Below are 112,069 nucleotides of genomic sequence, written 5' to 3'. Positions count from 1 at the left end.
TCCGGCTGGGTTATCACTGGTACTTACTTTTTGAAAGGGAATACCTTGGTCCTGTCTGAAGTTTAGTGGAACAAAGGAGAGTGTGACTGGCTCTGCTGAGGCTCCACAGAGTGCAGACAGGACTTCACAGTCGGTTTGGCTCAGGGCCATTTGATGTGGGCATGCAGGTATGGGGAGGAAGGAGGGAAGGGATGGAGAGGGGATAACAGATATGTCACTAGTGCCCACAGTGGCTGTGGTCAGGCCTGACTGTGCTGCAGGTCATTACCATGCAGAACAGGCAGGATAGTTGAATAGAGGGCACCTCATTTTCTTATCCTACAGTAGACACCCGATCTGCTCTTGCACCATTTAGACACTGACGCTTTCTTTTTCTCTCTCCGCTCTCTTTCAGTGCTTGATTGTTGTCCAATTAAAAATCATTATATCAGTGAGATATTCACTGTTGTGTTTATGTCTTGAAGTCATTGCCCAAGAAAAACTGTGCAGGTTCATGTGCATTTTTAATCCATGGAGTTACACTGCCATCTGCTGCTCATAGAGGAGACATACCGCACACTTAGAGTGAAGTGAAGCCAGAACCCAAATGTTGTAGTTTCTGTATTGAATGCCTTTACTATCCAACTGATTTGTTAGTTTCATTACTTTGGAGTGTACAGAAAAAGACTAAAGTATATTAGAGTTGGCATAAAGACTTTTATTTCTAGGGCTGCACCTCACATGGAGTTATTTGCCATGCACATGGGGTCAGATTTCTAGACTAAAATATGTATATTTATCTGATAAAAAACTTTTTATTTATCTGCAAAAACAAAAGCTGCTGGATGTATATTGACAATATGAAAGGTACAATGTGATCATATGAATCTGACAAATCTAATACATGACCTTGCTCTTTCAGAGTTTTTTGTGCTCCTTCATCGACACATCACACCACAGGCAATGTGTATTTTCAGTGCTGCAGTGTGCTTGGTAAAATTAAGCACAAATGTTATTTATTGTCATAATTTTGTTTTTCATCAACCAAATCATGAAGCTTCAATGTCCCAGAGGGGAACACTGTGGAACATGGGTTAGCATTTTCAAAGTGATACAATACTTAAATTTAGTCAACTGAAGGCAATAATCACAATCAATCACCTAACTCAGCTTTTATCAGCTTGTTATTAACACTCATTTCCTGTGTCCGGCTGTTTTTTTCCTTTCATCAGTAAAATATTAGATATTTTAAATCTTAAATTTGTGGAATTTACTCCATAGTAATGTAATTGGCAACCCAAATAAAATCTTTTGTGACTCACCTGTGGGTCCTGACCCAGTCTTTGGGAATGACTTGTCTAGACCAACAGACTCTCTTAAGAGACCTGTTTTCTATCACTGAGTAAACTGATGACCCCTGACTGAGTGGCATGTATGTATATTTCACTTTATATTCAATACATGATAATAACAGTAATGAACAACTGATAGACAATTAACCCTCGTGAACACATTTACTGCAGGAAGTTTGTGTAAAAAAAACAGTTTGGATGAATTTTGAGCTTTGTGACCGAGCCACAGACGAACTCACTCTTCATCATTGCAGCCCATGTGACCCTAACCCTAACACTACTTGCAACACCAATACACAATGTCAATTTTAACGCGATAAATTCAGTGTTTTCTTTTTCCTGACACTTGGCCTTTATTCGTTTAGCTCTTTGGGTTTAACTTTACCTTGCCAGATATCACTGTACATGTGAATCAATCACACATTTAAAATAAAGATGTCCAGAATCCATGAGCTGAAATACAGAGCCAAAAAACAAGGAAAGTGTCACTGTCCTAAAAACATTATGACTACACGGTGCTGTATATTATGTGTGGGCCTACTGTGAAAAAGACCTACTGTGAGGGAAAATTAACTTTTCATAGGAAAGCTGGTGAAATCTTTAAAACTACGGTTCCTACATTGACTGCAAAAGTTAATGAACACTTCTTGGGCAGCCTCATCACTTATCACCAGATGGATTTTGAAATTTTCCCTGTCTAACAGTCACATTTCTTTTTTTACTTCAGTAGTTGTTATTACAGCACAAAAATAAAACAAGTCACATCGGCCTTTGTTGTGTGAATAAATGAAGTGGCTTGATTGTGGCTCAGAATGTGAACAAGCACACCATCCCATTTCAAAGTATTTTGTTCTGCTTGAATACTATTGCTTGAATATCTAACAGGTCCAATAGACAAGAGACTCTGATGTACGTCTTACACTCTTTCATTTGTATCTTTGAGGCTATTTTGATTAAATAATAACATTTCAACTTGCAGCTTCAATTTTTAAAAATCATCACATTGACTATTCACTATCGAAAATAAGAATTATTTATATATCTTATATCTTATATCTCTGCCCTGGCCTGGGAACGCCTCGGGATCCCCCAGTCAGAGCTGGCTAATGTAGCCAGGGAAAGAGATGTCTGGGGTCCCCTGCTGGAACTTGAGCTGCCCTAATCTCCTCACTGATGAAATCCTGATGCATTTTTATCTTATCAACATCATTTTTCTCGTATCAAGTTGCACAGTTGTGTTGCAAGAGAACAGAGATCACATCACCACAACAATTATTTATGACATAAGAGGAAAGTACAGCAGTTCAGTCTGTCTGAACACAACCCTTATAATGATGTAAAGTCACACCATGAGTTCAATTTGACGCCTCAATTTCAGATAACTGTGAGCACTACATGTGCTTTTGTGTCAGAACATGCCTCCCCACAAGACAAAAGTTGGAGGTGATGATTGCGAGGAGAAAATCAACAACTGAGGTGTGAACTTTTGACATGTTCTTCTGTTTTCAAGGTAAGGCATTGCAAGTTTATTTATATGGCACCATTCAGATACAAGGCAATTCAAAGTGCTTTACAGGAGCATAGAAATAAAAATACATTAAAAATGCATTAAAAATACAAAGATAAAAGTAACCCAATAAGTAGTTAAACATTACAGAAATTGCATTTACAAGACATAAAAACAAAAGCGAAAGCAAACAAATATAAAACCAAGAGCTACAGATTATCTTAACAAGAAGTTATTTATCTACTTTAATGGAAAGCTGCAGTAAACAGCTGACCTCAGGTACTCAGGAAGTTTGTTCAACAGGTGAGGAACCTGGAGAAACTAAAGGCTGCTTCACCCTGCTTTTTTTTTTTTTCCACTGAATGTTTTATAGACAAGTAATAAGATTTTAAAATCTACCCTTTGACACACAGGAAACCACTACAGTCATTTAAGCATTGGTGTAATATTCTCCACTTTCTTGGTGTTGGTGAGGAGCAGCATTGTGTATGAGCTGCAGCTGTCTGATTGATTTCTTTACTCAGACCTGTGACAACACTGTTACTATAGTCCAGCCTGGTGAAAATGAAAGCATGAACAAGTTTTTCTTTCTCTTTTTCTTGTTTAGACTGAAATCCTTTAATTCTTAATATGTTTTGAAGGTGGCATTAGGCTGATTTAGTAATTGTCTCTATTGAAATTTAGGTCTGAGCTCATAACTACACAAAGATTTCTGGTTTGATTTGTAGGTTTTAATGTCATAGATTCAAGGTGAGCACTGACTTTTAATCTTTGTTCTTTGGGGCCAGAAACATCTATCTCAGTTTTTTTCTGTTTAGTTGTGGAACATTCTGGCACATCCACATATTGATTTCTTCAATGCATTTATTTAGCAAATGTAGGAGACTGTAGTCATGTGCTGACACTGTTATGTAGAGTTGTGTGTCATCTGCATAAGTATGGCAGGAGATGTTATGATATTCTATAATCTGAGCAACAGAGAGCATGTAGATGTTGAATAGAAGAGGCCTGAGAATGGACCATTGAGGAACTCCATTTGTTATTTTTGTTTGCACATATTCTTAATTGCCAATTGACACGAAGTTATTCCTGTCTTGTAAATAAGATTTAAACCAATTTAGCACAGTGCCAGAAATTACTTTTGTCTTCCTCCTGTTTGGCCTTATTGTGTTGGCCTTGACACACTAAAGAAACATCAGAGAGTGAGGATGATGAAGCACTGTAAGTGGGGGCAGTGACACTCACAGATGAAGACGGCAATGAGGATGAGTGGATAACACACTTGTGTATTAACAACATAACACTCCCGATGAAAATCGACACCGGAGCACAAGTGAACATTCTGCCAATGAAATATTTTCAGAAACTGAGCATTGAGCCCAAAGTGAGACCTAAGAAGATGAACTTAAGAGCATTTAACAACCAACCTATCCCAACAAAGGGTGAGTTCAGAGCCACTCTTTTGGGAGAAGGACGCTCTTTTAGTACATTGTTTGTCCTACTTGAGGAAGATAGACGGCCAATTTTAGGTCTAAGCAAGTGAAGAGCTGGGGCTTACAAAGACAGTCCATGTCATTGATAGTGCTCTAGTGATCCCTAGAGGCTCTACTGAAAAGCAGAAAGATAAAGAGGCGGGATCTACAGCAGAAATAGTGAGAGAGTTCAAGGATGTGTTCCAGGGTGTTGGCTGCCTACCAAACCAGTACAAAATACAGATAAAAGAGAATGCAGAACCAGTAATACATGCAGCAAGAAAAGTGCCAGTGGCCCTGAAAGAAAGATTGAGAAAAGAACTGAAATCTCTAATAGACAAACGGATAGTGAGAAAAGTAGAAGAGCCCACAGACTGGGTTAATTCTCTTGTTATCTTAGAAGAATGAATGGAGATCTAAGACTGTGTATAGATTCTAAGGATTTGAACAAATGGATCAAAAGAGAGCACTTTAAACTGCCAACAAAGTCAGACATTACAAGTGCAACGGCAGGAGCTCGCTTCTTTTCCAAACTGGAAGCTTCTTCTGGATTTGACCAAGTAAAGCTGGATGAAGAAAGTGCAAAACTCTGACAGATCACAGAGGCAACAGCCAACGACTGTGAACTGCAAGTCGTTATAGAAAGAATCCACCTACCAGGAGATCACAGGCTGCCCCATCCTTACCAGAACCTTAAGGAGGACTTGTCAGTGATCAATGGTGTCCTCATGAAAGGTAAACGGATAGTCATGCCTACTTGCATGCTCTCACAAATGGTAAAGCTCACACATGAGGGACATTTAGGCATTGAGAAATGCAAGAGACATGCAAGAGCTCTGATCTTTTGGCCACACATGAACAAAGACATTGAGCTACTTGTGCAGTGCTGTGAGACATGTCAACAGCACAGGTACCAGCAACCAAAAGAACCTCTCATGTCCCACAGCAAACCTGTGAACCCATGGAGAAAAGTGGGTACAGACCTGTTCCAGCTGGCAGGGAAAGAGCACCTTGTCATTATGGACTACCAGTCAAACTATCCAGAAGTGGCGCCGTTGTCTGATAAAACAGCAAAATCCCAGTGACTGTGATAAGTGATAATGGACCACAGTTCAGCAGCCAGGAATACAGAGACTTTGTAGAGACTGTTTCCACAGTCAAATGGCTTAGCTGAAAAGAGAGTGCAGATCATCAAAAGACAGAGATTAGAGGAGATCCCTATTTAGCCCTGCTAAATTACCAAGCATCACCTCTGGAGTGTGGACTATCTCCAGCAGAGCTCCTCGTGAACAGGAAGCTTTGAACCCAGCTTCCTTCAGCCGAACACCTGCTAGAGAGGAGAGATGGACATTCTGTAAAGCAAAATAGACAAAGCCAAGCATACAACAGGACTGCCAAACCATTACGCCCCCTGGGACAGGAAGATGTGGTACGTGTCAGATGTGACGGAAAATGGGAACCTGTTGCAAAAGTAATCAAAGAGACAACACCAAGATCCTATGAGGTGCTTACAGAGTAGGGAAACACACTGCGAAGGAACTGTTGTCACCTTCTGAAGGTGCCACACCGGTCTTGAAGGACTGGAGATTTGTGTTACTGATGGACTGAGTGTGCAAACGGGTGCAGAGCCAGACCCAACATACTCCACAGCTGTTACTGGAAGTGGCACAGACAACTTACCTTCCCCAGAGACAGTACGAGAGTGGCCACGCAGGCGTGCTATGAAACCAAAAAGACTGATTGAGGAGAGTTAGTAAAATAAGCCGAGCTTGTTTACTTAAAGGAGCAGTTACGGTGGTAACAAGCAAGAGAAGTCGTTCATAAATGATATACAATAATGAGAAATTTTGTTTAAGAGTGTTACAGAAGAGAAAGTTTGTTTTAAAGTGTGTATAAACAAGATGTGTATGGTCCAGTCAATACATGCATGAATGATAATTTAATGATATAATACATAATAATATTGAGTGCAGTCAGAACTTTCCTTTTACTTTATATACTTAAAGTACATCCATAACATATGAAATAATGTATGAATAATGTCTGTATAATATATGAAATTGTGCAGCTGCAGCTCTGCAGATGTTTTCCCCTCTCAGCCATGATGCTTTCTGCAGACCACACCCAACATTCAGCCCAAACTTCCCCCGGGCTCCTCCCCCTCGGCTGCCCCTCAACTTTCATTCTCCTGAAAAACTCCTGCAGTGTTATCCTGGATCCGTGGTGTAACTTCTGCCACACGAAAGTAAGTTGTGTCAGCTGTTAGTGGCTGTGAGAGCTTATCCAGTCAGTGCATGTTGTTTAATTTTGGTCTTTTCTTACGGGAATATGTTGAAGCACTTTTAGATCATCCAGCCTCATCCTCATGTTTTGATTTTGTTGTTCGGACTGCTACTGGCTAGCTGGCTAACTTTAGCTTAGCTTAAGAAGTTATCTGGGAAACAGGCGACCAAAACATCGTGTGAAAGTTGGGAAACCTCTTCTAACAGAAAATTTAGAAAAAAAGCCGACATGCGTATTTTTCTTGTGATTTACGGTACCGTTTACGTCGCTAAACAGTGATGGTAACTAGTAATGGCAAGCTAACGACACCCTGCTAACATGGTCAAATAAACTTAACTATCCCACACAGTGTGGTGAAATGCTGTCTGTTTCAGTCATGACGTTTAACGTTTTTACGGTGGCCGACAAGTGCAAACGCGCTGCATATACAGACAGGCGCTACAAATACAGAAACGCGCTGCATATAAGAAAACACTTGCAAAAGGAAATCGCTGCAAATACAGAAACGCGCTGCATAAACAGAAACGTGCTGCAAATACAGAAACGCGCTGCATATAGGAAAACAGATGCAAAACGAAAACGCTGCAAATACAGAAACGCGCTGCAAATGAGAAAACAAATGCAAAAAGAAAACGCCGCATATACAGAAACGCCCTGCAAATGAGAAAACAAATGCAAATCGAAAACGCCGCATATACAGTCACACAACGGAAGTGCTCCAGGCCTCTAGGGGCAGTGCTGAGCTTTCCCCCGAGAGACAGACAACGGACGAATCAACCTGCGGAGGAGAGGAATAGGCCTACGTGAGAAGTAGAAAGTTATTGGTGAGAGGAAAATTGGAGGCGGGAGAGGCAAAAAATCAGAAAATGTAAATCCGACAAACAAACAAAAATGTAAAAATGTAAAAATGTAAATCAGCTGCACTTTCATAATACAGTAAAAGATGAGGGCCACATGTGGAAAAAAGAAAGAAAGAAAGAAAAAGAAAAAAGAATACGTACTTTTTCATGTAGCCTCTCCCACCTCCAATTTTCCTCTCACCAATAACTTTCTACTTCTCACATTTTTTTTTTGTTTAAAAAACAGTTACGGGATGTTTATTATAATTACGTTTCCCCTTTCAGGATTTTTTTTATTTTTTTTTTTAAACAAACTTTATTGTCATGTTGAAGACATACAAGGAAACATGACATTATATAAGCAACGACAACACTCATACATAAAACAACAGTAAAGTACAGGGAGTGCATAATACATAACAGACAGTAAGGATTTTATCTAGTAATATGTGCCACAATATTTTCACGTAGGCCTATTCCTCTCCTCCGCAGGTTGATTCGTCCGTTGTCTGTCTCTCGGGGGAAAGCTCAGCACTGCCCCTAGAGGCCTGGAGCACTTCCGTTGTGTGACTGTATATGCGGCGTTTTCGTTTTGCATTTGTTTTCTCATTTGCAGCGCGTTTCTGTATATGCAGCGTTTTCGTTTTGCATCTGTTTTCCTATATGCAGCGCGTTTCTGTATTTGCAGCACGTTTCTGTTTATGCAGCGCGTTTCTGTATTTGCAGCGATTTCCTTTTGCATCTGTTTTCTTATATGCAGCGCGTTTCTGTATTTGTAGCGCCTGTCTGTATATGCAGCGCGTTTGCACTTGTCGGCCACCGTACGAACCTAACTTTTAGATAGTCAAAGTTGAAAAAAAAAGCCCAAAATAATTAGGATTGCACCATAACTTTACGTTTGATCCACGTTGTCTCACGTTACTGGCAGTAACGTGCAGTAACGTTAACGTTATACCAGCGTTGTGTCATTTTTTTAACGATAACGTTACTTGATAAGATGATCCTGCATCCATTTTTAGTCATCTTTACCAACGCTGTGTGGAGTAACTACTGTTAATGCGCTTAAGTTAGCTGGTCGGAGGCTGTAAATAAAGTAACGTTACTGAAGCAGAGGACAGCACGCCCAGTTCAGGACAGGCCTCATGATGAGGAGACGTGAAGCCAAACTTGCTAACCTTGAGACCTCAAAAAATTGAGTTTCAGAGAATTTTCTACCTGCCTTTTGGCAGTTTTTAAAGACTGAAAATAAAAACATGCAACAAAATACTTCTGTTTTTATGTCACTACTTTTAATTTTATTTTTTTCTTTTAATTCTCAGGAAACAGAACAGAATAGTTCATACCTCTAGCATGGGCGTCTTGGACTTATGCACACTGTATAGTGTCAGAAACAGGTTGGGATAGTTTATTATAATGAAATTTGTCAGAATTTGGGAGAAATACAGGACAATTGTGGATCCAGGTGGAACCTAGAAGAGGGCAATGAAAAATGTGACTCTCCAGGGAAAATCCAGAAGGTTGGCAAGTATGCCTTAAGCCAAAATACATTTGCCAAACTCAACTTTATCATCGAGTCTTTTTACTGTTACGTTTAAATTAAAAGTTTGTTCATATTTGCAGTGAAGTATCAAGCATCACCTTTGTAAGATGTCTGTAGTGCCACCTCTCTTCTTGAAAGACAAAAATAAAATGTGTGTCATATCTATTTGCCAGTTCTTCTCACTTAAACAGGTTTTAATATAAAGCCTCTCCAGGGTATGTTGAGTTTGCATTAACTGTATATTAACTAAGGGTGTAAATCACAAGTTTCATCACAGTACGACACTATATACATGTTTTGAACAGCAATATAATTCTAATAATACAATTTGCCCATATCACAAAGTCTGCCAAAATATGATTTTGATTAAGTTCAGTTCAGGACCCTGTAGTCAGTATCAGGTTATATCCTATGTTCATTTAACACATTCAGTTATAGTTATATCAGTTGTCAAAAAGCAACTAATTTATGATTTGCCAGATTTGTAACTGAACTCTTCCAGACATTAGGGACACAGGCATGCCACGGGAATTTCAAAATAAAGATGTATCCTAAAGATGGCAATATATATCAATATTTTCACTTTGTATCAATCATATTGGATCGATGAAAATTAAACCGATATATCGACCCAGACTGATGTTAACAAAGTAAACACTCACGTGAACTCTGGCAACTGCTGTACTTGTTCTTCAGCAGCTGTCAACATGCTTTGTGCTCAGGGTTTCTGAGTAAAAAAAATAAACACATCTTCCTCTACGACTAAATATGCTTGCAAAAACCCTTATAAAATGTAAATGTGCTCAACTGAGAAATACAAGCACAAGGTCAAGATTTATATATTGTAGCTAAAGGCAAGATGATATGAAAATATATGCACTGTGAGACAGAAATTTTACCATACCATTCATACAGAGGTAGCTATCTCTCTCCAGTTGTAGTCAATTATCAGATAACACACAGTGTGCTCATAAAAATTAATGTGTGCTATATTTCAGATCTTTATGTGATAGCAGATTGATTCAGTTTTATGTTATTGATTACATTTTAATGACCAAGTAGTTGATTAATCATTATCATCCTTATCCGGTTGTCACAGTCCACTGTTGCACGGTTTCAAATCATTATTGTTTGATGGGAATGTTGTTGTTTTTTGTATCAATGTGATCAAGTACCTTATTTGTCACCTATTTAATTTAACTATTTATTTCTCAATTGACTTTTCAGAATTGTTTCTTCATCACTATCTGTATCACTATATCAGTTATCAATATACTCCTGTGCTGCTGTAGGCTAAAGTGAAATGGTTGTACAACGTGGTCTGATTTCTGTCCCCTTCAGTGGCACAAAGATGATTCATACTTAGCAGAGAACAGCAGAAGAGCTCCAGCAGTGTAGCAGAAATGTCTCCAAAAGTGCCTGGTGGCCAAGGCAGAGGGGATTATTCTGCAGTGCAGGTAGCTGTTCGAGTGCGTCCCCTGCTGCCTAAAGAGCTTCTACACTGCCACGAGAGCTGCATCACTGTGGACTCAGAGCTGTGTCGGGTTACGCTCGGCCACGACAGACACTTTCTTTGTGACTACCTATTTGAAGAAACCTGCTGTCAAGAGGAGGTTTACTCTGTGTCCGTCCAACCACTCATAGATGCCTTCTTCCAAGGGTTCAATGCTACAGTCTTTGCTTATGGACAAACAGGCTCAGGCAAGACTTATACCATCGGAGAAGCTAATATTTGTAAGTTATTTATATTTTCTTTCATTGTCAGCTCAGTTTCTCATGCTTTGATATGACCCAGACTCAGCTCAGGCTGAACGGTTTAACTGTGTTTGTAGGTTCCTTCAGAGATGAAGAGCAGGGTATCATCCCCAGGGCTGTTGCAGACATCTTCAAGCTGCTAGATGAAAATGACCTCACAGACTTCTCTGTCCGAGTTTCCTATCTGGAGGTCTACAAAGAGGAGTTCAAGGACTTACTGGAGGTGGAGACAGCCAGCAAGGACATCCACATCCGAGAGGATAAAGGCAACATTGGTATGGAACAGGCAGCCTAATTTGTCTTTAATCGGTTTTCTGGAGCTGTGATATGAATTGTTACGTAGCATTTTAATTTGTGTACCTATTTATCTGCATTTAATGTCTTTGTGTCTTCATAGTTTTGTGTGGCGTAAAGGAATGTGAAGTGGAGGGTCTTGACGAAGTGTTAAGTTTACTAGAGTCAGGAAACACAGCCAGGCACACTGGAGCAACCCAGATGAATCCGAACTCCAGCCGGTCACACACCATTTTTACCGTTTATATGGACCAGCGTCGGGGAAGTTCTCGCCTTTATGGGACTGCTACAAGTTCTGCACCACAAATGTTGTCCTCCAAGTTCCACTTTGTTGATCTAGCAGGGTCCGAGCGCATCTTAAGGACAGGGAACACCGGAGAGAGACTGAAAGAGAGCATCCAGATTAACAGCGGCCTTCTGGCCCTGGGAAATGTAATCGGAGCACTGGGGGACCCTAAGAGGAAAGGCTCTCACATACCATACAGAGATTCTAAAATCACAAGGTACGTTTTTAATAAGTTCATATAATTCAAACAGAAATTGGTGTAAAATATCAGTTTGGTTTAATTGATATAATCCTTTTCTCACCTAGGATCCTAAAAGACTCTTTAGGAGGAAATTCAAAAACACTGATGATTGCCTGCATCAGCCCGTCTTCCTCAGACTTTGACGAGAGTCTAAACACACTTAACTATGCCACAAGGGCCAGAAATATTCAGAACCGAGCGACAGTCAACTGCAAGCGAGAGCCAGATCGGGTGGAAGGGCTGGAGCAACAAATTAAGGCCCTTCGCAGAGCCCTTGAAAACCGCCAGCGTTCAGAGACCCGCATCATTTCCCACGCTGATCCAAACAGGAGACCTCGACTTGGAGAGGGAGAGATCAGTAGGCTGCAAGTCCAGAGCGCCCACTACAGAACGTGCACAGACACTGCCTACAGGTTAAAGCACATTCACTGATCAAGTTAAAGTTTCAAGTTTGGTCATGTCATTTACCATCACCACTGACTGGACATCCATATGAAAAGTGCAGAATTTTCCTTTTGATTTTCCTTAAAGCATTTAGAGATTTCTTCCTTTTAACATCGTATATTACTAATATATCACAGGCTGCTGCGGGAGCTGCAGAATGAAGGGGCTCTGACTGCAGAACAGAGTCTGAGAGTGAAGGAGTGGTTGTGCTCAGTGGAGGAGGAACGGAGCGGTCTGACCACTGCCTCAGGACCAGACAGCGGTATCGAAAACAGCTCCACTGAGGACAGTGTTGCATTAAGGAGAGGAAGGCCTTCTGTAAGGAGCCAGGTGTGTCTCTTTCACACTCCCAAGTAAACAAAAATTTTATGAAATTTAGAAAATGATATGTGTATAAATGTGTTGTGTTATAAAAATATTACTCAGGATCCGGAGGAGAGGTGGAGCCATGAGCATGAAAATGAAAAAGATGAAGAGAAAGAGGAGAGTATTGTCCAGCTTCAAGCAGAGATCCAACGGTTGGAGAGAGAGAACACAGACTTTTTAGCAGCTCTGGAAGATGCTATGGAGCAATACAAGCAGCAGGTGAGATGCAGTGGAATCCCAATATTGTTTTTTCCATTACTGCAATGTGTCGTAGTTTAGTCACAGTCATTGATATTAAATTTGCATGGTCACATCAGTATTAACCAATTTGGGAGCAGGGTGACAATCCCCCACCTCAAGCCTTGACAACATCATATTGCACTGATTTTAAACATTTTCATTGCCTTACATGATATGTTACTGATTTGATTGTTTTTTTTCCTGTCTTAGAGTGATAAGCTTCAGGAGCAGCAGGACTTGATCACAGAGCTGCAGTGTCACCTCTCTACTTCGGGACTGATGGGCCTGGGCCTTAACTTGAGGTCACGGCCACACACGGCCCCTATGGGCTCCATACAACACAGTCAGAATGGAAGCACATACAGACAGGTAACAGCCAGCAGAGCTCACCTATCAGCATGTAGTGTTGTGTAGATTTAAAATTCAACAAGTGGTAAGATATCGAGGTGAATGCTGTGCAAGTCTGCGTTAGTGTATGCATGTGACAAGTACTGTAAAGTGCCTTGAGAGGTGGGAAGACTAGAAAAGCACTATATAAATGCAGATTGATCCATTCTCTAATGGGGTGAGCTTATACTAACCCTGCAAAATAGTCTCATCTTATTAAAAAATGCCACACATTAACAAAGAACTAGAAAATCATTTCAAGATACACAAAGAAAGTTAATTTAATGTATGTTTTTACCATTATTACTGTATTATAATTCTCTTTTATACATTTTACCAGCATATGTTGTAGCCTGCTTGTTTGTTGATCTGTGGGTTTATGTTTTTGTTTACAGGTCAGTCCGGTGGGATACCTTGTTAATGGGCCTTGTGGTGATCAGGATGGTAGCCTCAGTGAGGAGCAGGAGATCCTAGGAGGAGTAGAAATGCAGGACACAGAAGAGGACCTCAACCGAGAGAGACGCAGGTATGCTGTATTTATATACATCATCAGCCGAATGCTGTTTAAATGCAGTGCTTAACAGGTAAATAATGTATACATTACAGAACGTGTTAATGTCATTGTACGTTTGACAGGCAGGTGAACCTGACCTGGACCAAGAGGGACATGTTGTCAGGAGGACTAGCAGCTGGTGGTAGAGCACCCATATCTCAGCTGCATGAGCCAGAGCAGCACCCCTGTTTAGCCAGAAAAGCATGTAAGTCTAATAACTTTAGATGCCTTTATATGTTTGAAATAGATTTAGGAGTATTGACTGGCAAGCCATGTCAAAATAGAGGGAATAACTGGATTGTTTGTGTTGACCTCACTGTTGAAAGCTTTTAGGCACAAATGTTGTTTACACATTTCATAAAATCTTTCTAGAACTACCTTTCTTTCTACATATTTGCAAATATTAATTTGCACAAATCCAGTTTGTGATTTATTGCAAAACATTCACAGATCCAGTTACACAGGAAAAAGTGATATACAACCAAAGGCTGTGATTTTTTTCCTTCCCCCTGTGCACTTCACATCCTTTTAGATCCCACATGTGTACTCTCCTGTGTTGCACCATGTGTTTGTGGAAAAGTTGGTTTGTTTCACCGTCTAAAAACTTTCAGTTGCATCTCACCACACATAGCAATGATCTGCTATAGCTCGGAGTCTTCTAGCAAAGTGAGCATGTCGTTGTTGTTGCCTGGATTTTAGTCTCTATTCCGTGGTCCATGGTTCATATTACTCTAACTTCACACTCAAGTGGACTCAAACAGGGAGTACTGATCTGTGTTAGTGCTTGAGGATGATCACACATGCTCTGTCCGCCTCCTCATTATTTCCACCCTGCTGACCTCTTCTGTTCTCTCCAAATCTCTATGTAGCCAACTCCAGCACAGGGGAGACATCTGTGCGTGAAAGTCTGAAAAGTTTGGAAGGCGTTTCTGAGTGGGGACTTCTTCAGGCGCAGCAGAAGATCAGGGAGCTGTCTGTCACCATCCGCATGAAGGAAGAACTCATCAAGGAGCTGGTCAAAACAGGTAGTCATTTTCATTCTTTGCATCTTTTCCAAATAGAGGTTCCCGTTTGCGTTTTTGTATCGATTATTTGTGTTTTGTTTTATTTGTTTTTTTTTTTAGGTAAGGATGCTCAGGCCCTGAACAGACAGTACAGCCATAAGATCACGGCTCTGGAGAGTGAAGCCATGCAGGCTCGACAGGAGCTGCAGGAGGCCCAACGGCAGCTGCAGGATCTTGAGAGGCAAGAGAGAGAGATCAGTGCAACAGACAAGACCAGAGCACAGGAATGTCGCAGGAAGATAGCTGCTGCACAGAGCAAAGTCCAGGTTTGACTCTTACACCTCTATATAACATATAAGCAGCAGACAGCTAGAGACTGAATAACGCTGATAAGCAGCTAAGATACAAAACAAACTAAGACATAAAACACTTTCTTTTAAATACATTTCTAAACAGTTTCCTCCGAAAGATCTCTTGGACCTGTAAATTTGAAAAAGCAAAATGTGTTTTTCTTTTTAGGTTCTCAGTCAGCGGCAGAGGGATACTGCCCGTCTCGCTAACCTGCCTGCCCAGAGCGAACGTCGTGTGTTAGAGCTGGAGCGAAGTGTTCAGAGTATGAGGCAGCAGCAGGATGAGCTGCAGAGGCGGCTTCGCCAAGAAAGTCAACAGAAACGACGCCTGGAGACGGAGATGCAACGAAGAACTCACAGAGTCAAGGTACTTTAGGCCAATACAACAGAGGGAAAAAGAGGGGAAAAAAAGGAAAACATTAGTTAAGATTTGTCATCAGAAAATGTGTCAAAAACAAAACATGAGCAAGAAATGTTGTAAAACCAATCTAAGTCAATGTTTTAAATGGATGCACCTAGGAGTCATCTTAACTTTTGTCTTCTTACAGACCTGCAGCCTGAAATTTAGTAGAAAGTTTGTAGCCACACATGTAACACTTGCCTTTCTATGCATATTGAGGTTTTCTTTTAGCTGAAACCAAAGTTAATTTATGAAGTTCTGTCACTTAACTTGTCCCAAATATTTCATTAAACTTAAACTGTGTATATAAAGTTGTAGGGAAACATTACAAAGGTTCTACACATCTGACTGCTGTAACACTAAAATTATAGCTGAGGTTTGCCAAACTATACGTTTCTGGTTCTTGTTATTGCTTCTAAATCTGAATGAGTGAATTTAGAACCAAGCTAGCCTCAGTTTATCACAATTGACATGTTTATTTTTTCATGTGTGTAAAAAAAGAACAAGAAAAAAAATCTGTCTTTATTTTGGATTAAGCAACAATTTGTGCTTCAAACCCACTACAGTTGATTAAGGAAGATGTTACCCCTACCCATCAGAAATCCAAATATCTGGCAACGGTTTTAAGTCACTGAATAGTAACAGTGTGCTGCATTTCTTTGAGACAGACATACTTTTGTTCTATATTAGATTTATATTTGACTATTATCTTCCTGTCTCAAATCCTTTCTGTAGGAACTTGAGATAAAGAATGAGCAGCAGCAAAAGATCCTGAGAATAAAGACTGAGGAGATCGCTGCATTCCAGAGGCAGAGACGCAGTGGTAGTAACGGCTCTGTCATCTCGCTGGAAGAGCAACAGGTGGGACAGTAACTAACTTTGAATTCATAGAAAACAAACTGTCTGTAAACCCCAGAAGAAAAGTAGTTACATGATGATTTGCTCTAAAATGGAGCATCTATTTTTAATATTCAGATTTTGTTTAATAGGTGTTGAATTTCACTTTTGTCCTTCCCCTGTAGCCTCCTTTTTGTGTACCTGTCTATTTCTGCATGATGTGTGAGTTTGTGTCTGTTTGACTTGCTGTGAGCAGAAGATTGAAGAACAAAAACGCTGGCTGGATGAAGAAATGGAGCGGGTACTGGAACAGAGGAGAGGGCTGGAAGACCTGGAAGGAGAGCTCACTAAAAGAGAGGAAATCCTGGCCAAGAAAGAAGCTCTGCTGCAGGAACGCAGTGGCTTGGAGACCAAGAGGCTCCGCTCTAGTCAGGTATTAACAACCACACACACGTCACTTCAGTCTCCACTTCAGTCTCCCAGGAAACTTGCAAATGCTAAAAACTTTTTTCTTTGTCTTCCTGCAGGCTCTGAGTAAAGACCTGGTGACGCTGACGGGACGCATTGAGACACTTGAGCGAGAGTTGAGTGAGAGGAATGGTCTTCTTCGCAGCAGCAGTGCTCAAGACTCACAACAGATTCGCCAAGAGATCTCCAACCTGCGTCAAGAGAAAGACTCGCTGCTCAAACAACGAGTGGAGCTGGACGATAAGCTGCGGCAGGGTAACCTGCTCTCACCCGAGGTCAGATTTTACTCTACAGTTCAAGACTCAAGACTTAGTGACTTCTGAACCATGGGATAGGTTGTTTTTGTGTCTTCATCACACATATTTTTAATCACAGGGCAGAGAACTATCCGGTTATTTCAGAATAAGAAACATATTGCTCTTCTGCAAAGACACATTAAGTACTCACATGGCAAAGATAGAAAGCATGTAACTAGTCATCAGTGACTTAACATGTTGAAACTTTCATGCAACTTCAGTTGGTTCATTTAGGTGAAGCAGCAGTTGAGTTGCATTGTGTAAAAACACTCAGTAACACATTTGAAACTTGTTTGAAACTCAGCCGCAACAGTTGCAAAGATCTTAACTTTGTGAAAGTAGTTTCACCTAACAGCCAATCAGAATGCTAGTAACGTATTAGATGATGACATCGAACTATGATGCAGTAACATTCCAACTGATTTTAACTGATTGATTTCAACTCAACAGTGTTTTTTTATTACCATAATGAACAAAATACTCAAACAGAAAATGGTCTTTTGGGTGCTTCAGATGGAAACTATCCTCATAGACTTTATGTGAGGCTGGAAATACAGTCAACACATAAACATGAACGAGGTAAAGTTTGTTTACATTTCGTAGTTATAGCTATACAATAACAAAGTTTTGATAAGAATCAGAGCTGTTTGATAAAATACAATCATATCAAACTGCAATTTCATACTGATGTCAGAAGATGGCAGCAAAGAGTTATTTATTTAATTTCTTTGAATCAAACAGGATGCACTCTCTGCAGGCTCATTGGATTGGATCAAGCTCATTGAATAGAGAGTGAAAAGATCCCTCTCTCTTGAGTAGTCAGGAGATCGTGTTTTTTTCTCCCAGCATATCAACAAGCATTAATGCACCAATAGTTCTCTTCCCATTATTCTGTTCTCCAGGGCAGCCATTATGAAATGACATTTCTAGAAGAAAAAGCACACAACACATTCAAATGGACAGTATCCACGAAGAAAAAGAAAAAAAGTCTAGCGAGAAGACAATAAGACAAATAAAAATTAGCCATAGCCAGCTAATTTTAGTGAAGTAAACTATTAAATCCTGTTGCATGTTTCCATGTAACTGTTACATTGTATGGAAATTATGCTTTAATGCAATTACAACCTGCAACAAGTTGTGTGAAAGTTTCACTATGTTAAGGCAGCTTAATATTACCTGTTTGTAATTGAATGTCCGTGCTCACTTTCTCATGTTGTCTCTGACGTTTAGGAGGAGCGAACACTATTCCAGTTTGATGAGGCAATCGAGGCTTTGGATGCAGCCATTGAGTACAAGAATGAGGCCATCACTCAGAGGCAGAGACAGCTGAGGGCTTCTGCTAGTATGCTCTCCCAGTGGGAGATGAACCTTATGGCCAAACTCAGTTACCTGTCTGCCTCTGAGACCAGAGCTCTGCTGTGCAAGTACTTTGACAAGGTCTGCTCAGCATTTTTGAATAGTGTTTTCACATACTTCCGCATTGCAAAAATTAGCTTGTGACTCTTAATGTCTGAACTCACCAATATGTTAAGAATAATTTGTATGCATATTTCCTGCAGGTGGTGTCTCTGCGTGAGGAGGAGCGTAAGCTACAACTTGCCCTGGCTGAGCTGGAGATGCAGCTGGATGAACAGCAGAGGCTGGTGCAGTGGTTGGAAAACGCCCTCGATCGCACACAGCTTGACACAGACCGCCGGCTCACGCAACAGCAGAAGGAACATGAGAGGAGCATCCAGCTCTTACTGCAACAGTGTAGAGGTACAGATCAGATAGACTTTTAAAAAAAATAATAAAAGTATTATCTCTGACAAAAAAAAGGTTGCCTGCATGTGTTTATGTGCTTGCACCACCGCTTAGATGATAAATTCCTCACCCGTCGCCTACACCGGATATACTGTACTGTTTACAGGTAGAATATATGTAAGTATGATGAAATTGAGGGTAATGCAGCATTTTTGCTAGATATATTCTACATTTTATTTTTTATTAGATTATCTCCATAATCATCCATTACCTCATGTTTGTGTGTCCTCTTTGGAACAAACAGATGAGGGTCTGGCAGGAAGGCAGCGGCAGTATGAGGGATGGATCCATAACCTCAGCAAGGAGCTGAACCACTACAAGGCGGCAAATTTGGAACTAAGCAACAAACTGAGGGAGCTCTGTGGTTCAGCCATCCAGCCAAAGGAGCATGCTAAAGGTAAATTTATTATTAGATCAAAGTGTGTAGCTTTTAATATTTATGATTATGATAATTGTGTTGACAGCTTGCAGCAAGATGGCCTCAGGTATCCATGTTATTGAAATTACTTAAGTGCAACTATCCCTCCATATATCCTCTGGCAAATCTACTTTGCAGAGTTTTGTTAACGTGTTTAATCATTCATGTCTACTGTGCCTCCATTCTTCTCTGTATTTCTGTGCTGTACCGTCACCAGCTCTGCTCTGCTGCTAAGGGAGCTGAAGAGATTTTTCCATGGCACATTAAGTCTACAACTAATAGTTATTTTCACTTTCCAGAAATCTGTCCATTATGTTATGAGTGATTAATCAATAAAAAAAAAGGATGATTCAGACTAAGACAAATTACAGGAAGTTGTGGCTCTTACCAGAACCAGAAAAAGGAAAAACAAAACAACAAAATAAAATGTGCCACAGTAGCACATGGGGAGAGGAGAAGACCAACTGTTTAATTGATTTGGTCTGATGACTTTAGTGAAGCCATAATAATATTATTGCAGCGACAATGACATTAATGTGTCCATTCATTTAAAATGCACTTTAATGCACTACTTGCAGAATTGACAACACCCAAACGTCAGACACATGCCCATCTACCAACCTGGCAGTTGAAAGTATAGGGAGACACAGCTCACGTAGGTGATGACGACAGAACATATATTCTTTCGTGCATTCAATATGAAACCAAAAGTAACCAGATTAGATGTATACCATATAACAAAAACTTGGACTGTAGTTCAGACTAACAGATATGAAAACACGTTAAATTCTAAGGAAACATAAAATATTCACATTTGATAAGCTGGATCCAGAAAATTTGACTCAAAATGATTATTTGATTATCATATATACTTATCATATATCATATGATATATATGATATATATCATATCATATCATATATATTATATATCATATGTACTTACATACTTATAGTTTTGAGTAATTTCCTGACGGTCAACAAATTGATTAATCAACTAATCATTGCAGCTCCACAGCACATTAATACCTTTAATGTGTTGTGATGGTCTTTCAGGAACATAAAGTAGGTCCAGTTTTCATTCCTGGACATAAATTTATATCTAAACCTCTCCTTTTCCAGCATCTTTTCAGAATATCAGTCACACAGTAAATTGTCAAGAGAATTGTGAAGAGCCTGAATTGTTTTCTTGTCATGTAAATATAACATCGCAAACATGGTATGGTTTCAATCTGTATAATTATAGATGGTGTAATAAATAGAGGTAAGAAGTGTAAGACTAGAATGCCTTTTTGGCAGGGGAACACTATGACTATGACTATTTTGAAAATTCCTTGTAGCCGTTTTAAAATATCAAAAGTAAAAGTGCTCATTAGTCAGCAGAACAGCCTTGATCATATACTGTGTTATCTGATTATTATTACTGTAACGTTACTATTAATGTTGCATCCGGTTGAGGTTGAGCTAATTTTAATGTAATTTTAGAAACTCGTAAGTCTTCTGTTTTAACATTTTAATATGAAAATTAACTCGTACAACTCCTATGATTGCTGTCAGACAGATGTGGAGTGGAAGGTACAATATTTGCGTGTGAAATGTAGCTCAGTAGAAGCATAAAGCTTAAAATGGAAATACAGTACAGGTACTTGAGTAAATGTACTTACAACCCACCATGGCAATTCAGTTATAGACTTTTATTTTCTTTGCTTTATATGCCTGAATGTGTAGTGCAAATTATAGTGCATGTGGCCTGACATCTTATTTCTTTGATCATTTGTTCTTTCCTTCAGGTATTGGAGTAGTAGCACTTATGGCTGCTGGGGGACTCACTGTTAAAATTCAGTGTTTTCTGGCAGCTCTAACTGTCCTGACGTGTGTTGTCTTTCAGTTGTGGCGTCTGATGGTAAACCAGCAGCCTTTAGCAGCATGGAGAAGCTGGCCCGCTGCCCTGAGGATAGCCCAGGAGGCAGGGGGACAGTGCAGCCCGACAAACCTCCCAGGTCCAGGGAGGAAATGCGAGAGTTGGTGAACACCCCTCTCCCGTCCACGTGGAGACGTTCTTCTCTCCCCACAGAGGAACCTGCTGCCATGGAGGAGCTGTGGCTCCGAGCGGCCGGGGACGCTCCTGTTAACCGCGTAGTTCAAACTGGTCTGGGGTCCTCCTGGGGAGCACCGATGGCTCTGCCTGTGGTTAAATCTCGCAGAGAGTCCCGCCGCTCCAGCCTCAACGTCGGACCACTGACTTCAAACAGTGCATTCATTGATGTACGGAAGAATCCTGTCTGAAAAATCAATGTTACTTCAAACCATTCACATAGATTTTTGTTCTGTGGTTTCTGAAATATTTTGTCTGTTATCTGTCTGTAGTTTTTACATTTTTGTACTTGTATATAAAGTTTTTTAATGAAAAAGGACACCCACTGATTTTTATATGAAGCACTTTGAGTAAGATTACGTTTATGTTTCCATTTCATACAGTAATTGGTAGGAATATGATCTTACCAACCATGAAAGTCATTAAGAGGTGAATCATTTGCATCAATACAAAATGAGATTCTCTTGCTCTGTAATCATGTAGTCCTTTTACCTTCTACAGTATTTTATATTAAAATGTTTTTGCCTTCCACACTCATCTGGCTTGTGTCTTCATCTCTATTCAAATCAAGGCTTTTCAGAAAATGTTTATATAAAGCTCTTAATTTCTTCCACAAGTTGTGCACAAGAATAGGAAAATAATTTTTACCGTTTGGCCTGTGATCATTTTTAAATCGATAGTCAGTTTGGATGTTATCTCAGCTGATGTAGATGAGGCCTGAAAGCTGCTGTGAAATGTCACATTAGTGCAGGCATGGTGAGGGTTTAAGTGCAGCTGTGATTGGGAGGGTGGGGCTGGTTCTGCAGCCAAAAATTCATTCTACAAGCTTAACCATCAAAAACATGCATCTGCTCATCCTGAATTTCTACTAAAAGCCAACATGGTAGTCGACAAAAAAAGCAAAGCCCTCTGTAACATAATGCTTAAAAACAGAAGTAAGTCTCACATTCTTGGATTCAGTATAACTTCTACTTTCAGAGTACATCTTTATCTATGATGGTCACCCATAAACAACCATGAATATGGAATTTTATTTAGAAAAAGGACAGTGTAAATTGACACATGGTTAAAAAAAACACGCCAGAATTAACCAAACAGGTCTTTTCAAAGCAACAACAAAGCAGGTCATGCTGTTAAAAACTAGAAAGAAAAAGCAGGACAAACAAGCAGGACATATATATGGCAGCAGCAAAAAGAGAGTTTAGTGCAGACTTATCTACAGTATAATGAATCATCTGTCACTCCTTAGAACTACAGAACCTAATGGAAAATTTTCCACAGTATCAAAGTAATCCAGTGATAGCTGTCTGTACATGGGTCCACATCCATGGGTACATTGCAAAAAGGAATTGCTAATAGTTCATTTGGCATATCTTGATGACAATTTTCCATAATGGCTCATGATATTACTCACAGGTAACTCAGGACATTATGGTTTGTGTTTACATCCTCAAAGTCCCTACATTATAGGATCTGTAGTTCCAAAACTTGGAACATGATTATCTTCCAAATATAAGTAAGCCAAAGAATGATAGTAGGAGTGAACAAATACAGATGTTGAAATCCCCTAGTTTAGGGGACCTAATGTAACCTGATGTAACAAGCAGTCAAACCTGAACATAATGAACATTTTATGTCCTGTTACATAAAAGTGGAAGACAAATTAGCAAAGGAAAGACTGAATATTTATGTAACTGGTCATCTTCTTAACGCAGATTACAGGGAAAATCAACCATTGGTGTGAAGTGTGGACACCATCTGAGCAGTAGAGGGCAGCCTATCCTCAGTGTTTCACATGAGTCCAGTGTATCTGCACTCATCTCCACCAGGGTCTAGCAACAGCTTTTTTCCACCTCTTGACTGAAACTTGGGTTCTTCACACTCAAATAAGAGAAGTGTTATTGCTCATTTTGGAGCACAACGAGCAGAATTTTAAAAAAGTGAGCAATAAATTCATTGAATCCCATAGATGAGGAAAAATAATTACACCAGTGATTAAAATGTTTTGTAATGGATAAATCAAGTAATGGGCTAATAATAAAAACAATATCTAGTTCTTCAAATCATTCTAGTTCCAAAACAGGCCTGGCAGTGTTGGCAGTGGGCAGGGGAGCTTGGAGGATGAATGAGGCCCAAATAGTTTTAACAAGAGAGCAGCAAGGGATTCTGGGACAGAGATGATCCAGCTCATCTGAGGGAGAGGGCTGGTTTCAGGTCTCTGAACACTCCTGTAACAGAGGAGGTGAGGTTCAGTGTATCTTAGGAGGGTTCTGCGCTGTGCCACATCTACATAGAACAACTAAACAATTGCTTTTTTAGTTTAACCAAAGCTCAACTAAATCAGGGTTGTTTTCAGCTACACATTTCTTGTACTGTAGAGATGCATTTCATCCTATTAACACTGAAATTAAAGACACTTGTAGTTCAGTGAGTATAAATAAGTTTAAGTATAAATTTAAAGGACCAATGTGTAGTATTTAGTAGCATCTAGTGGTGAGGTTGTAAATTGCAACCATCTGAATTCCACTCAGCCCACCCTCCCTCTTCAAGTGTGTAGGTGAATACAGTGGCTGCGAAACTCAAGAAAAATGCAACAGGCATTGCAGAAAAATGGACGTTCAACAGCAGAAACACAATGTGGATAACTGCCAAAGTCAGATATTCTCAAACTCTATATAATCATTACAACTCTACAGCCGCAGTGACCTTTGAATTTTCTGTTCTGGGCCATTACAGTTAAAATTAATGCTGAATGTTTGCTGAATGAGTACGTGTCTGTTTATGAGTCGTAAGAAATCCTTAATAATCTTGCAGAAGGAGTGTATACTTATAATGGTCAAACTGAGCAATATGTTGTAATACAGTTTGGCAGGCAGTCACTGAGCTCCGCCTCCAGAGTGTGTATTTTCAAAGCAGTAGGCTTTTGTTTTCAGGATAACGGACCTAACTTTATACTGACATATAAATAACAGTTATTAACAGCTGATCAACTTATGGGACTCACTGTCACTTTTTATTGTCAAATTACGATGTTGTGCTCATCTTGAGCTCCTGAAATGTTCCTGCAGACAGACTGAGCTTCCTTGAGTTTCAGGAGGAGGAGAGGGGAGTGTACATTAGATTTATCATGTATGGCTCCAACTGGCTATTTGAACTTCAGTACTCTTTTGACTTTTAGACTCTTAAATATTACTCCTTTAAATATCCAGTGTGTAAGATGTATGGGGCTCTATGAGCAGGATATGACAGATATTGAATATAACATTTATAATTATATTTTCATTAGTGTATGAACACCTGAAAATAAGAATCCTTTCATAAAATTGGGGGCTGTCAACCACTGTTTTTATTAACAAAGAAAGAGACAGATCTGTTGGGAGGGTTCATAAAAGGACATATTAAACATATTTTAGCCTTACATGCTACCAAATCCTACACACTGGTCCTTTAAGTATTATGACATCCCCTTATTTATATAAACTTAATTCATTAATTGTTTCCTAATTTACTGACATAATCCATAAGACTATAATATGCTGAACAGTTGGGATACTATAATATAAAATATTAAAAATAAAATGATTATTTAATGAAGGGCAACTCCTGTCCCTCACAGACAAACAGTTACATCTGTAAAATAATTGGCTCCGAACCAACAACAATATAATTCCAGTATGTGTGGCACCACACCCCCGCACCCTCAAAACTCGCACATACACGCAGGGGGAGGATATGTCTGATTGGCTGTCAGCAACTTGCTGTCGGTGTGACGTCACCTCGACCGGGGGGGAGGAAGCATTGGGGGAAAAAGGCAGAGAGAAGGTGAGAGGAGATCACTGGAGGCTCTGACAGGGGACACAACACATCCTGAAGGAAATCATACACACACACACACACACACACACAATCACATTTACACACACTGCGGATGAGAGGCCACCACACACCCACGGACGGAGATCAGCGCGCGGACGTGGATCCTGATCACGGATACAAACACAACACGGATATGTGATCCATCTGATCCACAGCCATATCACACGGTGTGGGATTTATCGATCTGGTCCACGCGCTCACCTGTTCGTCAAGCCGAGGCTGCACTGAAACTCCTGCTGCACGGATGATGATGATGATGATGCTGCCGACCCTCCTCATCATCAGCAGCAGCACCACATGTGGATGTTTTAGTCTCCGTGGCGGCAGGAGGAACCATGCACGATGCCAAAGTGAGTCTTTTGGTCTTGATTAGTTTCCACAGATCTCATGCAATCAATGCATCTCAGTCTCAGCCTGCAGACGCACGCCGGCCTTATGTTGGACATACTTTAGGAACAGGATGTTATAGCGAGTCTGCAATCATTTAATCACGTTATATTCAAGTCTGATGTTTCCAGTAGGGTCCAGCATCAAAAACACAACCAACAGATAAAGTCAGAGGCTACTGTGTGTAGTTTAGGCTTTATTCACATTTATTGCATTAAAATTACACGTGGATCAAATTTCTAATCTGATATTTGACCCATTTGAGAAAGACATATTTATTGTGTTTATTGTGACCATGAAGCTGGAGTATACAGGCCTCACAAACCCTCCAATATACTGAATCACTAAAGGCAACTTCACACCTTCAGTGTGAGCTTTATGAATTTGTCCTGCTTGTCTAAAACTATAGACTCAGTCTCAAGTCTGTTGTCTTGTGAATGTGATAATTAATAAAAGGATATGATGGTAATTATAATAAAAAATACATGTGTGAGAGTTTCTCCCAGATATACAAAGAAAGTGACGCATGCCTTGTCAGTGCACCTACTCCCCAATTATAACACCTGACGTCACACGTACTGACAAAGAAAAGCGTGAGTTCATCATGAGGTTATTATGAGTTATTAGCGTATAGATTATAATTGTAGAAAAATGTATGACATCATACTCGAGAGGAATTGCATGTCTATGATGATATTTATGTTGATGCCTAATGTTTCTGTCTTTGTACTGCTGTATGAAAATTAAAGGCTAAATACATTATAGGCCTAATATAAATAAAGGGCATCATATGACACAGTGATGTTGCAGTTTTAAGAATTGTTGGCTGTTTTTTCAACAATATTAAATGTATTTGGAGGATGAACTATTCATAAGTGTAGAAAAGTGGTAGTAAGGTTCAGCATTCACTCTCGCAATGACAGCATTATAATAGAATTATATCAATAATAGTAATGCAGCAAGTTATAGCTGCAAAAACTGATGAAAAATGTAATTCAGTATATTAGAAGGCATGAGCATTTAGGCCTCCTGGTGATGTCCACATTCCAGAGATTTGTGAAGGTTTATAGTCATTGTTAAGCACAATCTTTACTGTGGAGGTCGATTGGCTTTGATGAGAAAATATCATGTGGAGTTAATTAAAAAGTTAAAGCCCTGTTTTCTGTGCAGGGGAATTTTCTTGGGGAAGATTTGGGGGTTTGTTTGAAAAGTGTGGGAGGTCATACAGAGTCTAAATTATAGGCTCATATAGGCCAGATTACATGTTATATCTGATAATTAATAAGATGTACTTTAAATTGGCAATGTAAAGTGAAATAAGAGCGGGCAAATTGCTTAAAACAGCCACATACTGCACAGTATGTCAGCCTGTGCTGAAAAACAGAATTGTTTGACCAACTTAAAATAAGACATTTCAATTTGTAACACACACAGAAAAAAGTTCTTTCAAAACTTGTCAGAACAGTTGTGTTAATTTAACCTGTTAGTTTGTTTTGAAAGCATATTTGAGAACAAATGTCTTTTGTTTGGTGTACAATGAGACTAAAAAAGTTAAACAACTTAAAAAATTGCTTCAGTTGGTAATACACAAATTAATCAAGCTTTTTTCAAACCAGTTGAGTTTCCAGTTACTGGTTAAGTTATTTTAAGTTGGTCCAACAGTTCTCTTTTTTCAGTGGCCTCACTTTTTTTCATATAGTTATTCAGTACTTCTACTGCCTAAAATTAGACTTAATTACAATTATTACACATATACTTGAGATCTGTTTGTGCCAGAGAGAGAATATATTTTAAAGGTTTTAACTGTGTGTGTTAATAATTTATACTTGATTTGAAAGCTTTAAAAATACGATTTCAGTTGGCTATGGAAAAGTTATGGAATAAATTTCAAGGTTGAGGTATTAAAGTTTTTTATTGTCAGTTGAAGCCCCTGAAGTGTTAAATTAAGCCTGTAATTAGGCATTAATGCTTTAACTCCATATTAATTTTCTTTGTTCTCAGGAAGCTTCAGACTTACCTTTTGCTGTTGCAGCAAACAGAGGTGCCCGTTCCTGTCTTTGGTTATCTAGCTGTATGAGTGTTAATCATCCGTCATAAAGCTAGATAACCGAAAGTAGGAATGACCTCCAAGCCCTCAACTCCCTGCATTAATGAGATTAAATAAAAAGAAAAACACAGGCACACAGGAGGACATGACGTCTTTTCAGGTAGGTTATTTAAAAGTAATACATTTTTTAAATCTGAACATAAGAATAAAGACTAATGGGGTTTTATTGTAACAGTTAGAGCTGCAACAACATTAGCTGATGTAGTCAATCATCAGAAAAACAAGCAGCTATTTAAATATTTAATTAATTGTTCAAAAATGGAACACTTGTTCCTGTTCCTCATTTCTAAGGATTTGTTTGTATCTTAATATTATGTGATAGTAAATTGAACATCTTTGCATTTTGTATTGTTTATCTGATAAAATAAGCAATTTGATGACATCATGGGCTGTGGGGAATAGTTTGGGGCATTTTTTCATATTTTACAAACTGTTTAGATTAATCGATAATGAAAATAATCATTAGTTGCAGCTCTAGTGACAATGACAAAGGCAAAAAGATCGAATGCGTGTCTTTTTATTTCAGTTTATTATTATATCAGTTTCTGTGTACAATTTGATGTGCTTTGAGAATTCCTTGGTGGTATAGTAAATATCTTATTCCAAAATATCTTATTCTCTTGTTGAGCCTTTCAGATACCAATAATAATTTTAATAATTATTATGTTGGGTTTTTTTTTTTATTATTTCTGTGAGATTTCCCTTGCCAAAAGACAGAACTAATTTTACAGAGGGATATTTATGTAATCTGTTATGGGAATATGGAAATAATTTTGGAAAATCAGACACTTTCTCTTTTATATTGAAAATATACAATGTTATGTTAAAAATCTAAAAAGGACCCCTGCTGTACATGAACGTAGTCAAACGCACACAAATGTCTCTGCCCTGCACTTCCTTTAAACACAGACTCACAGGACATACTGTGGAGTGTTTTTTAGCTCAATAACTGTTGAACCATTAAATACATTTACAAAGTTATCTCATTCTTAGTGTGCCAGTTGCTTTGAGAAACTCATAGATAGTATAACTTGAATCATCTTAATTTCTATAATAAATTGAAATATAAATTGTTTTTCATTTGAAAAACTCTCTGAATGTAATCTTAAATGCCCTTAATAATTGTAGTAAAACAGATGCCCCCACAGTTTTGCTGCTGTTAACCATGATGCTGAAAATGATGTTAAGTGAGTGAAGAATACAATATATGTGGCCCCATAGGTGCATAACTTTGTAAGTATCACATTTTCGATTTTGTAGAATCCCAATGAACTAACCGGACCGACAGCCAGGCTGCAGACTTTAAACACCCGTGACGTCCCTTGACTTAAGTCCTGCATATTAACAAAAAATAAAATACCTTACCTAAACACAGAGAAAAAGCTGATCAAAATGATCGAAGTACAGGAAAGAAAACGAAAGTGTCCAGTTAAGCCTAGCTCACAAGGAAAATATTTAGAAGAGCTAAAACATTCCCCTTTGGTGATATTAAAAGGCCTAATTGTTATAATATAATTATTATTGCAATGATTTTTTTAATCAAACAAAAGACAGAATTTTGTTTGAATGACAGAGAAAATTTTAATGTCATTTCAGGCAGTATTTAACACAGAGACAGATTAAACAGCAGTTATATATTGGCAACAATTTTACACTAGCTGTTGAAAAAGCAATTGGAAATAATGATATTTTCCTGAATCTAAATGGGGCCCGTCGTGACATCTTTACTCTGAGACAGAGGCCTTCTCCCGTGGTGAAGACACATGTCGGACTGTGCAGGTTAGAGCTCACTGCCAGAACATCATGTTGTCTATAAGGAAGCCATCTTGACGGAGTCTCCCTGCTGCCTCTAAAATGGTTGTGTTGGCACAAAGCAGGGCTGCATTAATTGGTCCATCGTTAGCTGTCTATCAGACCCTAATCAGCCTGTCTTTAAGCCTTCCTGTCTTTAGTCTTACTGCACGTCTCCACTCTGGTGTGATCCAGATGAAGCTCATTAGTGAGGTCACATTACAGAGACCTTTTAAAGGCCAATCAATGAGTCAGTGCTACTGTAATTGAACAGTGGATGAATAAATCAGTGATTCACTGGTAGACGAACTCATGACATTTGATTACATTAAAGCTGCTGCAGGAACATTCCTGCACACCTGACACCTCTGAGACCCCAGTAATGTCACGAGTGAGGAAATAATCAGGTGGAAAGTCCTGTGAGTCTAATTAGTCAAGTCAAGTTTACAGGAACAACACTTTGTGTTGCACTTAACCTTTGATAAGCAAACACTAGACAGCTCACACGAACTAAAGCTGCACAATATGATGAAAAAAATCTTATTGTGATTACTTCAACAGATGTTGTGACTGTGAAATGATTCACAATCAGTGGAAATGCTTCATAATTTTAATTTCAGTGAAAAAAAAAAATTAAATCATGATGATGTGACATTTGTACCAAACAAACATGTTTTCTGACATCTGGAGAACAAGATTTGTAAGCCAGGACATCTCTGCAGCACTACAGTACTCAACTATAATGCTGTTTTGTCACACTTGTTTTTTTTTTTTGTTTTTTTATTAAAACTTGCAGCTTCTGCAATTTGGATTTTGCACTTGATCATACTGTGATTTCAATAACATTTCAGTTAATTGTGCAGCCTTAATTGAAAACCTGATTCAGATTCTACAAGATAAAATATTTTTGCTTACATGCCTGTTTTATAGAAAGTACAACAGAAAAAATAAATAAATGCATTCGCAGAATCTAATTAGTCACATGTCTTTTTCCAAACTCTGGATATCGTAAAGTCATTAAAAACAATTAAGAATATCTGTCAGATCCAGTATCACCATATACCCCTCATGATAGACTCTGCCCACATAATCACAAATAATAGCAAATGGAGAAACAAATCTAGGCAGTTTAAAAAATGCACAAATAAAAAAATATCACTAATATGCTTTTAAATGCATCTGTATAATCTTTGTTATAGTTTCCTTTAAAAAGAAATACCACATTTCAAAATGAATCATCAATAGTATAAAATATTGTTAGCTTAACATTAGAATAAAAGTTATTAAAATAAGTCTTATTAGGGCTTAAATAAGGCCCTTACATGAAGCTCCTTTCTGAGAGCTGTCTCTCTCTCTCTCTCTCTCTCTTTCTCTCTCTCTCTTTTGACACAGAATTTAAGGCCAAAACAACAACAGGCCTTTATTCTGTAATTCTGCTGCTCTGGTAAAAATCTTATAGACCTTCAGCCCATGTTAATTAATGTATTAATTATTATTTATCATTTTGGTGTACTGGGTAGAGAAACAACCACGTGTTCCAAGAACAATGAAAGAAATCAGATTATCGTTATTATTGCTATTTTAACTCAATAAATTCTCCATCAAAGCTCGGGGATGAGTAAGAGAGTGGAGGAAACAGTGAGACACGTTTTCGTTAATTCATCACTCAACATGAATTATAGTGAAGAAGTCAGAACCAGGATTACAGAGGTGGGCCTATCGTATTAGCATTTAGCATAACTCAAGGGCTAATTAATGAAGAAATACAGCAGAGAAAAAAAATGCAATCTTCCCTCATTTATTTAAAACATCTCTCAATTATTCTGTTATTTGTAAATCAGTTTCTCACCTTTACCACCAATACATTTGTGTATATTAACAACAGCTGCTTCCTCCTTGCTTTATTTCTTAAGTGCTTCATCTGTGTTTTTTATCGTGATGTTGTTGAACAGAGATGCACTGATGTTTGGATCATTTTGGACCATTAGCCTGCTTAATTGTGTCAAGTGGACTTACAGTTCAATACTCTTAAATATGCAGAACGAAAAATAAAAAAGAATAAAGATGGTTTATTTTACAAATTCAGCCTGGAGATACGGGCTACTTACATAGCTACCGGCCTGTTTTCTCCGCAGTGTTGATAAAGAGAGAATAACCTCACACAGGACAATAATGCGCTGCTGATGCAAACATAAACGCTTCTTGCATTAAGTCTTTTTCTCCGACATGAGCGCTCTCTGTTGGTCTCCCCGCCGTTCTCACCATGGCTGTGTGGGATAAAAGCAGGCCTGCCAAAAAACCAAGACTGGCCTGACAAAGGTGGAAAATAAAGGAAACAATCACGCAACTCCAGCCGATAATGAATAGGAGGCAGACAAGCTCTGCATATTAACATAATTGCATAGAAACGAGGGGAGCAGAGAGAGTATTTAAAGGCGCAGCAGCACCCAGCAGCGTGGCCCTCCATCCACCCAAACAGCCGCTGTCTGTTATCTGTCTGTCTGCACCTCTATATGCATATTTAAATTATGGTCGGAGGAAATGTGCAGTTCATCATTTATGGCACAATTCTATTGGCATTAAATATTTTTATAAAGGTGCAGTACGTGAAATTATATATTATGAGTCATCTTTAAATGAAACCTGAAGCTGATTTTTTTTAGATGCTGTGTCCATAGAGGCCTAAAAGGAGAACAAGTCTATTGCCTAAAAGGAAAATTGTGTTTCATTTGTTTATTTGCACATATAGACTTTTTAAAAGGTAGTATATAATAGTTATGAGGGAATGTGAAGGAGAATGGCCTAAAAACCACCAGGGACTTGCAAAGTGGCATTCTCCAGACAGCTTAATGACAATAATGTGCTCTGCAGAATTTATATTGGTCTATCAGTAAAAAATTAGTAAAAACAGAGACATGGTTTAGCATAGTACTTAACAACAATCACCCATATTCTAGACATACTTTAAACCATGATTTAGTAATAGTACTAACCTATAGTTAACCTGAAAGACCCCATAAAGATAGCATGTGTCCCCCTGCCACCATCCCACCTGTCCTGGACATTTTTACTAGACAACAAAATTTGTATAATAATAGTCAGTTGTTCATTTTCTTTTTTTTAAACATAAAAGAAAATAGTTTAAAGTCTCTCTCTAAATTTACTTAAATCCTGGTGGGCAAGTATTGAATCCTTTATTCATTTCATTTTGTCTTAAAGTCAGCCATGTTCAATTTTATTTATCTAGCCAAATATCACAAATCACAGTTTACGACAGGGGACTTTAGGTCACATAAGAAAAAAATCCCCAACATGTAAACAAGGAATGAAAATAAAAGAAACATTAAGGAGAGGAGGGACAGACATGAAATAGATGTATAGAGAACAGAACAACCAAACTCACATTAAATACAGAATTTGTTGAATTTAACCTGTTTGTCTAATTCAAAATGATCAAATGTTGCAAAAAGTGGTTATTGATAATGAGATGATTGAGTTAAAAAAAAAAAGTCAAACCATGCTCCTGTTCTCATAAATAACTCCACTGTGTTTTAAGATCTGCCTTATAATGCTGTTGGCACGACGCCTGAGTTTTCTGCAACAGTCTGTGTTTAAAGGTTGTTGTTTTCTCATCAGGACAAAGACAAGTGCTGGTTTTAACAGTCAGGCTTGGAAAATAAAAGGGGGAACTGTTCCTTTATTAGACACCAGGCTGTAATTAGACCAGCAGCTGGGGGGGAGGGGCAGGTGTGAAGCTGGGTGATAATATGAGCTCATACAGAGAAATACTGTAAGACTGCCAACACAGAGCAGCACATGTGGAAACCACCATTATTATTAGCTTGATTGAAAAAAAAAAAAGCATTTCATAGATTCAAACATTTCTGATTGATTCATTTAATTAAAAGCCATCAGAGGAGAATTAAACAATGTTTCTGAAAATATAGATTTACATATAATGTTTGTTTTAGTGTCAGAAAAAAATATTGTTATGGTCTGATAGCTAATTATTAGGATAAATAATCACATTTGTAAATGTCTGTAATGTGTAATGTGAAAATTATTTCTTACACATTTAAAGAGATTACTGAAAATTATTTCTGAAGGAAAAACTGACATTTTATTCGTAGCCAAAAATGGATGTACACACAGTGACGTGCACCTGATATACAGCTGCACACATGTAAAGTATTACGTGATGCACAAACACAGTGCAGCCCTCTCAGAGGCTGCAGGTCGCGGCTGTGCACTGCAGCTGCAGGAGACCGTGTTGGTAAACAGTAGCCAGAGTCCACATTATCATTCTGATCCTGGCTTCACTCCACAATGGCTGCTTTGTGAAAGGAGCACTTGACAAAGGTCCGCCACTTCTTTTTCCCAACATTGTGCATGTGAGGGGTTGGTTCGCTGCAGTAAACCCTGTGGGCGATGATGTGGGAACGTCGCACCAGACCAGACAGTGGCAGATGCCTGCATTAGCACCGCAGCCATAAGAGTGTCTCCTGGAAAAGTTGTCCCTTTGTCCTCCTGCCTCTTAATGTCTGCGAGTGACTCTCTCACAGGGCGTGTGTCTATGAGCGTGTGGTCTCATGCCAGAGCTAATGTTAATGAAAGAGACTGTGGCCATTGTGTCAATTGTAGATCCTACTTGATTGATATTAGTGGAGAGAACTCAATGGAGCACAATTCTCTGCCAAGTCTGAGCAGTTATCCTGTTTGCAAAGATGTAGGCAAGTCATCCCTAACATTTAGTTTGTTTTAGTCATAAACAACCCACACTTGTCCAAATATTCACAAAACAAAACTGAACTAAACTAAATAAATAACACAAGTTCTGTCCAGCAAGACAATAATGAAAATCTCTAAATCTAAAGGATATACATCAAACTTCACACAGCGTCTGAAAGCAGAAGACATATAACCTTCTTTCAGGGTACAATACACTAAATAGATACTTCTTCTGGTATTGAAATATACGCATAAGGGAGGAGAGGATTTAAAAGCTCAGGGGATTTTAAAACTTATAGAAGAGTAGCGTGATATAGGAAAACTAACTGGTAGTATCAGCAAAAGACAGCCCAACACATGAATATGCTGATTTCACTGTACTGTAAGGTGTGGCACTGTAAAAAAAAATATACAGGAATTTAGTGGAATCAGCTAATATTTTTTAAAATTAACTTAGCATAAATATCTAGGTTTTATTCATTTCAAGTTAAGTTAACTAAAAGTTTTAGTTTTTATTTTCAAACCACTTCAGAACTTATGAACATGAGCCACTTGAAGTCTTCTTACTTGAACAGATGAGTTGAGTAAATGCTCTGCTGTGAGTTCACTCAACCTCAACTCAAATTAAATTTCAAAAGAAAATCAGATAACTAATTATTTAAGTTCAGTCGACTCACATTTTTAAAGCAGCAGATGAACTTTTGTTTTTAAGTTGAACCTGCTTAAAATGATTACTAGTGTAAATGAGAAAATTCTGGGGGATTAGATTATCTTGAACTTGAATTTTAGCAAAGAAAAAGACTTTATAACACAGAGATCAGACACAGATTAGAATTAAACCAGTGATGGAAAGCTGTAAACCATCATTGCCAAGTCTCATCCTTTCTAAGAACCGTTGTGAGACTACAAAGGAGGAAGACCCAGGCATGTTTGTCCTTGTCCATACAGCTTCACGTCTCAGCATCAGAACCTGTGTAGAGCAGGAACAACCCTTAGCTCTCCTGAAGGCAGGAGGACATTGTATGTTTTTTACGTCCCTGCAGCCTCCTCTCCCTCCCACAAGGACACCGCAGCTGCGATCCTGTCTTAATCTGGGGATACACACGATTATCCTGCTATGGCTTGTTCTTGGCTTTGTAACAGCGACAGGGGACCTTTCACAGCTCCTTTTTTCCCATGGTCGAGTGGGTCTGAGCAGCTAAGACCCCTGATGTGGACCAGTCGCCATTCATCGGCTTTAGGCTGCAGCGAACAAGCACGTCACAGTGACTCAGAGGCAGATAGGAGATAAACACTGACGGCTGGAAATATTAGATATCATTATTATTAAGCTGCAGTTAACACATTGTTATTGCAGCTAATAATGTGTAGTAAAATACCCATCTATGTATAAAAGAATATGCCACTAGACTACATACTATTAGATCTGTGATAATAATATAGTAATAGGAAAAAATAAATCATTCTTATTACTAGTAGTACAACCATCATTATTATTACACAGAAGTGACATACTATTTATATGTATTAGCATAGATTACAATTTTTTTCTATAATTTCTTTTCCTAACATTTGTTGCTTAATTTTTAATTTCAATATAACAAAATAATTTATAATAATGTCACTGTAAAAACAAACTATTTGTTTTAACTTTATAAAGTTTGTGTTCAGGCTGTCTTACCAAAGTTAACTAAATCTGAAAAGAGAAGTTGAGGTAATTTTGTAATGATTCATAACAAATACACTTTTCAGATAAACTTGATATTAATTCAGTTAAACATAATCTAGTTGAACCAGCAGCTTTTCAGTCACACTGATGAACATTTCTAATATTTAATATTTATTAGAATTTGTTAGCTTTTGATTAACTAGCAACCACAAACAGCTATGACTTATCTTAAATTGTATTAGAGGGACACACAGCAAGTTTTCATCATTTATGTTTTCTTAAAACTATAAAAATAAATAAATAAATAAAAGCTTCAGGAAAATTTTAAGTGAGGCAGTGCATTCTGGGAAGTCTGCTACTATGCTGATCACATTTCTTTAGAAACTTAATTTAATGAGTTGATTGAATTCTGTACAGTACATTAATTCAACTCATCATTTGAAATCAAAAGACTTCAAGTTAGAAAAACTCATGTTTTTAAGTTCGGAAGTTAATGAGAAAAGATTCGTTGATTCAGTTTTAATTCCTGCATGTTACAGTGAAATTGCAATGAAACTTTTTATTTTTCATTATGTATTTAATATAAAATAAATAAAACAAAAAATAAGCTACAAATCAATGTGGACTTGTGATGATAAAACATTTACACAACAGATTTCAACATAACAAATAAAAGTATGCTGGGAACTAAATCACAGAACAACGTCTCAGAGGAATGGATTTCCATTCTGCCCCGCCAGTCGTTCAGACTGTCAGTCAAGTTCAAGTTCACAGGGGGAGGAATGTCTTGACTCTTCATTCACTTCTGTTGTCCTCCCCGCCAACTCCTCCTTGTCCCTCCCTGTCCCCCCTCGTGCTCTGCAGTGACTGCATGGCGTTACTATGATAGAAGGGCTGTGGCGTTGTTATGGCAGCAGGCTGGATGGCCCGGCTATGTGCTGGTGAAAAGGACAGCCTGTCAGAAACAGAGAGAGAGACTCAGGTTCCCCCCAACAGCTGGGCACAGGCAAACCCCTCCCTCCCCCTCAGGCCTTTCAAACACCACCCAGACCCTGGGAACACCAAGAATTTCACATTCATCATCCTCACACACAGACACACACACACACACACACACACACACACACACACACACACACACACACACACACACACACACACACACACTCAACTTCCTGTCTTTTCCTCCCCAACCAACTCCATCTCCACACTTCTGTGTCCATCCTTTTAATTAATTTATTCACCACTTAATACCACTTTTCACCTACATTTACACACACACACACACACACACACACACACACACACACACACACACACACACACACACACACACACATACAAATCAAGTCAAATTGTATTTATATAGCCCTATATCACAAATTATAATTTGCCTCAGGGAGCTTTACAATCTGTACAATGTGTGACATCCCATGTCCTGGATACCTCAAAAGAGTAAGGAAAAACTCACCCAAAAAACTTTTAACAGAGAAAAAATGGAAGAAAGGGAGAGTCACAGAAGGATCCATTAAACACAGAGTTTGGTGACAGATTTACTTAAATTAAAGAAATATATATATATAAGTAAAGACACACACTTCTTGTTCTCAAGAGTCAAGATTCAAGAGTTTTATTATCAAGTTTGTCCTCAAATGGTGCTTTGTATTAAGATCCACACCATTTATAAAGAATAAGTAGACAAGAATAAAAGATTGTAGTGATAAAAGTTACAGAAAGTATAAAAATAAGCATTATGAACTATAAAAATACAAGTAACAATAAGAATACAATAAAATGCAATTAAACACAGGTAATACAATTAGCAAAGTGCACAATCATTCAGCAGCAGACTACAGTATAAGGTGTAGTGTGATAGAGTGATGCTCTGTTTGGTGATGATAACATGCGGTTAGTGTTAGAGCCTGACCGATATGGGATTTTTGAGACCGATACTGATTGTAGAGCAGAAAAATTTACTCATTACAAATATGGTGGCTGACAGTGAATATTTGACTTTACTATGTGGATTATGGTCCAGCACTGATATGACTTTACAACTTTATTTCTTGTCCTCCATAAATGTTCCCAGTGGTGCCAAATCTAAATCATATTATCATGTTATGTAAAAAAAAAAAAAAGGGAACATTAATAGGCCCATATCAGGCCAATATTGGGCTGATATATCAGCCAACCATTATATCAGTCTGGCTGTAGTTAGTGTCGGAGCTCAGGCTATACCTCTCTTCATTACGCCTGTGCAATGTACACGGTGTTGTGTATTTGAGTAAAAGATTTCAAATTAAAAAACAGAAACTGAAATAAAAAGAACGCCTGAGTAGGTGTGTAAACTGTGTGTGTGTGTGTGTGTCTGTGTATGTGCGCGTGCATTCGTGTGTGGGAGAGACAGAGAGTGAGAGAGATTTTTGTTGAGGTCTCATTCAACTTTGAGCATGAAAGGCTGATAATTTGCATAAACTGCATGCTGTCTGTCTGTCTGAAGGGGTTTTGGGGGTGGCAGCCATACTGAGAAAAGATATGAGAGAACATGAAAAAAAAAAACAAAAAACAGAAAGCACGATGCTGCATTGTGGAGCTGCAGGAAGAAAGACGGGGCTTGAATAAGAGAGAGGGTGAAAATTGGCAAAGAAAGGGTCTTACCATGTCTCCCAGTGGGATTAAATTGTCCAGGAGCCTCTTTAGATATAATTTGGTGAATCTGGCAGCGGCATGGCTGCAGGACTGAACTCTTAGCCTGATCTCACATCAAGCTCCCACCGCCTGAACTTCACATGTGCTGAGATGATGCAACCAGTTCAAGGAAAGTGCAAATGTCTGTGTTAAGAGTCTTTTATCTGACTGCAGCTGCACACAAAGAAATATCCTGTGAAAATTTTCAGTTACTGAACTCATTTTGATGTTATGTGTTGTTTTTTCTTTCTCTGTTTTGTTTTGTTTTAGAAAACAACCACAGTGATGCTGATGCCACCATGCTGTCCTGCTGTGGAGGACTTTCAGAGCTTGTTTCAGTGTGTTAATCACATGGAGTCACGGGCCAAGTCACGAAGCTGCCACATGTATGGACTCCAGTTTTAACTAAGTGTATCTGTAAAAGCGTAAATATTCTGACGCCAAGCTTTTTTTATATATATATATTTTTTTTTCAAATGTTGCATTTGTTGTTGTTGTTTTTTCTGTGTTTTGTTTTTTCTTTCCCTCTCATATACCCCACTCGATTTTTCTTAACCAGTTGTTTAACTACCATGTTATGATAAACATAATTGCTCTAACTTGCAGCTTGGATTATGAATGGGAATCCTATTATGTGGACGGGAAAAAGGGGGAGAGGCGAAACATCTGTAACACTATCTGCCCCTTGTTTGTTTATCTATATTTTAAATAAATAAATAAAAATGAGTTTTGATACTGACAAAAAATCTCTTCAGATATACTGGTATTTAAGTGTTATTTATTTTAACATTTCGTATTTAATTATTGGTGATGAGTTTGTTCGTATTTTGGATATTTAAAGGCTTAAAGGAAAATGTTGAAATGTTGCTGTTTTCAGACATCTGCACGTGATTAATTTATTCATGTGGCATTTTGAGATGATTGAGCTGAATTAAATTTTTCTCTTTACTCAATAAAATAAACATTTAAGAAATGTGATGATTGTGTTATTATTGAAATCACCGTGGTTGAAAAGCTGCTCACTGTCAGCACCCTGGACAGAGACAGACGCTGAACATTATCAGCCCACTCATCGACTCATTGTAGGCCTTTTTAAAATATCTGATAAAGGCCTACTCTACTTTTTCACAAACACCAGACGATGGAAGAAGTAAGGAAACAGTTCCCTCTTTTTTGATAATAAACATAAACGAAACGACCCAGTGAAGAGTTTGATGGTAGCAGAAGTGAACACACCTGTGACAAAGAGCATGAAAAAGTGATGATTAAATGTAAACTCCTCAGTCACACCTGACTGTAATGTGCTGCCCCAAACAGACGTAAAGTGAGTATTTAACAAGACGTTAAAGTGACTGCATCTATCCATACAGTGTTTTTAATTTGTGGCCAAAAGCAAGTGTCGAACTAACTTGTTCAGATCAGTCAGATTTAGTCTAAACATCTACCCATTTTCAATTTGAATAAAATGTGATCTGTCATTTTCTTCATTACATGTTTAAGAATTTCTACCTGTCAAAAAAAAAAAAACGATAAAAAGACATAACAATAAAAATAAAAGTTAGGAACAAGCCAGTCATCTCTCCTCTGACAGAGATGTAGCCTCGAATGATGGAGTATGAACCAACTGTTGCTGTTCAGTAACACGGCAGGAATGAGACTCACAGAATAAAGACCTCGTGTCCGGAGATCGTTGACCTGCTGCAGGACAGACAGGGGAGAGTCATGACCTTTCACCCTCCTGGGACACGAGTTGACCCGGCACAAGCCGACAGACGGGACAGACAACTTCCTCTAATGTGTCCGTTTCCACCACGCTTCTCACACACTGATGTGTTTTGATGATTAAATAAAGTCATGCAGCATGTTGTCCCACACTGTATTCTACACTCTGCTCAAGAACATCTTACTTCAGTCTCTCATATAAAGAAATAAATTATTGGGTGGGTAAGTCGTGTATAAGTGTGACTTCAGGGCCTTTCCAAGGCCAGTCAAAGGTCATACTTGTTTTCTTTTTCAATCACAGATGGTAATATTCATAAATATGTGTTGTCTCTGTCACAGAATTCATTGAATTACTATATTTAAAGCAACATTTTTTACTGTACAGGGACATTTTTTAAATAATGGTCCTATCTTAATACAGCATTATATTCAAACAAATAACATTATCAAATAACACAAACGCACAAGTATGAGGGAGTAATTTCATATCCCCCATCCCTTCAGCCCACCAAACAGAAAAAAGAACACAAAAAGTACACTTAAATATATTTAAAATAAAATTAGATATTAGACCTTTGTAAAAAAAAAAAAAAAAGGGGGGGGGGGAAGACAGAGATGGAGTTGTATTTGGCTTAACATGTCAGTAATTTATGGTGTGCCTTAACCCAGAAATTGTCCACGTCCATTACTGACCACCTTTAGAAAAGTTTTCCAAGTAAGAAAATAACAGGAACCAACTGAAGAATGTGCAATGGGTATTATTGTAGGGGGTTAATCTCTTTAAGAAACACTTGATATTTGGTCCAGGAACAGCATAAAAGTTGAAGATTTTTATTATTTTTTTTTCCAAAATAGAATTATGCATTTCCATATGTTATAGTAATATTCTGCACTTTTTATTAGATATATTTAAAATCAACCATAGCATTAACATTGTTTTCAATCAACACAGTCTTGTCTGTATTCATTTTGACTAAAAATCACCTTACGGCTAAAAGTATGTGGACACCCCTGTCTGCCTGTTAGTCATGATTTGACCCATCAGCTCCGGTTAAAGGAAAGCTTGCTGCTATGTGCAGTGACATTTTAAACAACCTCGAACTCTGTGGCAAAAGTTTTTGGAAGGACCTCTCCTGTTTCAGTATCACAATGCATAAAGAGAGATCCACACAGAAATAGTGTGCAGTGTTTGATGTGGGTGAACTTGACTGGCCTGTATAGAGCCCTGATTTTGACCCCATTGAACATGAACATGAACTGGAACAAGTCAGTCCTTATCACTGATGCTCTCGTGGCTGAATGGGATCTAAGCTCTGCAGCCAGGATCTGTTAGAACTGCAGCTCTGCACACAATCATTGAATCATTCCTCCTCATTTCACATAAAAAATATTCTTTAAAAATGAGAGTGATGCATTTGAATCTGAGTCAGACAGAGTTGACTGGAGGAACTCATGATGAGCTGCTGGCTGCAGGTGTTCTCTCTCACGGCACTCAGTGTGTTTTCATTCATTAATTCTGCTCAGATTTTCTACTTGTCAGCAGATAGATGTTGTCTATTGTGGTCAGAGTCACTGGAGGTCACATTACTCACCAAAAGCTGAGAAAATAATTTTCAGCCTGTGCTGCAGAGAACAAAGCAACACGTTTATATGCTGGTATTAGATATAAATAAACTCATACTCATCTTGTCATCTCATTCATTACACTACTTCAAACTCAGACACGGAGTATGGGCAATATTTTTCATGAGACAGGACTGAATTTAATACTTAATGTGTTAAAATGTCATGCTCATATACATTTCTCTCTGGAATTAGGAAGTAAAACACTCAGTGTGAACTCAGACGTTGTGGTCCTGCCTCATGAATGACGAGTAGGCAGCTGTAGACCAGGTTTGTGTCTGTGGAGGGCTGCAGATGATTGTCCAGTCATTTATATCTTCCAACTCAGTGAGCTTTAGGTCTTGTACTCTGCGTTTGCATAAGAATAGAATCAGGCCCTGTGAACTTCCCCAACCTATTGACCCAGCTCCCCAGACATGAATAGCTATGCTTTGAGGCTCCCCAGCCTCTCAAACAGGCTTTAACCATGCCTTAAGTCCCAATCATGGTAATTTAATATATCTTAAGCCCCTGGCTGTTTTGCAGGAGCCCCTCTACAGTTTGTTTTAGGCATTCTCTTCTTCTCACCTCATCAGCACTACTCCTTATTTGCTGAATTTAAGGGGCTGCTATGGCCACTACAAGGTCCTTTTCAGCAGCTAAACAAGCCTCAATTCTATATAATTAGAAAGAAAGTTTTTTTCCTATTATTATTCAGTCTTTTGATTTAAAAGAAAGATGGAAAATCAAGGATAAAGAGCTGAGGAACAACAGGGTGAAGCAGACTGAGACAAGTGGCAGCTCCAGCTCCAGTAATCAGCCTGTCATCTGTGAATTTATGGTAACATAATTATATTTATATGTCATGCAGAGACAATCTGAGAAAACCATTTGTAAGCACTGATGTGGAGCCTTCACACACTATAAAACTGCAAATTGTTGATATTTTTACTGTCATATGTCATAAGTAAACTGTCCTATAGTTGTACTTCTGACATTTCTGTTGTATTTGGGTATATAAATAGTGAAATGATCTTTCTTTGCAATCTTCAGGTGTTCTATATAATTTTGAGTGATTATCACTAAAGATTGGGGCTAATGTCTTTTTATTTTAATTTTATTAACTCTGTCTTTTCTCTAAATATCATTTTTTGCATAATAAAACTATGAAAGATTTAGCTGAGGACAGGCCATTTTCAAAGCTGTTTTAATAGTGAAAAAATATCTTAGAGCCTAGGGTTGAGTTGCATAAAAAATAGGCCTGGTCTTTGACTTAAATATAACTTTAAGTCAGACTTGCTATAGATGCTTGAAATAAATGACATGCTCCTTTACAGAACAATATACAGAAATCAACCATCTAGTCAGTTTTGGACATTTTTGGACTAAACTTATTTTATTCACTGCCAATTCCAGGACAGATAATGTAAGTTTCTGGTAGAATAGCCCAAAAATGAGGGAAGATTAATGTAGACTCCAGAAGAATAATTTATCAAATGCCTCCACTGATGAGAGCAGCTCGAGAGTCAGAGAGTGCTTCATATTTCTTTCCTCCTCCACGTCTCTTTGCATTTTGAGAGAGTCCATTATGTCACACAACCTCTTTTTTCCAGCACAACTAACCAGAATACAAACAGTTTGTGAGCGTGGGCTGAAGACACTCTGCAGACACAAAAAGCAAAGCAGGATATACAATATACAATCATCATTTTTATGCTGTTAAATACATGGTGACCGATAGATAGTGCCTGTATCCAATTATGGAAACAAGAACAGAGCTAAATATATGTTCAATGCTGGATTTTCTAAGTTTTACATGAGTTTTTTCCTTTTTTCAATGATGAGTTTTTGGAGATATTTTAAACCAAAGAAGACCCAAATGCGTGTCTGAGCTTGCAACATGACTATGCATGAGCTGCATGCATGCTAATTGGTTTGCCAATTAAAATGCCATTACACTTACTCATCATTTAGTGAAATAGACAAAAAGGTGATTGTTCAAAAAATGTAAGAGGGCTCCTGGAACTTGTTAAAGCTTCATTTCCTATAATGAAATTTAGAATGAAAAATAATTAAACACAAAAGCTGTTGACAAACAGGTGTTCCTGTTTATTGTTTCATAACATTTTACAATATATGATTTGCACTGCAAACTAAACTAAACTAGAAGAGTGCACTCAGTCAAATACAAAGGAATATTTGGATGTAACAGCTTTGTAATCACTAACATTTTGATTAGTAACTGTAACAGATGATCACATTTTTGATCATCTTGCAATTTACTTACAAAAAACTGGTTACATGTAAGTAGTTACCCTCCAGCATCACTAGTATCCTATTGGACATTGTTTGAAATTTTGGCAGTTCTTAAGTTATGGCCAAAAACGTGTTTTCTGAGGTGACAGTGACCTTTGACCTTTGTCCACCAAAATCAGTTCATCCTTGAGTCTAAGTGAACATTTGTCTCAAGTTTGAAGAATCCCTCATGACGTTCTTGAGATGTCACGTTCACAAGAATGGGCTGACACGAAAACATAATGCATCTGTCCACGGCTGTCACCAGCAGGGAGCCATAATAAAAGTTTTTCAAAAATTCACACAGGTCCTCCAGCATACAGTCATTATGTGCATAAAAAATTAGGCTGAGTGGGCCAATAGTTTTCAAGATTACTGCAGACAAGCTCCAGGTCTGCTGATCACACACATGCACACATTCAAGCGATCACATGATGCCCTCTAGGCTTACACCTGGAAAAGATAATTACATAACTTATAACTGTTGAAAATAGTTGTTGAGCATGAAGACAGTCAGTGTGCTTAATACACATTAAATCAAACCGTGGCTTTGCTATTACATACAATTATTCCACTCAGAAAAGCTGTTGAATGCAACAAACTTTGAGTTTGAGGTTGAGTCGTGGTGACATCTTTCTAAGAGGGTTCACAGTGTGAGGATGATTCGTGGGGAAATATCTTCTGCTACATCTGTTGCTGATGACAGACTATAGAAACAAATCTGATAACCTAATCAAATTCTCAATTTTTACAGTTTGAGTTTCACACTAACAGATACTGCCACTTCAGAGTCACTAATGAGTTTGGTCTCATGTTTAAAGATATGTTTTGAAAAACTGTAGAGCTGTTCAGTGATGAAAAGTGGCTATAAACACAAGGCAGAAATAACCTGAATGTGAGTGAAATGAAATAAATAAAACTGAGCTTAATGTAATGTGTGTATGACAGAATATAGGCTCAGTCTGTCATTGTCACTGTGGCACCACCTGCTGGAAATAAAAGTCAATATGTTTCCTCACTTAACAGTTCTCCCCTGCATCTCACATACACACATAAACACACTGGATACACACAACCGACACCAACTTCACAGCTTCATGTTATGTCTGTGTCTGCATCCCTGAAATTGGAGCCACGGAGCAGCAGCACAGAGAAAAGTTTGTAAAGGATCTTTGTCCCGAACTGCATGATGTTTCTCTTTTAACACCCAACTGTATTTCTTAACCAAAAAGTGATAAGAGGTCGAAGTGACAGATATTTCTTCTAGTCTGATGTAAACTGAAAACCAGAAAAATATGGATGTATTACATATTATAAATGAATATATGAAATAGTGAAGTAAGTGAGGGGATAAATGTGTGTGATTCATGTCACACAGATGATGGAATAGTTTGTCATGCAGATGGACAGAACAGTGTTTGACAATCCTGGAAATATGGTGCTCAAATGTCACAATAATATATGAAAGGCACAGACTGGAGCTAGTTTCTTTCATGTTTTTATGCGCTTGCTTATGTAACGTCCACACAACATGATTCTATATAAAAGAATATGGGCAGATAATTACTGGTGGAGAGAAGTGCTTCATAATCCATTATTTTTGGATGTACGCAGACTTGATTTGTTTTATTTTCAAGTGACAGACTATTTGCTGAGCATTTACTCTGCTCTGAACTAACTGACACCATGTCAGAGAAGCAGCACAAATTGCCATCATTACATCAGTTTCCAGCCTCAGATGACAAAAGAGCTACGAGTATAAAGTTTACTTTTGATGACATGTTTGGATTTTACCTTGTGGCCCTGCTTTATCAATGTGTGCTGGCTAGTAATATTTCAAGCTCCATGATGGATTGATAATAGCTGTCTGTGACCCGATTTAAAACTTGAAAGCTATTTGTTTTATGTTGTTTTAGGGTTTATTTTCACAGGTTGCCCTGTTGAACTTGGCATTAGCATGTTGCTAATGTGGCTACTCCTACAGGCTGGAGTGAAGCTGAACTAATGTTGCACTATTGAGGAACAGTCATGAGGAATTGTATGAACATTAAACCTCATTTGAAGCCAAATAAATGAAGAGGTAGTAGTAAGTCAAATGCTGGCAAGCTGACTGCTTCTTCATGTTGCTTTTTGTGGAAGCTGCAGCAAAGCACTCAGTGCTAAATGTGCACGTATGTGTGCACATGTTTGTGTTGCTACTGTATGTAAATTTACGTGATAAATATGCTCTGAAGGTGTGGAAAAGTGGTCAAACTGCAGGAATTAATTTGCTGTGTAACGTTAATTAGCATACATTTAAGCTAGCAGAGGCTAGCAGAGGTAGAGTGCATTCAGTGCACAGTGCATTAGTTATATAATCGGGAAATAGAATGCTTTTTTCCCTCCATCTACGAATCAGTTTATCAAAGATTAGAATTTCTGTTGACCAAGATTTTCTTTGGTTGACTGCAGCTCCACAAATTATACATATAAGTAAAGGACACCCAACTGTAAATCCCAAGTCATCAGTGCAGTGCATTGTTTCAGCTCACTGGGATGGCTGATGGAGGATGGGGGCACACATGGATATTTTCCAAAAAGCAGAGACAGGACTGGTCCTGTAACAAGGGCCTCATCAACATTTGGGACACCAAATCCCTGCAGCTCTGCAGAAACATAAACCCCTGAGAGGAAAAATGTGCACAAGGCAACAAAGCACACGTTTGTTTCTCTTCTCTTCACATCCCAATCAAAGCCTCTAATTAACACGGTTTCTCTTCACATAGTGGCGATCAAATAGTAGCAATTATCTGTGAAAACTTTGATGAGGTGGAATCTCATGCATTCATGGCTGCACATTCGACAATAATCTCAGTCTGCGGCCTGGTTCACTGCACAACAGAGCTCAGTGAGGCCCGCTCTGCAAAAAAACTAATGATCTCTAATGAAGCTCCATACAATCATCTATGCCGTGCCAAAAAATTGCGGGACACACACACACACACACACACACACACACACACACACACACACACACACACACACACACACACACACACACTTTTGGTGTAGTCGGTTTTGAATAATCATTTATAAACTCTTTGGGTTCAACAATCACCTTATTTTATATAAATTCATCAGGTTAGAGGAAATAACTGATGTTTACAGCAGCCTGGACTCTCTAGTTACCCAGCAGGATGTTTAGTAGGAGGCTGAGTGTTCAGCCATCGTGTTTTACATCTGAAATGCAGAGTCATCTCGTTCTCTGTTCTCCAATCTTAACAACCAAACCACGTCTCTGCTGTGTTTCAGTCAAACCAAAAACAAAAACAAAAGCCAACCAGGAGGTCACTTTGCGCTGTAACTTAGAGGTATTCATGTTTTGAAAACATGCACAGTAGTTTTTGAGAAAGCAGTGGAATACCTCTAAGAAAGATCCATCAACTACTTTGATCAAGACTGAAATATCTAATGAATTCATTATAGTAAATGAATGGATTAACCTACAACATATGTGTCATTTACACTGGGGACGTTGGGGACATGTCCCCACCACTTTTTGAAATGATCAATTTTGGCATTTGCGGCATTGCCCAAAAGTGACATTACACCTTAAAATTAAAGTTTAACTCAATAGTTCCACCTTTACATCTAAATCTAAATACTAAAATAGAGTATGCCGCCTATAATGAGGACCTGAAATTGCTTGCAAAACACACACACACACACACACACACACACACACACACACACACACACACACACACAAGATCCCATACATACACATGTGCATGCATAGACAAACACAAACAAAGTGGTGTGTTCATAAAAACAGGGTCTGTGTGCCTGCGAAGCTGTGGCGAGGAGGGAAAAGGCTGAATTTCATGAGAGCACACAATCACAGGCCCACAGTGTGTCTCTGTGGCCAGGCAGGGCAATGTGTGCACATCAGGTTTTGTGCGGCTCTGACGAGATGTGACAGCCCAGCTCTCACTCAAAGATCCACGAATTTGGTCCATTTTTCTGCCTTTTCCATTTACAATGCTTCAGTGGAGATTTCTTTATTTCAGAATGGACAATGGTCTCTTTCTTTCTCACTCCCTACATCTCCCTCTCCTCTCTCCCTCACACACACACACACACACACACACACACAAAGCCTTGCTGGCAGACGCACGCACACTTGCTTGCTGTCATGCTCATTTTGATGGTAATTAATGACATCACCACTGCGTGCGGGTGCATGGTGCTGTGTGGTGTGGTGTGGTGTGGTGTGTGTGTGTGTGTGTGTGTGTGTGTGTGTGTGTGTGTGTGTGTGTATGGGGAGGAGGGGTGCGTTTGTTTGTTGAGCAAACCGTGGGAACAGGGAGCTCTCCAGGGTGGCGAGTCAGGGCCTCCAACAATACATATGCTGTTGCTTTTCACCCAAACACCCTCCCTTCCCAGGAGAATCATTCTTCTCCCCTCCTTTCCTGTCCCCCTCTTTCCCTCCTTTTTCTCCATGACTTTCCCTCCCTCACTTGCACTTGTCGCAACATGGAGTGTGAGATTACTGCCCCCTCTCTGTCACTGTGGCTCATCAGCTTCAACTTAGCTGGAGATGATGGTGTCTGATTAGGATAAGTTAGAATTAACATGTGTGAATTAGATTGCTTCTGGTCAGCATGCAGTTATGAATAATTTAGGTTTTCATGTTTGGAGCATCAAGTGATTTGGTGCAGAGATACCTTTATGCAACTAGACAGTCTCTGCAACATAGTCAAATAGAGGAAGAGTGTAAAGCAATTATAGTATTTACATACAATCATATTACTGTAAAGAGCTCCTTTTTTGTGCACTTCCATTTTTTTTCTATACAAGTAATTCTGCTTTCACAAAAGTTATTTTTTCTATATGTGATGATACTCTTCTTTACGGAAATGATGGATAGATCATTTTTGAAAAGTTACTGTCAGGATGCCACTCAGGGCCATTTTGCCCCACAGTTATTTACAGTGGTCTGCAAAACTAATGATTTTAGAGTTTTATTTATGCAGTTTTGCAGACAAGTAATAATATAATTGTGTTGTCATTTTCATATGCGGTCCAAGGACCTCCAAAAAAGTGAAATGGCCATAGGAAAAGGCATTCTTTAGTCAAAACCTGGCCAGTTTTAATCTCTCAGCGTCTTCATCACAGCAGAAATTGTGAAACCAGACCAGTTACACCTGGTGTTGACAATACCAGGAAATACATGTTATTGCATCAAAAACATGTATGCTAGGTCAATTCTCCTGTCGGTACCCCTGAGCAAGACATAGGTCATAACTGGAGTTGGTCCCTAGGCGCTGCACAGTAATGGCTGCCCACTGCTCCTAATAATAGGATGGGTTAAAATGCACTTAAATGATTAAATCTCACTGTCCATGTGAGTATATAGGGCCCTCGTGTGAGAAGGGCCCATAAAGTTACTAGAATGAATATCTGTGGATTTTGGGAGGGACCGTACAAGAGTGATAAAACAAGTTCCCTGGGCCCATCTCTTAGATGCCAATCACAGAACACAATGACAAGTCACTTTTTCTTTAGATACTACTGCCTGTTTGTGTTTAGGTCTTGCATTATTGTTTTCATGGCTACATAGCTGCAAAAATATCACATGAGGGGTGTTGTTAGATTCTATTTAAATATTTGAATATTTGTGTGTGTTGCATGTTGGGGGCTACAACTGCCTGTATTGTGTTATGACAAATACAACCTTGAACCTGAAATGCGAAGTGAACACCTGCCCATGCATTTCTGCATATGTTTGCAAAAGAACACTAGAATACTAGATAAGACTAAGGAGGCCCACACAGACCCACACAAGTCTGTGTATTTGTTGTGCCTTGTCACATGTGAGCAAAACCCCTGACAGCAAAGTAGTTTTTAAAGTCACTCTCTCCCTCTTGCTGCTGTTTGTATTTTATACGTACTTCATTTTCATTTCAATTGTTTTATTGGTTTCTATCAAATGGCATAAATGTTTAAGGTCATTGGGTATAAAGTGTCCGTCCCTCAATAATATCAATATCTATTTATTGGTCTTGAGGTTTTCTTAATTTGGGTCTGAAACATCTGTGAGTAAAATTCCTGTGGTGTTCAAGTTTATAGCAGTTGAAGAGTGAACTTCATAGGCCACAAATAACAGATTTAATTCCAAACTGTGATTAATATTTGCTGAAGCACAGCAGAACGGATTGGAATAAAAACAAATGTTAAAACCCAACAGACCTAAGAAGTTGTAGGAACATTGCACAGATGCTAAAGAAGCAATGTTTGTCTGTTCATTTTAACCTGCATTTTATTTAAACTTGGGGGCATTCATTGGACTGTTTTGTAAAATTATTTCTAATTTTTAAGTCTGTGGCACCTTTGAGCACTTCAGATATGTTTGGCTTTGATGTTTGTAAAATATGTGTCATGACAGATGCCTTGTCTTCTCCTGCAAAACAGATGTAACTTTGAGCACACATAAGTTAATCTGAACCTAATAAGTACAAACAAAGGCTCACAGATGCACTTTGTGTTTGACTCCATCATTTCACCCGTCTGAGATAAGTGGAATTTATGTGTTGAATTCATTTTCTACACTTCTGTCCTCAGTGGTGATAATAAAATGTAACCAATAATCACATCTCCTCAGGATGGGATGCTTCTTATATATAGATATAAAAGATATAAAAACAAGTGGATTTGCTGCTATTTTGCATGTGAAACATTATGGCAAGAAAATCAGAAATGTTATAGTTGTGCCTGCATGTTAAATTGTATGCAAATATTGGCAATATGCAGTGAAGAAGCAGAAAAGAAATGCAACGTTAAGATTTCCCTTTTTATTATAATAATCATCTCTTATGCACTAATTAGGGCTCAGGGGCAGGTGGAACACATAATTAGGTAAACCATTCAGTCTGGATCCCTCGCACATGTTTTAAAGCAGCTCTGATTTCTACTTCTTTCAGTCTAGGCAGGGAACTAGTGCCCTTTGTGCCTGAATCAAAGCACTCCCCTGCTATGAATAGTGATTTCTCTGCTTCTACTCCTCACCAGTGCTGGCAGAGAGGTCTTCCCCCCTGAGACCTTCCCCTTTGACCCCAACAAATGGACTCTTGTCAGCTGAATAAAAAAAAAGTAGTGATTGGCCTTTAGTGATGCCTGTTATTCGGGCAATGGACGTTTGATGATCACAATGACATAGAGGGTCCTGCAGTGAGATTGGTGGAGCTCAGGCAGCGCTCAGTGGGTTGTCTTGTAATATGACATCAGTATTATGAGCTCTGTACAGCGAGGTGGTTAATTTTTCTTGGTTAGATTTAAGGGTTATCTCTCAACACAGCTCATCGCTTGTTTTTTCATGAGAACAAGAGGTGTGTGTTAAAAAAGAACAATACACAGTCACACTTTATTTTACAGTACACTAATGAGACGTAACAAGCTGTACCATGTATGAAATTCGGTAAAAACTAGAAATAACATTTTCTTTATTATACAGTAATAGGCTCTTTACTAGACCCTTATTGGACTTTATTTAAGGGTTATTTGAGACACATTACAACAAAACTATACTTGAAACTTAAGTGTATTGTTTCCCATTGTTAGACCCTTACTAGACTTTATTAAAGGGTTATTTGAGACACATTACAACAAAACTATACTCGAAACTTAAGTGTATTGTTTCCCATTGTTAGCCCCTTATTAGATTTTATTAAAGGGTTATTTGAGACACATTACAACAAAACTATACTCGAAACTTAAGTGTATTGTTTCCCATTGTTAGCCCCTTATTAGATTTTATTAAAGGGTTATTTGAGACACATTACAACAAAACTATACTCAAAACTTAAGTGTGTTGTTTCCCATTGTTATAACCCTATTAGACTTTATTAAAGGGAGACATTACCACAGACCTGTACTGGAAACAAAGTTAAATCACATATATGCTACTGACCCATTTGAAAACAATATGTGAGCCAAAACTACCAAGTAAAGGCCAAAATTATGGAAGTAGAGGAATAATTTGTTTATGAGTGACTTCAAATTGTCATACTACAGGGAGATAATGTGATTTGATCAAAGAAGAAGGCATTGGTCTTGTCTAATTTGCCAATTGTATGAGACCAACCGAAAACAGTGTGTCTCAAGTAGAAGATATGATTCTACTGTAGCTTACAGTACAGTTCTGTTTTAATATGTCTCAAATTACTATTTAAGATTGTCTACCTTACAAAATCAGTATGTCCCTACAGTGCTACGATTGTGATGTATCATTTGTGACACTGTAACAACATTAATGCAACATTACAGTTACAAGTTACCAATAGTTACATTGTTGCTACGTTGTTGAAATGTTGCAACATAACAGTATCCTATGGTATTTTTGCAATGTCTGTTGGACGTCCTCTGCATGATGTTGCCTGTACTTTATGTAATGACATTGCTGCAGCATTACTAAAACGTCACAACAAAAGCGATGGACATATTAGGACAACATACAAACGGCATTTAAAATAACCCACATCACACAGCGGGGTAATAAGCATCTAACAATGGGAAAAAATAGACTTTAGTTTATCATACAGTTCTGTTGTCATGTGTCCCTAATAACCCTCTAATAAAGTTTAATAAGGATCTCACAAGGGGTTTAATACTGTCTAATAAAGACCATGTTTTTTTTTGTTACATCTTATTAGTATACTGTAAAATAAAGTGTGACCATTATTTTTTATTGGTTAGATTACAAGGTTATCCCTCAACACAACTCATTGCTTCATCAAGTTTTTTCTTTGCTTGTCTTGCGAACCAGATGACTGGTTTATTAAAGAGCAATAAACACCATCAGCCTTGTGTCTTTCTTTCTTGATGAGATAATATAAAGAAATAGTCTGAGTGAGGACATGGACATGTAATGATTGCCACTGTCATGTGCCAATTAGGTGATGTGGACCTCTTGAAGCACAGGAGCTTTTCAGAAGAGTGTTGATGAGTTTTATTTAGATCCAAGGGGCCCCTTATTGCTCTCTGTGGCCCAGTGAGACTGCTTGACGAAGACAGTGAGAAAATGTAAGTTGTTACGTCCACCTAAAAGCCCAGATGGACTCTGCAGCCTGCTCCAATCAGCTCACAAAGGTGATATAATTGCCAGGGCAGGATGGGACAAGGCCACCGCCTTTGGAGTTCTTCAGTCTCCTCCCTTTCCCATTGCACCTATTCTCTCCCACTCTATATGCACTGATTATACTCCCCTCCCTCATTGTCCCATTATCCCCCTCCAACAACAGGCCAATTTGTCCCTCCAGCTTGGCTCCCGCCTCCCCTCCTGCTGCGTTATTTAGCCCCTCTTCTGCACTTCAATGGCAGGTACTGATTAGAGAACTTCCACGACCTCTTCGCTATTCCTCAAAAATCCCTCCTCCCCTTCCCAGCAACCTTTAATCTGATTACAGGCTTTCTGCAGCTTTTCAGAGGAGCCCAGTCCCAGGAGGACAATAGCAGACCAAGTGGTTTCACAAACACTCTCCCCAGGGTCATATGATTCACAAGAGGAGCTGCGTCCACTCTTCCTGCAGCATCAGGTCCCTGCAAGACCTGTCTGCACAGTGATTTAAGAGAAACATCTCTGTAACAGTGAATCTGTCGCTCACCTCTTGGATGCTGTCATAACAACAATCACAGCAACATCGAAATAATGTATTTGAGTCAAGATGAAAATATTTTGACCCAAATCTTTAGTTTGTAATGTTAAAGGCCACAAAATAAATCAATGTGCTCTAGTCTTGTTTTCCCTCTAAAGTTTACAAAAAAAACACCTAATTCTGCTTCACTTTCTATTTTATAGTATGTTTCCCATCAGGGCTGATGATCTGAAATAACATTCACATTTCATTATCATGATTTCTATGGAATATTATTTTAAGGTGAGAACAATACAGGGGAACTGAAGGTGAAGATCAAGGAAGCTAAGGAGAAATACAGGAGGAAGCTGGAGTGGAAACTCCAGCAGCACAACATGAGAGAGGTCTGGAGTGGAATGAGGACCATCACTGGCTTCGGGACGAACAACAAGCGATGAGTAGAAGGCAGCATGGACAGGGCCAGTGAACTGAATCTGAATCCCTCCCTCACCCTCCTTATAGCCCACCGTCCTCCTGTGACAGCCCTCCTCACACCTCCTCCTCCAGTTGCACTCTCCACCCTGATGACCCCACCCCTCCAAGCACTGTGAGGGTCATGTTTTTTTGACTTCTCCAGTGCATTTAACACGCTTAACGCTTTTAACAAGCTCTACTGGGTGACAAGCTGACAGCAATGCAGGTGGATGCCCCCCTCGTGTTTTGGATTGTAGACTACCTGACTGGCAGATCACAGTACAACACTGTGTGTCAGACAGAGTGGTCAGCAACACTGGGGCCCCACAGAGGACTGTACACTGACGGACACTGACAATAAACTGAAAGAACAGTGACACTCTCTACAGGAAGGGCCAGAGTCATCTCTATTTTCTGAGGTGACTGAGGTCCTTCAACATCTGCTGGACTATGCTCGGGATCGTCTATGAGTCTGTGGTGGCCAGTGCTGTCCTCTATGCTGTTGCATGCTGGGGCAGTACGCTGAGGGTGGCGGACACCAACAGACTCAAGAAAAATGATACACATGGCCAGTGACGTTGTGGGGGTGGAGCTGGACTCTCTGATGAATTTAGATTTTACCTTCTTGACAATATCTGATTTAAAAAAAACTCAAATAGTATTATATATTAATGTCAATGTTAATAAACCAGACAATATTTGATATCCATCCTACTTACATCTATACATTTAAAGTGCATGATTACATGAAAATAAGAATTATGTTTTCATTACCTTAGAACGAACCATTTATATCTACCAACTCATTAAAAAAAAACAAAAAAACAAATAGCATTATATGTTAATGTTATTAAATAAACCCAACTCTATGTCATATCCACTTCACTGTACACTGACACTTTTATTATAGTCCCTCCACGTGTTTGTTCTGCAGAAAATGTGATGATCAACACACAACACTCAAGACTATCAACACTTTTAGCTTATACATTATAAGGGTCCAACAAAATATTCCTCTTTAGCATTACACTCTTATGGAGTTACTCATAGATTCATTTTCAAATTTGTCGTCCTCAGCTCCAGCTGACACTGACTCAAAACACATCACTTGAGGTAACGTATCAGACTCATTGCAGCTCCCTGTGGAGCTATAAAAGGCTTTCTACAACTTTTTCCAATATGTCGTAGTACTCACCAACATCTGTAAACACACATTGATGTAAACAATCAGTGGAGTTTGAGTGGAGTGCAGGGTTTCATCATAAGCTCAGTCTGTAATCAAAAGATAACAACAATGTTTCAACACACACACACACACACACACACACACACACACACACACACACACACACACACACACACACACAATCTACCATAAACATGTAACAGCATCAGTTCAAATCGAACTTCTGTCATATTATTAACTCTCATCAGTGTGAAAAAAAACAAAACAAGCTTAAAAATTCAACTCAATAAATGAACGTTTCAAGCTACTACTATAGCATTGTCATATTATTATGAACACATGCATGCCACATAATATAAACCAATAAAACAATTTGAATGTTGACCAAATGCCTAATAATGCACAGCAAGTCAAGCTTACATGCAAACACTATCTTTTTATGAATTAGGCCTTGGAGCTGACACACACTTGCTTTCATTCATATAAAACAGATTTGTGGAGATGCAGTGCATCAAGGTTCAATAAGATAAGTATGACACCATGTAAACACTGTGTTTCATTGCACTAATAACAAACACTCTGAGGTAGTTGAATCCAGCAGTGTTTATACAGATAACCCCCTCAGTTAACTTGTTTAACCCCATCTGGCCTTTTTAGAGACCTCTTGACTCAATAAAGCTTTTGCCACCAGCCAACCTGACAAGACCGGCACAAAGCACATGTCCACCCAGTGAATTTAGAGTTCATTAATGTCACAGTGACTGGTCAGGAAATGACCCTATTGACTGGTCTGTCCAGGCCTCATTACCATCAGAATGAAGGGAGCAAGAAGACTGAGGCCCTGGAGGCAACAGGCAAGCCCACGATGACCCACGAGGACACACTTTAACCCTCGCTGACTCTACACACACCTCAAGTCAAAATGAAGCTGTGGACTGTTGTTACAGAGATGGGGAAATTTCTGCACTCGTCTAAGGAGCTTCGTCAGTTTTGGTGGGGAGTCACAGGCTCTCAGTAGTGGGAGAAAGACTCAGATCATTCACTTAAGTAAAAGTAGCAATAACACAGTGTAGAAAGTGAAAGTCCTGCATTCAAAATATTGGTTAAGTAAAAGCAGAAAGGCACATTTTCTGTTAATAGTGATAGATTACTGCACATATCATTTTAATGTAAAATTTAATGTTTTAATAATCTGAATTTCTAAAGAAACTCAATAAAATAAATGTAGTGTAGTAAAATGTACTCTGTACAAGTACACTGCAAGTACATAAGTACAAGTACATACTTGTGATCAGATCACTCATCACTTAAACATTTGGTGAAATCAAACTGTAAAAATCAACAGTAGAACTCACAGCTATGTTTAGTAGTGAAAGTAAGAACATTTCCACACACAGTGTGAAGAGAACTTAAGGGATTGGGACTAAACAGCTGTGTAGTCTTAATAAAACCACTTATCAGTGATCCTAATCAGAAAAAAAGGATTCTGGATTCTGGAGAAATGGAAAAAGTTTGTGGTCTGATGAGTCCAGATTTACCCTGTTCCAGAGTGATGGGTGCATCAGGGTAAGAAGAGAGGCGGATGAAGTGATGCTCCCATCATGCCTAGTGCCTACCGTACAAGCCTGTTGGGGCAGTGTTATGATCAAAGGTTGCTTCAGTTGCTCAGGTCGAGGTTCAGCAACGTTATGTGCCCAAAAAATGAGGTCAGCTCACTACCTGAATATACTGAATGACCAGGTTTTTCCATCAGTGGATTTTTTTCTTCCCTGATGGCACGGGCATATTCTAAGATGACAATGCCAGGATTCCTCGGGATCAAATTGTGAAAGAGTGGTTCAGGGAGCATGAGACATCATTTTCACACATGGATTGGTCACCACAGAGTCCAGACCTTAACCCCACTGAGAATCTTGTGCTGGAGAAGACTTTACACATCATCAATACAAGATCTTGGTGAAAAATTAATGCAACTCTGGACAGAAATAAATGTTGTGACACTGCATAAGCTTATCGAAACAATGCCATGGAAAATGCCACAATCAAAGCTAAAGGTGGTCCAATGAAATATTAAAGTGTGTGACTTTGGCCAGGCAGTGTGTAAAGTAAAATAAAATGTAATTACTCAAGTAAAGTAAGAGTACTTCACAATTGACCTTATGCTGCTTGAGAGTCTTTGAGTGGACAGAGTCACCTGAATTAAGGTGTCAATGTGGAAGCAGCATCAAAATTCACCAAAATTCAAGTAAATTTGGTTAACAATTAAACTCTAATTCTAACTTTCAAAAATGATTTAGAGTTTTCAGATCACCAACAAACACTGTGGTGATTAAAAGCACATAAAGGCAATTTGGACAATTGATATAGTTTCCTCTTTTAGTTCTTCTTTTCTCCTTTGGCTTTCAGCATCGAAATGTTCATGCTAAAAAGCCCTGAAATCATTTTTTAAAATGTTGTGACAACCTGTACAAATACTGAAAGATATCTGTCACTGTAGATGAGTCCAGTCGGTGCCCCCTTGAGATCAAAAAAATATAAAATGTTAATTTCCCTTCTCTTGATGTTATTTGGTCCCCAGCTGGAGAAAAAAATGTCTGAAACAAAACTATTAAACAGAGTTAATCTAGTCTGCATGCACCTTTAAAATCTGTGGTTGACAGACAACATTCCAGACTGATTTCCTCAGGACATTGCGTTTTCTGTTCAACATAAGAGAAACTTATACTGACACAATATGTTACCATATTTATATATATTTTTTACCTCATACCACCACCTTGTGGAGTGATAGAGGAATTGTAATGAGGGGGAAAGAATTTCAGAGTCAAGTGATATTTGTTTGACATATGATGTTTGAATAGGGTTGATTCTTAACTTAAATACAGGGAGCATAAGCTAAGTTATCACTTACTGAAAGTATCATTCAGAAAAGAGAGGCAGAGACAATCTGTATGTATGACATAAGTTGTAGCATTGTGAGTTTGTGACACAGGTTTTGAAAAGTGTGATTCTAATAAACTTTAATTTATGATGTAATAATACAAATATTAATCATAAAATTATTATTCTTTTATTACTATATGCCCAGGAAGATAGCCATCAAGTTAAGCACTGAGTGTCCTAATTCAGGATTAAAGACCAGAAAATCAAATGAAAATAACAAGGTTTTGGTATGAATATCAGAGACCTCAGACTATATACACAAGGGTTGCACTATTAATCAAAATATTATTGAAATTTAAATATACCCCAGTGCAATATACAAATTGCAGAAGCTTTTTTTTGGTAGAGAAAAACTGTGTAAGAAAGCAGCATTATAAATAGGGCTGCATGAACAACTAAAAAAAAAAAAAATCATATTGTGATTATTTTGACAGATATTGCAATAGTGATTCACAATTAGTGGATCACTTTTTCATCATAATTTTCATTTTTACTGAAAAAATGAATTAAAATCAGTTTTCTATTAACTTGATGTTTTTATGCACTTTTGTTCACCTGTTTAGGCTACTTGTGCATAAGAAACTTCTCACATGATTGTTGTTCTGCCTCCACATTTTTGTGTTGCATTAGAGAGACCTAGTGGTGTAAAATTTTTTTATTTGTCTTATATTTAACCCTCCTCTCTTACCATCAGTGGTGGACAGTAACGAAGTACATTTACTTGAGCACTGTACTTAAGTACATTTTTTGAGTATCTGTACTCTACTTGAGTATTTGTTTTTTTTTTTCACTCCACTACATTTCAAAGACAAATATTGTACTTTTGACTCCACTACATTTCTAGGAAGGTTGTTGTTACTTTTTGACTGAGCACATAGTTGAAGTCAGCTGTTGCTGTTTTTTCTTTTCTAAAATATAATTGGTCACATGCTGTGTTCCTCACAGAAAGAAACCAATCACAGTAGCTCCTCTCAAATGGGACTGATGTAAAAGCAGAAATACGTCCAGGTGCACTAACAAGCACAAGCAAGCTCTCCCTCTTTCATTCAAACAAAAAGCGGTAATGGTGACGGCGGGAGAAAGACAAAATTAAATCTCAAGTTGTTATTATAATTATTAATTATTCCAGGTAGCTTTTAAAGTTGGATTGTTTTTATCGGGGTGAAAAATACCACATAATTCATGTATATACTGCCTCTGAAGACAGAAAGAAATCTCAGTTATTTAACAGACTTGGAGAACTCCTTACACTTGACTTCAATCTGCTTTTATGATGTGATTTTAATACAGTTACATCAGAAAATGACAATAGCTGTCCTTTTTGTTTTTGATTGTATTTCTATGCTGAAGTTTTTATAGGTGTTTCTATGGACTTTGTGTAGCAGAGTGGTTCTACAAGCAAGTCAGTGCATCATTAGATGGTTTCAGAGAGTTACAAGCTTCTGTAAATGCATCATGAAAACAATACAGCATGTACTGATATTAGAAAATGTACTTTGTAATTTGTACTTTTGAATACTTAAGTATTTTTAAAAACATGTACTTTTGAATACTTAAGTATTTTTAAAACCAAGTACTCTAGTACTAGTACTAAAATTTTGACTGAGCAACTTTCACTTGTAGTTGAGTAATATTTGACCAGGAGTATCTATACTTTGACTCAAGTACTGGGGTTGAGTACTTTGTCCACCACTGCTTACCATAGTTAGTCCCTTTTGTTCCTGACTATGCTGAGAGAACATGATGCATTTACTTTCTACTATTCTCCTTTGCTAGCCTTTGAAGATCTGTCTATTACTATTTCTAGCATGTAATTTTATATACGTGTGTGTGTGTGTGTGTGTGTGTGTGTAGTAATAGATGCTAATCAGCTAATCCATCACCATCTATGTTAAAGTTAGCTTAGATGCTAACTAGTCCTACAAGCCTCATGATAATGGCTTCTCATTCTTCTGTATGTGATGGCTATATGCTAAATTTCAGTTGTATATTATATTTTAATTTTATCATAGATGCCTCAAATGTAAGCAATATGAGTATAAAGAAAATAATATCATTTTATTGTTTTCAGTTACATGTGATTTATGAATGTGTACATCTGGATCTATAATACGTCAGTGACAAGCAGACTGTAACATACAATCACATATGATGTATTGGAGGTAACATTCAACACTTCAGCAACCAAATCACTGGAAACTGTGTCATAGTTACTGTAGTTACTCAAAACTTCCACCTTAAGAACAAGTATGCAACAGACAAATAGTGTGCGATAAAATGTGGAATCATATTTACATGCAGCTTACAAAGACATACATAATTTGAAAGAAATAAGATATATAACTTAAAAATTTACTAATTTACCATTGATTATTCACTAAATGCCTTCTTTTGCAACTAAGTAGACAGACTTCATTTAAAAGAAATAAAACATTATCAGTGACAATATTCAACAAGTCAGAGCTCTCTATGTTAAAGATAAAAGATGTACAACAACTGATATACAGTAATGCCTTTCCACACTCATGAAAATGTAGTTCTTCTGTGCATTATAGGTTATAATCTGTTTACACATAAACAATGTGTCTCTCACTTCTCATCATACTGCTTGGATTCAGGAACTGACACTTTCCAGTAAGCACCTGCAAATTATATGAAGTTTCTTACAAAATGAAAGAGAAAGTAAATGAATAAGTTTTCCATGACTATGATATTTGGTCAGTGTTGTCATAATCTTAAGCTTCCAATTATTGACAAAGATGGCAGACAAATGCATCAGGTGTAAATGGTACGAGGCAGGCAGGATATGGCAAAATATTGTTCCTGTCTTGTAGAATTGTCCATTTTTAAAAGTTACTTCATCATAAATGAGTGTTGTTTCACAGCTGTATCAAGTTCAAAGTGATGTGAGGGGGTTGATCTTCACGCTGTGCAGCTCTAACTTTGCTCCACAGAGAAGTTTGACTCAGATCTGCCGGACAAGAACAAGAAAATCATGTTTAATGGCAATTCACGAGAGGGAGGCATTTAATGAGGATGTGTATATATATGAATGAACTTACATGTCTTGGTGCTTGTGAATCATGTGGTTGTTGTACTCCAGGACAGGAGGGATTGTCTCCTCATCCTCAGGGACCTGAAACCAACATGCAAGATCAGATTTTTGCCTTTATAATTAAAGGGCAATGACACCATCTAGTGGTAGAATAGAGCTCTTACCTCCCAGTACACTTCATCATCATAGCAGTTGTCATCAGCAGGGTCACCCCAGATGGGGAATTTCAGGATGAAACCTTAGAAAAGAGGAAAACAACGACAAGAAGACCTTATTAATTTAATACTTTTTATTGGCAGTTGTTTCAAGTCAAACCCTTCATTGCACTTAAAAACATAGAATCAAACACCTGTTTTATTCTTGTGATGCTGAACAAACATTTTAGCATTTAAGGAATATGTTTAGGTTTTTTGGGGACAATTCAGCTCCCAAAAAAACCCAAACTTTTTCCTCTCACATACATAACTATTTTCAGCGGCCGAAATGAGTTTTCTCAGGAGGGTGGCTGGTATCTCCCTTAAGGATAGGGTGAGAAGCTCAGTCATCCGTGAGGAACTCAGACTACAGCCACTGCTCCTTTGCATAGAAAAGAGCCAGTTGAGGTGGTTCAGGCATCTTGTAAGGATGCCACCTGGTTGCCTCCCTAGGGAGGTGTTCCAGGTACATCCAGCTGAGAGGAGGCCACAGGGCATAGCGAGGACTAGGTGGAACGCCTCGGGATCCCTCAGTCAGAGCTGGCTAATGTAACCGGGGAAAGGGATGTCTGGGGTCCCCTGCTGGAACTGTTACCTCCATGACCCGATTTTGGATTGGTTGAAGATGGATGGATTGATTCTTAATTTGTCTTTTTTTTTCCCCCAGTAGTTTGTCCTTTAAATACTGTGCAAAGTGCTCTAGACATAAATTTCATCATGCCTCTGGATTCTCTTAACATAATCACTGAAATAAAATGTTAAATATGAAAAGTTGAGTCTTATAGTGATGCACTTATGAACTTATTTTTCAAACTCACCGACAATAGCTCCTCCAACAAGACCAAACGCGATGGACACACATGTGCCAGCAGCCTGGTAGCCTCCCTGTGTTCCTACAGATCTGTTTGCAAAGCTGCCTTCAAAGTCAAATGTGTTGATCAACCTAAGCAGGAAAAAAAAAACATCTTTTGATCCAGAGTTTTATGTAAAACCTTGTGAACTCAATTCACGCTCACCTGCAACTGAAACTGCAAATATCTTTGAGAACTGAAGCAATCACAGAGCTCAATCTGTATAATTATATGCCTGATAACTTGTTGCATGCCTAAGAGTCAAGATCAGGCTTTCTGAGCTTCAAGTTGTGTGTGTGTGTGTGTGTGTGTGTGTGTGTGTGTGTGTGTGTGTGTGTGTGTGTGTGTGTGTGTGTGTGTGCATGTGTGTGTGTGTTAGTCACTCACCCCTCTTCGCCATAGACATCTACAGATGCAGCTGCAGCAACAATGGCGCCTATGAAGCCGCCGAGCATCCCTGGCAAAGCGTGCAGATTGTGAACACCACATGTGTCCTGGAGCTTCAAATATTTCTCCAAGAAGGGCTGAGAATGAGACAAATAGTCACACTTTACTTACTGAATCGACACCCATTATTTTAAAACTGAGCAAGCTCACATTCATATAATTTTGTGTTTATATATTCTGATAAAATAAATCCTCTCTAAATGTTATCTCTATCAGTATCAAATCCTTCTCCACAATTCTAGGAATATCATTCTGGTGTTAAAATATGCAATCTGTATTGTTTAGATCCAAAAACAGCCATATAACATATAAGGTTACTGACACTAAAAAATTTAAGAATCAGCCTTTTAAAACCCCAAATTCCCAAAGTACTCTGAGTCAAGGACACACAATGTCTATCTAACTACATACTAGCCATGCACATAGTCATTATTTGTATCTGTATCTGTTCAACCAACAGAATTATCTGTTTCTGCATCTGTATTCAGAGGTCATGTTACATTAAGCTAATGTTGTATTTTCTAACCCAACATTCATTTGCAATTAAACTGTTGTGCCTTCAAAGCATTAAGTTGATTTAATATTGACATATAAATAATTATGAAGTACATTTTTTTATCCTTGGACTGTACTGTCTCTGTCTTTTTATATTTTTATTTTTAACTAAACTTATACAAAATGTCTGAACCCTGCCACCCTCCCCACCTTTAACTGAGAAGCATTAAAAATTGTTTCAAAAGATTGGAATATACATATATATTAATATAATAAACAGTGAAGTATAATAATAAGGAAGTTTCCATTGCATTATTTATACTTTTCTGAATAAGTTCTTTGGATTCAGATTCCCTACTACCTATTTTGCAGTTTTTTTATACATTAATGTAATGTTAAGTGTCTCATCGTGAATTGCTTTTGGAAACAGATGTACCTCCTATAATGAAATAATTGCAGGCATGTCATTTACAGTTATTAGTGACTCACTTTTTGAGGTGTGTCACAACAACTGACTCGTGGCCTGTTTGCAAACTGTTCAGTTAATTGCTTCTAAAATGAGTCATCAACTCTTTCCTTTTCTTTTTTTTTTTTTTTAAACTTTCCATCTGCAATGACAGGACAGACTTTGAAAGATCAAAAGTTCAGAAGAGGAGGACTGCAGGCTCACCGAGATAAACAGGTAGCCAAAGGTGGAGATGATGCCACAGCAGAAACCCACGATCAGTGAACCGTAAGGAGTGATCATGAACTCTGCTGCTGTTCCCATGGCAACACCACCTGCCAGAGTGGCATTCTGGATGTGCACCTGTCAGGTTAAACAGCACGTTAGTCACAAGAAACAGAGATGTCACATGACTAATTGTAGATTTTGTGGTTTTCAGTGTCGTAATGTTACCATGTCAAGTTTTCCTCTCTTCTGAGACATGCTGGAGATGGCCACGGTGGTGAGAACAGAGGAGGCGAGGGCGAGGTACGTGTTGATGGCTGCTCTGTGCTGTCCGTCACCATGGTCTGTGATGGCTGAGTTGAAACTGGGCCAGAACATCCACAGGAACAGAGTACCTGAGGGACGAGAGAACAACAGTTAGATTAACATATTTACACAGGTTTGACAGTGATGAGTGTAAAATGTTCGATATGCAAAATGAACAGTAGCATAAAGAAAGCACTGACGTGAGGTTAAAAGGGACGTTGAACCAACAAAGATTCATTTAATCTAAAATTAGTTCTAATCAGAGTTAAGCAAAACTTAAAAAATAATCTCAGTTCAATAAATCCATCAACATGAAGATGCTTCCTAAACTGAATTAAAATAAATTTTTAAATTATTAAAATAATAAATTCCTGTGCTGTCAAGACCTAGCAAGTATAAACTTGTTACTGTTTGTTAGCTAGCTAAAAAAAGTTGTTGTTTTTTACACCTTTTGCTTGCTAGCAAAAAAGTTAACAACATTTTATATTGTTTGCTAGCTAGTTAGTTAAACCAGCTAGAAAAGAAGTTAAGTAGCCTATTCATTATGGGTTATGAGAGAAGCTCTAATTTCCCCTCTGAGAAAAACTTGTTGGCCAAATTATCAGCTGAAGTGAAAGAAATAAGAAATGCATCATTAAACTCAACTGGATTGATTCTCTTCGAGTAACTTGATTATTTTGCTCAATACATTAAAAAAAGAGCTATTTTAAGTTAGTTAAACCTCCTCAAGTGTGATGTTTAAGTTAACACTGGATCAAATTTTAAATTGGAGTTTAAAATTCACATGCAACAAAATGAAAATTAATCTAGGTTTACAGTAAAAACTAAGCTGAGGTTTAAATTTAATTTTTCCTAATTTAAATTTACTTTAAAAGTTGTGCAATATAATTTCATCAGGTTTGGAATTTAGTTCTTGCTGAGGCAACCCAGCCTAAGATTACGATATGAATCGCCAGTCACTCACCAATCATGGCGAACACATCAGAGTGGTAGACTGATCCATTGAGGCGTTTGCTTTGGTGTAGGTTTGGTCGGTAGAGGACCCAGGAGATGGCCAGGCCATAGTAGCCTCCGAAGGCGTGAATGACCATGGAGCCACCAGCATCTCTGCACTGTGGGAAGCAGCACAAAGAAGAAAATGTAAAATCTGAAAGAAAACTCTCACTCCTTGGACAATAATTAAGTCCCCTGTGGGCTGATTGTATTGGATGAGACTCACATGGAGGAGGCTGAGGATGATGTATTCCTCCACAGCAAAAAGCGTGATGCCAAATAGGGTGACAACCATCAGCTGGACGGGGCTCACTTTTCCCAGGAGGGCGCCGTAGGCAATCAGAGAGCCGGCACAGCAAAAGTCTGCGTTGATCAGACTGTCAGGGAGAAAGAAAGGGACAATGAGTTGGCTTTGGTAATATGGTTTTAATTCCAAGTGTGTTTGGTAATTGTTGGCCAAGATTGGGTCAGATTACTTTCAAGTGTTGTTGGTTACTGATAAAAATTACATCACAATTTTTGTAATTAGTTACAGAATCTACTGGATTGCAAAACATAATGTAATCTGATTACTTTTGGATTACATTTGGATTATTTCAAAATCAAACACTGACAATATTGCACTAATCTACTAAAAAAAAATAAAATAAAATTACAATTATTTGTTTTTCTTCTTAAAAATCTCAAAGCTTTCTCAATGCAAATAAAATGAATTTTTGCCTGTGGTTCTTTTTTGTGGAGCACTTATCTAAAAAACCTTGTCAGATGCGTTTTTATATGCACTAATGTAGCATTACACTTCTATACTGTTATTGAACTCAAGATTGGCAGTTTAGGGGAAAACAGGATAAAAAATTATACAGCAAAAACAGAATTATTTTCTTTTTTATTCCATATATTCCTCTCTGTCAAAACATGCTGCCCAAATTACCCACAAAGCAGCTTGACCATTACCACAGCCACTAATAGCGACTCATGTAACCAAGTTACATTGCTTGAGGCAATTCATTAGATCGTGGAGCAATTGTGCTGTTGTATTTCCTGTAAAGATGCAAAAACTTGGTGGATTTCACCTTTACAGGAAACAGAGTGAGGACAGGACACTATGACAGTACACATAAGATGAGGGTAGGTGCATGTAAGGGTGCTGTCAGTGAACAAACTTGAAAAGCTGGATCTTGACTGACTGGTTTGCCTCAAGGACTTCACGGGGTAAAACCAGACAAAAGATTTTGACAGCTGTGACAAAAGAACATATTTAAAACTGAAAATTTCCAGGGCGCCCCTATTGCTTTTGCTCAGCCAGTAGGGCGTGCGCACCATGTGTTGAGGCTATCAGTCCTCTACAGCAGCTTCCGGTTCAATTCCCGCCTGTGGCACATTTTCTGCATGTCAGCCCCTCTCTCTCTCTCTCTCTCCCCTTTTCCTGTCACTAAAGGCCTGATGGTGCACAAAAAAAACAAAACAAAAAAAAAAAAACAGACTCACCTCTCCACGCCGATGTAGATTTTTCCAGTGGTGTGGTCAAGGGAGTGGAACCAGCCCTGCATGAGAAGAGCCCACTGCAGACCAAAGGAGGCAATCAGGAAGTTGAAGCCCACGCCGCCGAAGCTGTAGCGTTTCAGGAAGGTCATGAGAAAACCGAATCCAACAAAGATCATGACGTGGACATCCTGGAAGCCTGGAGAGAGGGACATAAAAATGTTTTCTCAACTGGTATTGAGGTGTAATGGCATGATTTACATTAATAGAATGTAAAATAAATAATTACACTTCACTATACTACAATAAAAACACTTAAAAACATATCAGGATTTGACAAAAAATCTTTCTCTTTGGCACTTTCATTTTCTACTTCACTCAAATAAACTTATTATAGTTTGCTAATTATACAACTGTGATTTGTTTTTGCACAGTCACAATGTCTGACATTCCAATGCAAGACCAGTTTGTGACCATTTCTTTCCGTGAACAAAAACCAAAGAGAGAAACAGGAGAGTTAAGACAGGCTAAAATTACCACAATCTGCTTCATAACTGTGAGAAATATATTTAATTTGTAGACATTTTATTTAATGGATCGAAAGGAGAAAAACAGAGGAAAAATACCAAAGTGGCACACATCTGTCACAGGATCACACCTGCATTTACATATATAAGCGTTACTTGCAATGTCATTTTCTGTATGTATTGTTGTACTTACTGGGATATCTGAAGTAGAAGTCATTTTCGATGTCGCTGGTGATGTTGTGATGCTTCTTGTGCTCTACCCATCTGTGTGCATCTGACTCCTCATCGTACCGGATGAAAACTCCAAACAGCACAATCATAGCAATCTGCCAGACAAAGCAGACAGCCGGCAGACTAACACGCACATTGGTGTTCTTTGTCCGGCCGAAAAAATTGCACATGTTCTCACAACAGTTCCCCATGGTGGTGGCGGTGATGAGTGTCTGCTGATGATACTGCTCTGATCACTCCTCAGCTGGCTTTGAACTCCTCCTCACTCTGCTGTGACTTCCAGCAGCTCCTCTGCATGAATTTATATAGAAGTGAATGTCTGGTGGGGGTGGACACATGTACCTGCAAGTAGGTAAACCACTCCTTCCCTGCAAGTGGCGTAACAAGTCAGCACCAGACTCTAATGCAAGATTGTCAAAATTGGCCCTGCCCATCACAATCAGACATAACACAATGTAATGTCAGTAAATGAAAAAAGTGAAAGCATGCAGCTTTAACAGCAAAATGCACTGCAGGAACAGATGGTCATAAAAGCAAGGCCAAGACAGTGATGAACCAGCCTTCCCGACAAAATCTGGTGTTGGAGCATCATAACAGATTAAAGCATCATCTCTGTCAGAGCAACTTCTCACATATGAAATATAACTGGTGACTGCTCACCTACAGTAAACTAACAGGTGACAACACAGTGCTGTATACTCAGACATGGACAACAATCTTTATGTCATTAGCAACTAGACGAGCTACTGTGTTTACTGACCCTAGCAGTTGCCCTTGCAGCACGGCCCACAGGGAATCTTCCTGTGTATCAAGATTAGCCAGTCCTGGCCTGGTAAAATTGTTCAGCTACAGAATCCAACACCTGTGACTTATCAGGAGGACTGTTCACTTGGGTCTGTATTGTAAATGATATTTGAGTTTCAGGCAGCTAAGTGCTCTGTGCTTTCAACTGGTTGTGGGTGAATGCACATGTCAATCAGGCTCACATGGCCTATCATCACCAGACGTGCATAGTGAATTAAGGTGTGGGCACCTTGAATTAGAACACACCACAGGAATCAGAAAACTAATAGAGTCATTCACATCCAGAGCATGAATGTACATTTCCAGTTTTACAGTGCTGCTAACCAAAAATGACGAGAAAATGTAATTGAATGTACTTTTAGTTTTACTTTACTACAAGTGGCCATCTTCCTGTGTGAGAATGAGTTTATCTTCGACGGACTATTAATAGAAACTTGTTTAACAATGAGGAACTGTCTTTTCCAGGATACCCCACTCGCTTTCTTGTTGTTCCCCAGCTGCCTCTACTGCCAATAAAGGACAGTTAAAGAAGTGCACTAATACCACACTGTGAAAATAATCCACTGCAAGTAAAAGTTCTGCATTCAAAACCTTACTTAAGCATGTAAGTATTATCAGCAAAATTCATGTAAAGTACTAAAAGGAAAAGTAGTTATTCTGCAGGGAAATGGTCCCTGTCGGTGTTTTACTGTTATATCTGCTGAATTAATATTACTGTTGCATTAATGTGTGTGCTGCATTTTACTGTTGTAGTTGTTAAAGGTTGAGCTAATTAAAAAAAAAACAGAAAACAACATTCTGTTGGGGAGTTTACAGCAATGCATCAAACGCTAAAAGACCATCGTTGCTAAAATCAACATTTCATGAAGAAAAACAGCCTGTTCTCAGCTTCGTGACTATGTATTTTCCAGCTGATCCAAGATGATTTATAAACTGTTTATTTTGCTTAAGAAGTAGAAGTATTTTCTCAACACTTAAAGGTTCACAGTTCACTTCAATTGTACTGGATTTGGCTGCAATGCTGTTTTCGGCTGAAGCTCCGGGAGTGTTTTGTGAACTGAAGATCTTCGCCCATCCTCACATCAGCACAGGGGTGAGTAGATATTGAGTGAAATTTAATATCTGGGTGAACTATCGCTTTAAGGAAGTGAGTGGAATACCAAGGAAGTACATTTGCTCAAGTAGTGTACTTTACAAATTTGAGGTAATCTTTAGTCCACCACCACCTGAAGAATACAAGAGGTATGATATCTGTCACTGATAGAAAATTAAGATCAGTTTGACTCAAAATGTCTTAATAGGAACAAAAGTTAATCATCTGAAGTGCCATTTATTATTTTGTCCACTGTCTTTTCCTTAATGCACAATGAGTGAGGACATGGTTGTCCTCTCGCTGCACCACGTGCCTGCTGGTTATTTGTGTTCCCCTCTTACGAATCATGTGTGTTGTGTTCTTGTTGTGTTTTCCAATCTTGTTGATTATCTAACAGAGATTCCAGTTTGAGTATTCATCACACTGTGTGTCAGGGCCCCGCCATATCTGTGTGACACAAAGAACATTCCAGATGATATCGGTTTTCCTTCCTCAACACATTTAACTTCTTCAACTCATTATGTAACGCACACAAGATTCTTCTCCCTGATGATATTACAACATGTGCTCGAGAGTCATCCTGTGACTTACGATGAGTACTCAAACTTGACTTTAATAGATAATGGCATTCACTTTGTACATATTGCCCAATATTGCATGTAATGCATCACCAAGCTTTACAGGTTTTACAAGCCCATGCAAATAAGTCTACAAAGACACAGGTATAAGATTCTTGTTAGATACAATACACAAGATGCACAATTTTTACAATTTTTACAGGATAGAATTAAAATATTTGTCTAAAATCTTTGGAAGGTATTTATGTTTTCATGACAGCCAGAGTTATGGCCTTGTGTTTTCAGCATGTTTGCAGTGTATTATCTTGAACTGCATTGTCTTGTTGTGCATTTTAATTTGAAACCAAAGCCAACTGAACCTCCAAATTCACTAGTGTCGAATCGAAACTAGCAAATGTCCAGTACACCAGTGATGGGGAAATCTCACAAATATAACATCATGGTAAATGCTAAAATGTACTGAACTGTACTTGAACTCTTTTTCACGTGTTACGTACAGATTGTCTTGCTGACGTAGATGGATTATGAGAAAATGGGCTCTGAGACACAGATGCGTAAAAGATCCCGCCCCCCAACAGGGCAGGTAGACAGACTTGCAGCATTAGCACAGCACCTAAGTTCACCTGTAGTTCCACAGGACTTACAGCACACATACACACAAAACAGCACAGGTTTGATATTGTATGAATTACTCAGATGCTCTAAAGCCCTGTAAATAAACTGGGTGGATAAACACTTCAAATGTATCATGATGGATTCTTTCTTACGACATCCGCAAAGTGAATGTCTTGGCTATTCCTTAAGTTTTTCATTAGGACTTTCAGGGCTCTGGTCTTGACACAAAGCCTAAGCACTTTGACTATGCAACAAAAAATGCAAAGGCTCTGACTTAGGGGTGACCTTAGCACAGTAGGCCCATTCAGGAAACCATCCATGCTGCCTGATGTCTCCACAAAACCAGTGACGGATTTTTTTTCCCCTCTTGTTTTATTTGAATAACTTTTACAACAAAAACAGGAGTCTGGAAAATATAATATATATATATGTTTTTCAGCATTTGCAGCACTTCAGCTTTATATTGTGACCCGTCTGTGCATCCCGGTCACCAGGATGGCAGCTTATGGTCGGATGTCACATCCTGCAGGAGTCAGAACTGCTGCAGCAGGAGCTTTGCTGTTACTTATTGAATGTAGTTTTTTTTTTTTTTTTGGCTTTCTGTTCCATTTTTCTGTTTTTCTGGTGGGTCTGGTGGTTCAGTTTTCATTGCCTTATTTCTGTTGTTTAGGCTTTAGTTTGTTTATGTTATGGTAGAGGGGAGAACCCTGTTCTGTCGCTCCCATTTGAGCTGGACAGAAGTGGCTCCCCTTCTTTTGTTGTTTTCTGCTTGCCCACAAGAATTTTGTTAGTTTTGGGAGGGGGGTTTATTTAGTTAATTCCCTTTTAGGTTTTTGGTGTTTGATTTGGTCACCCCCATTGTCTACCTGTTTCAATAAAAGAAATGTGGGGGTTTTTTTGCAACTCTTGACTCACGTTTAATTATGTTCACTCTCTTGGTTGCGAGCTGTTTTAGGGGATCGTAACATGGGTAATGTTAGCTAACATTACAGATCAGTGGTGCACTTACGTATTCCATTTCTCTGACAGCTACTTATTACTTTACAAAGCCATATGTAGATCATTGTCACTGCAAGCATTTGCTGAGAAAATCTGAGCAAAAAGAGGTTCTGCCAGTGAGGAAAACTTCAATAAATGGAAAAAATAAATCAATGCTGCAGAAAGCATGGCAGAAAGTGATCATGCTGATTTGTCGTCATAAAAAAGAAGCCTGTTTTATATCAAAAGAATGGAAATTTGCGTACCAGATACCACAAATAGTTGTCGTTCAAGTATATCGATGCAGAAGTGATACTATGTCATCTTAAAGTTACAGAATGGTTAAACATGTGACAGAGGGACCGTATGAAGGTTTTAGATCTTATCTGTACAAGCATTTCAGCGATGTCGTCTGTCACATGGTGTGGTATGCTCTGCCTTCACTGCACAGAGCCCAGGAATGATGCTGCGGGAGATATTATGAGCTCCTGTCAATCTACCTGTAAGTGAGACACAGATCAGTGCTTCACAGCTATTCAAAACAAAACTATTCAATTTCTTCCTTTTTCTTGGCTTTGTTGCAAAAAAAAAAAAAAAAAAAGGCTAAGTTGATTAAATTTTAGCATGCTGGTGTGTACCTGAAATCAGAGTAATGATCAGTATAGTTCAGTTGTGTTAATGATTAGTTAACTTCAAGTTTGCTATTTTGGAACAATTGCTTTTGTGCAAAGTATATTGATTTGTAATTAAAATGTAGCAAAGCACAATTTTAAGTGTATTTAGTGTACTTTATGTGCTAAAGCAAAATAACTTTAAGTTTACTTAGCACACTTAAAGTATATGGGTGTAATTGTAAATATACAGATGATTCATTAAGGAAATTAAAATTTGCTCTATGTGTTACTTTTTCAAAGTACACTGAAGCACAACTTCATGTAAACGTATGGAAGTTCACTTAGTGTATGCATACTTAAATACACTTCAACTGAGGTGAAATTAAAGTATACTTTAGTGAAATATTACAAAGGACTTGAAAATAATTGTTTCCCCAAACTTACAATACCTACAATAAAGCATACTTCGTGCAAATGCACTGAAATTCCACTTTAAGTACTGGAGAATTATTTATTTTAGTACATTGAAGTTGAACTTAATGACATCTACTTTGAAGTGCACTTTTTAATGTACACTTTAGATTTACATTAAATTAAGGGGAAAATGTACAAGTATACTTGCAATAACTTTTGTATTCTTTAAATTATGATTCTAAAACATTAAAGTTTACTACTTTTTTACTTGAATACAGTTATGTGCACATTCCTCTTACATTATCTGTAGAATTTAACACGCTTTGCCACAAACATCTATACACACACTGCAGTTGCAGACCACTTCTGACAGTGTCTGTCTGGGAAATAATGTGAAACTCACAAATTTTACTGCTTTTGCTTCCTTTGCTTCCTTCTCACATAATTGAAAGCCTGTTTTTGGTGGGATCATTTTGCATCTCATTCATTCATCTCAGTTACAACATTATTTTCTATTGTGCAGTCTCAGACAGGTGTATGAAAGGTGTGTTCACCTTGTGTCCTTAATCTTTACACCCAAGCTGATGAAGTAATTGCTTTCCCATGGTACCTTGCTGATTGCAGGAAATAAAACGTCAATCAAGCATTTTGCATTTTGATTTAATTCATCCGGAGCAGCCTGAGGAGTGTGACTAAGCAAAGAAAAATTCAGTAGACCTGTGCAGGTACATGACAGTGCACACAGTCAGATGCCACAGAGATATGGGTGCGTCAGGCAGTCGGCTGGTTCTTGGTGACAGAAAACTACTGCACACTCTCAGGATGATCTGACAGTCAGATAACCCCTCAGCCACTTTGGCTTTACTTTGTCAAACATCTTTGTCTCACATGGTCCATCGTGTGACACCAAGTTCACGCACATGCACATTACTCTGGAGGTGTCACAAAGCCTCATGTGCCTCCATCAGCCACGCAGGTGACTGGACAACAATGGACAAAGATGACGACATCGTACCACCATTTTCATTCTTTATTCTTGGGTGCTTTCCACTCACAAATTTTATCTCTGAAAATGTATACATTGTTTTTGTTTGTTTGGTGGTTGTTTGTAGTGCACTCTTGTGCATTAGCGAACAAAATAACTCAAATCAATTCAATTTTTCAATTTTTTCCAGACCAGTTTTTCAAAGCATTTCATCACCACTGGAGTGAGTACGACTGGCCGGTAGTCGCTGAGGTGGGAGATGTGGGGTTTCTTGGGCAGGGGGATTATGGTGGACGACTTCAGACAGGGTGGGGCAGTGGACTGAGACAAGGGCTGGTTGAATATCCTGGTGAAGACTCCAGCCAGCTGGTCCGCGCAGTCCTTCAACACACGTCCTGAAACGCCATTGGGTCCAGCAGCCTTCCTCGGGTTGACGGCCCAAAGCGTGCGCCTGACCTCATGCTCCTCTACTGTGAGGGTGAAGCCGCTGTCGACCGTGGGGTGTAGTGTAGCTGCCTCTGGTGGTTCCACCTCAAAGATTCAGCTCCTCTGCCAGCGCACTGTCCATTGTGACAGTGTCTATGCAGTTCTTAATATAACACAGAACACTGTTGGTGAACACCTCCAGGTCTGGATGTTCAAAAATGTCCCAGTTGGTCCTGTCGAAGCAGTTCTGCAGGCAAGTCTTGACAGTCTTTGTGATAGTAAGAGCACAGCCTCGCTTCTTATGCCAGATACATTATGGGTATTACAGTATTCAACTTTTAAATCCCATTCATGCTAATTAGACCCTTTCCCACTTTTCCAACTCTTCATACTTTTACGATTCTCCATAAAAAGCCAGCAATTCATTTGCTTTTCAACAAACCTTAAAATACTCCACATGTTACATACGTTATTGATATTATTCTGCTTTTACAGCTTACAATGCAGTTTTGTAGCAGCTTTTCAATATACAGCATTCACGCTGCAATGTCTCCAAAGGTTAAGTTGCTTCTCTAGTACACGCAGTACTCTGAATACTCTTCATCGGCATGTTCTAGCTCTTTACTGAAAACATATGATGTTTACATTAAGTATAGTAAATTAAGCAAAAGACTTGCATCATTCAATTAAATCCCGCATCATTTTATGTAACCGGTGGAGTCTAGTGTTGTCTGCGTTGTGTTGAGATGAAGAGGCCCAAACTGCAGATATCTTTGGAGGCGGTCTCCGTTTATTTTCGACAGCTGACAGTAAGAAGTAAAAAAAAGTGACACGAGTACATGTTAGCATATAACACAACAAGATTAGGCTGAAAAATTAACTTATTAACATAGCTTAACAGCGCTAAAATGCTGAAATTCCTACAAAGAGCAATGCCGCTTACTTCTCCCATGGAGCACAAGAGCAAAAAGGGGAGAGGCAAGGCAGGAAACACCCCTATATAGGAGAGGTACCCCAAAAGCTGAATGTAGGGGTACAGAGGCCGAGTATGAAACGTTCCACAAATCAACTACGGAGGACTAAGCACATCAGGTAATAACAATTGAACAAATTTTGTGTTATTATAATACTTAATGTTACAGAAGTACTTCTGAGTTTTATACAGACATTACTGTTGTATTTTGACCATGTTACATTTATACACTTTTCCTCAAAATTCAGCATTTAAACATATTTGTATTTTCGGAAACTTTGGCATCTCCACATGAATTTAAAATCAGCTCTGTTGGTTTGAACATTAACTGGCTGCACAGCTTGAATTTGTGCTAATTGCTCAACTGGCGGGGCAGTAGGATTAAGTTAATCCTCTCTGACATTATTCATCACCTGAATACTCTTGGCAAGTTTTTACTCTATTATTTTCTTTTCAGTCAGCGTTTGAAATGCTACTGAGGAGTTTGGGTGGGTCTGATTTATGTAATCACTAACTTATTTATTCAATCATACTGTAGTTCTCAGCACTTGTTCCTGCAAACAGAAGAAGGCAGCAGCATCGTGTCACAAAGTACAGCCTGCCACTCAATATTCCTCTTGCTTTTCTTCACTCCTTACACATCTTTAAATGAAAGACATTCAATGGATAATGAGATGGATGATGCAGAGAGACAGTGTCATTTTAAAAAGAAATATTTGACAAACTATCTTAGTATAATTTTATTTTAAAATTCAATTACTAAGTAGTTACAGTATTAATACATAAGACAAAAGTGTTAACTGGCAATTTTCTTTTTTATTTTAGTTTTTAAATTCAAAATATAATATTGTGTTTTTCAATAACTTGTTCATGTGAGACACTAAAATTTCATTTCCCAGTGGCACAGAATGTTTTGCACCTGTATTACAACACTGCACATGAACAAAAATTGAAGTGCACTAATAGTAAGCAAGATTGGGAAACAACAAATAATTTTTTGAAATGAAATTAATCCACCATTTTAAGCCCAATTTTACATTTTTTTCTTCAAGTTATTTTGCTGTTATTTGCAAAGTTAAAAGCATCATCAGCTCAGTGAAGACCCTGGTACTAGTAGCTGCAGCAACACAGATAATTGATCACTACTTGTAAATGACCTTCCCCAATATTGCGTGGCGCCCACGGGAGATCTGATCAGTCATCGTGTTAATGTGCTGAAGATGCGTGTGAAATAAATGTACAATAGATGAGACTGACTTGTACCATGTAGCTGACTTATTCAAACTGCTCATCCATTACATTTTCTTTCAGATGTTCCTCTGATTGAATAATTTCTTGACACAATTGATTTTACGAGCAGGAAATTATGAGACACTTGGAATTGAAGAGAGGGTTTGTATTATTCTCACTTTTATTGATTTTAGTCTTTGTTTTTTGTTTTATTATAGTCCTTGAAAAGAATTTGTAACTTTAAGAAACATGCTCTACGAATGAAGATTATTTTATATACAGCAGTTTGATATATTTTTTCACTGACATTGCAACATAAAAAAACAAAGCTAAGGAGCTCTTCTCATCTTTGAAATGCTACATTAATGCTTAAAAGTAACTTGTTATTATTCTGTATCAAATTTATGAATTTCCATTTATATGATTCATAAGCACACTGACTTAATATCAGAATAATATGAGCACATTTCAGTATGATAACTTGCTTTTACCATTTATCTTTGTAATTTATTTATCATTGTATAACCTGGGTTGCACAACAAAATAAACATTGTAGTCCCTTCATGCTACACACACATACAGATAGAATAGGGTAAAATATAAAATAAATAATATTATTTGTAATTAAACTGAAAATATGTAATATTAATTGTATTTTCTTTTTTGTTTTGTGAAAACAGTGCATAGAATGAGACAAACAAGGCTTCTCACTGACCTACTTTGCATGACACCTGAAAGGGGAAATTTGTGTCACAGTCTGTAAACAGCAGTGACAAAGCTGCTTCATACACATGATTTTATATTTGTATAGTAACTCATCTACAGATCAGATAAACAGCACAACCTCTGAGAACCTGTAGTGCATATGTGAGTAAAATAAAGATTAATGTCAATATCCAGAATGAGATGCAAACTAAATATTAATCGGATTTCAGTTATTTCTTAATCAACCCATTAATTACTCAAATTGTCAAAGCAGAGCAAGAACTGTCTAAATTTAAGTATATTAGGTGGAGAGCGTGATTTACTCTTTGCGCAATGTCTCAGGTTGATGTTTTGTTACCTTGGAGCCGATTACTACAGAAAGACAAATGCAAAACTCAACATCATGGGACTGTCAGGTGACAACTTACTGAACATGTCCGACCGGTGAGACGGTTTAAATTACAAACAATTGAGCAGTCAGCTTGAGACGCTACAAAAGAATTAAGCACACATGACAATCATATCTTCAGCCAGTGAATGACAGGGGCCACACCTTCTTAGCTGCAGGTGTCTCATCATCTGAGAAAAGAAGTTGATTCCACATTAGGAGACATATTGAATATAAATAGATCACGGTACATTCTAAAATTTAAATTAGTGCTTTAACTGCCACTCTGCCTGGCATAACATGAGTTACTGAAAGGATAAGTGAACAGGGAGATTGAAATTACCTACTTGTTGTGATGCAGATGGTGCAGTTAATCTGCAGGTCAGGCAAGGCAGAGACACGTGACTGCTGTGACATTATAGTGCACATGGAAACGTCACAGTATTTACTGAGAGCAGCCTCTCTAATCATTAAAGTAAATGAACACACACCACAATACACAATATAATGCACAAAAAAGAACCCATCAAATTTAAACCGTGGTTTAATAATTAGAGAGGCTGCTTTCAGTTTCCATGAGAGCAGTGATGTCACTACAGCAAAACTAGAAACTGGTTATAAATATACAGGATGGAGGAAACAGAGGGAGCATGTGATGGACGTCAGGCTTTATATGGCTGCTTTACTCCCAACAGTTTCATTGTATGAACTTCAACTGTGTGTGAGACCTTTTGGATGTGTAGAAGAACACAGTACATTAATTATCATCAGATCCTGACTGATCCTGTCCAATCAATGAAGTTACGGCTTCAACCTATTTCACCCTCCTAAAAACTCATCTACGAGTAATCAGAATGTTAAGTTTTATGACTTGGATTATCTGCAGTGGACTGCCTATGAAGGCACAACCTACTATCATAATAAAATAATAATATAATAATATAATGATAATACAATTATGCACTCTTTAAATGGCAGGAAAATACTGTACCACTGACTTTGACTTACCAGGTTTTTGTTGGTCAATGGCGCAATTGCTTTTCAATGCCTCAAGACAGAAATGTAATGCACATAACTCCACCTCATTTTAGACCAACACACCCATGGGCAGGCAGATGGGCACAAGCACATTTCCACCCTACACAATGTAGGAACTGGATGAGAGAATGACAACGACAGACATAAAAGGACAAAAATGACATAAAATATGCAACAAGATGAAACAGACAAGAGAGGGAGATTTGACTGTGGGGAAAAGGTGAGGTGTATTTAGCTTTGTGCACAAAAATCCAGTGGGCTACTTTTTATTTCTACTTGAGCACAGAATGTGAGTACCCGCCTCTCGCCCAATGACAGCTGGGATTGGCTCCAGCCCCCCCTTGACCTCTCAGATGATAAGCATATTATAGATAATAGATGTAATAGGTGGACTTATTCTTCTGTTTTTAGTTCTGAGGAAACCTTTGTTATGTTTGTTTGTTAAGTAAACCTTAATACACAAGTTGAGCAGCATTGTTTTAAAGCTCAGCACCTCTGCATGAGGAGTTTCATATTTTCATTCTCTGCAGGATTAATCTCAAAGTGGTGAGGACTTGAAATCTTAAAGCAGGTAAAAATGCCTTATCACTGAAATATGAAAAGGATTATCCGTGCTAATGATCCTAATCCATATTAAATAAGGCTCAAAGGAGAGAAAATGCACATCATTTCAAGAACAATTACAGTAATCCCTCAGCACCATTCTGACACTGAGCCAAGAATATTCAGAGCCAGTCAACAGAGTCTACAGCAGTGTTTGCACAGAGATGCATATCAATTCATGGTAACCTCTCCGTGACATTACACACCCACGCTGTGTCATGATGAGATATGTCAGTGTCACTTGCTTTGTCTGAACAAACCACAAGACTTCAGGTGAAGTGCTTGTGATTTGAGGGGTTTCTTTCCTCTTGTCACAGCCTCAAAGAATAAGAATCTTTGTGGAGTGACCAAACAAAATTATTTAGCATGATGGTTTCTACTATTTCTAGTCCAACTGTCCAGTTTTCATTTTGCTCCAGTAGTACAAGTACTCAGCATGAACTGTTGTAGTCAAGAAACCATCCACCAGGTCAAAAGTTCAACAAGACGGGGGTGCTCCCATGGCTCAGTTGGAGCGTTTGCCCCATGCTGGGGCTGTTGGTCCTACCCTTTCCTGTCATGTCTTCAGCTGTCCCTATCCAAAATAAAGACAAAAAGCCCAAAAAATAATCTTAGGAAAAAAAAAAAAGTTCAACAAGACTATCAACTCAATCAATCCAAATGAGCCCCAGCCATGTATGTTAGCAGAACTGAAGGAGCTTATTCTCTGTGCAGCTCAGACTATATCCACACTGAATAAATCTATGTGAAATGCTGACAATTTTCAAGTCATTTGGAAAAGATCTTTTTCCACATAAGAGCTCAGTTAGTCTTGGTGATCTTTATTTATCTTGGTGAAGATAAATAGTCTACATCTTCTCTTTCAGACACCAATCAAAACTGTGCATTACAGCCAATTTTTGGTAAGGCGTGGGGCAGAAAGCCTGGTTGCCAAACCTAGCTGGCTAAAGTATTGTCCAAAAAACAAAGTTATTTGATCACAGATCATACACAAACATCAGTGCACTCTAAAATACAAACACTGATTAGCTATTCTGACAATTTTTGTATCGATGGAACAAGCTTTAGAGGTGCTGAAAGACCGATTCTTACTTTAGGAAAAAGCCAGGCTATTGTTGACGTATCTTAAGTCCCACCTCTTTTTGCTCTGTGTTCCGAGAACAGTTGAGCAAACTAGATACATGCCGACACCTTTCAACTTTCTCCTTTCCTTCTTCCTGTACTTAAATGTGTTGTGCAAGGCTCACCTGTGTTGGAAAGAGAACAACATTTTGAAGACTGTTAAAAGATGTTGCTTTGGGGCCTGTAAAACCGACATATAGTCACACCTCAAGTTAGCTAATGTTAGTGTGGCGAGAGGGGTAGGTAGGTTTGGGTTGTAAGGAATTGTAGTGTCAATAAGGGGAGAATAAAGAGTAAGCCAGACAACGCCACCTGGGGAGTTTCACCCCAGGAAATACTTGAATATTGTACCTTGAATATTGTTTGTAAGGTAGATGGTAAGGTATACTATACAGGTTCATTACTGATTAAGAGGCCGAGATGTGTTCTCACAATTTAATCAAAAATTTTATTAAACTAAGCAAAATAATCAAAGCAAGAAGCAGGGGCTGGAGCTGCTGAAAAGGAAGATAATTAATAAACAAGAAATAACCCAAAATGAAGATGGATAAAATTATTTTATTACATTTTATGCTAAAAGGCCTCAATATAAATTCTGAAAAAGTGAATGCTACAAAAGTTCAAACTCAGCCCAACATAAGTAAAACTAAAGAAACTAGAAACTGAGCAGAGGCCACTTGTTGAGAGGCAGACTACACAGAGAAGTGTCTAGGGTTGCTACCACTACCCACAGGTGGGTACAGCAAACCTCAAACAAAAATGGTGCAGTCTATGATGTCCCAGTGCAATTACTCACATGCAAAAGTGAGGGGACCTCACCACAGGTGCCTAGCCTCTCACCATTGTGGCTCTCCACACCTGAAATAAAGAAACTCACAAAATAATCAAACACAAACAAGAACGTATCCAATTGGCTAAACAATTACAATATAACTGAAGACTGGACTAATAGAACTCAATAAGGGGAACTATAGCAAAATAAGCAAAACTGAGAAGACCTAAATCACAAATTAATAGCTAAACAGTAATGGGCAAAACAATAAGGTAACAGTAGTGGACTTAAAAGGGCAAAACACTAAACTAAAGGAGAGTTAAAAGTGGGCAAAGCAGCAGTGGTAAGTGGGGCAGGAGGACTCACCACGTCAAATGCTGGGCTCTAATGGATGCAGGTGGGCAGGAGGGAGGTCAAATTTGTACCTGGCCAGCTCAAACTCTCTGATGATGACATTTTGTGAATAATCTTTTTTTTTTCTCCCTTCTCTTCTAAACAACTGCCATGATGATACATTTTAAAATCCATGTGTATTAATGTGTCGGATAATTAAGTTGTGACTATTTATTTTATTTTATTTTATCTTTTCTTTTTTTCCTTCCTCCTGTTCCTTTTTTTGTTGTTGTTGTTGTTTGTTTTATCTCTCCTTTTGTTTAGTGATTAATGAATAATCACAAGGGAGGAATTGTAATTCTAATTTCAATTTCTTTGTGTTCAGATGCTTGAGATTCCTTTTTAAAGTCCTTTTGAATTTTAAATTGTGATATTTACACCTCTTAACCTCCCACCTGGATACAAAACCCTGCAGGATATTCCTTAAACCCTAGGGAGTTGGTGCTGATACCTGACAAAAGAGTGTGAAACACACCTTGGGGGGGGGGAGGGGGTTCCTCAGGTATAAATGTTTAGGTCTCCCCATGTTCGGGGTCTTTCTTCATTCTGACCGCTCGTGTGTTTTGGCCCATACTTGGTGCAGACAAACAAGAACAGTCAATAGAGCGACAGGACACGAGGCATTGCCATATATTGCCTGGCCCTGGAGTCAGACCCAGGCTGCATTCACTCTACACACACACACACACACACACACACACACACACACACACTCCTGCACTACTGGGAATGTTCCTACCACATTAGCAAATAGATAAGATTAGCTAACAAGTTACCTAGTTTTTTGATCATTCTTTGACCAGATTCCACTGTGCACCAAGCTTGCCCAACTGGTACTGTAGTGCAGCAGGATTGAGTCCTAAAACCCAGAAATTAGTTAACATATTAACACTTAAGCTTTTCTTGTCAAAAAAGCAGTGGGTTTTTGAATGGGTTTGTTGCTATTTGCCTGAAATTAGGTCTGTGTTTAAGACAAGCTTTAAGAGATTTTCATTTTTTGTTCTCTAAGTAAATAGACCACTTGTGAATCTGAAGGCTTTTACATGTCTTATAAAAGGCAGTTAAGTGGTTAAATGAGACTATAGTGGTTGTTGCAGATATTAAACATCATCACACCAAACTCTAGTTGCGTAGTAGGGGTGTTGTTGAGGCTTGCAACTGCAGTGTAGTTCATTTACAGTTTAACGTTAGCTTTTTACTTCCGGTAAAAGCTTCAAAAATCTTAAAAGTGGCAGAGATCATAGTACGTTGTGATATATGTGGGTGTGTGTGTGATGGAGTCAGTTTAGTAGGGTTTAAACATAAACAAATTATGTAATTTAAAATACAGATCTATATTCATAGATATTAATAATGTAATTTGCATGCAAAATAGGTTCATTCAACCAGCGGACGAATGATCTTCCCACGGCAAAGCTTCAAAAGTAGCCCAATTCTGCAGGAAAAGCACAGACCTGGCAACCCTGCAGAGAGCAAAAAGGAAAGTCAGTGTGAAGTTCAGCTGACCAGCTGCTCATTATAGCACCATTTTCAGCATGCAGACAAGAGAGTGGTATGGATCTTCTCATCTAACTCACAGCAAGAGAGCAAATGGGCTCATTTACCAAAAGTCTGCTGCCTACTGTCTGCTATATCTACCTACCATCATTGTTTTCCAAATTGCTACTTTTTCTTTGTCCACACTAAAAGGTACTTCCAGCATTTTAAGATTTATACACTCTACAAATTTTCAAAATTCACTCAGTCACTTACTCAATGAAAGGTCATAAAAGAGAAAGCTTAGTGTGGAAACACCTGATTATCTTGTCTGCTCTCTGATAATTAGCTGCCTGTCAGCTGCTGAACCCAGCTGTGCTGCGAACTGGATGTCAACACGCCAGGAGTTAGCAACATGCATGACTATTGTGTTAGCATGTAACTGTGGCATTTCAGTATGATAATATGTTGATAAGCATTTTAACATGTTGACCACTAAACTCAACCAGTAGCATTTAGCTTGTTAGCTTGTACACAGTCAGGATGATGACATGCGAGAATTATCTAAGTACAGCTAAGGTTGAATCTGGTCCATTCAGACATCCATCCAATAGTTGTTGACATCCCACACAGTTGCCGTCTGTCCCAGAGCCGTGCTGGTGTGTTTACAGCAAAGCATGTCAGTTCAGCACCCAGATGATTACAGGTGTGAGGGGTAACATAAAAACGTCATCAGGTTTTCAAACATCGGTATCGTTTACACGTCACATAAATGTCAGCAGCCTCCACCAGCCTGGATGAGCTGAGAACATAGTGGAGTGTGCAAGAAATCTGTTGAAGAAATCAAAACAACACTACTGTTTAAAGACTCTGTGAATACATTTTTAGTTAAATTACACACACAGATTGTTGTGTCTTGTACAAATCCACCTGTCTTTAACAGAAGGTTAATACTGAGGGTTCTCAACCTAAATAACTTTCATGTGACAAGATTACAGTCCAATTTCACACTGTTTATCTATAGATTTAGGTGAAATAGTTTGCATTCATTCAACTCACCTACAATACCTGAACTACTCCAATATGAAACAATTTCAGTTCAGCTTTCTACTTTACTCTGTACAAACTGCTGTGATTCAGCAGCTGTGATTGTCCAGATTAATGTTTGAAAAACGCTCATTATAATTTTAACTTTCCTTTGTTATTGTTTTATACCTTTTTTCTGTTTTTAAAACAGTCAAAAGATGTCAAAATGTCAAAAGAATTTGCCTGAAGAGTGTCCTGTTTTTCCACAGTAACAGCAGCCAAACCAAAAATGTTAGAAATGTTTTGTAAATGGCTGTAGCCTACAGGGTTACCAGCAGAAACATCTCTTACGTGAAGCTATTTTTTAAAAATGCTTTTGACTTTCATTTTTCTTTGCCTCAAATTTAGCTCAGGAAACAGGTTTTGCTTGTGGTCGTGGTATATTACATGGTGATAATACACTATTCTTGGTATTATATGTTGTGTTTCTTGTGTTGTGTTAAATAACAGCAAGCTGTGGAAGAAATCATTGTCCCTGTTGCACAAAATGATATGTCAGAGACCATCGTAACACCTGTTTAGCACTCATTCTGAAACTCCTCTGAGGGAAATATCTGGCTCCGTAGCTGCTAAGTGCTCACAAGCCTGTCACTGATTTTCTCTGTTAGCTGTATGATGCGGGGAAAGTAACGAACTCTATGGGTTTTAATGTGTTTTTAATGAAAATAGTTGCCTGCTGCATCTAGAAATGACACTGATGAGAGAAGTAACACAGGATCAAAACGGTAAAGTTACAAATCATAAAACCAAAACAATGAGCCAGAAGATGCTGTAAGTCTCTGCGGAGCTGAGGGGAACTTTGCTTGTGTCACCCTGAGTGAACCCTTTAACATGACATAGTGATTTAATCAAAAATACTCACAATAGTGGCTTTAAGCTAACATCCCGTGCAAAGGAGTCAAAAAGATGCTGGCCTGTTCTTCTCAGTTCACTTTGTGGAAGAGTGTAGTAAGAACTCATTAAAGTTTGGGGCAGATCAGAGTCGGATACAAGAATCATTTCCACTTTTGTTAATGTTGCAAGGTCAACTGTAACACTGGTGTCTATGGCATAATACAAATGTGAATGGTGATCTGCAATAACATAATGTTTTCTGCACACTGTATTATAGTTATTTCACTGTATGTGTGAATATTAAGTTTCTAAATCAAACTGCTTTGTGTAATAAGGTTTTTATTTCTATATGCAAATTAAAATTTGACTCTAGTAAAAATGTCTGTCATGCAAATAGTTTTATAATAAGGACCTTTTTGATAACAAGCTGCCATGTTCATATTATTTCAGTCTAAGTATTTGTATAATGTAATGGGCATAGCTATGTCTTGACATACAGTAATTCAGATAAATCTGGAAATATATCCAGACATATGTATCAGTTGTGCTTGCAGATTGGCATATCATAGAAGACTGAACTATTGCTCTTTTCTAGTTTTAGATAAGTTTGTTTACTCAGAGGTAGTCCTGTTAGCCCTCCATGCTTCCCATTGAGTGGACAGAACTAAAATCCCCTATAAGGAGGTCTGGATCCTAAAAACACAACAGACAACAAAACAGACACAAGTGGTCTACCAGACTATGCTGACCAAAACCCTCTACAGTCCTCAGGAATATGTGTCAGTTTAACACATTTTTCTTTGTGGCAGACATGGGTGTTACATTTTAGCAGTTATGGTGATAGTGTTTTGTGTTTGCACCAGCATAAATGTGTGCTGTCTGACTCAAAGGAGATAGATGTGTTGAAGACAACCTTCTGGTCACAGGAGGAGGAATGAAAAGCAGACAAACAGAACAAGAAGAGAAGAGACAAGATTGCTGCCATCAGCTGTTTCACTGATATTTTACATATCTCCACATATCTCCATTTCCAAGTTTGTTTCCAGCACAAAAGTCAAGTATTTCTTGAATACCTATTCATTTGGTTTTCAATTTGCATGATCTGTCTCAGTATTCAGACTGGATTTAAACATCTTTTATGACAGAGAAGACAATGCAAAATTACAAAAAAAACAACAACACATACATGAAAAAAAGCTTATTCTACAGTCTGTGTCCAAACCACAGGAGTGTATTATATAATTTTGTTGTATATGGCACAAAGGTCACACCGAATTTTCTTGAAAGATGGTCTGTGCCTGGGCTCATACTGCCAGCAGCTGTTCATAATCCTGGAGATTTCCACTGGGCAGCAGTGCGGAGCAGGCATACGGTATCCTGAAACACATCACAGAAAGTCAAAACTGGTTCTGAGACATTCTGAGCACATAATACACATTTTTTGGAACATGTGGAATTCAGAAAATGTGCAGGAATTTTCCTCAAGCGCATCTGACCACAAACAAATTGACACAGAGAGCCTAACGTGAGTCTTTACCTCTCTCAACCTCGTCTCGTGTCTGCTGGTTGGTCATGCTCGTGTAGGGCGTCATTCCCATGGAGAAGGTCTCCCACAGTAAGACACCAAAGCTCCAGACGTCGCTCTCTGTGGTATAACGACCTAAAACACCAGCAGGGGGCAGCATTGACACAGGCACAGGAATGGGTCTTTTGTCAGTATTTAATTGACTATTGGCAGAGAGAGAGACAGGAGAAGAGATTCTGTCATGACTGCAGGCCACAGGCAGTCCTGACGTACCGTAGTTCAGAGCTTCAGGAGCCGTCCACTTGACAGGGATCTGTCTGAGGCCGCCCTCTGTGGAGTAGACACCGTCATCTTGCTGACGGGACATCCCAAAATCACTGATCTTCACCAAGTTGCTCTCTGCAACCAGACAATTTCTCGCTGCCAGGTCCCTTTGACAAAAGACAACATAGCAGAGGGAAAAGATGTAAGAGGGATGTATGCAGAGATGATGAAAAATGGATACAAAAGAGACATGAAAAAATCATGCTCTGGATGAGAAAGAAAAGAGAGAAACAGAGAAAACAGACGGGACTAAAAGGAGTGAGAGAACAGGCGTTCTTGTCATGTCTCTGGTGTTGCGTGTGAAACAGTTTGACATGCAGTGTTACAGGCTGAGCAGCTCCCAGCAGCCTGCTCTGATCTGTCCCCGCTGGGCAAATCATACAGCGCTCCTGTAATGAGCCGGGTGTCTTAACCTCGTGTCTGCTCCAGAGCATCGACAACCTCCACTGATGCTTCACCCAAAGTACCGCAATCACTCCCACTCAACAACACATCCCCTAAAACACTACAAAAATCATGCACACTTTCACAAACAACAATTAACAGCTCAGTTTTGCACATTCTTGATATATATTTGGATCTCAACATTTTCTGTAATTTTTAATAAGTGCTTTGAAAGCAAGATTTTATGTTTGTAGGATAAATACAAAAATTTGATCTTTATAACAAGTTTCCAGCTCACGTTGAGATTCACAGACTTTGGAGTTTGTGTCTGTGTAGTTATAGTTGTGAGCCAGTTTCACACCTATATCAGCATTGTTGGCTTGCACTAACTTCCTGTCTCTTTTACAGCTGATTTTAAAATCTTATCACCCGTGTACCTTGTACAAGTTAACTCCTCCATATTAAGTTGACTGTCTCTTCTTCTATTCATGCCTCTATTTAAAGTTAGGACAAAGAAGAGAGGCAACAGGCAGTGTAGTCACTAAGTCCTATACTTAAGCCACTACAGGCTGCTAATTGGGCTGCAATTGTTTAGACATGTACTCAAAAAAAACTAGACTTAATCAATACTTAATATCACAAAGCATTTATTCACCTTCCTTGTGTCAACATTTAATAAAGTTAAAATACAGCCATAGTGTTGACTGAGCACAGTCAAAAACTGTTTTCTTCCTCCCAGTTGGCAGCACCTGTGCCGATTGCCTCGGCCTATACTATACACCCCCCTAGTGTGTAGAGTAATATTACCGTTTAAATTGAAATTACATGCATGGCTCCTACATGCTTTGCTCATTTTCTTGTTTTCAATTTCCGTTCTGTTTTACTGTATTTTAAGGAGTTTTTAATACAAGAATGTTTGGGTTAGAGTGCTTCCTATTTGAGGTGCTCTTCAGATAAAGATACATTTGTACACAAAAATCACTAATTCTTAATTCTGATTGGTCAATGACAGCACTCTAAGGTCTGCTTTTTTTGTATAACACACCACTGTTATGAAGAACAGACTGTTGCTATGGACACAGTTCTGATCACAGGCTCTGGAGGAACAATAAAACAATAAAAAATAACCGTTAAATCATTCAAATCATTTTAAAATTGATATTTTGTGTCAAATCATTGATGTTTTGGTACATAACCATGTAATAAGCAGGATAATGTACAGTGAGCAGGTCACTATTGCAAAATAAAGCCCTTCAGGATGATTCGAGACCTTTATCAAGTCCTGCAAATCCTGCTGGGATTTATTTCACAATAATGGCCTGCTCACTGTGCATTATCTCTTACTTATCTAGTGAGAGGGAGTGCCTTGTAGGTTTTGTGATTTTCGTGTTTTTTAAGGTAAGACAACATAAACTTTACGTATCCCACATCAGAGAAATTCATTATTATACAATTTTATGTAAAGGACTTTGAACTTAGTCTCATGAAAGAAAGCTGCTATTCAAATAAAGGCTTATTATAAAGAGAAATTGAAAATTGATGAACAGATGAGCTTGATATGCATATGTGCTCAACATAGTGGTCGAATGTAATGAATTATAAACATCCAGAGTCATTTTACCAGTGTAGTAGATGCTTATCAAGTATGAACACCAACTGAATTTAGGACAGTGGTCACTACCCATCTACCATCACAAAAAAAGAGAAAGTAAAAATCCTACTCTGTAGCTCTGTGAACTCACTTTTAGACGTTTATTTGTAAGTTAGAGTTTTTGATGATATCAAAAATTTATGGTTGTGCTGTCTTTTTCATTTAAGTGAAATAGATTGTAGGTCAGTCAGTAGAGCACACTTACAGCTTCCTCTTCAAGAACACATCAGTTATTTTTTTAAAACAAACATTTTCTCTCTCATTTTCAGTCAACAGTTTGACACATCAACATATGGGGAAGTGGTGTCGGGAAAGTGCAGTTTGGTTACTGTAGATGAAGTGAATGCTGGGGAAGTAATATATGTTTTGCATTATGTACCGTAATAGCTTTGAGATCCCTCTACCTGCAGCTTGTACCACTCCAGTTCTTGTTGACACTACATCATGCTTTCTGTAAAATAGTATGTTTTAATATTCAACTAATTAATTTTCCCTGGAACCATTATTTGTCTAACACATCACTCTTATGTTTCCTGTGTTAAATTGATGGTGACTTTAGTTTGGAGACACAGACAAAAAGTGCATTAATCTAAAGACACTTCCTTGTGTTTATGTTTTAAATAGTGTATCAGTTAAACATTATGCATACCAGTGTTTTGTTTTTCTTTTTTTAACATTTAGGGCTTCCCATGTTGAAACACAAAGTGCAAAAACTGTTATTATGTGTTTCTACCACAGGAAGTTCTCCCAGGACCCAGGAACCTTTGGAGGAACTCCACTGCAGTGACCAGGGTCTAAAGTAAGTTCTGGGGACATTATTTTACCCCCCAAAAGTTCCTGCTCATGGGGTATTACTTCTCAAAAGTGCAGAAATTATGGGGTTGGGGCTTGCAGTACAGGGGATTTCTGATTTTCAGCTTCAAACCAATTTTTTGTTCATTATTCTTTGACACACCAGCCTGGAGTTAAAGGAGAAAGCATACGATATATGGACCAATGACGAAGCTGCCAGTCAGTCCCATTAGGACCTCTCTAAATTTTCTGCTATTCTGTTTTCCTTCCCTGACATTTTTCTCACCATTTTGTTCAATTTTGTTATTATTTGTTATTGAACAAAATGGTTATTGGGGAAATAAAGTTATGCGTGCTAACAAGCTTGCTAACAATCAGTTAGCAAAGTTCTTTGCTTAACTCAGACACTAAAGTGGCAATAAGTTCACAAAGTTTACACATGTATTTATACTGTTGATACCCATCTCATAACTGTCTGCTAACACTTGCTTTTTAGTGAAATATTTCCAACAGTGCACACAAAATAAAAATGAATCGTATAACAAAGCTAACAATCCAGAGTAGCTTTCTCCATCCCATAAAGGTCAGCAGTACTGTCAAGATGGCTCGCTATTGATCAACACCTCAAAATTCACCAAAACTGAACTCTGTGCAGAGCTTTCACCCAGATGCTTTTCACTCCCTCAAGCAGATCCTGTGATCACTGTGAATGGAATCACTTGACTGTGCCGTGAAATTTTGGTGAACTTTCACTGCTCACACACTTTAGGAGCTCTCTTGTCTACAAGAGAAACTGCATATGAGTTAACAGCAGCAGTTTATTTGACTGTCCGTCAGACAATTGTGTAAATCAAAGTGAGCTGAGGCAGAGCAGCCGGGGGACATCAGAGGGAAAACCAGGAAAAAATGGCTCCATAAAATATGATTTTACAGGGCAGAGATTGGGAATGACAGAAGCACCATTTACCTTTTAACAAATCAAAATGTTGCATCAAAATAATTTTGAAGCTCTTATTTTAAGGTGTAATAGCTGCATGATGTTGCTTTAATTATACAAAGCCACAGTCATGCCTGTACCTGATTTAAGTATTAAACTTATTGTCTCTACAAACGGGGCTCTAGAAATATCAATTAACTGATTGATTGACCAACCTGTGGATACACTTCTTACTCTCCAGGTACTCCATGCCAGATGCTACATTTTCTGTCATTTTGACCAACGTCTTTGGCTTCAGATTGTGACCCTCATGCCGGAGGAAGGAGAGAAAATCACCACCTTATGAAACACACGCAACCATACATTTAGAGTGATGATTGAGGAACAAAGTGGGGAAGTAATAATGAAACATTAAAGATCAAAGCTGCCGGGTAAACAAGATGAAAAGGTCAAACAGGGTCTTATTTACCTGAAACGAACTCCATGATGATGTAGATGGGCTGTTTCTGTGTGCAAACTCCGATCAGCTTCACAATGTTAGGATGGTCATACTGCTTCAGGATCCTGGACAGCACAGGAGAGCCATACAGAGGGTGAGTGTGTGTTAGAGGTGAGAAGAGAGATGAAATGTTTTAAAAATGTATTTATTATTTATTCATTTATTTATATTTATATATATTTATTTATATTAATTTATCATTTTAATAATCGTCAGGAATTTAATCACGGGCCATTATGAAACCAATAATCATTTAATCCCTAGTGTGTTTGCATGTGTGTGTGTGTGTGTGTGTGTGTGTGTGTGTGTGTGCACTAACCTGGCTTCCATCAGGAACTTATTCTTGTGCTCTGGGGCCAAGTTCTCTTTGCAGGATTTCACAGCTACAGGAGTGTTATCAGAGCGTAAACGACCACTGTACACCTCTCCGAAGTTACCCTGTGTAGCGCCAAGACCAACATCATCAGTTACAGTCACAGTAACTCTCATTATAAACTCAGCAGGGCACATATCTAATCTGAAATTTCCTTGATGAATTGTAATCACGTGTGCACAATTTTTATTTAAATTAGAGATAAGCATGCACATAAATTCTAACTATTTTTAAGTCTTCAAACTGAGAAAACATCAAAAGGAAAGTCAGCAGTGTACTTGTTAAATGGCCTTTAAAAATGTCCTTCAGCCAATGTTTGGTTAAATTGGCCGGGAAGATAAATTATATTTTTTCCAAGTCTCTTTTAATACAATATTCACATGCTCACATGCAACCTCAAGTGGAAAATGGTTGCTGAAACTGTTCCTCCTGCCCACAGAGATCCCTTCCCAAAGAAATTTCAACTTTTGAATAAAGGAGCTCTCAACTACTTCATTTAATTCACATTGCTGAGGCCTCAGATTTGCTTCTGCTGAATTTTAGAATATATTTTATACCTGAAATTCACATTGAAGTCTGTGTGCAACCAGTATGGAAACGAGAAACTATGATAAGGAATAGTAACTCTTTTATTGTCAATGTGAGCACATACGTATTAATTTAAAGGACCAGCATTTTAGGATTTAGTGACATCTGGTGCTGAGCTTACGGATTGCAAACATGTCACCTCACTCCCCCTGGTAGAGACCAATGCCCTCTGTATTTTCTAAAGTAACAGTTATTCAAGTGATTATACACTAATGAAAACATAATTAGGAATAATATATATTTCTGCCATATTCTGCAAATAGATCCCTGTAAATCTGATACACTGACTGGACTGTTAAGACAGACTTGGAAATATGTAAACCTATTTTTTTAAACTGGCAATAAGGTCTCCACAGCTCTCATGTTGTTTGATTAAACCAATAATAAAGTACTTCCCTCATATTACTATGTCCACTTACAGGCAATAACTTCCCACTCAGTTTCACGCAAATATGTTCACAACATTTTGAGATATCTGAGTCAGAGACAGACTGACACTGACACACTACCCTGCAAGTGAATGAATAAAGAATATTTTTTTGCTTTTTGTCACATCACTTCTGTCAAGAGATTTTAAGTTCACTCACCCGTCCAATGAGGTGTCCCAAGATAACATCATCATGTTCCAGGACCCACTTGTCCTAATGGGGTTAGAAATGAACAATAAGAGACACATTGCAGTTCTGTTTTAAACTGTGAGACCAGCAAGGGCAGGAAGAAAAGAAGCAGGTAATCTGAGTGCAAATTTATATCTGCATATGATGTGCTCATCTGTGATGTCTATCAAAGCTCTTTAATAGGAGCTACTATGTGAAAATAGTTGGTACGTAAAGCAGCGGCACCACAGAACTCTGAACTAAAGAAAGAAGCATAATTTACACATACAGAATGAGTGGGTGGTGTTACAGCAGTACCTTGGGTACAGGTCTCTTCAGCACTATGTCAGCTCTCTTGGTGATGTGTTGTTGTGATGACAGTAGATGATAGATCAGCTGAGGGATACTGTGGAAGCTGTCTCCATCCAGACGGTACAGATTCTACTGACACACATGGTAAAGAATTTACAGAAGAGAGCTAATGTGCAAACACACAGGAAGGAGGAAAAACTCCACGATATATTACAACCCCAGTTCCAGAAAAGTTGGAATCAAATGGATTGATTTGTTTGTTTGTTTGTTCTGTTTTTTGTAAATATACACTCAAACTGAATTTGACATCATAAGCATGTTCCAAAAAATTTGAGACTGAAATTTTACCTATGTGATACATCACCTCCTCTTTTAACAACTCTGTCAGCATTTTGGAACTAACGACACTAATTGTTTAAGTTTTGAAAGTGAAATTCTTTCTCACTCTTGCTTGATATACGACTTCAGCTGCTCAACAATCTGGAGTCTCTTTTGTCATATTTTGTACTTCATAATACACCACACTTTTAAATGGGAGACAGGTCTGGACTGCAGGCAGGACAGTTCAGTCCCTGAACTCTTTCACTATAAAGCCACGCTGTTGTAACACGTGCAGAACGTGTCTTGGCATTGTCTTGCTGAAATAAGCAGGGATGTCTCTGAAAAAGAAACCATCTGGATGGCGGCATATTTTGCCCCAGAACCTGCGTGCACCTTTCAGCATTAGTGGGGCCTTCACATATGTGACAGTTACCCATGATGCCGTGGGCATTAACACACCCTCATACCATAACAGATGTTGGCTTTTGAATTCTGTGCTGGTAACAATCAGGATGGTCCCTTTTCCTCTTTAGCCCAGAGGACACAACTTCCTTGATTTCTGAAAACAATCTGAAATGTGGACTTGTCAGACCAAAGCACTCTTTTCCACTTTGTGTCAGTTCATCTCAGATCAGCTCGGGGCCCAGAGAAGTCAGCAGCGTTTCTGGATGTTGTCGATGCTGTTTTCCCTTTGCATGGTGGAGCCTTACCTTGTGTTTGTTGATGTAGTGCCGAACTGTGTTTACTGACATCTTTTACAGAATTATGTTGGTTTTTAATGCAGTGCTGCCTGAGAGATCTAAGGACATGAGTATTCAGTGTTGTTTTTCAGCCTGATCCCTTACATGCAGCAATTTCTCCTGATTTTCTGAATCTTTTGTTCTCAATTTGTTGGACCATTTGCCCACATAGTTTCTCACAAAGTAGTGAACCTTGCTCCATCTTTGCTTATGAATGACCGAGCCTTTCAAGGATGGCCATTTTATACCTTTATTGAGCATTCCACAACTTTCCAAGTCATTTAATGCCCCTGTCCCAACTTTTTTGGAACATGTTGTAGGCATCAAATTCAAAATAAGTGTATATTTCCAAAAAAATTACTACTAATTTCTTGTCTTTGTACTATACTCAATTGAATACAGGTTGAAAAGGACTTGCAAATCATTGCATTTTGTTTTTATTTGCGTTTTACACTGTCCAAACTCTTTTGGAAATAGGTTTGTAATAAACTAGCTTTATACTAAATTGTTTGATTGTTCAAAAAAATATTTTTGAAGTGTTTTGTTCTAATGAGCAGATTAACTTACATCCACGTTCTGAATGAGGAAATGCTTGCAGGTTCCATCCCACTGCACGGAGAGCACATAACCCTGCTTCTCTTGACTCTTCCTCACCAAGAAGTCTCCGTCAGTCTTCAGCAGCTGCTGGACCTCCAGTCTGGGAATGGCTCCATGGTACCAGTCTTGCTGCCCCAGAGGACGATCCACGTGCTGCACCGGGTTGAGGACCGGAAGCACCTGGAGACAGGAAGAGAGAAGAGCTGGATCTTTAAAGCCGACATGAATAATGAAACAATAAGAGGCGATGGAGGATGGATTTTAGGGTGATTCAGTAGGGATTCTCTTGATACACTTCAAAGAAGAGTCAGTAATACTTTTAAGTCCAACTGCACCACCTTCTAGGCCTCCAGGGTGCCACTGGGTTGGCAGTTGGAGAACAAGAAGTAGTTCACACTTAAAGAAAAGCAAAAATAATTCAGGCTTGAAGTCCAGTGCATGATAGGCAGTAAAATATTATTTGCTCAAGATGATCTGTTACACCATGTACACTGTTGTTTTTATCTTTCTCTGCGATTAAAAACCGAAACACAGACTGTATAAGAGTGTTTCCTGTTGAGAGTGTGTGTCCAGGACAGGTGGGGTCATGGCTGTGTGTGCTATCGTCTGTCAGCGGTGATAAAACGATGAAAGGTAAACTGCCTGCCTGAGAAGTAAACTTAGTTTAAGGTCAGGCAGAATTTTGAACTTGACCGAACAAGCTGACCTCAATAAGTCCAATGATGCCTTCAGGAGCACAAGACCTGACAGAAAGATCATGTTCCTGAGTGAGCACAGCCACACAGACTCTGCCACTTTCTACAAAACATGATGAATTGAGGTTTGAGTGCACAAAAACAGGCGCTGCAGATAAAGTTGGGGGCGGGGAGGGGGAAGAAAGACGAGGGGAAATGTTCTTCAACTAGAGCAGGTGTCCTTCCTTTGGAGTGTTGTCCTCCAACAACATACTGACAAACATATTATTAAGAGTGCACAATGTGATGTCAGAAAGTTTAATATAAGTACTTGTCCTCTACCTATTATTGTTTTGTGTGTAATTATTGTGTTTTGATTGTAATTCAGTGTTTAACCTACCTCAGATTTGGGTTTAAATAGGCCACTCAGATTGTTTATGATCCCGTCCACGAGGAGTTTAGAAGTAGATTGGCCATGGTCCTGAAAAAATAAAAATATCCAGAACACATTATGTTGGTCAGTAAAATGTATAATATAATAATCCATCTTTTCTTTCATCTCACTATGGTTGCTATCAAAATTAAAGGAACAAATGCAGTAAGAATATTATTATAAAATTATTTCATTACATTTAGCTGGTACATCTTGTTTAGCGGTAAATAAATCAGGGGTATGATTATTGGTCAATTTATTTTAAAAGGCTGATTTGCTACAGGAATACCTGCAGTACCAGACAACTGTGTGGAGACGCACATGAATTGGACATGAGTAATTTTCAAGTCACAAATTTGAACACAAAACAATTTGAAACAAAAAATTACCAGTATTCAAAATAACACAATTACAATAGTCTTTGAGATATTTCAGAATAAAAGGAGGAACTAACTTTTATTGTGAAATATCTCAAAGACTTGAAGACTTGAAGTTGTGATTTCACTTGGACTTTACTTGGAATGACTTGGTGTAATCCACAAGCCCAAAGAGAAAAAAATATTTTAAACTTAATCTCCTGCCAATAGACATACATCAACACTATCCATTTTAACAGCAGCCTGTTGTGTGAGCAGGAGAGAATAATACACATGACGCAGACACACAGCAGACAACAGTTTGTTGCTGCTGTCAACAAAAAATGGACAGCAACAAGCGAAGCAAATTCCAAATGGATACGCAACAACTTCCAACTCTGTTTGATATTTGAGATCACACAACAATCAGTACGTTAAGGTTAGCATTATTGTTTTTTGGCTAGCAATGGTTTTAGCTAGAGTGAGCAAAAAACTACAGCTTAGAACAACTGCACACAGTAATTAAGTTGTTACTCTAAATCGTGACTCTAAAAATAAATGAACAAGTGGGAATGTCTGCCTTTAATTTTCTGTCAGTGATGGACATCAGTAAAGTTAGCCCACTGGTGCTGCTGTTCTCAGTTCTATAATGACTTATTTAGGACCTGAAATGCACAGAGTTTAGGACGTGGCCTTGACTTTGATCTTGTTGGTCTCCAGACTCTGGTACAAAACACTATTTAAACAGGTTTAGTAAGTCATTCTATGTCTTTAGGTTTAGATGAAGTAGATAAAGAAAGACTGGCTCGATGAATTTATACCTGACATTGTCATACCTACACTAGTTTCAGTTGTCCATGATCCAACATAGCTTCTTTCTTGCTCATACATTGGCTTGCTTTCTGATTTCACAACAACACACAATCACTTTTTTAAACCTGGCTCACTGACAAAACTGGTAATTATGGGAGCTAAAATAGCGACAAAGGAAGGAAAGGCTCTGCCAGAGATAACATACGTTGCTTGCATTGGAAGAGAGTGAGATGCTGTCTGCATCCAGCTTCAGAGCAGAAGGAGGTTCTCTGGAGCCCAGCTGGTCCAGTTTCTCCTTCAGAAGAAGCCGCTGAACCTCCAGCTTGGCTCTCATGCCCTGAGACAGGGCGACTTGCTGCCGACACTCCTCCATGGCATGTCTCTTGCTGAACAGGTAAACCCTGTACAGAGTCAGGGAGGGTAAATGATATTTGTGTAGGATCCTTTCCATGTGAGTGACACAAAGGATTGCACAAGTCAATAAAACAACACAAGAGACACAAATAGACAATACAAGACCACAGAGACATCAATGAAAAGGCTGCCGGTGCAAACAGATTCGCAAACGCTTCCTATTGACTAGTGCAATCAGTGAGAAGGCCTCTCTAATGACAGCTTAGTCAGCCTTCATACTGGATTTTGAAGACTAGTAATGACCCAGGAGTCCTGCAAGCGAGCTAAATGAGACTTCTAAAAATGAGCAGAGGCTTGAATGGTGATCCTGACAGCTAATAATCACAAGGTTCAACAGAACAGGCACTGTCTGCACATGGCTGGATTAACCTGTTACTGGGTACCAGGGCAAATGCCTCAAACTGTGTATTAGGCATGTACCCTGCCACAGTGCACATAGTGCACAGTGAAATCAAGCTCAATTAAATTAACTAACATTCACTGACATCCAGTGACCCAGGGGCTTTGGGGGGCTCTAGGGGTCCTTCAGGCAGCAGCCGTCTACTGTGCATAGGGGGCTCCAGGTGATTTTATATAACTTTTACCTTCAGATTTTGTACAGATTAATCAAACAAGATATAAAGTGTTGATTATTGATCTGAAGAGGTACTGATGGACAGGTTTTGTTACCTTTGGACAGAGTCAGGCTCACTGTTTTCCCCTGAGTCCTGTCTTTATGCTAAGCTGTGGTGTGTTAAGGGGCCTTTCACATTAGGGGCCCAGATCCAAGTACACTTGACCCTAACGTTGTTTGACCAATGTGAACACTCTGTACCGTACCGCAGCATGGTTTGTTGCTCAGGTCCACTTGAAAAGGTGGTCTTGATTGCGGTTCATGCACTCGGGTATGGACTGCATCCGGTGTGACAGCTAAACATTCCAAAACAAGGAAGTGGACTTCTATTGGGATCTTGCTTTTTCACACCACAGCAACAGCATAAGCAAATGTTGTGTAGATGATGATGATGACTAAATGTACTCCGGCATAGAACAACATTACTAATATGAATGTGGACGAGCAGGGCAGTGAAGCACAGGAGAAGTCATACTCAGGTATGGTATGAGGCAATCATATCTAATGTGAAAACACCCTGAGTTAACCTGCTACTGGCTGTAGCCTTACATGTACCATACATAAATGACAGTGATATGGATCTTCTCATTTAAGTGCAGATCCCCACATTTCCCATCTTTCTCCTTAGCTGTTATCAAAATGTCAGGGCAGGATGGCGTTCGGCCTAAAGAAACCTAAATACTATCCACCCCCCACCCCTGACCACCACTGGTGCATGTAACAGTCCCGGTGCCAAAAAGGTACCTTTTTTAAAAACCGAGTGATGGTTGATGACATTAAAGACCGGCTTTTTTCATTGCTAAGGCACATTTGAACTTGAAATTGAACAATATATTAATAATGTTGTTGCACGTCCTGTCCACTCTTGAAATCCTTTCAAGTTAATCAAAGCTACACTTCAAACTGTTTAGCCTGGCATTTTAACTGTGATTAATGTAACTACTAGCTAACAGTAGGCTGCCTGTTGCGAGAGCCATGTAGAGAGAGTGTTGCCGTAATGTCAACTCATGACAGCACGTGTGGTGATGCTTCTGATGCCTGTAATGTCCACACCAAAGGGCAACTGCTTCAATGGACAGCTCAGGCACATGGCACGAAGTTGAGGCACTGAAATCTGCGTTGAGTCGATCCAGTAGGTATCAGTCGAAAAGAAACCTGCACCATATTGGGTTTCAGTACCCAACCCTTAAAATAAGTAAGTTTCCCAAAATGTAGACTATACCTTAAACCTGAAAGCCAAAATGGATCAGAAGTGCTCAGAAAAAGAAAATTTGATCTACAATTTTGTGACAAGTGGGAGACTCCACCCGCTGATGTCTGTGTGGGACAGTTTTATTGCTGCAAAAAATCTTTTAAAATCACTCACAATCAAAGAAAGTGTCATCAGTGAAAACCTTTGAAATGATCTCAGCGAAGTGGTGAGAAGGAACCCCAGACGTGAGCATCCTCAGTCTTACATCTCCTCAGGTCAACTCAGCTACACACCAGGTCAACCTTGTACAGGGTGTCATTGTTGATTTACAAAACGTTTCTTCAAAATACAAACCAAAGGGCAGCATAACCTCCACTTACCTCGATAACTCCACCAGCACCATATGTGCTCCCAGCTGCCCTTAACAGGCATCAACTTTTTGCAGATAAACACATTGTTTCCAGGTGTCCTCCAGGAGCATGTTAATGACTCAGTCAGTCCCACAGGACTGTACACCTCTAACACCTTCAGACAGCCTCATCAACCAAGACAAATGAGGGAATGGAGTTTCATAACTCTGACCATATCGGTCTATTATAATTTATACAGCACTTAGAGCCTCCTGAGACTGTGTTGGTTATTAGCAGTGGCCTGGCCAAGAACACGCTGAACTCTCCCGTTGGGAAGGACTGCCTGCAGAGGTGAACTTCAGTAATTTGTCTCCAAATGCTGTGTTTTTATTTGGAAACCTCCTCTCTAACCTCTGAATATAACATCAGAGCATCACTGACTGTGGTTCAGGTCTGTGGTCTGCTCACCTCTGGCCCTTCTTGACACCTTCCTGCTCGGCCGCCAGCTCCAGCTCCAGCTGTTCCACCGAGGTCTGCTGGGAGCCCAGAGTCCGAGCCAGGCTCAGCAGCTCCTCCTCCACTGCGGTCAGTCTGGGAGAGGAAGACAGGGAAATAATGTGAGGAGAAGAGGAACTAACAAAAAACAGTGAACAGCCAGAGGAAATACAAAAACAGAAAGGATGAGGAGGAGGAAGTACTTGAGACATTAAAAAAGGAAACTGGCGTTTAGTCATCTGGATGAGATTGAGTTGTTTGTTCTCACTTGTGCTGGACTGTCTCGAGCGTGAGGTCGTTCAGTTCAATCTCTCTGGGTTTCAGCTGCTCAGCATCCTCCAGAAGAGTGCAATCAAAGTCTGTACAAGCAGGAATCTCCCCCACAGACCTCCACACACAAACACACAGCAGGGTTATTATAGTTACCCAAAATTAAACTAAAACCTAAGTTCTACTTCTAGGGGTCTCTCTCATGTGAAAACAATAACAAAAAACATAATAGTGATGATATCTGTAGCGTAGGAGGGTGGTAGGAGGATAAGTTTTTTTTTCTTCATTGTTAAATAACATTTCTGATAAAAATCAATCTGATGTGACTCAGGCAGAAATCATGTCCACATTCTCCAACTTCCTTCCTCACTCTCTAGGGTATCCAACGTATCAAATGCATCTCTTGTTTTCCTGGAATAACTAGCAGCTGGTAGGAAATGCACCATTACCTTGAATAAATTACGGATTTCTTCTGGGTTTGAACATGAAACATTGAAACATTTGGTGCAATGTAAGCACACAACTCAAAAAATATATTATTTTTGGACATTTTAATACAGAAATCTTACATATTATAACTTTAACTGAAATAAAAACAACTAGATTTCAGTTGAGAAAAGGAAAACTAAATAATATTGTACACTTACAAAAGTAAACTAAAATAAAATAAAAACTATACAGAAACTGTCTTTTGGTTTAGTCTTTGACAATTTGGTTAAATGTGTCAACATAAAAAGCATAAGGCTCTGGTGCGTATATTTATTGAGACTGGATGTCCACATGACTGTGAGTCATATGCCTTCACTGAGTGTTTGTTCTGTGAAAACTAGTCTGAACTTCTTAAATCTTGCACCTGACAAATACCCCCAATATTATAGTAAACAAAAATACAGACTAAATTGAAACAAGCAAACTCACTCTGAAAACTAAATGAAACTAAACTGAATTGAGAATAAAAATTAAAAGCGGCCATGATTGCATTGTTGCCATCTGAGGGGAGGTTTTTGCTCAGTCTACCTGTTCTGCTGGATGAAGCTCTCGTACTCGCTGTTAGGATCGATGGCCGTCAAAGCCGAAGACATCTCCCTGTGGATCCGCACCACCTCATGATGGAGGAGAGTGGAGATGTCAAAATATTCCTGTAGGATCTCCTTTCTGCAGAATAAAACAAAATAGTCAGATGATAGCTTACTCAGCAGAGGTGGGCAGTAGCAAGGTACAAATACTCTGTTACTGTACTTAGAGTTTTCAGGTATCTGTACTACTTGAGTTTTTTTTTTTCTTTCAACTTTTTACTTTTACTCCCCACATTTTTGTGCAAATATCTGTACTTTCAACTCCTTACATTTTCAAAACAGACATTTGAGGGAAATTACTTTTGCATCGTTGCACACTGCCTCCCCACTATCAAGACAAATTTCAACCTAAATGGATGCGACAATAACACATAGAAAAGATGATTCCTTGGTGTTTTCATCAGCGCATATCATGCTCAATAAACGTGACAAGATAACAGCTGGGTAAAAAACATAACAAGACAAAAAAGACAAGAGAGGGACACTCAGAGTAAAGGTGACATTCAGTTAGCTTTGCACAGAAACAGCCAGTAGAAATGTCCTTCAGAGGGATACTTTTTACTTTTATACTTTGAGTACAATTTTACTTTTACTTGAGTAAAGAAGTTGAATGAGTATTTCTACTTTTACCAGCCTTTTTTTGCACAAGTACCCGCACCTCTACTTGAGTACAGAATGTGTGTCCTTTTTCCACCACTGCTGCTCAGTGATTTCAAGATTTAGCCTAATTCAAACCTCAAATACAGTGCATTACATTTTTGCTTTTTTCCAAATAACATGAGATGTTCCAGGTTGGTTGCAGTTTGGTTCATATCAGTGCTGTGAGAATCTGCATTGAGAATCTTGCTTGGATCCACACCTTCAAATCCACTCACTCCATGAAGTTGACCGATTTTGTAAACTGAGTGTAATGAATTGACAGTTCAGTCTGATATGAGGCAAATGGAAATCTACTTTGAGACACCTGCCTGAGATAAGCGTTTCATCACAGTAAACATTTAGATGTTTTCATTTTTGTCACAATTGTGTCATTGCTTATTACATTAGTAATGAACTTTCAAAAAGCGTTGACATCTGACAGCTGGCTGTCAAACATTTAATACAGGGGTGTTAAACTTAATTTCATCAGCATTATGGCTGCTCTCAAACGGCCAGTTCTAAGACCGTATATGTATTTATCTGTTATCATTTCACATAATTGTCGCTGCATTTGATTATTGTTTTTTTTTTTAGTAATAACCTAATAATTATTAACTAACTCTGAAAGTAGAAGTCTGGGGAAAATAGTGACAAGCAGATTAAGTGTGGTCTGGGCTCAGTTGTTCACATACCTTCACACTGCTTCACAAATGCACTTCTAAGAAACACTGACACTTGGCCAATTTCTTCAGCCACAATAAGCTGACTGTCATTGCTGCATAATTTTTTACTGTAACCTTTGAAAACATATTCTGTTGAGAACAAAGGCTGGACTTTAATTCTTCAATTTTTTCTTGCCTTTCTTGGTGGCGAAGGTTAGCATAATTGGCACTGTGTTTGATGTCAAAGTGCTGTTCGAGTTTATTTCTCTGGCGGTGCGGCTGCCTCATTACAAAGAAGACATATTGGCTTGTCTCCTTTAAGCGTTATTCACTTTCCCATCTCTCATTAAATTGTCGTCCCTCTGTGTCAACTTTTCTTTTCTTGGACATTTTACTTGGCTGCTACTATTAACATTAGTTACAACCACTTGAATGCCACTGCTGCAAATGGTTGTATGATATTGAGATGCTGTCCACTGTATACTGACATCCAGCAGCTGAACACCTTCAGTGCAAAGTCAACAAAATCTGGATGCATTCTGGGACATTGTATTGTGCAAATTATACTATATACAAAATGAGGGCCTGGAGTTTGACACATGTTTTAATACATGAACTTATCAAATTCAGATTATTCCTCCATTTTCATTTTCGTCCCTTGTGAAATTAATGTTTTGGATGTAAAAGAAGCAATATGTAGCAACATAGTACAGCCCAAATAGTGAGCTGGAGCCTGTAGACTGCACATAAAATAGGCTAATGATAAAAAGCAAGAAAAAGTTTTTGTAATCTGATCAGATGTTCTCATAATTCTGTCACCTGTCTGTCAAAGTAAAGCTAAGCCCGTTATCCTGAAAACAAAAGCCAGCTGCTCCAAAAATACACACTCTGGTTGTCTAGTTGAGTTCAGTGACTACCTGTATTACTGCCTGACAGACTTCATTAACATATTGCTCAGTTTAACAGTTATAAACATGGACTCCTTCTACAAGATCATTAATGATTTCTTACAATTCATAAACAGACACTCATTCTGTGAACATTCAGCATTCATTTGAATTCTAATTATTGAGAAACAGGCAAACAAAGACATCATTATTCATTATGTTATTCCAGCTTGGAACAGAAATTTCAACAGGAGACACCATGGCTGCAGTTGATGTGAGAGAAGCAAGTATTGAAACTTAGCATGTTTCCTTTATCTCTGATGATCGTGGTCATTTAATGATTTATTTAAAAATATTACAGATTTCTGCTTTAAAGGGTTCTTGAATGCACAAACAAGTAAAAGCTGTCAAAACAGCGACTAATCTGAATGCATTATCAAATATTATCAAATAGTAAATGAGGTTGTCAGCAGTTGCAAATAAGTATTTTAATGTTGCACAGCAGCAGAAAAGAACAGACGTGTTTCAGCCCCAGGCTTTCCTCAGAACTGAAACACATCTGTTTTTTTCTGCTGCCATGCAACATTCAAAGTGTTAATCACTTACTTGTGAGTGGTGACAACTTCATTTTCCGTGTTTGTGATTTTTTGGGGTCGGCACTCATCGCACCCTTAAGACATCTGAGTTGAGCATGCCAGCTCTTGTTTTTGACAGAATATTATAATGATGTAAAAGAGGATATATACAAGTTATTCTTCACTGTACTGTACAAGTATCAGCTCTCTGCAGGTTGTTTAATGTATTATGGCATTAATTAAAACAAATGGCTGCCTGAAAGTTAACAACTGTTGGTTGTGTGAAAAGTTTGGGAATTGGTTTGTATATTATTGGGGAACATCAGCATTTCTCTCCTATATTTATTGGGTATTTGGACTCAACAATTCATCGAAAATACTGTTGAAATTACAATATAAGCTAAAGGCCAATATCCAGAAGAAGAGAAGCTGCTACTTTTTGATAAAGGTAAAATGTGTCACAACATACCATTACAAATGAAATACTGTGGTGCTCCAGAGATGTTCTGGGTCAACAAATCATATTTTCCAGACATGAGGGAACATGTTTGTGTGTTACAGACCTCAGAAAATTACATTACATATCTTTTTATATCATTTTTCACTGACAATAAACTGCGATAACCATTCCCAATAAATTTGTGACTCATGTCACAATCACAGTATCTGTCAAAATAATGGAAATATAATTTTTTGTGTGTTGTTCAGCCCCTTTAGTCAACTGCTAACACCTATATGGCCAATATGAAATCCAGCAAATGTCTATGGTTAAAATGTCACCTGTAGGCTAACAGATGAGATTAAGTTTGGTCGCTACATGGTGTGTGTTGGGAAATTTAAGAAATTAGCATAATGAGGTAATTAATTGCTAAAAACTGGAAAAGGCTATATTTTTGCTCTTAGTCCATCTTTGTCATGTCCAGAAATCCCAAAGCTCTAAATGCTTCACAAAATGTTAAAAAGATTTTTTTTTTTTTTTTTTTTTATGAGCAATAATGTGCAGTACACCCTCCTACACCCCTGAGATATTGCCCACCTGTAACGGATAAAGGTATGTAACTGTTATGAAACTGTATGTTAGTTTGTTTAATTGCCACCTAATGTTGGCTAACTGATATGTTTTCCATTGGAACAAACTTGTGTTTCCTGGTATTTGCTTGTAGTTGGTTAGCCAATATGAAAAGCTTAGATATGACTGATGCAAGGACAGTTTATTGCTCATTACTTTTTTATTATTATGTATGTTGTTACCATCATGTTACGGCTACAGCAGTGACAAAATGGCAAAAAACAACATACTTGTAAACATACTAGAAAAATTCTTTATAGCAGACTGTTGCTGTATATAACAGACCATTGTTGTCAAGAACAGGCCGTTGCTATGGACACAGTTCTGATCATAGATTGTGAAATCACTTAAATCATTGTAAAATACATATTTCGTGTCAAATTGTTGATATTTTTTGGTACATAACCATGTTACAAGCATGATAATGTACAGTAAGCAGGTCACTATTGTGAAATAAAGCCACAAAATCAGTTTAAATTTAATGTTCTGTGTCACACAAATGTGTGCCAAATATTTTTTTATTATGGTAAGTAACCATATTGTGATATAAATCCTGACAGGATGATGCAGGACCCTGACGCAATATGCTGATAACAGCTTGAAATGTTTTATATTTAAATGCACAACATGCAGTTCATTATCATTGACATAAACTCACAAAAAATAGGAAGTCTCATGATTTTTGATTTTCTTCATTATTTTACCTTATAATAAGTTAATTATGCTAATTTCCCAACATGAAACTCTTAGCAACTAAGTTGAATTTAATTCTCTTGGCTTATTTCAAGTGAACCACATTCTGTATTAATGGAGAACAATCAACTGAAATCAAACAGAAAAAAACAGTCAGTAGAGCTTCTGCAGTGTTTGTGTTTGTGTTTGTGGTCTTACAGTATCAGCACCATCTCCTGCTGCAAAGACTGCAGGGCACTGAGCAGGGTGGGCTGGATCTGGCTGTAGTGGTGCTGATGGTAAACTTGAGCCGCACGCACAGACAGCACATACTCATTATGCAGCTCGTGGAGTTTCAGTGAAGCCTTTATGTAACGCTCTTTAGCCTTGTCTCGCTCTTTATCTGCACACAGAGAGAGAGGATGGGAGGGAAACTTTATGTCATGATAGAAATACACATGTGAGATTTACAATGTCCAAAAAAAGCCAGACTGTTCCATCAGTGTGAAACTTTTTAGAGAAGTAGGCGACAGCAGGAGTCCCCACCTTTACTGGCCTCCTGGTACTTCTTCTTAGCCAGAGCTACGTCTTTCACCGTCTGTCTGTAGCTGCTCTTCAGCTTTTCCAGCTCCGTCTGGGTCACCTGAATACAAACAGCAGCTCACAAACAGATGGAAAAAATATGGTGCAAGGATGGGTGTTTCTCAGAGGTGTTGTTTGTGTGGTTAGAAGCTGTCTCTTCTTGCATGAGCACCATATAACACAGGAAGTGGACAATGGTCCTTTTATGTCTCACTGCAGAGGAACACGAAACATGAAAGAGGACGTATGAGGAAATGGTCTGACCTTTGTTGCATTGGTGGTGGGAGTAATACTTAAAACTTTACCTGATAGCATCTCTTGATATTTTAGTTAGTTGCAATCACAACATAAAATCGGTCTATTGTATAACCACACAGTGATGCACAAAACAAGTTGTCTGAGCTTCAGCTGCACAGTAAAGTGAGAAAATTAAAATAAACAAACTGCGAGCTAGGCGTCCAAACTGCGACCCAATATGGATCACTGGAAATGAACACATCATTTGCCTGATGTAATTGGGTAATAAAAACAGTGCAGAGCAGCCACCAGTTTGAGATAGAATCAAAATGCATTTGCACACACTCTTTCCAGTCTATTGAACCTCATTTCATTTGACTGCTGTCTATTTATAAAGCCGCCACTGCAGTGCTCATCTGCATGCCAAGATGATAAACTCTTGACAAATCAACAAATGGAGTTAAAAACAACAACTTCTGCCAAATGAACACTCAAACTATGACTGTCACTCTTTTATACACGTAATGGTACTTTAATGTTTATTTTCATTTACATGTAAAGATACTAAAGCCTACAGAAAAATGATCAGGTTGTGGTAATGTCAATAAACACCAAACTCTTGTTCAAAAGAATTGCTTAAAAACAGATGAGATACGGATTATGTCTCTTAAATCTTAATAATACAAAGTAAATGTACGAAAGTGAAATATAACTAAAGGCAGTATCAGTTCATGGGCCACAGCAAATATGTTGAACATGTAAAATCAGCAGGATTTGTCAGCTGCTGTTTGTGAAAGTACCAGAAAGATAGCTGATAGTTGAATTTCATTTCCAGGGTGTCAAATACTGACATTTTTGGTTGGTAAAGCGTCCCGAGCACAACAAAATAAGACAAAATAAGAAGGTATGGGAGAAGGATGCAGGTGCTGCCACATACTTCTAGGGGGTTGTGGGTGATGATTGAGAGGGATTATTTTTGTATGAGTCTGTGCATTGTTTTTTGGGAAAAAACTGCATAGACAGTATCGGATTGGTATTGGTATCAGTAGATGCTCAAGGTTGTGGTACTGTTAGGTTGCCCTTCCAGTGTAGAAAACATGATAAAGTGCTTTCCAGAGTGATGACCCAATCTCCGACTGCGTCCAAAATTCCATATTAACATGCTAATTAGTATGCTAAAACAGTATGTGAGATATTTAAGCAGTATGTGAGATTTTTTAGTGTATCAGAAACCTTTGTATGAAACCAACAGTATGCTAGGTGCATACAGTTACAGACTACAGCAACAACAGCGTAACAGACAGAGGTGAACAGCGACCAATGTCAAAAACGTTTCAGTTCAAATGTCAGAAATTTCACTTTGCTTTGCTTTGAGTTTGTTGTTAGTGCAGGTTATCATGCTTAGGTTATCAGCACTAAGCAGTGCATCCGAAAAGTTTCATACTCTGGCTTATTTACATAAAAGTATGTTGAACAACAGTACACATTTTGGGTTTAAAGAGCCAAGTATGTGATTTCAGATGCAGCACCTGATCAAGCAAATCAATAAACAGCTCATTCTCACTGGCATCATCATGTGTGTCTTTGTGCAATAAATGGTTAAATAGTTAATAGTCCGGATGTACGAGTTTGTAACTGTTTGACTATGAATGCATCATGACTTTCTGTGTACTGGTGCCCAACCACATACAGCTAGTACCCTTTTTATTTTTCATTTTGTCCCTGTCCCTCAGGCAGGCTGTCTGAGGGGCAGGGGCTGAGTCCACCACTGTGTAAGTGTATTTGAGTTTGAGGTGTGTGTGTGTGTGTGTGTGTGTGTGTGTGTGTGTGTGTGTGTGTGTGTGTGTGTGTGTGTGTGTGTGTTAGTCACACACCTTGGTGAGCTCCTGCTTCAGCAGGTTCCACTGGTCTGTGTAGGTTTTGCGGAGCTGCTGTTTGTCTCGGATGAGCAGCGTCAGTTTGCTGATGGGACCGTCCAGCAGATCCTCAGAGCACTTCTTCATGACCTGGCTGAGGAAGTCCGTCTGAGAGACCAGGACCCCCCACGACTGACAGACAGACAGACGGGGACAAAGGTTACTGAGACAGGCAGGTCATTTAAACAGCAGAACATGAATACAGGGAGATCAATTATTTTTTTTATTTCTCAGTTAGTCTGTGTCCCAGACTCATAACATGAGCCAAAAGACTAATGTTTTTTGTTGCTGTTTTGTGGACATAGATAGAGTCACTAAGTACTTATTTAAAAAAGAAACCCTACGTTTTGACTCATAACTCCTGAACTGTGAGGTGCAGAAATAAACTGTTGCTGTCCGGGATCTTTTTGGTCCAACCTGCACCAATGCCTTGTCCGCACACACCCATTATCTACCAATCTGATATATATATATATTGTTTTTTGCTTCTCTGGACTAACTACCTGTGTACCAAACCTTTTTAATGTAAAGACTTTATCTATCTGCCCTGTATTGTCTGTTGGCTCTAGTGTGATAGTTTGCTCATGGAATTTTTAACTCAGTGATCACATTATATATCTGATCATCCATGCTGATTTTTTCCTCCTATTAAAGCATCAAACATCACATATCTGCAGTGTTGGTACTGTATGTGCTCTCCAATTGTTCTTATTTGGAGTTAAGAACATATTGTCAGATGAGATTTATTTATTCTGTAGATTATTTTTCTCAAGTTTATTGAGAGGATTTGCATAAATAAATTCATGGTAACTACATATACAGTATATGTATATTGTAGTCTGCTCCTTAATTAAATCAGGAACTATGTAACATGGTGTGCTGTGTTTGTGGTGTGAGTGATGGTTGGGGTGGAGGGATATGATGTAAGAAGCGAGTCAGTGCCAAGACCAAGTCACCCAGATGAAGCTGCCCCTGTTTTCTTGCTTTACCCAGAGCCAAAAAGTAGGTTACTTCAGTAGCAACCAAGTTCAACATTTAAATAAACAAATTTAGACTGTGCCAACTGGTAGAAAAGGTTTTAGTCAGGGTTACTGGTACTTTGCTTTGCAAAACCTGAAATCTCTCACAATTTTATGAGTACCTCAGAGACAGAAACCTACTTATAGAGATTTACAGGATACATTTGGCCATTCATATACAGTGTATTTGCACCTTACACCTACACAGTGAGTCCTTAGCAGTCACTGGAGTGTTGTTTAGACTATATGGATGTTTTATTCCGATGATGTTCATTGCTATATGTGATTTTTACACCTCTGAAAATAGAAGCAGCGTTAAATTCACAAGCTAAATTCTGATTAGGAAAGCATGTTGTCCCAACATTACCTTATATGAGCGTTTAATTCTGTCAGGTATTTCAGTCCATTTGTACTTTTTGTTGCAAAAGATTTTTTTTTTTTTTGGTTGGAGGCAACTCTATTTCAGTGGGCAACTCTTTTTATGGAAAACACTGACCATTTTGGTTTTTATCATTTTTAACCTCACCTTAATTTTGGAAACCAGGTTGAGATAATGGAGCAGCAACTAACAATTATTTTCATGACTGAATAATCTGTTTTCCAAACCAACATCCTCAAATGTTTTGTTTTGTCCAGAGCCCAAAGATATTCAGTTTACCTGTCACAGAAGACAAAAAAAAACCCTGAAAATATTCTCATTTGAGAAGCTGGAATAGAATTAGCATATATTTTCTTTTTTAAAAATGACAAAATGATTAATTGATTATCAAAATAGTTGTCAGTTAATTTAACAGTTGACAAGTAATCGTTGCAGTTTTAGACTAGTTGATGATTCAGTTGTTTAAGTTCTCACCTTGTTGAGCTGGCTGATGTAGTCCAGTCCTGCACCGACCTGAGGCCGGTCCAGCTTCTCCACGATGGCAGTCATGTGGTGCAGCTGCACTGAAAACTCCCGCTCACTCTTGGCCCGCTGACCCATCCACTTCTTCATGACCTCCATCAAGTGAAGCTCTGAGTCCAGCAGTCGCATGACAGCTGTATGTGCCTGAGGACACCACAGGTCCTCTGCAAAACCCATCTCTGAATATTTAAACTCTCTTGCCTGAATTTGTTGTCAGCAGTCAGTCCTTCAGCAGCTTTGTGTTCTCGTGAGCGCGACAGAAACAGAGCAGCGAGCTCAGTCAGCTGCTGATGACCAGGGTATTTTTTCATCTGTGGCCACAGCAAGGTTTCATTTCCCTGAGAGCAAAAAAAAAAATGCACAGAAGTTCGTGAGGCACTACTTCCTCATATCGGTTTGAATGGGGTTCTGCTTGTAAATGTAATTTTGTTTTCAATTTAGGAACAACTTTTGATCTGTGGTTGCATCAACAAGGAGTCATTTTTAAACCCAATTTAATCATGATTTGACTTTAAATTATTTTGCACCAAATGTTTAAACTAGCTTATAGTTAAGAAAGATTCAATTTAAACATCTTTACACTTCAGTTTAGAAAAATCATTCAATTATTATTTTATTTTTATTCAGTGCTGTTTAACACTGAGCAATGGTCAGTTTGTTGCAAACTTGTCTGGGTGTTGTTGTTTTTGTAATTGAACTGCTTGTGGTTTTCACAGTTAGACCGTGACAGACTGTGAAATCTGCTGATGATGTTTGCTGCATAAAATAAAACAAGCTTTTAATTTTTCTTTTCACCACTGTATGAACCCAGTCGCACGCCATTACTTGTATTTATGACTTGGTGCTGTTGGGTGAAACCTCTCTGCTGTAAACTCATTGGCTTAATTACACCAGCCATACATCATCAAATACACTCAGTACACACAATAGGAGGAAGAAAAGACAAAATATTCACTGAACAATGCTGTGCAGCTCAGGCAGTTTTTACAGACCACAAAGGAAATGTCTGCTTTTATGTTTAGATACGGTATCAAAAAAATAGGTGCAGGTCAAAGACTGTTGCTAGAAACAGCAGTACTATGCGATGTCTAAATGTCACTGCTATAGCAAACTGAATGTTTGATGTGTTGTCACTTCATTGACAGCATTCATGTTTTCTAGAATTACAGTTCCAGTGGTGGGAAGCAACTAAGTACATTAACTCAGGCACAGTTTGGAGGCATCCATGTTTTACTTTTCCATTTTCAGCTACTTCATACTTTGACTCCACTGTTTCAGAGTGAAATGCTGCACTCTTTACTTCACTACATTTATCTGACATCTATTTGTATTTTTTGTTTGTTTGTTTGTTTGTTTCTTTTACTATTTCTCACATTAATGTTCAGGCTGGTGTATAATGTCGATGCTTTGTTTGAAATTCAAAAATTTTTTGGTTCATGATTTCTTGCAACAAGACTAAAAGTCTAACGACACTAGTAACTAAATGCTAAGCATGCTACATGCTGAAGGTAAGCAGGTATAAATGTTTACCAGGTTTAGCACGTTAGCATACTAACATTTGCTAATTAATGCTGAATACAAGTACAGCTGAAGCTGATGGAAATTTTAACAGCAATGCAGGGATTACCAAAGTTGTTACAATTCATCCTGAGGGGGACATCAATGTGTCTCACTCTTAAGGGCCGTCCACAGTGAGGACTAAGACTAAAATCATTCTTCCTCAAGTGGACGGAGTAGTCCACAGCTACAGTTTTAGAACTACTGTATATTTTTCATAGTTATAGTTGTAGTCCTTGGTGTGGACAGCCGTTAAACCACAAAGGTCAACGTCAAGGTGGTGCCAGAGGTTAGTGATTTCCAGCACCATGTGTATCTGTTTAAAATTGCATCTAATAGTTGTCAGGATACTTCAGTCTGGAA

General features: G+C 38.5%; 3 protein-coding genes across 3 annotated transcripts; 1 reads left to right on the top strand and 2 right to left on the bottom strand.

Moving 5' to 3' along the window:
• Positions 1-10,349: 10,349 nt before the first annotated feature.
• On the top strand, positions 10,350-21,745 carry kif7 (kinesin family member 7). The gene is made up of 19 exons (XM_084718222.1): positions 10,350-10,706; positions 10,805-11,002; positions 11,125-11,524; positions 11,614-11,961; positions 12,130-12,322; positions 12,419-12,577; positions 12,809-12,967; positions 13,381-13,511; positions 13,622-13,743; positions 14,408-14,563; positions 14,663-14,868; positions 15,062-15,259; positions 16,028-16,153; positions 16,386-16,562; positions 16,657-16,872; positions 18,124-18,330; positions 18,453-18,651; positions 18,941-19,093; positions 21,002-21,745. Exons 1-19 carry the CDS (start codon positions 10,376-10,378, stop codon positions 21,397-21,399), a joined length of 4,077 nt encoding a protein of 1,358 aa, XP_084574348.1. The 5' UTR covers positions 10,350-10,375; the 3' UTR covers positions 21,400-21,745.
• A 38,575-nt stretch (positions 21,746-60,320) lies between these two features.
• Positions 60,321-67,824, bottom strand: rhcga (Rh family, C glycoprotein a). Its single transcript, XM_084718221.1, has 11 exons — positions 67,501-67,824; positions 66,787-66,979; positions 65,525-65,675; positions 65,270-65,417; positions 64,228-64,394; positions 64,000-64,137; positions 62,775-62,911; positions 62,355-62,479; positions 61,507-61,580; positions 61,350-61,423; positions 60,321-61,258 (listed from the first exon to the last, which is right to left on the bottom strand). The coding sequence occupies exons 1-11, from the start codon at positions 67,727-67,729 to the stop codon at positions 61,225-61,227; spliced, it is 1,470 nt and encodes a 489-aa protein (XP_084574347.1). The 5' UTR covers positions 67,730-67,824; the 3' UTR covers positions 60,321-61,224.
• A 16,955-nt stretch (positions 67,825-84,779) lies between these two features.
• fes (FES proto-oncogene, tyrosine kinase) lies at positions 84,780-110,609 on the bottom strand. The gene is made up of 18 exons (XM_084718220.1): positions 110,102-110,609; positions 108,188-108,361; positions 106,041-106,137; positions 105,714-105,897; positions 100,932-101,069; positions 99,913-100,032; positions 99,618-99,740; positions 96,786-96,981; positions 95,379-95,459; positions 94,275-94,484; positions 92,653-92,775; positions 92,326-92,379; positions 91,097-91,215; positions 90,748-90,842; positions 90,494-90,617; positions 86,464-86,621; positions 86,203-86,325; positions 84,780-86,042 (listed from the first exon to the last, which is right to left on the bottom strand). The coding sequence occupies exons 1-18, from the start codon at positions 110,324-110,326 to the stop codon at positions 85,900-85,902; spliced, it is 2,487 nt and encodes an 828-aa protein (XP_084574346.1). The 5' UTR covers positions 110,327-110,609; the 3' UTR covers positions 84,780-85,899.
• Positions 110,610-112,069: the final 1,460 nt, after the last annotated feature.

The sequence above is a fragment of the Lutjanus erythropterus genome, chromosome 1 (assembly GCF_056507025.1).
Source record: "Lutjanus erythropterus isolate fLutEry1 chromosome 1, fLutEry1.hap2, whole genome shotgun sequence".
Lineage (NCBI taxonomy): Eukaryota > Metazoa > Chordata > Actinopteri > Lutjaniformes > Lutjanidae > Lutjanus > Lutjanus erythropterus.
The sequence above is the reverse complement of the archived record's forward strand: the minus strand, read 5'-3'. Positions and strand labels throughout refer to the sequence as shown.

Excerpts from the sequence above, each read along its gene's own strand:
- kif7 (XM_084718222.1), top strand. The coding sequence starts at position 10,376 with ATGTCTCCAAAAGTGCCTGGTGGCCAAGGCAGAGGGGATTATTCTGCA. Across the intron at positions 16,154-16,385 it reads TCTCGCTGGAAGAGCAACAG|AAGATTGAAGAACAAAAACG; the intron begins GTGGGACAGTAA and ends TGCTGTGAGCAG. Across the intron at positions 18,652-18,940 it reads CTTACTGCAACAGTGTAGAG|ATGAGGGTCTGGCAGGAAGG; the intron begins GTACAGATCAGA and ends TGGAACAAACAG.
- rhcga (XM_084718221.1), bottom strand. The coding sequence starts at position 67,729 with ATGGGGAACTGTTGTGAGAACATGTGCAATTTTTTCGGCCGGACAAAG. Across the intron at positions 66,980-67,500 it reads CTTCTACTTCAGATATCCCA|GCTTCCAGGATGTCCACGTC; the intron begins GTAAGTACAACA and ends CCCTCTCTCCAG. Across the intron at positions 61,581-62,354 it reads TGTTGGAGGAGCTATTGTCG|GTTTCATCCTGAAATTCCCC; the intron begins GTGAGTTTGAAA and ends CTCTTTTCTAAG.
- fes (XM_084718220.1), bottom strand. The coding sequence starts at position 110,326 with ATGGGTTTTGCAGAGGACCTGTGGTGTCCTCAGGCACATACAGCTGTC. Across the intron at positions 101,070-105,713 it reads CAGGAGATGGTGCTGATACT|AAAGGAGATCCTACAGGAAT; the intron begins GTAAGACCACAA and ends TTTATTCTGCAG. Across the intron at positions 86,326-86,463 it reads TCCTGAAGCTCTGAACTACG|GTCGTTATACCACAGAGAGC; the intron begins GTACGTCAGGAC and ends CTGGTGTTTTAG.